This window comes from Schistocerca serialis, chromosome 3 (assembly GCF_023864345.2).
Source record: "Schistocerca serialis cubense isolate TAMUIC-IGC-003099 chromosome 3, iqSchSeri2.2, whole genome shotgun sequence".
Lineage (NCBI taxonomy): Eukaryota > Metazoa > Arthropoda > Insecta > Orthoptera > Acrididae > Schistocerca > Schistocerca serialis.
This window is the reverse complement of record NC_064640.1, coordinates 830261181-830405359: the sequence shown is the minus strand read 5'-3', so window position 1 is coordinate 830405359 and position 144179 is coordinate 830261181. Positions and strand designations below refer to the sequence as shown.

At 43.0% G+C, this 144179-nt stretch overlaps 1 protein-coding gene across 1 annotated transcript; it reads left to right on the top strand.

Annotated features, from left to right (window-relative positions):
* The first annotated feature begins 46721 nt into the window (after window positions 1–46721).
* Window positions 46722–115709, top strand: LOC126471252 (motor neuron and pancreas homeobox protein 1-like). The gene is made up of 4 exons (XM_050099370.1): window positions 46722–46785; window positions 51794–51960; window positions 113132–113217; window positions 115586–115709. Exons 1-4 carry the CDS (start codon window positions 46722–46724, stop codon window positions 115707–115709), a joined length of 441 nt encoding a protein of 146 aa, XP_049955327.1.
* The last annotated feature ends 28470 nt before the right edge of the window (window positions 115710–144179 follow it).

The following is a 144179-nucleotide window of genomic DNA, read 5'->3' as shown; positions in this document are numbered from 1 at the left end:
TACATGTATTACAGAAACATACGTACACTCCAGGGCCTCGACATGAAACCTCACTTCACCCGACAAACAGCCAGCCACAGTCTTCCGCAATGCTATTTTCACTTGTTTATTATGTTCAAGAAATAGCCACGAAGACGGATTTGCCTCGGATAATGAAGTCGATGAACCTGCAACAAAAGTAGTTAAAGGTGTCTGCTCTTAACATGCACGTTGTACAATGCGGCTACGACCTCAGAGTGGGGTGTAACTGTTTATGAGCCTCTGCATGTACTGCATCTTGGTTTTCGTCGTAACACGTCGGTTCAGCACATTTATTTATACTTTTACAAGACACTGAAGTAGTTTGACTTTCGCGTCACACGTATCATCATTCAGAATTTTTCTGTCCCATCAAATATGGCGAAATCGTTTGTGTTGTACAGTGTGTTGGTTGCATTTTAATCTGGCTGAAGTTGCTGGTAACTGGAAGGTACAATAATCGTTAAGAGAGACACATTGCACCAGTCTGCTGCACATTACACTAGGCTCCATGTTTTGTGCACAAGCAAGAGGTCGACTAGCATTTAGGCTTTCAGCAAGCTGGTATTCATCAAAAATATCCATATTAAAGCGTTAATGCTGATTATGCTAAATTGATCATGGGTGGATTACTTTTTAGCCAAATGTGGAAAATATATTTCAATATTTTAAGTCTTTTTAGTAACGGTAAATGTGTTAGCCGAAATGACATGGTATATCAGTTTACCAAGGTCCATTCATGTAATTCTTCCCGAAAAATCAGTAGTTATAACGCAATAGTAAACTTCATTATTTCGAATGACCGTAAACTCACAGTTGCTTGTGTATGGCACAAATGAGTGTATTGTATCGATTAGACTTTTCAAAAACTAAGTAGCAAAAATAAAATTTCAAGGAATACATTGTAACATTGGAAGGTAAGTTTAATTCATGTATATATATTACGAAACCTCGGAGCTAAGCATGTAACACTAACGTGCCTTCTTGAAAACAGCATTTACGAATCCACGTTTTGCATATAATAGCAGTGATGTTACAACGAATACTGTCACTGTGTATTCGAAACAACGCACGTGTCGCACGTGTCACTTTAGGCATTTAAGTTTAATTTCTCCTATCTAAATGTATCTGTTCCCACTTCAGAAAACACTTTGGTGGACATTAGGAAATCATCTGTTGAAGTATTTTCATTGTTATTTCGCGTTGAACGTTACAAAAATACAAAATATAAGAAAAGAAAGCTAAAATAAAATATGTATCCTAAATGTAGCACACAGAGAATCTTTCCCTAAAGTGGCTACAGAAGATCCGTCTTCAATGTCTCAGGACAAATCATTTATTGTGTTTTCGACAAGGAAGAGTTGAAACTAATACAAATATTGGTTACTTGTCTATTCGTCCAGAGATCATATTGTAGTGACATTAGACGGGTCACCTTAATGAAATGAGAAACATAATTAAAATATTACTAATACATACACGCGGCTTCCAATCTCCTACAGGTCTAGATTAACACGGGCGACGTGCAGAGGGTGGACAGAAATATGGAAACATCAAAACCACATGCCTAATACCGTGTAAGAATAGCGTTGCCATTCAAAACAGCTACAAGTGGTCTCGGAATGCATAAATACAGGTCCTGCATGGTTTACAAGGAAACCTTACACCATTCTTCCTGCAAAATAGTGTTAAGTTCATGTAACGAAGATAGAGGTGGATAGCGGTCACGCATCCTTCCCTCCAAAGTAGACCACAAAGACCTAACAATATTCAGAACTGGTGACAGTGGTGGCCGGGGGAGAGGGAATAATTCATCCTCGTGCTAAGAAAACCAGTTATGGATGATGCGAACTGTGTAAAGAGGATCCCTGTCGACTTGCAGCGCAGCATCACCATTGGGTAACAAACGTTGTACCACGGGATGGACCTAATTATTCGAAATGGTCATACAATCCGTGGCAGTAAGTTGAGCTTGCAGAGTAACCATGGGGCCCATGGAATACCACGTTACTGCTGCCCAGATCATCACCGAATCACCGCCATGTTTCACTCTTGAGACGTAAATTCGGCCAGAAGTTGGAAACAGTGTGAAACAAGACTCATCCGACGAAATTACTTTCCTCCATTGCCACATAGTCCAGGTTTCGTGACTTTGGCACCACGATTCTCCACTACGGACATTTGCATCACTGGTGAATGATTTTTTGAACTGCAGGTTGTCCTGCTATTCCCTGCATCTGGAGCTCCCTTGGCGTGTCCTGTGTTGTTTTAGTGCTGACGGCGTTGCGAGTGCGACATTCCGTTCTGCAGTGACTTTTGCATCTGTCGTCCTCTTTATTTTTCGTCACAGTCCTCTTCAGTGAACGTCTCTCACGGTCACGCAACACATACTTCCGTTAGCGTTGTGACTTAGTAGATGATGTTTTTCTGCTTTCTGTGTCTTCTTCTTCTTCTTTTGCTTGTGCCTTTCTCCCGCGGTTTCGCAGGGTCGGCATGAGGGGCGGATTTGGCAAGGTTAATGTTAAGGGGTGGCCAGATGCCCTTCCTGTCGCCACCCCGTACCTCCCCCCCCCCCCCCCCCCCAGACGGAATTAGTGTACCTAGCTGTCTTCTGCATCTAGTGTAATCCATGGAATAGTGTGAACGTGTTCAGATGTCTGCGAGTCGTGGAACTGAAGCGGGATGTGGGGACCAGCCCTGTATTCACCTAGTGGTATGTGGAAAACCGCCTAAAAACCACATCCAGACCAGCCAGCACACCGGCCTTCGTCGGCGCACCGACCAGAATCCAGGAAGCAGTGCGTTAGTGCTCTCCCCTAACCTGGCGGGTTTTTTCGGCTTTCTGTGTATACGGTATAAATCTCTGATACTGAGCCTATTAAAAAACACCAAACATCTCAGCCATGTGTTGAGGACATTGCACAGCTGCCGATCGTGATAAAATACAACGCAACCTGCAGACTTGACTAGCTTATGTATGTATATTCAAGCATGCCTTTCTCGTGGTGTGTCCATATTTTTGTCCAAACCCAATAGGAATGTATTGCTGTGTGGGTAATCCTTTAGTATGTCCCATTTTTTAGTTTGTAACACTGAATTAACACACCTCCATAATGAATGTTAATTATTTTCGATGTGTGTGGTACTTTGTAGTTCATCGCAGTCACGACAGTACAATTGCTTTCCCAGCTAGCTACAGTTCTTTGGATTGTCCTTTGTTCTGACTTCAATTAACATTCTCGGGATGGATATTTATGGCAACACTTCAACGATCAAGAAGAGTTGAAGTATTCCACAAGATCGTCACTCTCAAAAAACTGAAAGAACTTTAATTTCTGTAATAGTGTAGGAGATGACTACGAGAAACATTCTGTTCATGCTAGTTTTCATTACGATAAGAGTCATGGAAGACTGAGAAAGTAACCTAAGTTCTGCCATCTCCTAAACATAATAATAATAATAATAATCGACATCATCATAATAGTCATAATAATAATAGTGGAAGTCACGCCCGTAGTATGCAACCAACTTTTATTTCTGCACCTTTTGAAATACTCGCCAGGCGAGAAGCTAAATGTACTGCAGCTGTTTCAAGAGTTACACCATGCGAAGCGCTGTGTAGTTATCGAGAATGATGCTGCTGCCACCATTGAATTTATTTTCTAAAGTCTGTCAGTAACTCTCCTTTCAGAACTCCGCTGAAACACTCACTAATCATTTATTTCGCCAGTTGCTCATTCATGCGATGGAATCAAACGAAGTAGCGTTGAAACTAACCTTGATTTATTATCTGGCATTAGTCGGTAGCTCATTAGCATAAACTGCCAGAAGTTGTCAAAAGGCAACGCGAGATCAAATACTCTAAATGTTCAGTCATAGTGAACGGTCAATCACGGAATAAGCAATCTGACATACTGCTTAGACGCTACAGACATTTTGCGTAATATGTCGCTGGCATTAGTCCAATCGGAATACAGGGGCAGGAATGTGTTGGAGGAGTAGAATGCATTAGGCTCCTGCAGCTGTTGGGAAAACCTGGAAACGCATGTTCGGGTGTGGCGCTCACCACTCTTCATTGCGAATATACACAATGACAATCGAATTAGTAAGTAGTTACCTTTCTAAAGGAGTCCTGTTTTAACCTGTATTGTAATGATGGTTACGTACTTTACGTATTAGTCCACAAACAGTGAACGAATTTCCGTTTCGTTTCATTTCGAATCTGTTACATTCAAAACAGAAGTATGTATGACTGGTCACATTTTACATTTTTTAAATTTTATTTCAGTCATTTCAGCTAAGTTAATCACTTCTTATGGTGTACAAGCGACAGGACATGTTTCCCACATTACCTTAACCCTCCTGTGTCATTTGTTGCAGATTCCGTACAGACCTGAGTGTATTTGGTGGGGCTAGAGCATGAGGACGCATACGGGTGTTCCCCATTTTATATGACACATGATGTGAAACATTTTCTTACGAGAGTTCCATGGCAAGGGCCAAACTAAAAATAGCTGACTTCACACACTGGACCGAGAATTATTCAACCCCCAGCATCACTCTAACACCGTCTAACAACGCTCCCAGCGTACATAATGGTCTCAGTTCGTCGAGGTAAGCTACACCCAGCTGAAGAAACTCACTGATGTTTAGACACTGTAGGGGCAGTAGGGTGCATATATGTCCGTCAAAGCAGGATCGTATGCGTGCAATCCTATGCACAGAGCTATTGTCCTCTTTGAAGACGGAAGTGTCCACAGTATATTCATCATGAAGTAGAATAGGTAGGGCAAGACGTGGTCACCGAGAATGTCGGTTCATATACGCGGTAACATGAATGATTGATCACAAGTCATGGTGCGAAAAACACTCCATAACATCACAGAATCACCGCAGTCCTGAAATACACCCTCCACTCACTGCGGGCTAAGTGCCCTGGGCGCCGGTGAAGTCGAAGCCTTTCCTAAAAGAGGCAAAATCGCGACTCGTCGCATCCATACTTCATAACTCCAGTACGTAATGCCGCACAGCCTCATTGAGTATCATCAAGTAGCTCGACTTCTACAATTTGCAGATAACTTCGACAGCTTTTTTGTAGGAGAGCTTTAGAAACCGCAGTACTACTCTTCCTTTCATGTGCTATTATTCTAAGAAAACGCCACAGAAAGCATTGATGAAAAATTCCATACCCCTTTACCCAGCTTCCTCTACACAAGGTGTGTAGCTCTTCAGCACACTGTAACTGTTCGACTGAAATTCTTACCTCCCACTCCAACCCCCCTGCCCCACTACCCTCCGACTAGATATGCGGTTAAGATCAACCTGTGGGTTATACATTTCTCTGGTTCACTTTCATGTGGGGTAGTATTAGTAGCCTCACAAAATACTGATGTTCTGGTAACTGATAACTGTTTGATGTTATGGTGTTCTTCGATATTACTCAGAGTGGATTTATTTCTTTCCCTTGCGATTCCCGTATGTTTTCATGATTTTCGTAAGAGTGGATGTATCGTTAAATCCTACAGACGGTATAATATGCAGATAGGTTCGATTGGTTTTCCAGGTAGCAACAATCTTTGGATTATCATTTGTTCTAACTTCCTCCCATCTCCCTACCTGTGGATGAAATGTTTATATAGAAATGAAGGAAGCAAGAAATGTTGAGTTTATCGTCCCATCGACGTCGGAGGAGGCGCCCTACATTGGTTCGAGAAGTATGAGAGAGGGTCTTGCCCATGGTCATTCCAGAAAGTTCATACTGGTATGTGTCTAAAGTGATTCAAGATAACTTAAATCTGAATGGCCCAAAAGGGACTTGCACCCAACTGCTCCCGAAGAGCAGTCCAAAGTCTGAAGGACTGTGCTGCTTCATTCTGTATGTCAGGAAGGAAGCGAGATAATCGTAGGAGACTTCTAGTTAGTCCTGTTTTAAAGGTTTCATACTGAATGTTTGAAACCAGATGGCCGGCTTATTATAAACCCGCACAGTCACTACTGTGTCACGGAGCAGTCAACAGCTCGATGAGTCAAGAATGTACGTCACGTTGACTAGTCCTACTTATCTTTCTATCTACATGAAAGATTTTAACGGAACATGCAAACAATGGAAAACAGTACCAACAGTCTGTGGTGGCTTTACTTCATCTGCAGGTTTTCACTAAAATCATTCCTTCTAAATGAGACTGTGGTACAGGCCAGGATTCCGGTACTCTCTTTTATTATTTTGATGCTCCCCTATCCCCTTTCTACCAGTGCCTTAGTACGCTTGCTTCATTTGTGGAATGTAAGTCGCAATCCAACACAGGAGTTCTGAAACACTGATTTTGCTTATGGATTGTAGTCTACTGTTAGTGTGTGTGATAGTTAACATAGCACATAATTCGTAGATGAACGCCACTTACTTCATAAACCATGTGGCGTATTTTAAGATAGCGTCAGTTATAACTATCAGTCACGTCTCGTATTGGCTGATCATACGAAAACGTCAAGAGAATGTAACGATCTGTTATCGAATTGTTTCTGCTTGGTAGAAATACAGACGGAGCCTACTCTACAGCACGACAGTACTCACGTCCACACAGTTCACAACCGTGATTTGGCTCTATGAGATGTAATGTTAAATCTATTTTTTCATCCTGCGGGTCCAGCGGAGTAATCATATATTCCTTGATATGTGAACAACTCGTTTGTACTCGCAGCTGAAGAAACTTTTGGGACATGGAGAGACCACGGTCAGTCGCCAGCAGTAGAACGAGTGTCTCTGTGCCTCTATTTATGTTGCTACAAAAGCTTTGCACGATGAATTTCAGAACAAAGCTTACGAGCTCTGTGTTAAAATGCCCGATTGCATCGTTTCGTGGGCAGTTGAGAATTCGTCCTTTGTAAATTCGAGACAAAGTTTGTTTTACCTAAACAAAAATTACTCTTCTTTGTCATATGACATAACGGCTGTGTTGGGTTAATACTGTTTCTAATGCACAGCTCAGCAATTTTCAGGGATGCATGAGGAGTTCATGGTCACAGTCTTTCCTTGTCGTGTCACTGTACACTCTGAGGCAACCTCGTTCGGGCAATAGCACGAGGCATCGTCCCTAGCACGACTGCTTTATTAGCAAAGGTAGAGCAGATATGCCAATATGGCCTTTTTGATTAATATGTTAATTTGTTTAGTCTGGGTGTGTTTTCAGCTATAAATTCATTTCAGTTATCAAATCAGTTAACAGAGTACAAAAAATTCGTTTCACTTCACGTAATAGAGTTTGAATCAGTAATTCTTTCAGACTTACGAACGATGTTAGCTAAATAGGTGCAACAGCTTCTTAATAGAATTGTAATGTGACCTGAGGAAACTTTGAACTAATGCACTTAAAGCCTATTTTATATGTGGGGAGTTTCAAAAAGTATTCAAAGTGTTGAAACGGAAATAAGTTCTCTGCTTGATGGACATACTAACTTGTTTCTAGTCCAATCTTGAACCACTACAGGCAGGAGGAAGTAGATCGCTTACTGAGTAGCTTCCGTAGCATGATAAAAGGAGTCAAAGAAGAGTAATTCGTTTGTGTGTTTATCAAACGATACGAGTGGGTCACTGAAAGTAAGCCGGATGGAACTGATGTTTCCATTCGCGTAATCTCAGATGTCACACTGCACTCGCCTTTTCTTATGCAGTTCATACGGCTCTTTGTCAATACATCATGATTGAGAGTTTCGATCAGTGGTAGTCAACCTGGTCCCTACAGCCCACTAGTGGGCGTTCCAGCTTTCATTGTGGGCAGTAGGCGGTAGGGGTTTTTAAAAACATCTTCATTAGAATTTCGCAGAACTTTGATATAAAGTGTTTGGGAGGTAATTATTATTATAAGCTTTAACTTGATGTAGCTCTGCTTTATAAATTTTGTAGAGTAAAGTTACTTTCCTACTTTATAAATGACCATTACTGTGGAACCTGTAGGGGGTTAGAAAATTTTTCCACTAACAGAGATACAAAAGTGGGCTGTAAGTAATAAAAGTTGACTACCCTGGTTTAGATGATCTTCCGACGATTCAGAATTGCTGACGGTGATGATAATCTTTCCCTCATCTTCCAAAACCTAGCTTGTTTGATTGCCGAGGTACTAAGCACCGCCATTAGTGTACAAGCACATATCTCTTAACGGATGTGCCCAGTGGTCCCTAGAGTACACCGATCAACGCAATCGTTAAAGTCAAATGCAATTTCGGGATTGCCGCAGTGCTTTTGCACAGACAGGAAAGGTTCGTGCTGAGGAAAGGAAGTGCGAGATTATAGCGGGCGGTGAGTCACCAGTAGGAGCTCAGCGGAAACGGAGCACAGTTCGACAACAGCGTTAATTTGCAGTTCGCTCTTAAAAAGTACATTGATGAAGGGACAAATTACCTCATATTCTCTTCATCTCTTTTGGCAAGACTGAACTGCTTAACGTATACGCAAAATGCCGTTAAATACAATTTCTTATTAATTGAGTCGATGACACATGTATTGACTATGTATTATCGAGCAAATTGTTTAGACCGTAACTCATCTCTGTAAATGTTTGTTGTAAAAATCTTTGTGCTTCATTTTGCTTTTTTACTAAGATGTATATGAAGAAAGTGCGAACAATAAAGTAACTCCTTGTACGCGACTTTTTAAGAGTCATGGATAGAGTCAGTAAGTCAAAACTTGTAGTGGTGGGTTTAATACGTTTCTCTAACATCGATTTTTAAAATGCCTACTGCAATGGTTGTGCGCGTCTTCATAGGTACCTCAACAACTAATCCCACGGAAATTTCTAACACAATCACTAAAAAGTGGCCTCTTCATAAAACTTCTTTTAAAAAAGTCAGTCGAAATATTTAGGGATCAAGCTATCTATGCTACAAAGAGAGAACGACGAAACCGCACCAGACGAAACTGATGAGGGGTAAGACGCTGTTGAGACCGCTAGGCCAACGTATTTTTCTTTTTTTTTAATTTTCGAGAGCAGATTCAGTTTTTTAACGCAATTCTCCAATAATGAATCATCTAAAATCATTGGAAGGAATGAAGTTTTCAGCTTAGGGACTTAACCATAGAATCATTGGAAACAGAACAGCAGTTTAGTTGGAGAAGGAAAGCGTGACTGTGACACCTACGAGACACAATCTCGGCATTCGCCTGTAATAATTTAACGGAACCGTGCCAGTCGTTAAATAGGTTGGACGAACGTGGTTTTGAACCATGCTGCTGCCGAATACGTGTTCAGTGTCTTAACCACTATGTTCGGTAATTGGCTCTACATACCAAATTTCTCAGTCAGTAATCCATTGCCCATGAAAAGTTCTTTAATTTTACTGTAGAGATAACGTCGGTACTGTAACGGAAAAACTAGTTGAGCACTTCTGTAAACTCCAATAGCTCCACACCAGATGTCAATTTCCATCCTTTTCTGTCTGAGTGAAACAGAATAAACATTTTTTGAAGACGATTGCCAACAGTTGTTAAGTATTTTACGAAATACGTGATACGCACTGTCTGTGTCATTTATTATTTACTATGAATTCGTTCTTTTGTTCTTCTACAGTTCAGATGGGTCAATATTAATAACACTGCCATATTGATACGACATGATACAATAATACAATAACTCATACACTGGGATAATGGTGATTAACCGAAGCCAGTAGTGATAGTAAAGTACACATATAAAACTGCCTGTCATGCATTCATAAAATGAAACGGAATAGCTTATTTACTTTCATCTATCCGTTTTGCTAAAGGTCAGGAAACACGCAACACGGCCTTAAACGCGCAAGTGGCAGTTGTGGTTCAGCGGGTAGGGGACTCACCTCCCACCTTTGAGGTCCTGGCGTCTGTTCCGGATAGGAACGGGCATTTTTCGTCATTCCAACCGCTGTAGAACGGCCCCACGTCCACCCAACCTACTATCAAATGAATATTGAGGTTCGTCCCAGGGATAAAAGGTGACTCGCCACCCTTCCCTCCTAGTGAAACGAGGAAGAAAGGCTGCAATCTACCCGTACTCAGGCCAATAGCACAGTAATGGGCTTGCGTCGTTGATTTTTTTAAATGTAGAAGCTAAATGTACTGTAGCAAAATTCGTCGTAGTTTTGATGTGTTCACACTAAAAACTTTTAAGCAATGTTTTGCCTGTTCACGTCCACTTAATTCGTCATGCTGAAAGTACTGATTTAATCAGTTTTTTCTATAAGTAGTGCTAACGAAGGGATTTAGGAGCAAACAAAGGTGTTCAAAATTTCCAGAAAATGGATTACATGAAGATAAGTCAAGCACTTCATCAGTTTTGTCGTGACGTTTTGCTTTTACCAGCCGCAAACGTGGAAAGATCCTACACCATTCAATGAACTCGGCTAAAAATTCATGTAGGTGCTGGAGGGAATGTACTATTACACACAAATTACTAAAATTGCAACAAAATTTGAAAATCTACTTAGTTACCAAAACCAACAGTGGAGACAGCCCAGAAGGAGGGCCACTTGTCTGCGACGTCAAAACTGCGTAGTTTCCTTGTCTACACACGCTAACTTGCCTCAACAATCTAGTTGAACCTGAGTTATTGATTCAAATATTTAAACTCTGTGTTCCGTCTCTCCGCATTTCCTATACGAGGGCAAGGTGAAACAGTCTCGCCCACGCATAGAGATGTTGTGGATATCAATAAAATGTTAATTTGGTTGGTATATGTTGCGCTTGTTTTTACACCTATTTCAACTACTGGATACAGTACGGATTCGTCCTACTGGTTACTTTGCAAAAAAGTACATTGATAATTTGCCCATAGTATGCATGATAAGCATGGAGAGCTGCATCAAACCAGTCTCAGGACTGAAGACCACAACAACAACAACATGCATGATAAGAACTGCATTGTGGGATACACAGATGTACTAGTTATTTTATTTTTGACTATCGATTTCAGTCGATTTCAGACCATCCCCGGGTCATAGAACCTACTCGACTGTGTTTTTCGCAACTGCAATGCCTACTCAATCTTAAATGTTCTGCTACAGATCCTACACCATTCAATGAACTCGTATAAAAATTCATGTAGAAGCTGGAGGTAACGTACTATTACACAGAAATTACTAAAATTGCAACAAAATTTGAAAATCTAAATCGGAATACGCTACTTAGTTACCAAAACCAACAGTGGAGACCCAGAAGGAGGGCCACTTGTCTACGGCGTCAAAACTGCGTAGTTTCCTTGTCTACACACGCTAACTTGCCTCAACAATCTAGTCGAACCTGAGTTATTGGTTCCAATATTGGAACTCTGTGTTCCGTCTCCCCGCATTTCCTATACGAGGGCAAGGTGAAACAGTGTCGCCCACGCATAGAGATGTTGTGGATATCAATAAAATGTTAATTTGGTTGGTATATGTTGCGCTTGTTTTTACACCTATTACAACTACTGGGATACATGTGGATATTAATAAAATGTTAATTTGGTTGATATATGTTGCGCTTGTTTTTACACCTATTTCAACTATTGGGATACAGTAGGGATTCGTCTTACTGGTTACTTTGCAAAAAGTAAAATGATAATTGGCCCATAGTATACATGATAAGAACTGCATTGTGGAATACATAGATATACTAGTTATTTTATTTTTGACTATCGATTTCGGTAGATTTCAGACCATCCCCGCGTCATAGAACCTACTCAACTGTGTTTCACAACTGCAATGCCTACTCATTCTTAGATGTTCTACTACAGTATATCATGTGTTATACTCAAAACGTCCTCTGTTTTATAATGTATTGTGGATCAACTGAATAAAAAAGCGAAACGTGAGGGCGTCGCTAAGCTGCTGGGCCGGTCGTCAGAGGTGTCCTGAGAGAGGGAAAATTAAGAGATTTCCAGTATAAATTGTTGAAACACCCACACTATTCACCAGTTTTGGCACTCTATGTCTGTTCTTATTTCTATAGTTAAAAAAATTGCAGCTGAAAATGATTCTCAGCCCGATAGTTATGGAATCCTTATATCGAATATTTCTTACCCAAAACGTCGCACTCACTCCGATTTACACAAATCGTCTCAAAATGCGCAGCCAACTATGCGGAGCGACCTTAACGTCTATTTTGACAGAAGGTGTCAGAAGTGAAAGCGATATTTCTCGCGGCGGCAGTTAGGGCCATATTGTCGCTAAACGGGAGCTGTCGTCGCTAACACATTTGTAATGAGGAACGGCGGGGGGCGGAGCCACCCGCAGGGCGCTGTTTGCGGCTGCCGGCCGGCCCCCTTCGGGTGGGGGGCTCCACCCCTCGCCTTGACAATATAATCAGACGTTGATTGTGAAACCCGAGGAGATTTAACGCCTCGATTGGCGTGTACACAGCGTGCGGACAAATCTGTTATTCACACAAGCGAGTTTTTCTTTATCGCCGGTGGAGGAAAAATGCACAGAAATGGGTGGCGGGCGTCGCGAAATTGGCTTAGCGCCGGCAGGCCATCTGGCAGCCTGCGATACCCGCCTTGCACCTGACGCGACGCGCCCTCCCAGGTCCAGTATCAGACAGGAGCGGCAGCCGTGCTAGGACGATATGGGCGCCGGTAGACTTACGTACAACTTTCCCCCGAGTGTGATGGACAGACGACTCTCGCACCCTGGATGACCCAGCTAACGAAAGGTGAGATTCGCTACTGGACACGGTACTTGTTCCACCCTCCTACACCAAACAGGGAAACAGGCAGTAGCTCTCTGTGACTCAAGAGGAATAGGGGCGCATGACCATGTTGTGCTCATTTGTTACACCAAACTAGTGCTTCGTTTCAGCTTCGCACAAGTAACATTAAATACGAGGGGTGTTCAATAAATAATGGAACACATTTTTTCTCTGCCAATTTCTGTTGAAACAATGCGGAATTGCTTGTGGGACATCATGGAATATTCCCGCTCCAGCCGCTATACATCTACATCTACATTTATACTTCACAAGCCACCCAACGGTGTGTGGCGGAGGGCACTTTACGTGCCACTGTCATTACCTCCCTTTCCTGTTCCGGTCGCGTACGGTTCGCGGGAAGAACGACTGCCGGAAAGCCTCCGTGCACGCTCGAATCTCTCTAATTTTACACGCGTGATCTCCTCGGGAGGTATAAGTAGGGGGAAGCGATACATTAGATACCTCATGCAGAAACGAACCCTCTCGAAACCTGGACAGCAAGCTAAACCGCAATGCAGAGCGCCTCTCTTGCAGAGTCTGCCACTTGAGTTTGCTCCGTAACGCTATCACGCTTACCAAATAACCCTGTGACGAAACGCGCCGCTCTTCTTTGGATCTTCTCTATCGCGTCCGTCAACCCGACCTGGTACGGATCCCACACTGATGAGCAATACGCAAGTATAGGTCGAACGAGTGTTTTGTAAGCCACCTCCTTTGTTGATGGACTACATTTTCTAAGGACTTTCCCAATGAATCTCAACCTGGCACCCGCCTTACCAACAATTAATTTTATATGATCATTCCACTTCAAATCGTTCCGTGCGCATACTCCCAGATATTTCACAGAAGTAACTGCAACCAGTGTTTGTTCCGCTAACATATAATCATACAATAAAGGATCCTTCTTTCTATGTATTCGCAATACATTACATTTGACTATGTTAAGCGTCAGTTGCCACTCCCTGCACCAAGTGCCTATCCGCTGCAGATCTTCCTGCATTTCGCTGCAATTTTCTAATGCTGCAACTTCTCTGTATACTACAGAATCATCCGCGAAAAGCCGCATGGAACTTCCGAAACTATCTACTAGGTCATTTATACATATTGTGAAAAGCAATGGTCCCACAACACTCCCCTGTGACACGCCAGAGGTTACTTTGACGTCTGTAGACGTCTCATGAAGCTCCAATAGGTGGCGGCGCTATACCCAGCCTTCAATATGGTGTTTGTAACAGAGAGCTGCGTTTCAAGCAGACAGCTGTCATTGACTTTCTTTTGACGGAAAACCAGGGCATCACAAATATATTCATAGGCGCTTGCAGAATATCGACGGAGACCTGCCAGTGAACAAAAGCACGGTGAGTTGTTGGGCGAGGCGTCTGTCATCATCGCCACAAAGTCGAGCAAACCTGCCCGATCTCCCAAGTGCTGGCCGGCCGCACACAGCTGTGACTCCTGCAGCGTTGGAACGTGCGGATACTCTCATTTGAGATGATCGACAGATCACAATCAAACACCTCGCTGTTCAGTTGGATGTCTCTGTTGGTATTGCTGACACGCTCGTCCCCCGTTTGGTGTCTCAAAGGTGTTTGCCCGCTGGGGTACTCGCCGCCTAACGGAAGACCATAAAAAACAACGGAGGACAGGCTGCGCGGAATTGCTTACACGTTATGAGGCTGATAGCGACAAATTTTTTGTCTAACATCGTTACAGACGATGAAACATAGGTTCGTCACTTCGAACCGGAAAAAAACGGCAATCCATCGAGTGCCGCCACGCCACCTCCCCTCCGAAGAAAAAGTTCAAAGCCATACTCTCAGACAGTAAAGTCTCGGCGATGGTCTTCTGAAGCGGTTATTCGGTTTGATGTCCACTTTCATGGCGCAACGATTCACTCTAAAGTGTATTGTGCTACACTCTGGAAACTGAAAGAACGACTTCACCACAAAAATGCAAACAACCTTCTCCTTCTCCATGACAAAGTAAGGCCTCTCACAGTATGCACACGAGAGAGTAGTTCATAAAACTTCAATGGACTGCTCTTCCTCATCCATCCTACAGCCTGGATCTCCCACCTACCGAATTCCATCTGTTTGATTCAATGATGTATGCACTTCGCTGAAGTAATATGTGGATGATGGGGGCTTATTGATGCAGCAAGACGTTGGCTCCGTCGTCGACCAGTACATTAGTACCGTGCAAGCATTTAGGCCCTCCATGCAAGGTAGAGAAGACCGTCACATTTTACGGAGATTATGTTGAAAAATACCGCTTTGGAGCAAAAAGAGTCGGAAATAATACACTCCTGGAAATTGAAATAAGAACACCGTGAATTCATTGTCCCAGGAAGGGGAAACTTTATTGACACATTCCTGGGGTCAGATACATCACATGATCACACTGACAGAACCACAGGCACATAGACACAGGCAACAGAGCACGCACAATGTCGGCACTAGTACAGTGTATATCCACCTTTCGCAGCAATCCAGGCTGCTATTCTCCCATGGAGACGATCGTGGAGATGCTGGATGTAGTCCTGTGGAACGGCTTGCCATGCCATTTCCACCTGGCGCCTCAGTTGGACCAGCGTTCGTGCTGGACGTGCAGACCGCGTGAGACGACGCTTCATCCAGTCCCAAACATGCTCAATGGGGGACAGATCCGGAGATCTTGCTGGCCAGGGTAGGTGACTTACACCTTCTAGAGCACGTTGGGTGGCACGGGATACATACGGACGTGCATTGTCCTGTTGGAACAGCAAGTTCCCTTGCCGGTCTAGGAATGGTAGAACGATGGGTTCGATGACGGTTTGGATGTACCGTGCACTATTCAGTGTCCCCTCGACGATCACCAGTGGTGTACGGCCAGTGTAGGAGATCGCTCCCCACACCATGATGCCGGGTGTTGGCCCTGTGTGCCTCGGTCGTATGCAGTCCTGATTGTGGCGCTCACCTGCACGGCGCCAAACACGCATACGACCATCATTGGCACCAAGGCAGAAGCGACTCTCATCGCTGAAGACGACACGTCTCCATTCGTCCCTCCATTCACGCCTGTCGCGACACCACTGGAGGCGGGCTGCACGATGTTGGGGCGTGAGCGGAAGACGGCCTAACGGTGTGCGGGACTGTAGCCTAGCTTCATGGAGACGGTTGCGAATGGTCCTCGCCGATACCCCAGGAGCAACAGTGTCCCTAATTTGCTGGGAAGTGGCGGTGCGGTCCCCTACGGCACTGCGTAGGATCCTACGGTCTTGGCGTGCATCCGTGCGTCGCTGCGGTCCGGTCCCAGGTCGACGGGCACGTGCACCTTCCGCCGACCACTGGCGACAACATCGATGTACTGTGGAGACCTCACGCCCCACGTGTTGAGCAATTCGGCGGTACGTCTACCCGGCCTCCCGCATGCCCACTATACGCCCTCGCTCAAAGTCCGTCAACTGCACATACGGTTCACGTCCACGCTGTCGCGGCATGCTACCAGTGTTAAAGACTGCGATGGAGCTCCGTATGTCACGGCAAACTGGCTGACACTGACGGCGGCGGTGCACAAATGCTGCTCAGCTAGCGCCATTCGACGGCCAACACCGCGGTTCCTGGTGTGTCCGCTGTGCCGTGCGTGTGATCATTGCTTATACAGCCCTCTCGCAGTGTCCGGAGCAAGTATGGTGGGTCTGACACACCGGTGTCAATGTGTTCTTTTTTCCATTTCCAGGAGTGTATGTTTATTGGAATGATAATATTCTTCTTGGTTATGCAGCCGGATCATAACGTCATCTTGACACAATATTTCAGCGGTCCAGCTGGCCGCCATCTTCAAGTGAGAGTGCTGGTACACGACCTCGCAGGAACTGACTTCTCAGTGCAAGCGGCGGCCCCTATATAGGCCGCAGAACGCCCACAACGCGTGCGCGAGAAGGTGCCGTAACTGCGCTCTAGCACAAGTGAACATACAGCGCCCCAGTGGTGGAAACAGGCGAAATCGAGATATCGCTATCAAAAATCAAACATTTTTCCGACGATCGAAACACAGACCGTTGTTTTTTTAATGCCTGATAACACCGGGTTCCAAGTCTTACTTAGAAGGTAGCCCTTGTCTCTATTAATAAGATTATCAGATAATCGAGTCTCTATGGATTCTTTTAATTGGAGTCCTGAATAAAACTAACCTCCTTTCAGAAAAAAATGTTTTCCATTAGGTACTTATTGAACACCCCTCGCATCTGCGGCCGGACGACATGGCTAGCCTAACGGTAAATTTGTTTACTAGTCATTGCGTAGAGTTATACATAGAATCCTGAGAATAATGTTATGTAATTTAATATCGTCAGTTTCATCCAACTGAAATGATTTAAGCAGCAGGCGCCAGTAAACATGAACAGGAGACATGAATGTTATCTGTAATGGGCGTTTGGAGTGACATCTCGAGGCAGTGAACGGAGCACATCATGATTTATGTAATATGTGTACAACCAATGTAAATATTCTATGAGAATTATAGGTGTGTGTGTGTGTGTGTGTGTGTGTGTGTGTGTGTGTGTGTGTGTGTGTGTGTGTGCGTGTTGTATGATTGGATATGTTTTAGAATGTGTAGCATATCATGTATCTAAGGTTGGCTGAGTTGATCACGTCCGAAGATCACAAACTAAGGAAAAAGAAATAGAAAGAAACGTGCCTGATGTAGATATGTAACCCTTGACTCCAATCTTCTTGTGAACCTTAGTACTCACTGATCCATTTTTCAGACTCATTGCCGAAATTATTTATCGCAGACTCTTTGTGACAGACTTATTCGTCTTGCTGCGCAAACAATCGTGCGCTCGTGTATGTTGTATTGAAGGGAAGCAGTAAGCTGAAAGTTGAGTCATCTGTTTCGCATCTGAAACAAACTTCCTTTATGTGAACGAATGAAAGGTGGATGCCTTGCTGAAGCAGTTTTTGGGAAAAAAGGTTTTACTTTTTGCATACAAAATTAAAAACCACAGATTTTGCAGTCGCATGTTTCTTTGCTATACAATTATTCTCAAACCATTGTTTCGATACTTCAAAGTTAAGTAGCTCACTCCTAGTTGTTTGAAGAACGTGCAGTGAATTACCAGAGCGAATCGCGACTGGAAATGTGAGGGAAGCAGAAAATAACATACCGGTACTGAAATTGTTATCTTCTTCCACATGCGTCCCAGAACCATCTGTAGGATTCTTTCGAAATTTTCTCAAGTCATCCTCTAGGAGTTTCTGATTCACAGTCCATCTTCTATTTTTAAGGTGACAGGAAGTTCATGACCATGTCTGTTTCCTTCTTTAAGAACCTGACAAATCCACCAACGTTTATGGGGAATCCCCTTCTGCACACGAAATGCTGCTTAATTTTAAAGTTTCCAAAAAAATAATATCTGAATAAGTCAAGTTGCAAACACATTGACCGCGCCGCGCGAAACACGTTCCTTTTGTTATCGGTACATCAAAAGAAGGAAGGCGTTCGCTGGCACTCCGTATGGCCGTGTCTATATCGCACTGTACAGAACCGAGGATCAGAGGAGTTCTGCCGTTCACCGCTAAAGGGCAATGACCAATGACCTCGTTTTCATAGCGGCAGTCTATCTATTAGTACAAGCCGTATCAAAATCCCTACAGTAATTCCCGAGTTCAGCCCGTATATACAGAAAGAACCGAACAGTGTTGTTGAAGAAAAAGAGGAGGAGGAACGGGTAGAAGAGATTGAAGGGGAGAAGGAACTTGAAAAATCCATCCTGGACAGGATTGGTCAAGATACAGAAGGATGGGAGTTACTTAACATTGCTACCAATGGAATATCAGAAGACTGCAGTAGTAGTTTTATAATAGGGAACACAGGGTTGTCGATGGTGAGGTACGGGGTAATGTACATGATAACCAATGGAACAAGATTAAAGAGGTTCGGAGTGAATGCGTACAAGGTGAATCGTAGCAGCGGAATTACTCTGTTACTCTGAGAATGAGTACAATAATGAAACGATGAGGTGGAAAGCTCATCGGACATTCTCAGTTCGGATAAATATGATGCTGATGGGTCCGAATGTGATACTGATGACAGGTGTGCCAATTACTGCCATAATATGTTTGAGTTCACAGTTACTTAACTCTATTTCATCTGTATCGAACCAGTAATTTAGCCACTGCAGCGATTCAGAGATGCTATTGTTTTGAGGAGAATATACTAAAGTGCATTTTGAGGTAGCGCATCAACAAAATTGTAGCCATATGAACCTAAATGATAAATCAAAGGCTCGAGTACTGCTGACGCATACATTGTTCATTTGGTAGTAGTTTACTCTAGTGCTACAAGTAGATGTTGAGAACTTGAAGATCAAACATCTTGGGCAATTACAAGTTTGCTGACTACAATTGCAACGGAATAGTGACAGACGGTCTTTTGGTGAAGGGTTTTTCTATAACATCTACTTCCTTCATCTCTCTTTCTGTCTTTTTACATTTTTCTGTTAATGCAACTGTAGACTATAGCCTTACTTGACCCTACATGTGTTGTCAAAACAGATTAGCGAATTGTCTCACAGTCTTCCTGCAATATCAGTTAGCTAAATTTATCCAACAGGGATTTATGCGAATTAAATCCAACTGTGTTCCGAGGGCATCTGTGTTGCACTTTCGAAAAGGCTATTCCGACTTGTTACTATCGTAGCAGCGGATCTCTACTTTCGTACGAGAGCTCCTGTCATTCCTGCTTAATAGAGACTCCAAACATTGCAGCATTGCGCTGTAATCAATCGAACTAACGTCTTGTATGGGGTTTCTGCTACGTATGCGCTGACCTTTCCCACAACTCCTTCAACACATCTGCTTAGATTTTACATGTTCTTCTTAGTTCATATCGCTTCTTAATCTTAGCCTTAAGTTGTTAAACTAAGTGATGGCTCCCAGAAGTTTAGTACTATGCTTGTAATCGGAGACTATAGATATCTTCTCCTTACTGTGAGAATTATGTTGCATATACCCACACTCAAAGTGAGTTGATGACACGTTTACCAAGCAAGAATCCCCTCCAATTCATTCATTATTTCTTTACCATTACTCAACGATGATACTTTCCTGCTGAGAACAGTATTCTCAATGAAAAATATGATAACGCTGCTTACCCAACGTGATAAATCGTTTATGTATAATGAGAACATTATAAGTCCTATAAATGTTCCTTGCAGCACATCCTGATGGCATTAATTTCATTTCTTTTGAACATTTACCGTCCAATATAAAGTACTGGAGCCTGTTAGTGTAAAATACGTCGAGCCAATCACATGTCTGTGGAGACACTCCTTGATCCTAACATGGGCATCGGTCGGAAATGTTGAACAGCCTATAGAATAAGGTTCACATATAAGAAGGGAATAACCTCTCTGTCGCCTTCTGAAAACGAACTCTTTGGACATTAGTATGGAATGTCATGTATTTAGTATACATCCCTTCCAAAAGTTATTTCCAACCTGAAACCGCTACTTCTCCTACAAACACTTTCTTATTTATACTCACAAAATTGAAAACACACTTTTAGGCAACTCTCACCAAGGGAAATTTCTTCCCAGTATTGTCAGCCGAACCGGCGTCTTACGCGTGGCAATCACGCACGGTGACGTGTCAGTTACCGGGCAAACCAGAATATGACACCTGTGTAGCTCACCACTGGCGATTTCCATGGTGTAAGAAAGTAGGATAAAAAGGAAAGAAATGAACCATTGGCGGTAACTATAAAGTGAAAAAGGTATTAACGTGATATGTCGTTCCAGTAAAAAGTTTTTGTTCCCCTTGGTTGTCCTTTCCGATATTTCGCTCCACTACGCATTTACACACATTTGCTGTCCGCGGATACCTGCCGATCACCGGCGACGAGACAGTGAGAAAAACAACGTTAAATTTTCGAAACGCATTGAATCACTGCAAAATTAAATAAAAGCCACAATTCATCCCACTGGACCAAAATAAACAGGTTACCTGTCAAGAATTATCGAATGAAGAATTAATTATATTGTTATGGATTATTCGGGCTCAATTCTGCAAAAGTCGACAACAATTGCGTGATGCAGTGTTTGAATTACAGTAATCCATTTTTCTGTCACGTTGCGTGTATTGATATTTGCGTAGTGGAGAGCGACAATACACGCGCTGCTGTGGCGGACATTTTAGCTCTGTTTTTGTACTGTAGCCGCGCACTTGCAGCCACAGAATAGATGATAACTGCGTTATTTCTTTGAAGTTAGAGACGTCTTTATTGCCTGACGGCTTCATCTGCAGCATTTCGTGGCTTACGTTGAAGAAACTGTGTTGCGAGAGACTTGAAGCAATGAGGAACGCTTAAAAAGTTCAATGCGCGGGAGGGGATGCGCTCGCAGCTAATTGGATCGACCCGGAGAGTGAAGTACAATCAGCAGACAGCGCAGGGTTGGCTGTGACGCGGGGGGAAGCACAAGTGCGCCCTTCCTATTTATTTAATGCTACCATATTTCTGCTGTAATGTTTCGCCAGCTTGAAGCCATCCGACAAATTTTATCGCTCGTGATTTGGTGTTATGCCCGACTTTTCAATACTAAAAAGAATTAATGCATCGGATCGGATGTCGGGGAGGAAAATACTTGATTTATGGGAGTTTGCGTAGGCGGGCGCGGCGCTGCCAGGCGCGTGTCAGACCCTAACAAGGAAACCAGCCGCGATTTATCGCCCGCCACAGACAAATCTTCGTCCCGCCTCTAATATTTCCCGGATTTTTACGTCGTCCGCGTAACGAGTGTTCCTCTCCAGGGTATCACACGTAGCCACGACGTTAAATAAAGAACCACTGACGTTTACAGTGATAGTAAACACTGCGAAAGCCGATGCTGCTTCTGCTCTATTCCAAGGTACGGCTGTCGTACTCTAGTTGCACGACGTATCCTGCGAGTAAAGTATTTTATTTGTACTTGTGATATGTCTTTCCTGGTCTGAAACCAGGGAAGCACCTGATAACTCACGTCCGCTGAGCTTGTTACTGATCGTATCTAACTAATTCTAGAGATAGTTTATACAAATTTGAGAGATTATCACAGAACATTATTGTTAAGACGTTTCTTACACACACCCACACTGTCAAAGACTCTACTGAAATTTATCTTCAAATAATGATTATTATTACAATAATAATAATAAGGGGGAGAAGAAGAACAGTAATAATAACAACAGTAATAATAATAATAATCAGAACCAACCAACACACAGAAGAAACCCACAAAATCAGCATGGCAACACAGGCTACAGAACAGAATAGAAAAACTGAGAAAAGACATCGGACAGCTAACACAATTTATAAGAAATGAAATATCAGACAAAAAACGAAAAAGGTTAGGTAAAATCTCACAACAAGAAGCGATAGAGCAATTAGATGAAAAGAAGCAGAAATTACAAGCATTGGCCAAACGACTTAGAAGATACAAAAAAACGGAAAATAGAAGGAAACAAAACCAAACGTTCAACACAAACCAAAAGAAATTTTACCAGACAATAGATAACACACACATTAAAATAGACAATCCACCAAACATAACAGACATGGAACACTTCTAGAGCAACATATGGTCAAACCCGGTACAACATAACAGGCATGCACGGTGGATACAAGCAGAAAAAGACACATACAAGATGATACCACAAATGCCTGAAGTGATAATTTTGCAACATGAAGTCAACCAAGCAATTAATTCTACTCACAATTGGAAAGCCCCTGGAAAAGATAAAATAGCAAATTTCTGGTTAAAGAAGTTCACCTCAACACATTCACATCTAACGAAATTATTTAACAGTTACATTGCAGACCCATACACATTCCCTGATACACCTACACATGGAATAACTTATCTGAAACCTAAATATCAAGCAGACACATCAAACCCAGCTAAATATCGCCCCATAACATGCCTACCAACAATATACAAAATATTAACTTCAGTCATTACACAAAAAATTAATGACACATACAACACAGAACAAAATTATAACTGAAGAACAAAAACGCTGTTGCAAAGGAGCACGAGGATGTAAAGAGCAACTGATAATATATGCAGAGGTGACATATGAAGCTAAAACTAAACAAAGGTCACTACACTACGCATACATTAATTACCAAAAAGCTTTTGATAGTGTACCCCACTCATGGTTACTACAATTATTGGAAATATACAAAGTAGATCCTAAATTGATACAGTTCCTAATCATAGTAATGAAAAATTGGAAAACCACACTTAATATCCAAACAAATTCAAATAATATCACATCACAACCAATACAGATTAAGCGTGGAATATACCAAAGAGACTCATTAAGTCCTTTCTGGTTCTACCTTGCTCTGAACCCACTATCCAACATGCTAAATAATACAAATTATGGATACAATATTACTGGAACATACCAACACAAAATCACACATTTGCTATACAAGGATGATCTAAAACTACTGGCAGCAACAACTCAACCAATTAGTAAAGATAACAGAAGTATTCAGCAATGATATAAATATGGCTTTTGGAACAGACAAATGTAAGAAAAATAGCATAGTCAAGGGAAAACACACTAAACAAGAAGATTACATATTAGATAACCACAGCGACTGCATAGAAGCGATGGAAAAAACAGATGCCTATAAATATCTAGGATACAGACAAAAAATAGGAATAGATAATACAAATATTAAAGAAGAACTGAAAGAAAAATATAGACAAAGACTAACAAAAATACTGAAAACAGAATTGACAGCAAGAAACAAGACAAAAGCTATGCTATACTATGCTATACTATACTATGCTATACTAATATTGACCTATTCATTTGGAGTAGTGAAATGGAGTAACACAGAACTAGAAGCACTCAGTACACTTACACGATCACAATGCCACAAATATAGAATACATCATATACATTCAGCAACAGAAAGATTCACATTAAGCAGAAGGGAAGGAGGAAGGGGATTTATCGACATAAAAAACCTACATTATGGACAGGTAGACAATTTAAGAAAATTCTTTATAAAACGAGCAGAAACTAGCAAAATACACAAAGCAATCACTCATATAAATACATAGGCTACACCATTGCAATTTCATAACCACTTCTACAACCCTTTAGACCACATAACATCAACAGATACGAAGAAAGTAAATTGGAAAAAGAAAACACTACATGGAAAGCACCCGTATCATCTAACACAGCCACACATCGATCAAGACGCATCCAACACATGGCTAAGAAAAGGCAATATATACAGTGAGACGGAAGGATTCATGATTGCAATACAGGATCAAACAATAAACACCAGATATTACAGCAAGCATATTATTAAAGATCCCAATATCACAACAGATAAATGCAGACTTTGCAAACAATAAATAGAAACATTAGATGACATCACAAGCTGATGTACAATACTGGCAAATACAGAATACACCAGAAGATATGACAATGTAGCAAAAATAATACATCAACAACTTGTCATACAACATAAACTAATAAAACAACACGTTCCCACATACAAGTATGCACCACAAAATGTACTGGAGAATGATCAATACAAATTATACTGGAACAGAACCATTATAGCAGATAAAACAACACCACATAACAAACCTGACATCGTACTCACCAATAAAAAGAAGAAATTGACACAGCTAATCAAAATATCCGTACCCAATACAACAATTATACAAAAGAAAACAGGATAAGAAGCTGAAAAATACATCCAACTGGCTGAGGAAGTCAAGGATATGTGGCATCAGGATGAAGTTGACATTATACCAATTGTACTATCAACTACAGGAGTCATACTACACAATATCCACCAGTACATCAACGCAATACAGCTACATCCAAACATATATATACAACTACAGAAATCTGCAATTATTGATACATGTTCAATTACCCGAAAGTTCCTAAATGCAATGTAACATATACCGTATAGTTAAAAGGGAGTCACGCTTGATCAAGGTCCGCGTCACTTTCCATTTTTAACCAGACATAACGTCTGAGAAAGGAAAGAAATAATAATAATAATAAACGCGAAGTTTATGGAGTTACCTTATTTTCCAAGTCTTAATAATCGACGTTGGAAAGAGAAGGTGTCGGTCATTCCCTATTACCAGGAACTATACCAGCATTTACCTGGAATTACCTTGAAAAACATAGAAAATCCTAGTTAGAACGACTCGATAAGTTAAACAAGCTTGAACCCTCTGCAGATGAACAGATTGCGTACTTCCCAATGAATTACAGTGAGTTATGAATTACAAGAACACAATAACACAGACCTGAAGCACAACAGTGTTTTCAACTGTTCCATTCATTTCAATGCAACGTATCATAAAAACAGAATAGACATATTATCTGTGGACTGCTCAGATCATACATCTCGACAACATAGAGAAAAAACGCTGTAAAATGTATTATTCCGTATGTTGGCTATAAAATATTGTTAGTACCGGTATAGATGCCTGTGTATCTGAATAATACATTGGAAAGTTTGTGATTTGTTGCCAACAAAGCTGTCATACATTTTGCAACTGATAACCAAACTTCTTGACTGGAATACTCTCTTTCAAATTCTGAAGGTGGCAGGGGTAAAATACAGGGAGCGAAAGGCTATTCACAATTTGTACAGAAACGAGATGGCGCTTATAAGAATCGAGGGGCATGAAAGGTAAGCAGTGGTTGGGAGAGGAGTGAGACAGGATTGTAGCCTATCCCCGATGTTATTCAATCTGTATATTGAGCAAGCAGTAAAGGAAACAAAAGAAAAATTCGGATTAGGAATTAAAATCCACGGAGAAGAAATAAAAACTTTGAGGTTCGCAGATGACATTGTAATTCTGTCAGAGACAGCAAATGACTTGGAAGAGCAGCTCAACGGAATGGACAGTGTCTTGAAAGGAGGATATAAGATGAACATCAACAAAAGCAAAACAAGGATAATGGAATGTTGTCGAATTAAATCGGGTGATGCTGAGGGTATTAGATTAGGAAACGAGACGCTTAAAGTAGTAAATGATGTTTGCTATTTGGGGAGCAAAATAACTGATGATGCTCGAAGTAGAGAGGATATAAAAGGTAAACTGGCAATGGCAAGGAAAGCGCTTCTGAAGAAGAGAAATTTGTTAAAATCCAGTATAGATTTAAGTGTCAGGAAGACGTTTCTGAAATTATTTGTATGGAGTGTGGCCATTTATGGAAGTGAAACGTAGACGATAAATAGTTTTGACAAGAAGAAAATGGCTCTGAGCACTATGGGACTTAACATCTGAGGTCATCAGTCCCCTTGAACTTAGAACTACTTAAACCTAACTAACCTAAGGACATTACACACATTCATGCCCGAGGTAGGGTTCGAACCTGCGACCGTAGCAGTCGCGCGGTTCCGCACTGAAGCGCCTGGAACCGCTCGGCCACCGCGGCCGGCTGGACAAGAAGAGAATAGAAGCTTTCGAAATGTGGTGCTACAGAAGAATGCTGAAGATTAGATGGGTAGATCACATAACTAATGAGGAGGCATTGAATAAGGGAGAAGAGAAATTTGTTGCACACCTTGACTACAAGAAGGGATCGGTTGGTAGGATATGTTCTGAGGCATCAAGGGATCACTAATCTAGTATTGGAGGCCAGCGTGGAGATTAAAAATCGTAGAGGGAGAACAAGAGATGAATACACTAAGCAGATTCAGAAGGATGTAGGCTGCAATAGGTACTGGGAGATGAAGAAGCTTGCACAGGATAGAGTAGCATGGAGAGCTGCATCAAACCAGTCTCTGGACTGAAGACCACAACAACAACAACAACAACCAAACTTCAAATTTTCGTTTAAGAGGAATACGCCACTACGACACTCCCAGGACATCCAACATCCTCTTCTTCTTCTTCACAGGTCCAGAACTCTGTATCTGTAGTGAGGAGCCTGTGTAGATGTTTGTGTTTGCTGTCAGATTTACCTGATAAGGGAGTCACTTGCTGGAACACTACTCTATAACTGATCGCACTAGCATTTTGTATGCGGCCTCCTTAACAGATGCACTGCACACGCGCAGAATGTTCCCAACAAGTTTTTCATTCGCATTTCCTATTGATTTCAAGTGTTCACTTCATTTAAGATAGCTTCATAGTATTGCCCCTAGGAATTAATACGATCCAATAGAACCAGCAAGGTTAGCACGAAATTTTTAATCGGGTGATGTAGGGTTCGTTCTTTTATTTTGTCAGCATTATCTTGTATTTATTCACGTTTAATGATAACTAACATGCAGTACAAGAAATGAAGGAAACCACTATAGCAAATGAACGAGAGCAAAAAACAAACGCACAAACACATACCGTTACTGTTGGGGAAAACTGTATTCAACTATCGGCTCGAGGACAGGTTGGAAAAGTATTGACGTAACGTAAGTACGATAATGATCGTTAAAATTGCAGCACCAAGAATGATAGCAAATAACGAAATCTTACTTATTATGAGTAAACAGTATACAGTAGGAAGAATACATGACTAAGTTTGTGGGGAATATGGGGTATACAAGATGTAAAATTTAATACAGAGCTCCCATTTATGTAACAACATTTGTGTGTCGTCCGAACAAGACACAGCCAGGGCAAAAGCACGACAGGCGCAAAGATGCGAGCTGGTGCCAGTGCCATAGAGATTCGCCACTTGCGCGAATTCCACCAGCGCCACGGGCGGCGCTAAGGATGAAGATATCGACTTCGCCTCGGCCATTTGCCGACCGAGTACAATCCGCCAATGACCGGACGGCAACGGACAGAGGCCTAATCGGAAGATAGAAGAGCAGCTCTCGCCCACTTGGTTATAGATCATCGTCCAGGGCTGACTTAAGACAGGAAACGTCGTTTAGTGAATACTTAGAAGTGAAAGACAGTTGTTGTAAATTTACTATGTACTGTGAAGCTGACCTACGATTATTTGCACTTAGCCATTGAAGGCCTTTCTTTGTGTTATATTACAAGCAGTGTTGCAGGCTTCCTTATTCAACAAGTCACAAAGATAAGTAAACCTTTTAACTCATTTGTGTGACTTCGTTACTAATTTGTTGGAGTGTTGTAGAACCTTCGTTCTCCTGTCCTGTTACCTAATCCTGGTGCACAGCTGTGCAATAGTGGCACGAAGAAATTTTCTTAACGGTATACTGCACCAGAAGCTACTTGTCTGAGACCTCAAAACTGCGTAGTTTACTTATCTACACACGCTAACCTGCTTGCACCAAACTCGCCTCCACAGCAGTAGCGACGAAACCTTTACAAAACTGGCGACGAGGCTTTAGAAACATTTTGGATCCATTCATGCTACGCATCGAGTCGAACCGATCTCGGATTACAAATGTAGATACGTCATGCACTCTCCTTGACCTCTATGAAAGAGTTTTTCAATCGTATTAACTGGTGAATGGTGGCATGCCAACCTTTCGCCAAACCATGTCGAGAAGTTTCCAAGAGGCGATAGATCAAGAGAACGTGCTGGACAGGGCAACATTCAAATCTCCTCTGTATCGATGTACGTCAGGACAGCACGGGAAATATACGGTATTGACTTATTTTACTGAAAAATATCTTCGTAGATAGAGCACAGCCACCGGCATTATCATCTCAGAAATGTAACTCCTGGCGTCCAAATAACCAGTTGCTGAAACCGGAAGTGAAGCGAACAGTCTGTTTGTCCTCTCAGGCGCCAGCCGCGTGAGGCTGCTGAGGTAGTGCATGGGGTTGATTATAGTCTCTCCTTAATTCGTCAACTTCATATTTGCATGACAGTCGTGGGAATGCAACACGAGCAGCAATATCGCAGAACGATAGGTCACGATCCTGCTGCTGTCGAATTCCTTCTCGTACTGGTAAACGATCCACTTTCTTACAATAGGCGCAACACGATCTCTCCACAAAAAATAAATAAATAAATAAATAAATAAAAAACAAAAAAAATAAAAAAATTCAAACACGATTTCTGAATGAGAAATACGATGTGTAATCTTTCCTCGTATACAGAATGTAGATAGCATTGCTCCTAGTGTGCGGTAGGGCTACAAACGTTAATTGTTTGCCAATCCAAGCATGTAGTTCACTCCATGCCAATTTGACGTTTGTTGCATACCGTTTCATGGTGTTGCAGTCAAAGTTATCAGTAGTGTAATTTCTACATCTCGTAACACAGACGTGATTTGTGACTACAGCCGTCACTGTTAACTGGAAGAAACCGAGAGGCGAACCAGAAGCGCGAACTGATACGGATGAACGAACTGCACAAATGCAAACGCTTTTTCTATGGCTGCCATCGACTACTACTCCAGCCCAAGACCTGGCGGGAGCCGTTGAAGACGTCTGTTGCCTTTAACGATGCGCCCATGTTGGTCACGTCGAGGTTCACAAATTCAAATGGTTCAAATGGCTCTGAGCACTATGGCACTTAACAAAAAAAAATGGCTCTGAGCACTATGGGACTCAACTGCTGAGGTCATTAGTCCCCTAGAACATAGAACTAGTTAAACCTAACTAACCTAAGGACATCACAAACATCCATGCCCGAAGTAGGATTGAACCTGCGACCGTACGGTGTTGCGGTTCCAGACTGCAGCGCCTTTAACCGCACGGCCACTTCGGCCGGCAGGGACTTATCATCTGAGGTCATCAGTCCCCCAGAACTTAGAACTACTTAAACCTAACTAACCTAAGGACATCACACACATCCATGCCCGAGGCAGGATTCGAACCTGCGACCGTAGCGGTCTCGCGGTTCCAGACTGAAGCGCCTATAACCGCTCGGCGAGGTTCACAGAGTCACAGTTATATCAGGCTTTCTCTGAGCACGTGGTTGTCAGGTTCCACTCATACGTTGTCAAAACCCAGGATTCTTCTAGGCTGGAGAACGTTGAGGAAAGGCATTCAGGCTGGAAGTTCCCACTCCGGCAAAGTGACAACACCCAAACCTGCCCTCACCAAATGCCATACTTACGACAACCGAAATATTATTTATACCAAAAACGGCAAGGAAGCCTCGCTCGCAGCGATACACGAAACGAGGCGAGCACACTTCGGTTAGTTCCGTAATGCTATGGGAAATCCGTAAAGTGGGATTGGCCTCCTGTCCCCACCTCAGCGCAAGGCAGAGAAAGAAATTCTAATTATAAAACCCCAATTAGCACTGGCAGTAGGGTTACGATACCTCACGTAGTACTCACGCTTTTCAGCAGTCATTTTCCACATCTTACGTACCTCCTGTATAGTTGCTTATGCTTAAAAACAGGCAAAACGTACCTAGTCAAATGCAGAGCTGGCTCATTGAGATTTCCCTTTTTCTGAAGATTTCCTCAATTAGCTGAGTCCAATACAGGTGTCCCTACCATAGGGCACAAGCCAACCTTAATTTTCAGCGTTAACCTTACAGCAGAGAGGTGTGGACTGCTCACAACGCCTGAAGATGACACATAAATCTTCTGGTCACAACAACCTGTGATGTATTTCTGAAAACTTCCTGTGAGACATAAGTAGACATGGCACTCGAAGTGCTACATTTCAAATGTACAGCACTTGGAGAAAACTGTGGAAACACCGCAAGAAATTCATGCTTGAACATAAATGCAGATGCTGTCCAAACTATCCAAGGAAAGATATTTGTATGGTGAGAAAATTGTCAATTGGCCCTAAATAATGAAAAGTGTGAGGTAATCCACATGAGTGATAAAAGGAATCTGTTAAACTTCAGTTACACGATAAATCAGTCTGAGGTAAAGGCCGTAAATTCAACTAAATACCTAGTAATTACAATTACGAGCAACTTAAATTTGAAAGAACATATAGAAAATGTTGTGGGGAACACGAAACACATACTGCGGTTTATTGGCAGAACCCTTGCCCGTTCTCTTTTTGAGTACTGCTGCAAGGATAGGATTAACGGAGTTCATCGAGAGAGTCCAAAGAAGAGCATCACGTTTTGTATTATCAGCCAATAAGGGATAAAGTGTCACGGACATGATACAGGATTTGAGGTGGTCATCATTAAAACAAAGGCGTTTCTCGTTGCGGCGGGATCTTCTCACGAAATTTCAATCACCAACTGTCTCCTTCGAATGCGAAAATATTTTGTCGATGCCGGTCTACATAGGGAGAAACGATCTTCACAATAAAATAAGGGAAATCAGAGCTTTCACGGAAAGTTATAGGTGTTCGCTTTTTCCTCGCGCTGTTCGAGAGTGGAACAATAGAGAATTATTGTAAAGGTTGTTCGATGAACGCTCTGCAATGCACTGAAGCGTGATTTGCAGAGTATCCATGTACACTACTGGCCATTAAAATTGCTACACCAAGAAAAAATGCAGATGATAAACGGGTATTGATTGGACAAATATATTATACTAGAACTGACATGTGATTACATTTTGCCGGCCAGAGTGGCCGAGCGGTTCTAGGCGCTTCATTCTGGAACTGCGCGACCGCTACGGTCGCAGGTTCGAATACTGCCTCGGGCATGGATGTGTGTGATGTCCTTAGGTTAGTTAGGTTTAACTGGTTCTAAGTTCTAGGCGACTGATGACCTCAAAGTTAAGTCCCATAGTGCTCAGAGGCATTACAAATTTGATTACATTTTCACGCAATTTGGGTGCATAGATCCTGAGACGTCAGTACACAGAACAACCACCTCTGGCCGTAATAACGGCCTTGATACGCCTGGGCATTGAGTCAAACAGAGCTTGGATGGCGTGTACAGGTATAGCTGCCCATGCTGGTTCTAAGTTCTAGGCGACTGATGACCTCAAAGTTAAGTCCCATAGTGCTCAGAGGCATTACAAATTTGATTACATTTTCACGCAATTTGGGTGCATAGATCCTGAGACGTCAGTACACAGAACAACCACCTCTGGCCGTAATAACGGCCTTGATACGCCTGGGCATTGAGTCAAACAGAGCTTGGATGGCGTGTACAGGTATAGCTGCCCATGCAACTTCAACACGATACCTGGCGTGTTGTGACGAGCCTGAGAGATCTGGAGAATGTGCTGGCCAGGGCAGCAGTTGAACATTTTCTGTATCCAGAAAGGCCCGTACAGGACCTGCAACATGCGGTCGTACATTATCCTGCGGTAATGTGGGGTTTCGCAGGGTTCGAGTGAAGGGTAGAGCCACGGGTTGTAACACATCTGAAATGTAGCGTCCACTGTTCAAAGTGCCGTCAATGCGAACAAGGGGTGACCGAGACGTGTAACCAATGGCACCCCATACCACCACGCCGGGTGATGCGCCAGTAAGGCGATGACGAGTACACGTTTCCAATGTTCGTTCACCGCGATTTCGCCAAACACGGATGCGACCACCGTGATGCTGTAAACAGCACCTGGATTCATCCGAAAAAAATGACGTTTTGCCATTCGCGCACCCAGGTTCGTCGTTGAGTACACCATCGCAAGCGCTCATGTCTGTGATGCAGCGTCAAGGGTAACAGCAGCCACGGTCTCCGAGCTGATAGTCCGTGCTGCTGCAAACGTCGTCGAACTGTTCGTGCAGATGATTGTTGTCTTGCAAACGCCCCCATTTTTTGACTCAGGGATCGAGACATGGCTGCACGACCCGTTACAGCCATGCGAATAAGATGCTTGTCGTTGGGATCCAGCACGGCGTTCCGTATTACCCTCCAGAATCCACAGATTCTATATTCTGCTAACAGTCATTGGATCTTGACCAACTCGGGTAGCAATGTCGCGATACGATAAACCGCAATCCCGATAGACTACAATTCGACCTGAATCAAAGTTGGAAACGTGATGGTGCGCATTTCTCCTCCTTACACGAGGCATCACAACAACGTTTCACAGGCATCGCCGGTCAACTGCTGTTTGTGTATTAGTAATCGGTTGGAAATTTTCCTCATGTCAGCACGTTGTAGGTGTCGCCATCGGCGCTAACCTTGTGTGAATGCTCTGAAAAGCTAATCATTTGCATATCACAGCATCTTCTTCCTGTCGGTTTAATTTCGTGTCTGTAGCACGTCATCTTCGTGGTGTAGCAATGTTAATGGCCAGTAGTGTAGATGTAGCTGTAGATGAAGATGTAGTTGTAGCAGGCAGCCAACCCAGACACATGCGGCACTTCTTGATGTGCCGCACTTGTATGACTCTGTCTTGCCATGTAGAAACAGCTATTTATTTTTTTAATGTTTCTACTCTCTTTTTTATTACGAGTCGGTTGCGATGGTACGAAAACAAACGTGCGGTTTGTCGCAAAGGCTGATTTCATAACTTGTACTCTGTGGATCTGAAGAGAGTAACTTAGTCCTGTTTAAACTAGTAATCCAGTGTACATATATGCGATTAAGGCAATAAAAAGCTTCATATCAGAAGCTTCCTTTACATTACTTTGTGAAAATTCTAGCAAGCGGAATAATGTGGTGATAGGCTGGTGGACAGTGGGCAGAGCTGGGATAAAGAAGTAAAAGGGGTGGAGGACGGGGCGGCGCCGGGCGCTGGGTGTTGGGGTGGTCGCTAATTATTTGCGGAGTGACGCGCCGGGGGGAGCGGCCGCTGTTTGGCGCGCCATTAGCCGCCAAGTTGCCGACAGAAGGCGCACAGTTGCCTATTCATCGGCGCACCCTCAATACCAGATATTAAATTATCATGACAATCGTGACTGGCGGTCGAGTTTTATTTATTAGCTTGAACAGTGTAACGCAGTCGGTGTTTGCCCGCACACGGCCGTGAAATATTGCAGGGACAGTCGGTGGCTGCGGGCGCGCATCTGCCCGGCCATGCATTATTCAGGCAGATTTCGCATTACACTAACGCGGCCTTATTTCCCTGGAAGGAGCCCGCCGGGCCACTCGTGGCGCCCGCCATTTGGCTGCCGGGCGCTCCACTGAGTCCGCCTCCTCCGCAGCTCCCGGCTAGCTCGGCTCTCGTCATTCGACGCGGACGTCGTCGATGAATTATTTGACGCACTTTGCGGTAAACAGTTTCCGTGTGTCACATTCACGAAATATGCGGCAAATACACAAAGTCGTCTATCATAAAGCCACGTTATTCTGGATATCTGAGGCATTTCGTGCCAACAATTTTTGATTAGCGCATTATGGGCAAATTGTATCACGATTTGGGACTTAGTTGCAGCAAAATTCACAGCGATCCAGGGAACCATATATGTACGAGGGGCGTTCAGTACGTAATGCAACACATTTTTTTCTCAGCCAATTTCGATTCAAAAAGTGCGGAATTTCTTGTGCGACATCGTGGAATATTGCCGCTTCAGTCCCTGTAATTCCATGAAGTTCCGATAGCATTCAAAGTGGGGTCTGTATCGGAGGTGCGTTGTAAGCAGAGAACTGTCATTGACTTTCTTTTGGAGGAAAACCAGAGCATCACGAGTAGTCATAGGCACTTGCAGAATATCTGCACTAGTGGCCATTAAAATTGCTACACCAAGAAGAAATGCAGATGATATTCGACAAATGTATTATACTAGAACTGACATGTGATTACATTTTCACGCGATTTGGGTGCATAGATCCTCTGAAATCAGTACCCAGAACAACTAACACTGGCCGTAATAACGGCCTTGATACGCCTGGGCAATGGGTCAAACAGAACTTGGATGGCGTGTACGGGTACAGCTGCCCATGCAGCTTCAACACGATACCACAGTTCATCAAGAGCAGTGACTAGCGTATTGTGACGAGCCAGTTGCTCGGACACCATTGACCAGACGTTTTCAATTGGTGAGAGATCTGGAGAATGTGCTGTCCAGGGTAGCAGTCGAACATTTTCTGTATCCAGCATGGCCCGTACAGGATCTGCAACATGCGGTCGTGCATTATCCTGCTGAAATGTAGAGTTTCGCAGGTTTCGAATGAATGGTAGAGCCACGGGTCGTAACACATCTGAAATGTAGCGCCCACTGTTCAAAGTGCCGTCAGTGCGAACAAGAGGTGACCGAGACGTGTAACCAATGGCACCCCATACCATCACACCGGGCGATACGCCAGTATGGCGATGACGTATAGATGCTTCCAATGTGCGTTCACCGCAATGTCTCCAAACACGAATGCGACCATCATGATGCTGTAAACAGAACCTGGATTCATCCGAAAAAATGACGTTTTGCCATTCCTGCACCCAGGTTCGTCGCTGAGTACACCATCGCAGGCCATGCTGCTGCAAACGTCGTCAAACTGTTCATGCAGTTGGTGGTTGTCTTGCAAACGTCCCCATCTGTTGACTCAAGGATCGAGACGTGACTGAACGATCCGTTATAGCCATGCGGATAAGATGCCAGTCATCTTGACTGCTAGTGATACGAGGCCGTTGGGATCCAGCACAGCGTTCCGTATTACCCTCCTGAAACCACCGATTCCATATTCTGCTAACAGTCATTGGATCTCGACCAACGCGAGCAGCAAACTGCTGTTTGTGTATGAGAAATCGGTTGGAAACTTTCCTCATGTCACCACGTTGTAGGTGTCGTCACCGGCGCCAACCTTTTGTGAATGCTCTGGAAAGCTAATCATTTGCATATCACAGCACCTTCTTCCTGTCGGTTAAATTTCGCGTCTGCAGCAAGTCATCTTCGTGGTGTATCAATTTAAAGGCCAGTAGTGTACTTTGACCTGGCAGTGAACAAAAGCACGGTGAGTCGTTGGGTGAGGCATCTGTCATCATCGCAATGAGGTCGCGCGAACCTGACCGATTCGCGTTCCGGCCGGTCGCACGCAACTGCGACTCCTGCAGCGTTGGAACGTGCTGACACTCTCATTCGACGGGATTGACGGATCAAAATCAAACACCTCGCGGTTCAGCTAGACGTTTCTCTTCGGTTGTGCTGACACACTCGTCCACCAGTTGGGGTACGCAGTCACGTGAGTCCCCTGAGTTCCTCGCCGCTTAACAGAGGATCATACAGAGCAAAAAAGAACCATCTGTGCGGAATTGGTTGCGCGTTATGAGGCACATCATGAAAAATTTTTGTGGGACATCATCACAGGGGAAGAAACAAGGGTTGATCACTTCGAAACGGAAACAAAACGGCAATCCATCGAGTGGCGCCACACCAACTCTCCTACGAAGAAAAAGCCGGTAAAGTCATAGCAACGGTCTTCAGGGACTCTGAAGAGGTCAACTCTGAAGTGTGTTGTGCTATCCTCAGGAAACTAAAGAAATAACTTCAGCGTGTTCGTGGCTACAAAAAGGCAACATCTCTTTCTCCATGACAATGTAAGGCCTCACACAAGTATGCGCATTCGAGAGAATTGGATTGTTCTTCCGCATCCACCGTACATCCCGGATCTCGCATCTTCCAACTTCCATGTGTTTGGCCCAATGAAGTATGCACTCCGCGGGAAGAAGTACGTGAATGATGGGGAGGGTATTGATGCAGCAAGACGTTGGCTTCTACTTCGACCGGTAGAGTGGTACCGTGCGGGCATACAGGGCCTCCCAGTATCGAAGACTATCCTGAAAAGGGTGGGGAATAATATAATGTATTGGAATCCCCAATAAAACCAGCCTGCTTCCACAAAAAAAGTGTTGCATTACTTACTGAACGCCCTTCATATCTATTCCAGTTTCGGACTACAATCTTATACAATAGATAACTAATTTCGGTCTATGATCAACTCTTCAAGATTTAAAAAATAAAATAGAAGCATCCTCCGTTGAATATGGCTAAATTCAAAGCGCACTAAAGTTATAAAACAGAGTAATCACATATCGTAATTTATATGTAAATAGCATGTTCTCATACCTGAGCATAAACGCTTATTCTACTTCATCGAGCCAACATATGTAAGTATGATACAGTCAGGAAATAATAATCCCGAAATTCTTCGTCGTTTCAAGTAAAATTGTAAGAGTAGTCATTTAAATATCGATGAATCCATTCATTGAAGATTACATTCCGTAGAGCGATAGAATTGCGGGTATGGTGATTGCTACGTTTCATCTCCCATTCCTGACAGACCAGACATTGTGCACGTGATTAAGAACGGTTTCTAGTATGGGACCGTCGATGTGCAACAGGGGATCGTCAAACCGGGAACATACGTGTTCAGACCTGTGCACATGGTTGCTGTAATCTCGGGAGAAGGGACTATTCAAAGCATACTCATCAGAATATGTAATGTGCACAGTCAAAGCGTTGATCCACAGCACCACTCATGAAATGACACCAGTTCTGTGTCCGCAGCTCGTGGTCGTGCGGTAGCTTTCTCGCTTCCCGCGCCCGGGTTCCCGGGTTCGATTCCCGGCGGGGTCAGGGATTTTCTCTGCCTCGTGATGACTGGGTGTTGTGTGTTGTCCTTAGGTTAGTTAGGTTTAAGTAGTTCTAAGTTCTAGGGGACTGATGACCATAGATGTTATGTCCGATAGTGCTCAGAGCCAGCCACCAGTTCTGTAGCTGAACACTGAGGGTAGCGCTTTGTGAGTGGTGCTGTCGAGTCCCTGGTTTGACAGTGCGCTTTACTGCAGGACAGTTGACGACAGCAAGACATGGTCCTAATACAAACATACCATACGTCGATTTGATGTATAAGTAGTACGTGCATCTGGAGATTAGGCTAGAAGCCTCGAAATCCATCGTCTATACATGTATACAAAGTCCTGGGCCGCGTTTTTATGTCTGTATGTTCGGGCTAATTCCAGAAAACTACTGTGGAGAATTTGATACGGGTTCCACTGATAGATAGATTGATTCGCCAGGAAGGTTTATCTATACAGTTCACAACCTCTACTCCAGACATGTCGTCCGACCGTAGATAATTAGCGCTACCGATGCGAAGCCAGGAGCGGATCCATAGTATTAATGTAAAATGGAAGTTAATTTAACTGCAATCTGAGGGAAATTCATTCTTACTCTCAAACAGCTTAATAAACGCTAATAATGATGCACGTACGGATATTTGAACGGCACCCTTCAGAGGCGTTGACTAGTCGTCACACCGGGCGAGTCAGCTTACTTTGACGTATACACAGACGGGATATCCAAAGTCACGAGACACAACGGTGTCGACACACGGGACGTGCTGATTAACGTGTTTCTGCGCTCTCAGCGCTCTCCAGCGGCAGTTGTCGGCTTTATGTAGCTTGCAAGCCATATAGTTTGTTCACGAAAATGGACAGGCTCAAATATCCTACTTTAGCGCTACTAAAGCACACATTTCCTCCACTGTTTCTGGAACCTCGCGGTTCGCCGGTTCGCCTCCTGCCTCGGGCATGAATGTGTGTGATGTCCTTAGGTTAGTTAGGTTTAAGTAGTTCTAAGTTCTAGGGGACTGAAGACCTAAGAAGTTAAGTCCCATAGTGCTCACAGCCATTTTGGACCTCCATATTCCATATGCTAGCCGTGTTGTTCTATCTGTCGTATACGTAAATAAAAACTTCATTATTCCTGAACATGTAATATGACAAAATGGAATGATACATGTCCAGTCGGTAAGGACATCGGCGTATGAAAGTTCCCAAATTCTAAGAAACTCACTCTTGGCAATGAGCGCGCTTATATTTACATAACTTCAAATATCGCAGAAGTTATTTCTGTCAGTTTTATAAAAAAGTCCCACATCGTTTTAGGAAACGCATAAGTGGAAAAAAATAGATACAGGTGGACGCGAAATCTCCTACGTTCGAACCATGCTATTTCATACCATGCCCCCCCCCCACCGTTAAGTACCCTATACTCTAACTTGTATTCTATGTTACGGTCTTCTGACAGTGTTAATCACCGATATGTTATTAATTGACATTTAATTAAAACACATCCTAAAAAGAACATGTTTTTTATTAATCTTCACTGTGTTGTTGCCTTAAAACAGCTTATTTTCATAACATGCGAGTTACAACGCGAAAATAACTTAAAACGAAAATTCTTTAACCACCAATATGACGTTTCTCGTCATTTTATTACAATAAATCGTAGCAGTAACGACGCTTTCTCGAGACATTCAATGCGCTGGTCCTTAGAAACAAAAAATCAAATGGTTCTGAGCACTATGGGACTTAACTTCTGAGGTCATCAGTCCCCTAGAACTTAGAACTACTTAAATCTAACTAACCTAAGGACATCACACACATCCATGCCCGAGGCAGGATTCGAACCTGCGACCTTATCGGACGCGCTGTTCCAGACTGTGGCACCTAGAACCGCTCGGCCACCCCGGCCGGCCCTTAGAAACAGCATACATTCATAGTGTGTAAGGTATGACATAAAACCCATCTAATATGGGCTTCTAATGAGCACTACAAATACAATATGCCGTTTCCCATGTTCTGCTTGTGATGTTCTAGCTTATTGGTTCGTACTTTAAGTGACACTTTGCCGAAATCTCACTGAACTTATTTTGTGGTTCATGTGTCTAAAAGGTTCCTCGACATGAAACAGCAGGAAGTGACGTCACAAAACTCGTGGAGCCCCGCGTTAACGTTAGCTAACCCGACGGTTCGAGGCAGTGCGTGAGCCACGCAGCTCGGTGGGGCGGCAGAAGGCGAGCAAATGCGCTGAAGTGTCGTTGCGGGCTGGGGGACTAGAACTATAGAACTAGCTGCTAAGCGCCGGGCCGTCCGCGCCCTCGCCCTCTGCGCTGCCTTAATGGAGTCCTTTCAATTAGCAGCATATTGCGGGGCTAAGCGGCCGGCACGCGCCGCAGATGGCCGCAGCTTTTTATGGCCTCCTCTCACCGCACCGCACTTTCACACCGCCAGCTGAGAGCTCCCTGATGGTGGGACAACACAACTGCTGACGGTAAGCTCCGCTCGAAGTGCCTAAGCAAGGTCACGGGAGACTCACGCGCGCTTTATTCGTTTCGGGTTTCCAGATCCAAGTTGTAGTTATATAAGAACTTTAATAAAACCCCTTTAGTTCAGTGTGACTGGAAGAAGACGTAGGTCACTCATGTTTATAGGGTGGCAAACGAACGGATCCATGGTGTAACGGCTGTCTGACGCTGGATCCTAGAGCATGTGATGTCATTGAATGTTGTGACATTTCTGGCAGAAAAGGGAATTATTGTCATCTTGTAAAATGGGTAAAATGGCTATAAGCACTATGAGACTTAACATCTGAGGTAATCAGTCCCCTAGGCTTAAAACTACTTAAACCTAACTAACCTAAGGACATCACACATCCGGCCACGGTGGCCGAGCGGTTCTAGGCGCTTCAGTCCGGAACTACGCGGCTGCAACGGTCGCAGATTCGATCCTGCCTCGGCCATGGATGTGTGTGATGTCCTTAGGTTAGTTAGGTTCAAGTAGTTCTAAGCCTAGGAACTGATGACCTCTGATGTTAAGTCCCATAGTGCTTAGTGTCATTTTGACATCACACACATCCACGTCCGAGGCAGGATTCGAACCTGCGACCGTAGCAGCAGCGCGGTTCCGGACTGACGCGCCTAGAACTGCTCGGTCACAGCGGCTGGCTATTGTTATCTTGCTATTCAGCACAGTATAGTACAGTTAGTTACAAATTTACTACGTATCTACAGTTTTAGAGGATATACAGAAAAATAAGTAGACTAGACACAGTATGGATTTTGAGACCATGAACTCGGCGGCCTTAATTTCTCGAGATTTGCTGAAACTAGGTCATCCAGTGAGCAGGTTATTGACAGCTTCGGGCATACAAAGAGGTGTTCTGTATCTTGACGTTTCCCACACTTATATGTTGCCTCTCTAGTAATGTATTTTTACTGATTTAGGTTCTGTTTGCACTGAGCGACTCCTGCTCGAAGCCCATTCAAGGTCTTCTACGTCTGCTGCGGTAGCTGGAAACCACCCGCAGGCTCTCCCTTTAGTCTCTGGTATGTCCTCCAGGTGTCTTGCTTCGCCGCAGCTCTATCCGGCAGACGGAAGGTGATGATGTAGTTGCTTCAATAATTCGGAGAAAACTCTCTCCTGATTTCAGTCTGGGAATTTGTGCGTCGCTTCCTGACACAGGGTGCGTGGCAGTCATTTTCCTCTTTTTCCTTCTCACCTTCTACGACTGATCTTCGTATAACATTTGCAGATCCTGTGTTTACTAAGGAGTAGATTTTGACGAATGGAGTTGGTCGAAGGTATCCTGTTAAGATACGGCTAGTCTCATTAAGACGAAAGAAGCGGCTTACAAAATACTCTTTCGATGGATTTTGAGTATTACTCATCAGTTTGGGACCTTTAACAGATATGACTAATACAAGCGACAGAGAAGATCCAAAAAACAAAAACAAAAATAGCTGCAAGTTTCGCAGGGTTCATTTACTAAACGCGCGAAGGTTGCGGAGATGCTCAACAAACTCCAGTACCAGAATCTTCTAGACAGACGTTGTGTGTCACGGACAATGTGACTTTTAAAACGCCGGTAAGCTTACGCTCCAAGAACAGTCAGTCGGCGCATTGTTTCCTCACACACGCATCTCAAGGAATTTTCACGACGAGAAAGTCAGAGAAAGTAGAGTTCATACGGAGGCTTACTGACAATCATTCTTAACACGCATCATTTGAAAAATCAACAGGAAAGGAAGGAACTTAGGCACTAGAAGCACTCTCTGGCGCACACCTCAACGTGGCTTCCTGAACATAGATGTAGACACAGAAACTCAAACAGTTAGCTCTGATTCAGAAAACACCACCCGTGTCTTACAGCTGTGGCCGAGCGGTTCCAGGCGCTTCCGTCCGGAACCACGCTGCTGCTACGGTCGCAGGTTCGAATCCTGCCTCGGACATGGAAGTGTGTGATGTCATTAGGTTATTTAGGTAGTTATAAGTCTAGGCGACTGATGACCTCAGATGTTAAGTCCCTTAGTGCTTAGAGTCATTTGAACCATTTCGTGTATAACGCAACTCACTTTTCTCAAACGCTACATGTTGCAAATACACTATATGATCAAAAGTATCCGGACACCCCAATGTGATGCGGAATTCATCACTGCATGTCACGTGAGGCGGATGCGCCAGGATAAAAGAAGGCGAGGAGTATTGCGCTGTCAGTAGGTAAGCAGTAACAGCAGGGTTGGTCGGTCAAGAGAGATAGAGGACTTCGAACGTGTACTAGTCACTCCATGTCACCTAAGAACAAATCAGTCAGGGACATTTGAACCCTTCTAAAATCTTGGACTGGGTATTTGTGTTGTCCTCATCATCTTCATTCGTGACAGTGGCTCGATTGGTCTGTGTAAAAATTGGACTGTGTAAAAATTGGGACTTTGTACGGGCGCTGATGACCGCGCACTAGAGCGCCCTACAAACCAAACATCATCATCATCAACCCTTCTAAATCAGCTCACATCGACTGTTGGTGAGACCTCATCTACTGACGGGCATGGATCGTCGAGCATTGTGGAGAGTAGTTGTAAGCGTGAGATCAGCGGAAGGAATCACTCCTCAGTTTCAGATTGCTACCAGCAGTCCAGCTAGCACAATGACTGTTCGTAGGTACCTAAAAAGAATGGGGTGCAATGGTTGAGTAGTTCCTCATAATCCACAGATTTCTGTAGTCAATGCTAAGTGACGCTTGACGTGATGTAGAGCGGGAAGCCACTGGAAGGACTTAGAGCTTAGTCCCACTTGGAGTACTGAAAAGCAAACAATAAAACAAATAACGTTCAAACAGGCCTTGAAGGCGCAACGGTTCCGACCGGCCGCCGTGTCATCCTCAGTCCTTAGATGCCATACAGTAGGGCATGTCGTCAGCACACCGCTCCCCCGGCCGTTGTCAGTTTTCGTGAAGGGTGCCACTACTTCTGAATGAAGTAGCTCCTCAATTTGCCTTACAAGTGTTGAGTGCACCCCGCTTGTCAACAACACTCGGCAGACCCGTGTAGTGACCCGTGCAAGCGCTAGCCAAGCCCTATAATGCTTAACTTCAAATGTTTGACGGGAACCGGTGTTACCATTGCGGTAAGGCCGTTGTCACAGTATTGAAAGGCAGCTCTCATAAATGTGGAGAAACTCAAGATAATCTGATAAACAAAACTAAGACAATGGGAATATTCGTTTAAAAGACTGTTGGTTAACTCCTAGAGGATGGCACAGTTCCGAAACCAATAATGGTAAAGCTGTGAACCTATATGAAAGTGACTGAATACGTGAAATTAGTAGGAGGGAAGGCCTATAGAAGTTGAGAGGGTTCTGGGACAGTGAAGAGAGTAAAACGCATACAGAACACTAGTGAGACAAAGTATAAAGGACTGTTCCAATACTGAGGTCATATCAAACAGACCTGACACGATATATCTTAAGAATTCAGCAATATGCTGCTACTATCGTAACAGGTCTCTAAAGTCTTTAGAAAAGTGTAACGGAGATGCTTGGAGAACTTAAATTGGAATCTTCGGAATACAGATGTTGTAAATTGGTGCTTGAAGTGTACTGTGAGACAGTTCTGCTGCCTACATCGTTTATCTCGGGCGGGTATCGCGATAATAAGATAACACTGATCAAGACGCATGCTTTCAGTTTTTCGACGTGCAGTGTGCGAATATTACAGAAAGAAGATTGACATCCACGAGGGCGTGCTGAAAACTAGCGCTTCAGAATTTTTTATTTGAAAACTCTTAAATCTTTTTAAATAAAACGAATTTTATTAACAATCTAAATATTTATTTTTCGTGTCTACATATTTATTTCTCACTGTAGTCACCATGGCAGCGAACACGTTTCTCCCAACGAGAGACCAGTTTGTTGATACCGTCACTGTAGAATGTTTGACATTGTTGACGGAGCCGCGGCCTCATCTCTGTTTGCACCGCTTCATCACCATCAAGGTGAAGTCCTTTAAGGTGTTCTTTAAGTTTTGGAAACAGATGAAAATCGGATGGGGCCAAGTCGGGACTGTAGCGAGAATGATCGACGACAGCGAACCCAAGATGTCGAATTGTTGCAGATGTCGCAGCGCTCGTGTGTGGTCTGGCATTATCATGCTGAAAGAGATGGTGCTCCATGTGTGGACGAACTCTCTGAATTCGAAACTCGATTATAAGCACCGACATAAGTTACAAGCTACGATTCGGAGCCCTCTAGTGGCAGAAGGCTGCAAATATAGGTGTAGAATGTTAATAACGTTTGTTTTATTTAAGGAGCTTTAAGAGTTGTCGCATAAAATGACATTTCTTTTCAGCACGCCCACGTGTATTACTGATTACCCTCCGCTACGGACTGTGCAGTAACTTGCTGAATACATATGCGGAGGTAAAGTCAGAGGCATTTGCCTCCATCTCTGACAAGGCCGAAGTGGCCGTGCGGTTCTAGGCGCTGCAGTCTGGAACCGCGAGACCGCTACGGTCGCAGGTTCGAATCCTGCATCGGGCATGGGTGTGTGTGATGTCCTTAGGTTAGTTAGGTTTAACTAGTTCTAAGTTCTAGGGGAATAATAACCTCAGAAGTTGAGTCCCATAGTGCTCAGAGCCATTTGAACCATTTTTCTAACAAGGCATAAAGTCTAATTTTCCTTCTATTAACAGTAGGAACTTCTTCTGTTCCCTGGCTGCTAGAAAGAACAGTTAAATGTAATCCCATCAGAGGCACGGAAAACAGATACTAGGATTACTCATGTGAGATAGGAAAGTTGAACGCCCTGCTCGGTAGGCGGAGCATTAGCTATTTTGGGTAATATTTAGGACCGAAGTCGGCAATGGCCTTGTTTAAGGACGAATGCGCCATTAACCTGAACACATTGTGGGAAAAAACGGAAAACATAATTTAGAATGGCTGGTTGTTGATTTGAACCTCGCCGCGGCCCAACATAATCCAATGTCATAACTACTGCATCACTTCCTTCGGTAACGTGAAACAATATTGTAAGTAGTATCAAGAGCAGGAGCGTGATTTTGCGGCATGTAAGTCATATATGGGAAGAGGAAGCTGGAGACCACATAAACGGGTGCATCCAGACAGTCGCTAGCAAAATCCAGAAAAGAGAAAGTATGTAACGAAGAGGTTCGATAGCGAATGGATGTAGGAGGGTCGCTTACAACTGACATCGAACAGAAGCAGTTAATATGGTATGGTCATGTACAACAGATGGATGAATCCACGTTACCTAAGAATACTGAGCCGTGGATACCACTCAACTGCAGAAAACGTGGATATAAAAAGTTATTTCCATATGCTTTCAAGCCCAGTGGCGGAGGAGAGACTGGGTTAAATCTTAGGAAATGTTTATGTGCCTCTAAGGTGAATTTGTGTCGTGTGAGGAGTCATTTAACGACTGGGAATACAACTCGTGATAGCTGCAGAGCTGAAACTATCACTGGTATCAGACGTAAAAGTCGGCTGAGACGGTTCGTGGAGGCCAACAGGTGTTACATTCTGGGAAATGTTTTTGCGGCATTCTGTAGGACCATTAATATATGCAGGGAGTACTGCCGAACAACCGGATTAAAAATTCATGCTTGGATATCACGTTCACGCATGCACTGTGGGTGTCTTTCCTAAGAAGAGCAAGATCCTTCAGCGAGATAATACGCCTCACGTTGCTACTAGAGATACCGACGGGTGTTTCGGACAGTACGGTCAAAAGACTTCAAACTACTACTGTGACCCAGCTGAACGACTATGGGAACGTGTCGGTCATCGTCTTCGATGCGTGAATACTCGAACATACATCGGTCAACAGCGGTGGAAAACACTGCAGCAAGCATTCCATGGCTGCAGATAGCCCTGGGGTGCTATCACCAACAGAATCCGCCACTGTTAGTGTGGTGTGCGTACTGTAAGACCTTCGGTACACACACCATCAGATTATTTGACTTGTCGCTCTAACGAAGTAGGCGACTGTCAGCAATATGTCTCGTGGTCTTATTGTAGCGTGTTTATCTTCTGCCATTAGGTCAGACGATAGAAATGCCACTTGCATGCTTAGAGTAGCAGATTGACGGTGACCAACTTTAAACAGAACTTGATTAATTTTCACACACATTTATTAAAATAATCACAAGCATAAAAATAACTTAACTTGGTTCTGGATGCTATTTACAATCGACAATCTGAAGTTCCTTTGGTCTTGGTACGTTAATCTTATTCTCACATATCTCTGATACTGGACGAAGTGTCTAATCATTTCTCTTCATGGCTATGTACAGGAATATGATAATCTTATTAGGCGCAGACTGAACCTTGACTATAGACTGGTACAGACTAATGCAGACTGGTGCAGACTAAGGCAGACTGACTAATCGGAGGTCTGTACACACGTTATAATACCTCAAGCGTTCAGGTATCACTGCGCGAGTGTGATCCGCGAGGAGAAAAGGTTCTACGTTATCAGCAATCTCATTGGCTGCGTTACATATTAATACGCGGATCGGCGGAAGCAGAATTTGGTCCGTCTTTATGACAGCGCCATCTCGTAGTGCGGAGACGGACGAGCGCTGCGCCTGCGCTGTTGTGCTTAGCGGGGCGCGCTCTAGTGGGAAAGTTGTGTACGCGCTGACTACGCCGAACTATGTACACAACAGTCAGTTTATCTAGCTTTTGTATATGCTGCAAAGGAACTCTACTCCGGATACTTCCAAAAGTGTCGTTATATCGTGACTTGACAACTAGTTGTCAACATAAATCTTAGATTTTGTTTGTGGACAGAAGCAAGTTAAACAATTCATAAAAGCCGCCTTAAGAAGGAATATAAAGTTTAATGTTCTTTCGGTGACGAGGTCATTAGTGATCGAGCAAGAGCTGGGACTGGGTAAGAATAAAGAATGAAATCTTTCATGACATTTTCAATGGAATCATCCTCGCATTTGCCTTGAGAGGTTTAGGGAACCAAGGAAAACTTAAATCTGGATGGCCGGATGGGATACTTAACACGCGCTCTGCTAAATGCAAGTCTGGTGTCTTAAGAAGTACGCACCTCATGCGATCAGAATCACTTCAATACCTGCGCAGTTGAGAGTGCAGAAGTTTCTCAGAACCTGTCTCTTGGTGACTAGCTCTTTGATAACTTAATGAGGCTATGTGTCGGACTAGAGGCGTTCTTCTGCACGTTCAGATCTATGGGAGGAGTCGGCACTCAGTAATGCAAGGGGAGTCTGCCGGGTTGTACATTCGCAACGCAGAAGAGATGAAACAGCCCCGTATGCGTAAGTAGGCAACGCAGCTGCTGTTAATGTAGATGTTGATCTTTCTTACACTCCGAAGGCGTTTAATTTTTCCTGTCAAGCTATAATGTTGTGCAAATATTTTCACAATCCTACTAAAGTTGTCGACCGGGCGCGCTGCCAGCAGCCATTACTTTGCGTCGGTAGGAGGTGACGCGTGCAAATGTGACACTAAACAAGCATTCCTGGTGCTGCCTACGCAGTTCATCTCCGAAAAAATAACGTAGTTATTAGCATATTTAGTTGGAAAGATGTCTCACTTCTGCACTCTCGAAAAGTGGAGCACGTTTTTTCCCATTCTATGAGTGCGATGCATCACTGTCGGCAAGCGTCTGTATAGCCTCGAATTTTTCTGATTTTATTGTCATGGTCATATCGCGACATATGAAATAATATGTTGCTTGACTCTTCCTGGGTGCGGAAGTTTACTAGTGAGCCCGTCCTAAGTGCACAACGTGACCCACTCGGATAGCCGCGCGCTTTACTACACCACTTTCGGGATTCGGGGAGCCGCGCCGGACCCCGATCAGTGCTGCCGTGCGGATTAACGATGAGGGCCGGTATGTCGGCCAGCCTAGATGTGGTTTTTAGGCGGCTTCCCACAGCTGCTCAGTTACACGATTCGCAAATATCTCCATAACATTCTCACACTTTCGCACGGGATAACACTACACGCAGATAGATGGGTTACACAAATTTCTCTCCCGGGCAACAGGTGGGGCATCCGGCCACTCTGTACCACTAACACTGCCAGACCAAGATTAATATGCCAATTCCTTGAAGATACGGGTTAAAACCAGCAAAAGTGCAACTTGCGTCAGCGAAGCGGGAAAGTCGACCGACTAATGTGTATGAGACGTAATACCTCAACCAATATTGAGAACAGAATAAAAATGTTCGGAGGCATTACTTTACAGCAAGCCCTCGTTCGTTCGCAAAGATTTTCGTGCTGTAGAATTCACATATCGATGTCAATTATAATGACAGTGCATTACGACTGTTGTGTTGACGCGTTTACTCACTGTCCAGAGAAATAAAATCCTAGACAGAAAAAAATGCAGCACCACCGAAAAATCCCCGGTAAAGCAACAAATATACGACACTCATGAGTACTCTGAAAACAAATAACCGATTTAAAAGTAAGAAAAATACATCCACACTTTCTCCATACAAAGTATATTTTATAGGAACCTAACCATTAGGAATGTTTCTGCATTATTACTTGCTAATTCTCTTTCCATCAGACTTCAAACTGCGCAATCACCGACGTCTTAAAACTACTTTTGGTCAATTATCATGTGACCTTAACTCTCAAATTAGCCTTGGAGAAGTCTATATGTGATAACTAGTGATTGAGTTTCAAAAGTTTGCACATGAAGTTGTCGCGTTGAAATATACACCATAGAATGTGTTGAAATAAGGATGTAAATTAGAGCTCTACAACTTCCTAGACGTAGTAGTTGCTGTTAAGTCTCTGGCAGTTATTCTAATTATTATTATTTCTGATATTCAGCGCACACCACACCATCACGACTCTCATTCGTTGTTAAGACCCGAAGTGCTATAAAAAAGTAGAAGTCACACTTTGTACAAAACCTTAATCAGAGGTAAGCGAGTCATATACGACGACGTTTTCTGAAGCAGATTTTCACGGTGTATTCGTAGATTTTCTGTAACAAAACACTTCGTTGTTTTAGAGCGATAGTAAAGCAGATTGTTCGAGTTCTACTTCATAAACAATGGTGATGATACGAGATGAAAGAAGAGATTAGTGTTTAAAGTCCCATCGACGACAATGTTAGTAGAGATAGAGCATATTCTCGTACTGTGGAAAGATGGTGAAGCGAGTCGACCCTTCCTAAAGGCGTATACCGACATTTGCGACAAGCGATTTAGGAAAATCACGGAGAACCCAATGCTAGAAGGACAGACGGGGATTTGAACCACCGTGCTCCCGAATGTGCTTCCAGCGTCTGACCACTGCACCACCTTAGTCAGTTTGATATTAGAAAGAGCCATGAGCTTTTACAGACGTGAACAACTGCGCAAATTTCCGGTATTGTAATCAGTCACTTCTATTTAAAGAATGCCATCGTTTTCCTTCATCATACAATCCACCAGTGCAAGTCCCAAAAACATGCCGAACTGAAGACTGTAATGATAAAGACATATCGAATCTTGCCCTGACCCGTCTGTGCCGTTGCAGCCCACAGGTGGCGCGGAATGCCCCATCATCCGAGAATAGGAGCCTGTCGACTAGGCGCGCCCTAGTTGGTCTGAGGAAGTCTGCTGAGTTAGTCGCAGGTGCGCATGGTGTACACAGTCACGAATCGGAGTGCGGAAAGATTGCACGAACACTAATAACTGTTGATCCACGTTAGTTTTAGATGAAATAACAGACTACAACACATGACCCGTCAGAGTAGCCGAGAGCGCACGCCTCTGATCACTTACACAAAAAAAAAAAAAAAAAAAAAAAATCAGAAAAAGGAAGATTTTGTTTTGTTTGTAAGGATAGCCCTAACCTTGATTTCCCATATTTCCCCTGGTATATAGGCAGCTCTCAGGGGTAGGTTTAGTCAGGAGCCAACGCCTGAAGTGGCCTAGATTTTTTGTTAATAGGATGAAAAGTGGTGGTGGCACTTGTTTTTTTTTAGTTCCATTTTATTAACGGGTTTTCAAAAGAAAAGAAAATCCCTGGTTCGATTAAAAAAAATTAAAAAAAATAAAAAAAGGAAAAAAAAGAAAAAAAAGAAAAAAGAAAAAAAAAACAAAAAAAAAGAGCGCTAATGCGCTGCTGCTTCCTGGACTCGGGTAGGCGCGCTGGCCACGGATCGGAACCGCCCAGCGGATTAATGACGAGGACCGGTGTGCCGGCCAGCCTAGATGTGGTTTTTAGGTGGTTTTCTACATACCCCTAGATGAATACCGGGCTGGTCCCCACTTTCCACATGCGTTACACGACTCGCAGACATTTGAAACACGTTCGCACTATTTCATGATTTACACTAGACGCAGACAGCTGGGGTACACTGTTTCCGTCCGCGGGGAGTATGGGGTGGCGCAGGAAGGGCGTCCGGCCACCCCTTCACACTAACCATGCCGCCCTGCCAATACTGCGGGATAAAGGCACAAGTAAAAGAAGAAGAACAGGCTAAAACATGTAATATTTTACAGAGACCGGAAACGTGTAAATGCTACTGCGACCGCTACGGTCGCAGGTTCGAATCCTTCCTCGGGCATGAATGTATGTGATGTCCTTAGGGTAGTTAGGTTTAAGTAATTCTAAGTTCTAGGGAACTGATGGCCTCAGATGTTAAGTCCCATAGTGCTCAGAGCCAAATGCTACTGCAATGTAAACAACACCGTAAGGCCTTTCCTATGAACTTGAAGTATAATAATTACAGTGTCTAGTAGGAACTGTCCTGATTGCAAGAGAGTTTTCTCATCATTTTTTTGTTTCTTATTGACATAATTATATAGAGAAGTAAGAGTAGGACATTTATAGGGAACATGTCACTGTGGCACAGGGTTAGGAACTTTATTACCGTGATATGTGTACCTTCACAGTAACACTATCTTCCAATTCTGTCAATATCAAGTGTCCGATGACAAATCAATGTGACAGAAAATTAAAGAACACAGGAATGAAGAAGCAATATTAATCTAAAACCGTAGTGGCGCTTTACAAGTCTTACCGTCTTGTTTACAGCGCAACAATAAAACATTGAAATATGTGGCTATTTTGTATAAGTTGTAAATAAATAGTTGCTACTATTATAGTTCTAAACCTCGTGTTTCTGATACAACATACCTGTGACACAACATATCGCACTCTCGAGTGCTACTGGCTCTATGATCGCCAAACGGAAGGAGCAGAAAATGTTTTTGGTTATTTTAAAGCTCTTTTAAGATTTTTATAATAATTTCCTCATCGACGTTTCATTTTTACACAAAGGAACATCTTTTATGTATAATGTAAGTCAACAGAGGGTACTTTCGAGTGCTACAAACTTTGCAACAGTTAGGATTCGTATGAAACAATTATTTTAAAAATTTTGATAATTGTTCTATAAAATTCTTTTAAAACATTTTAATGTTATTAAATTCGACGTCGGTGATTTATGCTACACTTATCAGCATTTCTCATGAATTGCAAAGGTCCACTCTCTGCCGGCCGGAGTGGCCGTGCGGTTCTAGGCGCTGCAGTCTGGAACCGAGCGACCGCTGCGGTCGCAGGTTCGAATCCTGCCTCGGGCATGGATGTGTGTGATGTCCTTAGGTTAGTTAGGTTTAATTAGTTCTAAGTTCTAGGCGACTGATGACCTCAGAAGTTAAGTCGCTTAGTGCCAATAGCCATTTTGGTCCACTCTCTACAGGTAGAGGGCGCTTTTCAGAGATGTAGGTGTTGCACCAATCAGGTTTCCATATATATATATATATATATATATATATATATATATATATATATATATATATATATATATATATATAAAGCCGCAGCAGGCTAGTGCATGGATGGTTATGACAGTGAACTCTCATTTCCAAATTCTACTGGTTACTCTGTAACTATAACAAATTATATGTTGCAGACATTTGTATTATAAGTAAATTCTTAAGGATCTTGAAGCTTTATAAACTTAAATTTTAAACCATTTGTAATTTGAACCCATTGTGATTATTACATAATCTTTCGCAATAGATCTGAAGAAGGGCAACTGGCCCGAAAACAGTCATATGGAAATAAAGGCAAGGGATCTGAAGACTTATTCTGGACACTTTTTTATGAGTAACGATTGCTGTAACTCCATCGAGAGGAGTACGTCCAATTTTGATGAAAATTAAAACTTTACGATTATCCCGTGTAGTACAAATGGAACTATAAATACACGATATGCCTTTATGTTAGTTAGGCGAGGACATAAAGTATGTGCCAGTTTGCGAGGCGGTGGCGGCGGCTGAGCGAGTGCGTGTGTGTTGGTGTGCGTAGGATGCGGCGGGCCGCAGCACGCACTGCTGGGGAAGACGCGCCGGCCGCGCACCGCCTTCACGTCGCAGCAGCTGCTGGAGCTGGAGAAGCAGTTCCGCCAGAACAAGTACCTGTCCAGGCCCAAGCGCTTCGAGGTCGCGACCAACCTCATGCTCACCGAGACGCAGGTCAGTCCACTCACCAGGCTGCCTCAGCACACAGAGCATCGATTATCCGAAACAAATGGATGTGAGGTGTTCTGATCCTAGATTATTAGGAAAACTGATCACTTCATTCATTGGAATATAAAACGAAGAAACACTGATCCAAACATAGTTTTTTGTCATATATCTTACAAATAACAAAGTGAACTAGAATGAGATTTTCACTCTGCAGCGGAGTGTGCGCTGATATGAAACTTCCTGGCAGATTAAAACTGTGTGCCGGACCGAGACTCTAACTCGGGACGTTTGCCTTTCGCGGGCAAGTGCTCTACCAACTGAGCTACCCAAGCACGACTCACGGCCCCTCCTCACAGCTTTACTTCTGCCAGTACCTCGTAATGTTTGGAAGGTAGGAGACGAGGTACTGGCAGAAGTAAAGCTGTGAGGAGGGGCCGTGAGTCGTGCTTGGGTAGCTCAGTTGGTAGAGCACTTGCCCGCGAAAGGCAAGGGTCCCGAGTTCGAGTCTCGGTCCGGTACACAGTTTTGATATGCCAGGAAGTTTCAACAAAGTGAACTGACCACACAGTCCTGCTCGAAAAGTTCAGTTTGGTTTTTAAATCGAGGCTACAGCTTACATTACAAATGTAATGTATTGCGAATACATAGAAAGAAAGATCCTTTATTGTATCATTATATGATAGCGGAACAAATACTGGTAGCAGTTACTTCTGTAAAATATGTGGGAGTATGCGTGCGGAACGATTTGAAGTGGAATGATCATATAAAATTAATTGTTGGTAAGGCGGGTGCCAGGTTGAGATTCATTGGGAGAGTCCTTAGAAAATGTAGTCCATCAACAAAGGAGGTGGCTTACAAAACACTCGTTCGACCTATACTTGCGTATTGCTCATCAATGTGGGATCCGTACCAGGTCGGGTTGACGGACGCGATAGAGAAGATCCAAAGAAGAGCGGCGCGTTTCGTCACAGGGTTATTTCGTAAGCGTGATAGCGTTACGGAGATGTTTAGCAAACTCAAGTGGCAGACTCTGCAAGAGAGGCGCTCTGCATCGCGGTGTAGCTTGCTGTCCAGGTTTCGAGAGGGTGCGTTTCTAGATGAGGTATCGAATATATTGCTTTCCCCTACTTATACCTCCCGAGGAGATCACGAATGTAAAATTAGAGAGATTCGAGCGTGCACGGAGGCTTTCCGGCAGTCGTTCTTCCCGCGAACCATACGCGACTGGAACAGGAAAGAGAGGTAATGACAGTGGTACGTAAAGTGCCCTCCGCCACACACCGTTGGGTGGCTTGCGGAGTATAGATGTAGATGTAGATGTAGACGAAAGAAAATACAAAATTTGTCAGAGCAGAGATTCGTTTTTTGGTGCTAAATCTCGTAGTTGTTTTGAAGACAGTGACTGGAAAGCATCTTATTCTTGTTGTAAGCACTTCATAGGTGCCTCATCGCAGTGGAAAGCGTCATCAGTAGACGCTATTTTTTTCAGAATGGTCGTTGTCTCTAGGCACTTCCTCCTACCGCAGTGGTCTTGGTCCAATTATTTCATCGTCTGTCAATATTTTATAGCTACGCCCGTCATTGTCGCATTAGAACCATCCTTGAACATTTTCATGATCGCATTCTTCTGATCTTGAAGATTCTTTAATTGACCCAGCCAGTTGAGATACAAATTGGCTACTCGTTGGGTCGTCAGGTGCTGTGATAGAATCGTCTGAAGAGAGGAGCTCATCGCAAGATTTTGTTAGCTCGGAGTCCTTGTCAGTAGGCCAAGCTTCATCTGTCGTGTGTACAGCGTTCTTCTAGTCAATTACTTTGTACAGTTACTCAATTGTTTGTTTATTTTCTTCCCTGATCAGTACCATACGCTGCAATGCCTTTCTCTAATAACGTTTGAAACTTTCAATACCGTCGTGGTACATTGGTTGGAGTACTGGAGTAACATTAGGAGGAAAAAGCAACTTCAAAACTTCCGTTTTCACTTTCACGTTGAAGAATGTCTTGGGGAGTTAACAATCAACAGCAAAATATTTATAGAAATATCAATTTCAGGCTGATGCTTTTTGACTTCAGAGATAAGTTCAGTGTCGTACCATTCTGGAAAACTTATTGTTTCTATCTGTGACTTCTTTTGGTTGTTGCAGGTAACTAACAATTTTTATTCTCTTTAAGCGTCGCGGAATTGTAGACTCCTTTTGGATTATCAAATGCAGCCAGTGTGTTTCAGTTTACCGACTGTAATGCTTTCGGCCCACCGATATTTCGGTTGGTCGGTATACGGATAATCGATGCTCTACTGTACATTACTTATAATTTAATAATTAATTGTACAAAGGTGCCAAGTATCATGTCTGTGCAATTTGAGACATTACAATAAAAAGATGCAATGTGATAAGGACCAATACACGCCACAAAGTCTACGTGTAGTGATGCTTGTGAACCAGATGGATCGAGGTCAATTCCCATGACTGGCATCTGAGAAATGTTCAGTGTGCCCTTCACTTGTCTGTCAATTTTTCTTTCTGTTGTGCGCCAATTAAGATAATGTCATTTTTCTTTATGAATTATTAGAAAGAAAGCCACAACGATATTTTGTCGCTGGCGATAGCTTTCTCTCTGATGACTCTGATATTGCCTTGCAGCGAGAAGGAATACCGCCAGGAAAAGCATTTATACTGATCGACTTGTCTAAAATGGAGGTGAACTCTGACGGCCGGAGTAGCCGAGTGGTTCTAGGCGCTACAGTCTGGAACTGCGCGACCGCTACGGTCGCAGGTTCGAGTCCTGTCTCGGTCATGGATGTGTGTGATGTCCTTAGGTTAGTTAGGTTTAAGTAGTTCTAAGTTCTAGCGGACTGATGACCTCAGAAGTTAAGTCCTATAGTGCTCAGAGCCATTTGAACCATTTTTTGAGGTGGAGTCTAAAGTTGTTAAACCACTTAATGTAATCCATATACACGGTAATTTTTTTTCAGTTTCGAGTTTTGGCTGGTGACAGATGCAAAGAATAATAACATTTCCATACCTGCCACTATCGTTTACGATTCATTGGATTTTTTTGGTGCAGTAGTCAAACAATCGCATAGACAGACAGAGACTTGATAAGCGTACTCAAGAGAGAAAAACTTGTAAGATATATGAGATTCGCAACCTTGGATGTTTGTTCCTCACTGAAGCTACGCAAACAATAAAAAGGATTTGATTGCCATGGTTCCGTATTTGTCCACGAAGAAACAATTAATTTCACTCATAGACCAATGGAAAATAATTTGAACATATACACACAACAGTATATGGACATTTTGCACCTTTTAATATTCGGCTTCTTCTCAGCACTGTGGCATTCCTTACATAACTTATCTCCATCAGGAGTAGTGATGTAAATTATGTCTCCCACATGACGATGATGGTATAGTGAATAAATGAAATTCTAGTGAGTCACGGAGAAACTAATAGTTTAGTCTGACTTTATAAATAAACCGGTAATATAACGTAATTGTAAAATAAATTGTGAAAACACTAAAGTAATTACATATGATGCTTTTATTGTTAAGCCTGTAGGTAAATCTGGCAATCTTCATCTTTATACTACAAGGTATCTAATAGCATCTAAAGCTAATGAACAATCATATTTTATGCTGCAGTGTTAGTAGTATAGTGTACCAGGAGATAAAAGAGACCATAAGAACCTCTAGGGAATATGTAGACTTAGCCTACGCGATGCTACAGGAACTCCCCACCGTGAACGGACACAGAACAACGTAAAACAGATAGCGACCTTCGGAACTACACCGTGTAATCTTACCCTCCCACACATCACCATTAACATTCTCATTATTTACACAAATTTTTGAAAATTACGAGTAGAGTAAGATTACAAAAGAAGAACTTTTTACTTATCTTGATTATCTCGTTGTTGTTGTCGATGACTCAAAGTCTTGTCGAGGAGTACTTTGTTGCAGCTGAAAATTTCGATTTCTTAGGTTCGTGATGACAAAATAACTGTTGAAGGGTTGCCTGTTGCTATGAATATCTTCTTATTTTATACCATTCTTCTAAATCACACTGACTTTACAATTTCCACGTTCAAAAAACCAATAATTACATTGTTGTTGACAAGTTCAGAAAAATACGTGCGTTTCCATCAGAGGCATGCCCACCGCTACTTACATTATGCGGTACTCACATTATTTCAAAGAGTTTACAAAGCAAAAGAGTTTTCAAAACAAAAGATGAATCATTTCTAAAATATATCAATATTTTATAAATTAATCCATAAATGAATTTAATAATTAGTGTTAGATTGTGCAATTAATAATATGAATTTTAAGAATGTCACAGATTTTGTAATTTCAAATATTTTTAAAAGAAGACTAACACATTAATTTATTTTTTATACATTTTAGTCTGAAATATAATACATCGTATACAAAATCATACGAATACTTTTAATGAAACAGCTGACATACTTTTAACCTATGCGATATTCGAGATTATACATGGTATCAGTTATCTCTATTAAAAAAAAAGTAATGTTAGAGGAGGATGATTCATTACAACTGCCTGACAAAAAAGTCATACATCCAGAAGGGAGGATGAAATGAAATGAAACATCACTGGTTGAAAGGGTATTTGCTGTTATATCAGTGATTACAAAATCGATCCAAATTTAAAAAGAAATTGGCAGTATGAGCCCGCATATCAGTATGACGCAGCAACCTCTCTGGCCTGGAAGCAACACCGATTCCTTTTGGAAGACTGTCATAAAAGATGTATCCTGTCTCGAGGCAAATTGTTGTACCTGGTCCTTGATATTCTGGCGCTGGGCAGAGTTCACGTCACAGCCGGTCCCACACCTGTCCTATTGGAGACAGATCTGGAGATCTTACTGGCCACGGGAGTACCTGGAGCAACCAGCTCACAGATACACTTGCCATGTGTTGACGAACATCGTCTTGTTGAAAAATGGCATCGAATGAGTCGTAACACACGAGGACGCAGGGTGCTGGTGACGTACCGATGTGCCATTGTGTCCTCAGACTGCTCTCGCTCACTACTGGCCGTGACCTGATGTCATTTTCGATCGCTCTACACACCGTGACGCCAGGAGTAACACCTCTGTGCCTCTAAAAAAAAATACAAGAGTTGGAACTCCCTACAGGTCGCCACCATGACTGACGATGGTCATGCGGGATAGCGCACAGCCGCGACTCATCGCCGAGCACAATGTGGCGCCATTCGTGAGCAAGATTCCCGATCACGGCACCACTCCACATGCAGTCTTTTGTGTTGTGATTTTAACGATAACGGTAGCCAACGCATGGGACGGTAATTCCCTGCTGCTAGTCTCCTACCAATGGTGCGGGGTGACACACGATGTTGTTCTCGGATAACAGGCCCAGTTGTGAAGCGTTTACAGTGTGCTCGGTGCACAAGCGGCGATCCTCTTGTGGTAGTCAGATGAGGTCGACCGGAACCTTGACGAGGAGTATGGCTGTTCTCAGGTTCCCATGCAGTCCAACTTGCGGCCACTGTCACATCCGAATGCCCCAAAATTCAGGATCATGTACGACTTGACCAGCTGGCCATGTGGAGTCCCAAACTGAGGCTCTTTTTACACTCTGTCAGCTGCTGATATCGCTGTCTCATGAGAGTACGCGGCATCTCCATGTCCTTCATAGCGATCACACTGCTGTTGAATATGATCACGTTCCTCATGTACCGTACTAGGCGTGGAAACAACACTAAACATGAAAAAACACTAATTCGCTTTTGGTGGCCATTCTGTCTGTGACACAGAACTGAATCTTTTTTCATTTACATTGACAATCGACCATGTCTTCAGGTTATTTTTCAGACAGAGTATGCAGTGTGATGACAAGAGGTACGATTTCCCATGTATGCTGACATAACAATTAGAAGAATATCCGTCACCAATAGAAAGGCATGGGACATTTTTCATAACACTGAGTACTAGTTCTGTGTACTTCTCCCTATACATCCCCGAATGCGATTAACAATCCCAAAGAATGCGAAACGACTGAGGACGGGCAGTGGTAAGTCTACTACTCTCGCGTTGGCCAGGAAAAGGTTTCCAATAATTTACTGTCCATTTTCAGGTTTTCCGTGGCGTTCCTTAGTAACTTTAGGAGCATGTGTGAATAGTTTGCTGAAGTTGACTAGGGCCAATCCCTTTCCCCATCTTTGTTCGATTCGAGCTATCCCTCATCTCTTATCGTCCCGTTGTACACAGTTCATTAAAATAGGCACTTCCTTCCTTCCTTCCTGAGTAGTCCAAGGTGATTGCAGTCTTTCCAAACCTGTCTCCCTAAAACGTCACATGAATATCACATGGTAGCCAGATCCTGCGAATCAGCGAAATCATTACATGCGTGCGAAGTGCTTAAGCCTGTGTCACAGAAACTTTGGGTCTCTATGCGGACGAGCGTTGTCCATCAAAATAAAGGCTCATCGCACCATAGAAATATCGATCATATGTCCACACTTCCAGTCTCGTCACCGTTCCCTTCTGATAGGCACTGCTGCAAAGATATGCATACAGTGGTCCTCCGTGAATGAACGTCGTATCTACTCAGGTCATAACGCCACGTTCAGAATAATTGTCATGTCCCTATATAGAGGGCACGGAAACGCATTCTCGTTTTCTCCGCCGGCCGCTGTGGCCGAGCGGTTCTAGGCGCTTCAGTCTGGAACCGCGCGACCGCTACGGTCGCAGGTTCGAATCCTGCCTCGGGCGTGGATGTGTGTGATGTCCTTAAGTTAGTAATGTTTAAGTAGTTCTAAGTTCTAGGTGACTGATGACCTCATATATTAAGTCCCATAGTGCTCAGAGCCATTTGAACCATGAAACTTCCTGGCAGATTAAAACTGTGTGCCGAACTGAGACTCGAACTCGGGACCTTTGCCTTTCGCAGGCAAGTACTCTACCATCTGAGCTACCCAAGCTTGGGTAACTCAGATGGTAGAGAACCTGCCTGTGAAAGGCAAAGGTCCCGAGTTCGAGTCTCGGTCTGGCACACAGTTTTAATCTGCCAGGAAGTTTCGTATGCGCACACTCTGTTGCAGAGTGGAAATCTCATTCAAGATATCACACTGTCAGGAAGATTTTGACACGTACAATGCAGTATATCTTTCTGGATGGGCACTGTACATTCTACTTCAGAGACACGAAGAATTTCCTGTGTGCCATCGACAAATGCCACGGATCCGTTCCTGTTCATGTTATACATTATAGTCTAAGCGGATAATATTAATAAAAATTACAGATATTTGACAAATTTTGCCGTTATCTAAGAGGAAGCATTGTCCTACGAACACTGCAGAAATAACCAGTCATGTCTTGATAAAATATCACCGACGTGCAAAGGTAGAAAATTAGCTTTTAATATAGCGATGTATGAAGCTGAGGACTAAACTAAAGGAAAGGCTGCAGCAGCCTTATGCTACGTATGGATGACTCGTAATTCGAATCAGTAATCTGATATAAAAGCTCTGAGTAAAATTTACATGAAAATATGAAACAGCAAGGCCATCAAAGATTAAACTTCGTGAAAAGTAGGTAATCGGATTCGGTATAATGGTAGGGCACTGAAAATAGAAATCTGCTTACGAAGCAGATTGCTTATAGATCACTTGTGCGACATTCAATGGAATACCACACAAGCGTATCGAGTCCATTACAAGTGAGAGTAACAGAGATAATCTATAAAATGGAAAGAAGTATCATATTGATACAGAGCAGCGTTTAGATCCTGTTTAGCCACTTTGATTTAATTTTCCATAATTTTCCTAAAACACGGTAAGCCGTTGCTAGGATGGTTGTTTATTCCTCCCCATACTTGTCCAATTAAGGTCTCTAATGCCTTCAACGTCTGTGACCCTTAACAGTCGACCATTTCTTCCGTTTTTCTCTAGTGATAGCGTTCTCGATGAGTCTCGAGTCGCACTTGCCTTGACGTACTGTTACAACAAAGTATGCGTGCCATCCGAAGAAACAGCCGAATCGAGCGAAGCGGCACATGTCAGATTTTGTGGTCTCTCCATAACACTGCAGAGGGCTTCCGAAATACGAACATGCTGACTGCTCCATCATTCTCGTTAAAACTGAGATAGCGCAATCAAAGTTATATATAATTCAAATATTCTGCGCAATGTATGAACTTACTCAGGGTTGGGTTTATAAGTAACGTTCTACAGGTCGATTTTCACCTAGCTGCTATAATTTAGCTTAGCTTACTTGAACATCAAGATGTAAATTTGCATATGACTGAAACCATACTTTTCATTATAGTATGGATGCACAACAGGTTGGCTGAAGATAAGACGACTTAATAATAACACTGTAGAAGAGCTGTTAGCTTCACAGCGGAAATATGAGGAGAAACATGCATTCATTTCGAATGTGACCAGGTGAACAATCCAGAAAGACACTACATCTTTATGGCACACGAGTTTACTTAGTTGTCGCGATAAGGTACCTAAAGAGCAGTTAACGTTTCTTTGCAGTACAGTTTTTTCTGATTCAAAGTCTGCTTACGATGACTCAATAGGAACACTCATTAACGTCAGGTCGTGAAGAGCAGAAACTGTGATGATATAGAGCTATATTAAACTTGAATGCCTCATGCAACGTGTTGCACTATTAGTCGGTACATACGCACTCGAATTACCATTCAGCGACCCACATTACGCATACGACATGGGAATGTACACAATCGAGATTTAGGTGCTTAAATTATGCAAATGATTCGTTTCATTGCACGGCAGTTAGAGGGCATGCGTGGGGTAGTACCGCACGAATTTGCATCTCACTAACCAGAACACGTCTTTACGCGGAATATCATAACTGCAATATGTTCCTTCACGCATATTAGCACTTGCTGTGTGGGATACTAGAATACTACTCGGACATATTATATTTTCTCTTGAATTAAATGAATTTCGCAACATGTTACAAGTCTCATTTAGCGTAACCCAACGGTGCAACTTCCGAGGCTGGACTCCTCAGAATCCTATAACTTTCTGCTTTTGTGATGAACCGTTTTGGACAAAATACGAGGGAGTGATGAAAAGCAATGCCTTAGAATTTTTAATGTGAAAATTCAAAGTTTTTTAAATAAAACGCACGTCATTAACAGTCTACATTTTTCTTCTTCATGGCTACGTATGTACTTCCCAACATAGTCCCCCTTTCACTCACATTTCTCCCAAAGAGATACCATTTTGTTGATACCGTCACTGTAGAATGTTCGACTTTCTTGAGGGAGCCATAAACTCACCTATACTTGCACCGCTTCATATGTATCAAAGTGGATCCCTCGAAGGTGTTGTTTAAGTATTGGAAACAGATTGGATGGTACCAAGTCGGGATTGTATGGAGGACGATCGATGACAGTGAATTCAGAGCGTCGGATTGTTACAGAGGTCGCAGCGCTCGTCTGTGACCTGACATTGTCATGCTGAAGGGCCGGCCGCGAAAGCCGAGCGGTTCTAAGCGCTTCAGTCCGGAACCGCGCGACTGCTACGGTCGCAGGTTCGAATCCTGCCTCGGGCATGGATGTGTGTGATGTACTTAGGTTAGTTAGGTTTAAGTAGTTCTAAGTCTAGGGGACTGAATACCTCAGATGTTAAGTCCCATAGTGCTCAGAGACATTTTAACCATGCTGAAGGAGAGGTTGCTGCATGTGCGGAATAACTCTACACACCGCCATGTCACAAGCTGCTATTTGAAGCCGTCTTGCGACAGAGGGCTGAAAATGTGTATAAATGAAGAATAAATATGTAAAATGTTAATAACGTTTTATTATTTAAAAAACTTTAAGAGTTTTAACATAAAAAAATTCGGAGGTACTACATTTCAGCATGCCCTAAAACACCGGTATTGTACCGATAATCAAAGGGAAATATTTTCTTGAAAGCTCATGATGAGCTTATAAAATAGAGCAAATCTCATACTGATAGATTTAAAAGAATTGTACCAGTTTTCGAGCCAGGAAATGGAACATCACCCGCCATTTCATTCTACGTTTTAGACTTTCTTTATAGTTTCATCAGTCTGACGATTAAGAGACGAATAAAAGCTTCCTTTAGTATCAATTCTATTTTATTGGGGGCGCACTGATTTTATCTTAAGATCCTGCTTGCAGTCATAATATTGGATTTTGGTCATTTCCTCGTTTCTCCTGGAAATATTCAACATTACTACATTAAAACTTTGAACATAGCTGCAAAGATTTAGTGACCGTGTCAGAATTATATTGTAACAAATAAGCCCTCGGTCACAAATGTTAAGTCAAAATTGACCTGGTTTCGACGTTACTATGAGCATCGTCTTCAGAATTAGACTAACTGTACTAAAACATTAGGTATATAGTACATTAATAAAATTAAAGTTTGTACTGACTCGAAACGATGCAGTACTTACAAGTCCGGCCGAGATCTTTTTTAATATGTGACTTATAAGTACTGCATCGTTTCGAGTCAGTACAAACTTTAATTTTATTAATGTACTATATACCTAATGTTTTAGTACAGTTAGTCTAATTCTGAAGACGACGCTCATAGTAGCGTCGAAACCAGGTCAATTTTGACTTAACATTTGTGACCGAGGGCTTATTTGTTACAATATAATTACTACACTATTCACATCCCTTTAAAAGATACTTCGGGAGTCTTCAAAGCTTCCCACTGCAGTCTCTCAATCGCTGGACGTTGTCTTTCGTATTCCGGTGTGAATGACTAACGGCCTTGGCAAAAGAAGTCTGACATTTGCGTTCTTATGACAAGGAATTAAAACAAAACTTTCTGTCTAGACACGTTCTTCTTCTCTCGAAATGCGCCGTCCAGCAGGATTCCCTTACCATCGTGTAAAACTACGCTTGGGCGTTACTCGTACCACGGACGTAGCGATCAGGGTGTCATGGGAGAGATCGTCAACAACTACAACTGTTTCGCGTCTCAGTACCAAACACTTTCAGTACGATAGCTCGTCCTTCTTTCCCACTGTCGTTGATGGGCTTGCCGCTCCTTTGCAGCTTACGAGTCAAATTTGACAAAGAACAGCCTCTGAAGCTTTATCTGTAATATGACCGGCAATTAAGTACTTAATTCATCACGGTTACGTACGAGGAGCTTCAAGAAGTGACGAATGTCGTGCGATGCTAAGATTATTTGCGCAACAAGAGTGGAGTATTGCCAGAAGAGAAAATTTGTCCTGGGCTTCGTGCAGACATAGTTCTGCTGCAGTACGGTTAACAAGTGTTTCACAGTACTGAAGAGTAATAACTCCGCAACTGGAAACGTGCTCCAGAGATGAAATACGTAGGACAGTACGATTCCTGTGGAGATAACATATAAATTTCGCACAGATTCACCGTGAAGTTCTGAAGGTGTATGGACCAAATACAGTGTCGAGTCCAGCCATAGTCAAATCGTTCCAACAATTTTGACCAAAGCCGCACATACGTGAGTGATGCTGGTGGGGAAGAAAGGCTATCAACATCGACTACAGATTTCCCGACGATGAGGACGTTCCCACGGCGGGTGACTAATACACTCCTGGAAATTGAAATAAGAACACCGTGAATTCATTGTCCCAGGAAGGGGAAACTTTATTGACACATTCCTGGGGTCAGATACATCACATGATCACACTGACAGAACCACAGGCACATAGACACAGGCAACAGAGCATGCACAATGTCGGCACTAGTACAGTGTATATCCACCTTTCGCAGCAATGCAGGCTGCTATTCTCCCATGGAGATGATCGTAGAGATGCTGGATGTAGTCCTGTGGAACGGCTTGCCATGCCATTTCCACCTGGCGCCTCAGTTGGACCAGCGTTCGTGCTGGACGTGCAGACCGCGTGAGACGACGCTTCATCCAGTCCCAAACATGCTCAATGGGGGACAGATCCGGAGATCTTGCTGGCCAGGGTAGTTGACTTACACCTTCTAGAGTACGTTGGGTAGCACGGGATACATGCGGACGTGCATTGTCCTATTGGAACAGCAAGTTCCCTTGCCGGTCTAGGAATGGTAGAACGATGGGTTCGATGACGGTTTGGATGTACCGTGCACTATTCAGTGTCCCCTCGACGATCACCAGTGGTGTACGGCCAGTGTAGGAGATCGCTCCCCACACCATGATGCCGGGTGTTGGCCCTGTGTGCCTCGGTCGTATGCAGTCCTGATTGTGGCGCTCACCTGCACCGCGCCAAACACGCATACGACCATCATTGGCACCAAGGCAGAAGCGACTCTCATCGCTGAAGACGACACGTCTCCATTCGTCCCTCCATTCACGCCTGTCGCGACACCACTGGAGGCGGGCTGCACGATGTTGGGGCGTGAGCGGAAGACGGCCTAACGGTGTGCGGGACCGTAACCCAGCTTCATGGAGACGGTTGCGAATGGTCCTCGCCGATACCCCAGGAGCAACAGTGTCCCTAATTTGCTGGGAAGTGGCGGTGCGGTCCCCTACGGCACAGCGTAGGATCCTACGGTCTTGGCGTGCATCCGTGCGTCGCTGCGGTCCGGTCCCAGGTCGACGGGCACGTGCACCTTCCGCCGACCACTGGTGACAACATCGATGTACTGTGGAGACCTCACGCCCCACGTGTTGAGCAATTCGGCGGTACGTCCACCCGGCCTCCCGCATGCCCACTATACGCCCCCGCTCAAAGTCCGTCAACTGCACATACGGTTCACGTCCACGCTATCGCGGCATGCTACCAGTGTTAAAGACTGCGATGGAGCTCCGTATGCCACGGCAAACTGGCTGACACTGACGGCGGCGGTGCACAAATGCTGCGCAGCTAGCGCCATTCGACGGCCAACACCGCGGTTCCTGGTGTGTCCGCTGTGCCGTGCGTGTGATCATTGCTTGTACAGCCCTCTCGCAGTGTCCGGAGCAAGTATGGTGGGTCTGACACACAGGTGTCAATGTGTTCTTTTTTCCATTTCCAGGAGTGTAGTTCCGTGACCAATGACTATTTCCATCGTCGAGATAACTGAACGATTATTAGAACTTTCCGACCGTTGTTAAAAGACACTTGGTGACTATGTTGAGAAATAGTGTCATGCATCTGTGTCACTTGGAAGTGTAGTGCAGCATTCAATAGAAGTACTTGGCCAGCCGTACTTTTTGTTGTCCTCTCGTAGTTAATGTTGATGGTGGGTAAATTGAAAGCGATAACGGGAAAGACTAACAATTTTTCACTCTCTTTAAAGTAAGTATATGAAACAATTTTCGTAACATCAACATTCCTGTGGAGTTACAGAGCCTCCCAATATATCAGAAGCACATACGGTTTAACTTTGCTCAAGAATTTTTAGGTTCATGAACTTTGGAGACAAGCAACTAAAAGTCAGTCCCGTGAGAAACCACGTGTCCACTAACAGAAATTTATCTGTGCTCTACTACATCAGTGCCTGGGTAACTGCAGAATGTGGAACTTCAGGACTCGTACACAGTGTATGTCCTTTATCCTCTATGGCAGGGGCGGGCAAACGTTGCACGCGGCTCATGAGCACACAGCGCTGCACGTGTGCTGCTCGCGTGAAATCGTCGAATGGGGCAGTGGCGACAGCCAGCAGGTTGCGGCAGTGTAGTACCAGGCTAAAGTTACGTTGTGCAAGACGCGACAGTTGGCTGCGACTGCGACGCTGCCCCCTCCTCTTTCCCCACCCTGGCAGACGGCGACACGGCCGCAACACGACTGGAGTCGTCGCCGTTTCCCAAGCTCCGGTCGGCGGCGGCGGATTCAAATACATAAGAAAAACAAGAATTCCGATTTTCTTGCTGTAAAAAATACTGTATGTTAATGCAACAAAGTTACATCGGCTCCCAGAGTTAGTTTTTCGATACAGATTCTCCTTTTACTTTAAAAAATTGAAAAGTATCTCTTCCGGTTTTGCGTGTTTTTTTCGCTGTATATTACTTCTCAATCAATTGTGAGGAAAGTAAAAGGCACAAAAAATTGATGTTTGCGTATCTTACAGTTTCACATCACAGCTTGATAATGAGGTGTCTATTTTTCCGATATTCGTCACAGTTATCCCGATACTTAATTTACAAGTAACCTACTGCATAAAATTTGAATTGTGTACAGTGAAAAATGTGGTCGCTGGCTACTTTACGTATGGTTCACGTTAGGTCATACATCGTTGCCGATGAAAAGAAGCTAACATATCGAAATTATTTTTTAAGTTGAGATCAGATTGATATCGATCTCCGTTTCCTAGATTTGGGCTCATATATCTCCGGGAGCGTCGCGACTAGCCGCCAGTTCTGTCGACGCGCGACGAGAATCGTGTGGTCATCACACGATAGAGAATGCATTTGTTTTGTTTCGCTGACACATTTGGACCTAATGAAACCATTTTATGTCATATCCCTCCGGTATGAGTTACTAATATTTCTCCATATGCTCTTGACAATTTCATTTAATATGCCACGAAACGTAGGTTTCTTAAAGCCAAGTGATCAAGCAGAACCCATTTTCTTGGTTTTGCTGAGGCATCTGAACCTGTTCCAAGCTTTCTTTCTCGTTTATTTCTCTGATACGAGTCCCGAATATTCCTCCATCTGTTTTTGCACATTTCACCTAAAATCCCAATGAAAGATAAGTTTATTAACAATAAGCGCACGCTAGCTTCATTGCATTGTTTCAAGTTCTTGACAACAAGATAGGGTTGCACCTTAAACATCTCTAGAATTTTGATTCTGAACGTCTACAGTATACACTGGCAGAAATGTGGAAGAAATAATGTCCATGCTTGTTCACAAAATTTCCCCAAATTATACTTGTCAGTTTCTCCCATGCAGAAACTTTTGGAACAAGCTAAGGCAACTTTCATAGCCGACTGAATCTTTATTCCCATCGAAATGAACTTCCATATTCTTGTATTCTGACAGCATACATCGTTATGGATGACATCAACATTTAATCTTGCCAAGCTGCACTCAAAAGATGACTCCAGGATTTACAAAAGACGAATTTCAATTGTGAACTGTGTCAGACCAGAAGGGCCTTGTAAAACAGTAGTGCACTTTTGGCACAAGTTTTTTGAGCACCATCTTCTACCAATGAATTGAAGTGAATGTGACAAATTACTTATTGCAGCATACTGTTTGCGCAATCTGTTGAGAAACGCCTTCCTCAAAAACGAACATCTATTGATTACAGAAAGCTGTACAACAATCTGGTGGTGGTTTTTCACAACTAGAATGTATCATCAAGACACCAATCTACCGTTTACTTTCAAAGTGAAGGTATTGTAAAATGTAACTTTCTCGTTGTACTTTAGATTGTTCATTTTATAATGTATTTGCCGTTTTCAATTTTTATCGTCACAAAAAAGAGTAATGCGAAAATTGACCTTCAAGTTCATTTTCATCATTCTAATTCTACATCTGCATGGATTATACTGATTTTCATAACAGGCCTGAAAAATTTGCATTAATGGGAAAATATTATATATTTCACTCACCTGGCAGTTTCAACTGTGCACCAATTTCTTCCCAAATTCTGTCTCTGAACATAGTGTCTCTATATTTAGGGTTCTTCAAATCGTAAAGGCAAGGCTGTTGCGAGACCAGCTCACAGAGCATCACATCCTGTGAGTGGCTCATTTCAGTTTTCCTTGACTGGCTCGACATCTTTCTCGCAGCCGTACGTCTTTGTGTCGTGCGACTTCCGTCGCAACACTGCTCACTGGTGCAGTGCTGCGACAGCTGCCGCAACAGTCGCGCGTCGCATCCCAAATTCGAACTGCGCATGCGCCAGCGGACAACTTCTGACGTCACGTAGCGACCCGTCGCAGTCGCTAGTGTGCGTCGCGTCTTGGACAACGTACCTTAAGCTGCGGACGTTGAAGCGAAGCGACCACTACGTAGTGAACGTTGTATTTCAATAACCGGAAAATGCAGAGTGAATAAAGGAAACGGAGAATTGGAGATTTGCTATCTTTTAAAAAGGAATGGGAGAATCATTTGTTCTCTGTGGAAAAGCGTGAAAATTGGAAATGTATAATATGTGACAGTATTGTCGCTGGTGAGTGGAAGTTTAATATTGAACGCCATTATAATAAATTTCAGTATGTTGCCGTTCTTAGTGCAATAAAAGAGGAATTTCTCAAGCGATTTGGGGATATATCTTACTTATCCCAAGGTTTTGAATAGTTCTCGAGAGAATCTGGTTTCTGTAGATGATATTCATCACAGTTTGCAAATTGAATTAATAGATCTACAGTGTAATTCTCGCCTGAGAGACAAGTTCCTTTTGGCAAGACGTGTAATAGATTTTTATCACGACTTTCCACAGCAAGAGTTTCCTCGTCTCCATCGTGAAGCCATGAAGATAGTCAATGTTGGGCTTGACATACTTTTGTGAGAGATTTTTTTTTGTTATGAAAATTAATAAGTCTCGGTTAAGAGCAAACATCAGTAATGAAAATTTACGTAACTGTTTGCGTTTGTCTGTATGTAGAAATTTTGTTCCAGACATTAAACGTATTGTAAACTCCACCTGTGATAAATAAATAAAGCGTATCGTAGGTAATAGGTACTCTTTCAAACCATGATTTCTGTCAAGTACTCCTACTAACCTTATTCCTTCATTTAATAAAGCAGGCCAGGAAACAAAACGCATTACAGAGGAAGAAGCGGAGAGACGGTTTGGTGGGGAGGGGTGAGAAGCGGGTGGCCAGCTTGCCCCTGTGTGCACGCAGAACACCTGTTAACTGCACACGTGCATGTGCACCGCACACGTGCAGAATTCCTGCCCGCCCCTGCTCTATGGCATCACTTATTTTGCATGTGATTCATGGAGCTACTGCTAACCTTTGGCACCACAGGAAGTTAGTTACGTACCAGTGACTGGCATCATCAATTTCCGTGCTTTGGAGTCGTATATCCAAGGGTCAATAAAAATCTCCTCGGCTTGACAAAGAGAAAACGAGGTTTGAAAAATACAGTTTTATTATTTTTATATATTAGTATATCCATTTTGAAAATCAACACATTTAGTAAAATAAATTTCAAGCATTTTCGTGATTTAAGTTGGGTTGGGTTGTTTTGGGAAGAGACCAAACAGCTAGGTCATCCGTCTCATTGGATTAGGGAAGGACGGGGAAGGAAGTCGGCCGTGCCCTGTCAAAGGAACCATCCCGGCATTTGCCCGTAGCGATTTAGGAAAATCACGGAAAACCTAAATCCGGATGGCCGAACGCGGGATTGAACCGTCGTCCTTCCGAATGCGAGTCCAGTGTGCTAACCACTGCGCCACCTCACTCGGTGTTATTTAAGTACTTTTCACACATGTTTTCACTCGTGATTATTAACACCATAAACAAGTAAGAAACTCACAGTTCTGAAACCTAACTAAAATGTTGTTGTTTCCAAAGCTTATAATACTTTGAACTTATTCGAGCCATATCTGTCTTAGGCCTATATCCTTTCCACAGTAATAACAAAAAACCATAGTTTTGTCCAGTGTCTATCCTCTACAAAGCACTGACACATTTAGTGGTGACCGATATGTTATTAGCGGACGTTACTTTTCGTCCCGTACACAAAAATAGTTCATTTGTTTTGTAAACTGTATAAAGTTTAGTAATATTTGAGTGGTGACAGCTGATAGCTGCTATCGCACTTTTATTATTAGCAGCTGAACTCTGGTCGGTTGATTGATGGTTATTCTACAGATCATGTTCTTAAAGGTAGTGTACAAATGACTATATAGAAGTTGTACGAATACGATCTTAACTATACTGACTCACTATGCTCTTGTCATAAACCTGGTTCATGTGGGAAAAGTTTTTCTAAAGTTTCTTTAAATGTATAAAACCATGTAAATATATCGTGATTTAAATGTGTTTCTCTTACGAGTCGAGAATGTGAAACGGAGTAGTTAGTTTCAGCCTTGCATAAAAATCCAACTTAGGATACGGATAGAATAAGGGAAGCTACTAACTCGGATTTTTCACATTTTCCTTTAATGTTGCCAATCATATCCCTATATTTGTTCTAGCGGAACATATGCCTAGTCCAAGCGGCCTGAAGGAGCCTTATAGAACTGCCGTTTCTAAGAAGCTTTTCCTCTGATTCATGGTACTTATCGTCTTGAGTAACTACGACTGGTTCGCAAATCGAGCGTATTTTTATATACACTCCTGGAAATTGAAATAAGAACACCGTGAATTCATTGTCCCAGGAAGGGGAAACTTTATTGACACATTCCTGGGGTCAGATACATCACATGATCACACTGACAGAACCACAGGCACATAGTCACAGGCAACAGAGCATGCACAATGTCGGCACTAGTACGGTGTATATCCACCTTTCGCAGCAATGCAGGCTGCTATTCTCCCATGGAGACGATCGTAGAGATGCTGGATGTAGTCCTGTGGAACGGCTTGCCATGCCATTTCCACCTGGCGCCTCAGTTGGACCAGCGTTCGTGCTGGACGTGCAGACCGCGTGAGACGACGCTTCATCCAGTCCCAAACATGCTCAATGGGGGACAGATCCGGAGATCTTGCTGGCCAGGGTAGGTGACTTACACCTTCTAGAGCACGTTGGGTGGCACGGGATACATGCGGACGTGCATTGTCCTGTTGGAACAGCAAGTTCCCTTGCCGGTCTAGGAATGGTAGAACGATGGGTTCGATGACGGTTTGGATGTACCGTGCACTATTCAGTGTCCCCTCGACGATCACCAGTGGTGTACGGCCTGTGTAGGAGATCGCTCCCCACACCATGATGCCGGGTGTTGGCCCTGTGTGCCTCGGTCGTATGCAGTCCTGATTGTGGCACTCACCTGCACGGCGCCAAACACGCATACGACCATCATTGGCACCAAGGCAGAAGCGACTCTCATCGCTGAAGACGACACGTCTCCATTCGTCCCTCCATTCACGCCTGTCGCGACACCACTGGAGGCGGGCTGCACGATGTTGGGGCGTGAGCGGAAGACGGCCTAACGGTGTGCGGGACCGTAGCCCAGCTTCATGGAGACGGTTGCGAATGGTCCTCGCCGATACCCCAGGAGCAACAGTGTCCCTAATTTGCTGGGAAGTGGCGGTGCGGTCCCCTACGGCACTGCGTAGGATCCTACGGTCTTGGCGCGCATCCGTGCGTCGCTGCGGTCCGGTCCCAGGTCGACGGGCACGTGCGCCTTCCGCTGACCACTGGCGACAACATCGATGTACTGTGGAGACCTCACGCCCCACGTGTTGAGCAATTCGGCGGTACGTCCACCCGGCCTCCCGCATGCCCACTATACGCCCTCGCTCAAAGTCCGTCAACTGCACATACGGTTCACGTCCACGCTGTCGCGGCATGCTACCAGTGTTAAAGACTGCGATGGAGCTCCGTATGCCACGGCAAACTGGCTGACACTGACGGCGGCGGTGCACAAATGCTGCGCAGCTAGCGCCATTCGACGGCCAACACCGCGGTTCCTGGTGTGTCCGCTGTGCCGTGCGTGTGATCATTGCTTGTACAGCCCTCTCGCAGTGTCCGGAGCAAGTATGGTGGGTCTGACACACCGGTGTCAATGTGTTCTTTTTTCCATTTCCAGGAGTGTAGATAATTTACTGTAGGATGAATGGTAAAGTAGGTAAATTGGTCAAGTGAGAGCCTTTCTATCGACTTGTGAAGGAACCGTTCAATAAAGCATACTGTCAAATATCTCTAAAACATTTGTACGTTAATACTGTAGTTCGGTTAAATGTACATTCGTTTCAAATTAAGCCCTTAATACCTGAATAAATTTCTAGGTGAAAGATAAAGATAAAAATTCGTGGTGCTTTAAAGGTACCCGAAACACTCAGGAGAATGCACCACTTGTCAGAAGCGTTGGAACTTTCATGCAGAATCAGCACCTACCGGCACTACTGCTCAAAAGCAGGTAACCTTCCAGTTATTAGCACAGCATTGGTACGATGCGAATTCGCGACACTAGGCATTAACGGATTACAATTACATACCAGAGCGAACCCATCTCATGGAATGTTGAAAGCCTTAACTTGCCGCTAGTTTCCTCTCCATCTTTCCAAAGTAGACGAAAGGTCTCTCACTATTTTGAGGAGCTAGCAACTCTAGGTACCACAAATGTGCTTTTCACACATCTCCACCGGCCTACATTCCGCTACAGGGTAAGGGAGAGTGTTCTACACTTTTCACAATTTCCCCTCTAGCCTACAATAGAGTTGTTGATATAATTTCTCATTCCCTTATTAAATGACAGCATTCACTTTATGTGTGCGGCAGTCTTTTTCTAAAACTTCAAAAATTACACCGAAAAAGTAAGATTTCTCCAAATGTGAAAAATTGTTTCAAGGTACAACATGGTCGCGTACATAGGAACAACAATTCTTCCCATATTTAAAAGTGTTGCAAACGAGAAAATCTTCACAATACTGTATCTTATAGTACATGTGTTACATTATTAATCAGTAAGACATATGAATAGGAAAATAGGAATGCGGGTAAGCTACTACAAACAGCATAGTGAACGCATTATTGTGGCCAAGATAGATACGAAGCCCATACCTACTACAGTAGTACAAGTTTATATGCCAACTAGCTCTGCAGATGACGAAGAAATTGAAGAAATGTATGATGAAATAAAAGAAATTATTCAGATAGTGAAGGGAGACGAAAATTTAATAGTCATGGGTGACTGGAATTCGAGTGTAGGAAAAGGGAGAGAAGGAAACGTAGTAGGTGAATATGGATTGGGGCTAAGAAATGAAAGAGGAAGCCGCCTGATAGAATTTTGTACAGAGCACAACTTAATCATAGCTAACACTTGGTTTAAGAATCATGATAGAAGGTTGTATACATGGAAGAACCCTGGAGATACTAAAAGGTATCAGATAGATTATATAATGGTCAGACAGAGATTTAGGAACCAGGTTTTAAATTGTAAGACATTTCCAGGGGCAGATGTGGACTCTGACCACAATCTGTTGGTTATGACCTGTAGATTAAAACTGAAGAAACTGCAAAAAGGTGGGAATTTAAGGAAATGGGACCTGGATAAACTGAAAGAACCAGAGGTTGTACAGAGTTTCAGGGAGAGCATAAGGGAACAATTGAAAGGAATGGGGGAAAGAAATACAGTAGAAGAAGAATGGGTAGCTCTGAGGGATGAAGTAGTGAAGGCAGCAGACGATCAAGTAGGTCAAAAGAAGAGGGTTAGTAGAAATCCTTGGGTAACAGAAGAAATATTGAATTTAATTGATGAAAGGAGAAAATATAAAAATGCAGTAAATGAAGCAGGCAAAAAGGAATACAAACGTCTCAAAAATGAGATCGACAGGAAGTGCAAAATGGCTAAGCAGGGATGGCTAGAGGACAAATGTAAGGATGTAGAGGCTTATCTCACTAGGGGTAAGATAGATACTGCCTACAGGAAAATTAAAGAGACCTTTGGAGATAAGAGAACCACATGTATGAACATCAAGAGCTCAGATGGAAACCCAGTTCTAAGCAAAGAAGGGAAAGCAGAAAGGTGGAAGGAGTATATAGAGGGTCTGTACAAGGGCGATGCACTTGAGGACAATATTATGGAAATGGAAGAGGATGTAGATGAAGATGAAATGGGAGATACGATACTGCGTGAAGAGTTTGACAGAGCACTGAAGGACCTGAGTCGAAACAAGGCCCCCGGAGTAGACAAAATTCCATTGGAACTACTGACGGCCTTGGGAGAACCAGTCCTGACAAAACTCTACCATCTGGTGAGCAAGATGTACGAAACAGGCGAAATACCCTCAGACTTCAAGAAGAATATAATAATTCCAATCCCAAAGAAAGCAGGTGTTGACAGATGTGAAAATTACCGAACCATCAGTTTAATAAGCCACAGCTGCAAAGTACTAACACGAATTCTTTACAGACGAATGGAAAAACTAGTAGAAGCCGACCTCGGCGAAGATCAGTTTGGATTCCGTAGAAATACTGGAACACGTGAGGCAATACTGACCTTACGACTTATCTTAGAAGAAAGATTAAGGAAAGGCAAACCTACGTTTCTAGCATTTGTAGACTTAGAGAAAGCTTTTGACAATGTTGACTGGAATACTCTCTTTCAAATTCTAAAGGCGGCAGGGGTAAAATACAGGGAGCGAAAGGCTATTTACAACTTGTACAGAAACCAGATGGCAGTTATAAGAGTTGAGGGACATGAAAGGGAAGCAGTGGTTGGGAAGGGAGTAAGACAGGGTTGTAGCCTCTCCCCGATGTTATTCAATCTCTATATTGAGCAAGCAGTAAAGGAAACAAAAGAAAAATTCGGAGTAGGTATTAAAATCCATGGAGAAGAAATAAAAACTTTGAGGTTCGCCGATGACATTGTAATTCTGTCAGAGACAGCAAAGGACTTGGAAGAGCAGTTGAACGGAATGGATGGTGTCTTGAAGGGAGGATATAAGATGAACATCAACAAAAGCAAAACGAGGATAATGGAATGTAGTCGAGTTAAGTCGGGTGATGCTGAGGGTATTAGATTAGGAAATGAGACACTTAAAGTAGTAAAGGAGTTTTGCTATTTGGGGAGCAAAATAACTGATGATGGACGAAGTAGAGAGGATATAAAATGTAGACTGGCAATGGCAAGGAAAGCGTTTCTGAAGAAGAGAAATTTGTTAACATCGAGTATAGATTTAAGTGTCAGGAAGTTATTTCTGAAAGTATTTGTATGGAGTGTAGCCATGTATGGAAGTGAAACATTGACGGTAAATAGTTTGGACAAGAAGAGAATAGAAGCTTTTGAAATGTGGTGCTACAGAAGAATGCTGAAGATTAGATGGGTAGATCACATAACTAATGATGAAGTATTGAATAGGATTGGGGAGAAGAGAAGTTTGTGGCACAACTTGACCAGAAGAAGGGATCGGTTGGTAGGACATGTTCTGAGGCATCAAGGGATCACCAATTTAGTATTGGAGGGCAGCGTGGAGGGTAAAAATCATAGGGGGAGACCAAGAGATGAATACACTAAGCAGATTCAGAAGGATGTAGGTTGCAGTAGGTACTGGGAGATGAAGAAGCTTGCACAGGATAGAGTAGCATGGAGAGCTGCATCAAACCAGTCTCAGGACTGAAGACCACAACAACAAGACATATTATCAACAAAGAGCTCCAAATTAAAAACAGTTTGAAATAGAAGCTACTGGCAACATACATAAAATTCAAATTTCAAGACAGGGAAAATTGTCAAGACATTAACGAAAGTCATTTCATTTGGAAATTACCATGTGTTCCATGATACAAGACCTTCAGTTTCAAGGTACAAGAAGACGCATAACTGACGAATTGTGCCTTAACCGTTCATACGTTATTTAATTACAGGATTTTAGTCTCCATTAAACTCAGTAACCAAAGAATTAAAGATAACCTCCTAATAGCTTTGATGTATTATACACCACTTAAATATGCAGAACTCTTAATATTTACCAACCCTGCAGGAAATGCCTAAAACTGCTTCCCCTTTCCACTCATTAAAAGTTCTATAACAATTTCTAGTTGATTGACAGGAAATCTGTGGTGTGCAGCTAATCAGGAAGAGTCTAATACTGGGGAGTAGAGTTTACTCTGTTGTTGTGAGCTCAAGGTGTTTAACGAAGTCCTAAGTTTATAATCGTAAAACGTTGAAGTAGTCACTGGGAATCGAAGCTGGGATCTTCGGAATAGTAAATAGTAACGCTGACCACAATACTGCGGAGATGATGTATCCTATTTCCTTTTCTTTCCATGTGTCTCATACTCTGGGCGTTATTTAGCGGCCTGTGAGTGCCACCTGTCCAAAATGTAGCTACGAAGTGTTGGTGACCTACCAGTGGGTTGTACAATGTCATATTGTGTGGGCGTGATTTATGGTGGACATGGGAAACGGAAAAATATGGAAGCCTATTATTTTAGACAAGCACCAAGGGGACCGCTGAGAGTAAGGTTTAAACCTGCTAACAGAATGTTTAAAGGAGAAAGACAGAAGTAAGTGAGAAGGAGTTGATCAAAGGAGTCTGTCTGACTTTTGACTTCCTCATCGGTCGATCATGTCATCATCTACATCTGAATTTTAACGAAGTTTCCCTCTTTCCCTCCCTCTATCTCTCTCTCTCTCTCTCTCTCTCTCTCTCTCTCACTCTCTCTCTCTCTCTCTCTCTCTCTCTCTCTATCTCTCTATCTCTCTCTCTCTATCTTTCCTTCTCTCTCTCCTTCTCTCTCTCTCTGAGTTGCATCCGGCTGTATTAAAATCCATTGTAGCCGCGCTAGAATCTTTGGACGACCGGAAACCACACGCTGGCTGAGACAGAGAGAAGGAGCAACTTTATTAAAATTGATATGTAGATGATGAAATTAAATTGACAGATGAGGAAGTGAAAAGGATTCCTTTCAATAACAGCAATAACAAAGTTGTATAGTAGCATTTTACGGTAAATTTTCATCGATAGCAAAGGTAAGCAACGTGCTGCATGTTGCCTTTTGTCTTAAGAACTTTGGCCGATATTTGCTTCATGATTGTCCTGTTGTTTCGACAGCAAGAGTAGCTGCCATTGTCAGAAATCCGCCCTCCATTGCTCGTCGTGGACTGGACACTGAAGTATGACAATGCCAGCCACTCGTGCTGGCGAAACGTCTGAAAAATCAATAAACAAACGTCGGCGAAGTTCGCGAGGCGGAAACCAGCGAAAACACGTCGACAAGTGGCCAGTGAAGCCTCAACAATTTTTTAAAGGTGAATAGTTTGGTGGTCAGAACCATATATCTCAAACTCCCCTCCCCTTACAGTTTAATTTGCCGAACAAAACTTCTTTTATCACTATTGTTCCTGTGGAGCTGCACTACAGTAAAGAGTACCAGTTTGGGTCACGAAGTTGTATCAAATATCGTGCTTTAGCAAAAGGGTGTCTTGGCATTCCATGTTTTACCTGTATCCTAGAAAAAATAGTAAACATTATCAGAGGAACACTCAAAACAGTTATCATTATATAATTTTATCGTGAGTACAATTTATATGAATATTCTTTACTGTAGCTTGATAGAAGATTTATGTATAGACACCTCGATCAGTTATTTTAAAATTAAATTTAATTGTGCCATTAAAAGTTTCGAGCAAAGCTTCTGTTTTCTGTCTACAGATATGATGATGCACTTTTCTCCAAATCGTTAGTAACATAAGCACATTTTTTTCTAAGCTTACTGCTGCACAAATACATTAATATATTTTTCATTGTCTTCCTTGGATGAAAAGTCAGTTTCATGATAGATTTTAGAACCTCATTTTTTATTTCATTTCGAGCGACAAAAGCTCCACGCAATTACTAGACTCTAATCTGCTGTTTATCATTTCGTAATAGTAGATCTCTAATAACAGAAGTACAAGACTGCAGACTGATGCAGTTTAATGTGTAATTTTCGTCAGCTCTAAAGCCTCTTGCTCTTCCTCGTTGGCAGAGAGATTGTGGTGATGCCGCGCCTTGGCACAGTCATCTGTGACGCCGTTAACACAGAGATGAATCACAGCGTCCTTAACCTGTTAATACGTGTTGATCCTGACGAAGGAATGGCGTCGCAAAAATTTAGGGGTGCACAGGTGTTCAAGCAGAGCGGAACGCGTAAAAAGCAAATTGGAGATTGAGCAGCTTTGCTAAATCCCGTTATCAAATCTGAATAATGTTCCATTTGGAGCGCGCCGCCATCCATCTGCGTAACGAGCGGGCAGCTGGCGTCTCAGCGAGAGCAAACAGCTCGCACATCGTCCCTCATTTGTCCCTGCTCGTTTCTTCCCTGGCTGTCCACGTTAGCTGCTCGCCTGCTGTCGTCTCCACATCGCGCTGCTGCATTAACGCGGTATGAGTTCAACGCCCTGCCGGAGCGCTGACTGCCGTAGTTCACTGTACACTGCAGTCAGCCAATGAGTTACTGCGGTCATTTAAACGCTGCTCTCGTATTCTGCACACCTTCTGGCTGTCCTGATGTTAGTTTTCTGTGGTTTTCCTTCTATGGATTCTATCGGAAAGGGTCCTTAATCAATCCACGAACGCTTCCATCGCCAGCACCGGAGGCTCTGTCTCTAATAACTTCCACGTTAACAAATCGATTAATAACCAGCGCTCCTGCTAACTACCTACGAAAGTACCAGAATAGAAATTCTGTAACTTCTTACTTTTCAACGGATGTCAGTATTTTCAGTATGGACTGAAAGAGAACACTGATGACGCCGAAATAGTGGGTGAACATGTTATGATTAAATCTTTATTTTGCGTAAGACGGATCTAACATTAACACACAGTCATGTACAGACGTAGAGAGAAAACAGTTCTTCAATTATTAAGTTAAGCACCGCATTTCTGGTCACAGGGACCGACCGACCGCCGTGTCATCCTTCACCAATGGCGTCATGTGGTTGCAGTGTGGAGGGGTGAGGTCAGCACAATTCCCAACCGCTGTTTTTTATGAGAGCTGGAGCCGGTATTGTTTTGTTGCGTAGCATCTCAGAAGGTATCATGATGCTGAGAGGGCCCCATTCCATACCACCCAACGAGAAAAAATTCCTAGCAGTACCGAGTCTGAACCCGACTCTCCCATATGGCAGTCAGTCACGGGGAGAGGACGACGGGTTCAAATATCACTACTTCAAATACGTAGCTTACGGGTAGGTCCGCCAGATGCCAACTGCTGTCTTAAATATTTCCCAATAGAATGAATGAATGATTTTTGCTGCCCTGTGAAGGCTAAATATTAGTGTTTCACACCATTCTATTACACATAGGATATAAATATCCTTGGATACTAGCAAATAGCGTGAACACTTAGTATCTGCAATTACTGTGCTTCATAAGTTTCTAGAAATTCTTTCAATCCATATGTGGCATACAGCAAACCAGTGCTTAACAGTATTGGTTAAAAACAGTCTTGGTTGCAATTTTATTTTTTTTAAATTTTTTCCATTACGCGTTTCGCCTTATTTAGGCATCTTCAGGTTTATCTTAATTTAGTATTTCTTAAAACGATCCTTTAGACAGTGTAGCCAAAGGGCATCGTCGAATACATCAGGCCAACATCACCTTCGTTAAATTACGTAAAAACTTTTCTAGATGGACGCAAGTGACTCCAAGATCTGCATAACGCGTTCCCGTTCACAGGAGCGAGTAACAGATCTTGGAGTCACACGCGTCCATCTAGAAAAGTTTTTACGTAATTTAACGAAGGCGATGTTGGCCTGATGCATTCGACGATGCCCTTTGGCTACATTGTCTAAAGGATCGTTTTAAGAAATACCAAATTAAGATCAACCTTAAGATGCCTAAATAAGGCGAAACGCGTAGTTGAAAAAATAAAAAAATAAATAAAATTGCAACCAAGACTGTTTTTAACCAATAAATTTCTAGTATACAATAGAAGACAGTGGCAGGAAAACACTGTTCGTGACATGTCCTCCAGAAACGCACAAGCCTATCTGAGAGTTCCAACGTCATGCACTGTTGCCCATCACTCCGTAAAGCCTTCTCCCATTGTTACTCTGACAAGAGATGTGGCAATATGCACTACTCTCAAGCAACGTTACCCAATCATTATTTGAAGAAATACAGTTACAAACCACTTTCTGTGTAGCTTTATTTATGCCGAGACGAGTTTAGGACTTCCCAACATCTTCAGTTGAGCTAGTACATAAATATCAATGGAGCTGAAGCCCCGTGGCATAAATGAGGCCTCAGAAAAAATGGATGGCTGCTGTATTTCTTCAAGTCAATCAGTGCTTAGTCACGGAGCTCAAACACCATCCACAGGGACAAGTTGATGTAGCCGTGGCTTCTAGTCCGCAGATCAACTCGAAACCCGAACCACAATGACTCTTCATTAATCGTTATATCACGTATATCTATACTTCAACTGGAAAGAAAATCCTCTGCAATATTTGACAAGGACATCCGACAGCAGATCCATACAGCACGTGTTAGATACCTATTAATTTCTTACACCAATCAAAGCGAGGTTTGGGTTTAGTGCTTACCTGACCTTTACTTTTCATCGCGACATTGTTATTTGTATACCTCGAGATCTCTTTGATGGAATGCTCGAATTTGTAGACCCTACAATCATCCTCACTTCGAATTTACTACTCTCTCTATTAACTCCTTTTAACAAGGAAAAGCCACACCACACACCCCTTTCGACGAGCTTCGGAACACGAGCCAGGAGAAATTTGAAAACGATTCCTGCCAACAGGTTAAGTTTATTAAGCTTACATTTTCAAAAACAATTTCTGTCATGACGCAGAATACGTTTTGGACACTTTAGAACATTCGAAAACAAAGAAAAATTTACTTTTACGTGAGGAAAGAGAGGCACGCAGCAATCAGTCGTAATCCCATTAGTTTTTATTACTCTTGAATATCGAGATTTTGGCTATAAATAGCCATAAACAGCCATTTGAGTTACAATTCAACAAACTCGCGGCAGCAAGTCACTATACGATCTTACAGGTGTATAGGCGGAAGGAAACAGGCGGTTGTTTACTAAAGACTACTAAAAACTAATGGAATTGCGGCTCTCCTTCCTTATAGTCTACGGTCGCTGTGCACAACAGTTCCTTATGGACTCAATGTTGGTTACTTTTACGTTTCACGCCCACAACGTAAAACATATTTTGACGAAAAAAAGTTAAGCACCCCGAAGGGGTGGAGGAAAAGAAATGAACCATCACGGGTTGAGAGGTTATGTGATAACAAAAATAGAATCGAATTTCACAGAGAACTTGGTAGTAAGAGTCCTTTGATTTTGAAGGGTGTCATAAAGCTGTAGGATCCTCTCCTGAAGCAGGCTGACCTACTAGTGTCATAGCTGGTCTGTGATACCCTTGAGACAGTCACTGGTACGAAGTTTACTTCCGATCTTTCGCTTGAGGCAAATGTCGGGATGGTTCTTTTCAAAGGGCACGGGCGACTTCCTTCCCATCCTTCCCTAATCCGATGGGACCGAGGACCTCGCTGTTTGGTCCCCTCCCCCAAATCAATCAACCGAAACTGTGACGACTAGTATGCCTGCCCTCGCGTTCTTGTGCAGTACAACAAAGGATCACTGCCACATCCGAATGACCAACAAATCTGGATTCTACCAGACAGCCAAATGGAAACTCATAATGAGGCACCTTTCACGGTGTGTCAGGTACTGATAACGCTCTCTCACACGAGTACGTGGCATCTCCATGTCCTTCACAGTGGTCTTTCAACATCTGACGCTGTTCACGCCCTTATTAACCTACCAGGCCTGGAGATAACACTGAACACGAACAAATGTAACGTACTCTGACTGCCGTTCTGCCTGTCACAGAGAACTTCAACACCAATCATTTATATGCCCACCGATGGTGTGCATCGGTACGAAATGAGATTGACATCCGACCATGTCTCCTGGGTGCTTCACTTTTTTGTCAGGCAGTGTAGTTTCCGAGCAAATGAAAAATTAGTGATTTCTTTTCGTGGCAAGGATCAAACACGTATTGTCGACACGTACAGTGCTCACTCTTTTTCCCTTGTTCACGAAATTGTCTATAATATAGATATATAAAGGATGGAGAAAAATTGTGTCACGAAATTTTAACCCTGGATAACTGATGCCAGTAGGAACCTACACAACATTAGTAATTTTGGTTCCTACTGGCATCAGCTATCCAGGGTTAAAATTTCGTGACACAATTTTTCTACACCCTGTATATACATATATATTTGTTTTCGTGACGGCTTTTTCCACCTCTTACCAAAGAGCAAAAAAATATAACAAAAATCTGATTCGAACGGACCGTGTTATCTGCGACTGATCTGAACTCAGGCCCACAGCTACTTTATCCCTCTACAGAGGCTCTAACACAGTAACAAGCGTGCCGTGGAGTGTTAGTCGAGAAAGGAGGAAACTCGAACTGATGTTCTGGTTGAGTTTTTGTGGAGGCGACCTCCCATTGTGTATTTCTGGCCTTTGTCAGTCGCGTCCAATTTTTCCCTTTCTAGGGTACATGACTATTCTTTTTCACACAGAGTTCTCTGGATGCTAATATTAGTGGATCTCTTTTCACATGCACTCGCATTTGGAGCTAGATAAAAGAGACTGTCTAAACGCCCGAACGCCCCATAACCTCTCGTGTCTCGTAACTTAACTGTAGTTCTTTCGCGAAATATTCAGTTGAAGCAACAGAGGCAGCTGACGATCTATCTAGAATACTGATTTTCGAATGTTACACAATAAAAATTCACTAGAAAAACAGTAGTATCTTCCTCACAGTGATCTTTATTCATGTTTCCTGAGTATCCCTATGAAAGGACCATAATCGGACGGTAACTGTCTAGGTGCAGGTCTAACAAAGCCTTCGAATTGCCCGCCCATGCCAAGGAGATGAAAATATGAAACACTCAAGCAATACTAAAGAACAGGTCACAGGAATTTCGCATGTGCAGTCTCCTTAGCAGATGAGCCATGACTCCTTGCTACAGATCGAAACGTCCGTTTACGCTCTCAATGGCGGATGTCACATCTTTATGGCCGTAAATACTCGTGTAACTCAACAACGTTACTCGTACATAATCAGTCGATATGACAGATTCTATATATTTACTTCTCTTACTTTCATATGTGTCTATGGCACTTTTATCTTCATTTTGTATACGTTTATGTACGTGAGCTAGATAATATCGACATTTAAAGCAAGCTATAGTCTAACACACCAAGTGGAAATTCCTTCCAAGCCGTGCAGGAATCGCTTACAATTAGTGAGCTCTCATAGTTTTCTGCAGACAACTAAATCGTTCGCGAAGGCTGTAAGAGGAAGCGGAACTTGTCTGTCCTCTGTTTGCAAAATGTCACGCTGAAGACACTGAGCTGCGTTTCAAATGAATGATGCTCCCCAACCCATGCCATAATTTCTTCCAATCACTGAAGATCGTTTTAGGCACTTTCACCTTGTCTCCAGATTAAGCTACAGAGAGTAACGTTTTACAATTTCGACGTTATCTTTAACGATATAAATTTCAAAAGGTGATAGGTTCCATCCACTCCTCTCCCCGCCCACAAAAAAATTACGACTTTACTTTAAGTACTAGCATATTGCCACACATGTGTTTCCAAGTTCAATGTAAATTACTAATAGCCACGATGTTCGTAGAGTGTTAAATCTCAAGCTGTTATTTAACTCTGATCTGTCGCGCTTGAGTGTGTGCCAGATAACTGAAAGAAGAAAAAAAAATCACAAAAATAACAATGGCTCGAAAGGTTATCTGTCGTATGTGATGAAAGGTAGCCAATATACAGAACAAATTAAAAGAACATAGGCAGAACAAAAGAGCACAGCTGCAGAAAATGATTTTTTTTCGAGCTTAAATCATGTTGATCTATACTAAATGGATGTCAGTCTGATGAGACGCAACTGAAAGTAGGGAAACATAGCCGACCGAAGTGGCCGCGCGGTTCTAGCGCTGCACTCTGGAACTGCGAGACCGCTACGGTCGCAGGTTCGAATCCTGCCTCGGGCATGGATGTGTGTGATGTCCTTAGGTTAGTTAGGTTTAACTAGTTCTAAGTTCTAGGGGACTAATGACCTCAGCAGATGAGTCCCGTAGTGCTCAGAGCCATTTGAACCATATTTTAGGGAAACTTAACAGTTATGCCTATACCGTGCCACACGCAGATGCTGCCTCGCCCTAAGGCATTTCTTTCAGAAATGTCTGTGGATCTGTTTCCGGCTTCATCCTATTTCAAAACAACTCTTCCGTCATTCTATTTAAGCTGTAAGTCATTTGTGGAGAGAAGGGTTCCCCGTTGGGCTACAGTCCCGTGTAAATGTTGACGAATTCCATACGAAATCTACCACCTACGACAAGTATTAGATGTACAAAATATTTAACTGGTATGACTACAAAAGAGCCATGCAGCGGGAAAGTAATTATAGACTTTGTAACTGTAGAAACACAAATACTGAATATGCCGTACACTGCCCGCCAAATACTTGAAAGCATGGATGACGTCACGGAGAACTACCGCGGAGCTCGGCATAAGCGTATACGCACTGAACAGAAAACATTGACTCTCAGTACTCGCCTTCATTTACTGTCAGGCAACACAGTTACTGCTTCCAGTACTTCATCATCTTCAGAGTGGGAATCACAGTAATTGCTTTCGCTATCACTATCTGTGCCACCGAAATGTATACGCACTGAACAGAAAACATTGACTCTCAGTACTTGCCTTCAGTTACTGTCAGGCAGCACAGTTACTCCTTCCAGTTCTTCATCATCTTCAGTGTGAGAATCACACTAATTGCTTTCGCTATCACTATCTGTGCCACCGAAATGTATACGCACTGAACAGAAAACATTGACTCTCAGTACTCGCCTTCAGTTACTGTCAGGCAGCACAGTTACTGCTTCCAGTACTTCATCATCTTCAGAGTGAGAATCCCACTAATTGCTTTCGCTATCACTATCTCTGCCACCGAAATGTATACGCACTGAACAGAAAACATTGACCCTCAGTACTCACGTTCAGTTACTGTCAGGCAGCACAGTTACTCCTTCCAGTTCTTCATCATCTTCAGAGTGGGAATCACAGTAATTGCTTTCGCTATCACTATCTGCGCCACTGAAATGTATACGCACTGAACAGAAAACATTGACCCTCACTCTCACCTTCAGTTACTGTCAGGCAGCACAGTTACTGCTTCCAGTTCTTCATCATCTTCAGAGTGGAAATCACAGTAATTGCTTTCGCTATCACTATCTGCGCCACCGAAATGTATTATTATCGTATCTATTACACCGTCGAATGAGATTTTTGAAGTATGTATTCTCTCTCAGTTTTTTTAACGTGTTTGTCCAATGGAATCCAATCTTCTTCAACCATTGAACTACATTTCTCCTCGCACAAATGCTTGAAATATATTACGTTACAGAGACCGTTCCTAGAAATAACCCACCTTTCAAATAGGCCAAAAATTCTCTGTTGCATTTAATTCCAGGTGGTAAGGAGGAAGTTGTAAAGTAATGTGACCAGTAGCTTCTGGAATCTTATCGACGGAATACTCGACGGTACTTGTCTTGGTTCTTTGAACATGTTCATATACAACAGCTTTTAGGATGCCATCTGATAACGGGATATGTTTCCTTATTAGCCACTTTCTGATATCGTCTTTAGTAATATTAGACTTTGGAGCTTTTATTTTATTTTAACATTGTGAAATGGAGCATTTTCGAGAATTAGTAGAGAGCTAAGTTTTAAACTGGGGATCACCTTCTCTGTCAACCACTTTTCATAATTTTGTTGGTTCATTTGATTATGGTAATCTCCCACTGCTTGATTTGATGTCCATAGAACAATTGCATTGACAATAAAGCCATTTACACCGCCTGCATGAGTTATTATTGGGGATTTCCATTTGATACAGATGTGAGGAGAGTGTGACATGTATTATCACTCCATGATTTCGCACTTATATGTTATAAATTTACCCTTACACACATCATTACATTTCTCTTAGGCTTCATTATTTTCAAAAGCTTTGACAGGCGTAAGATATACAAAAGGAAACCTTTTTACTTATCTTCATTTTCTCTTCTTGTTGTTGGCTCCAAGTCTTGCATCTAGAGGTACATTCTTGAGGCTGGAATGTTGATTTATAACGTTGTGGGATCCTGATGACTAAATAACTGATGAAGATTTGCCTGTTTTATTCTTGAATTTTATTCTTTGTCATATTTTTCAATATCACACCGTTTTTACAATATCTACTTTGTGGTGTCACTGCCAGACACCACACTTGCTAGGTGGTAGCTTTAAATCGGCCGCGGTCCATTAGTATATGTCGGACCCGCGTGTCGTCACTGTCAGGGATCGCAGTCCGAGCGCCACCACAAGAAAGGTCTCGAGATACGGAATAGCACTCGCCCCAGTTGTACGGACGACTTTGCTAGCGACTACATGGACGAAGCATTGCTCATTAGCCGAGCCAATAGTTAGAATAGCCTTCAGCTAAGTCCATGGCTACGACCTAGCAAGGCGCCATTAGTAACATTGCATGTATCTATGGAGTCTCACTTATATTGTCAATAGCGATGTACCAAGGATGGATTAAAGTTAAGTATTCCAGAAGCTACGTACTTTTCTTTATAGCATTCATTACGTATCCTGTTATAGACCTATCTCTTGCCTGTGTGAACTAAACGCGTGCCTTTCGGCTACTTCCGTGGCGTGGCTGTCTTGCTACGCCACAACATACTTCACATTCCAAATTACATTGTTAGTGTCGCTCATATAAATACGTCTGCCTCCATAACAGACATGTGCACTACTCCCAACTTTCTGCAGTACTCACAATATTTCAAAGCGTTTACACAGCAAAAAAGTTTACATACTTTCTTGACAAAAGAAGAATCATCACCAAGTTATAACATTATTTTATAAATGAATCCAGAAATAAATTTAATAATCAGCGTTAGATTGTGCAATCAATAATAGGAATTTTAAGCATGCCAGATATTTCTAAAAGAAAAGTAATGTCAGCTATATCGATTGCAACAACTTAATTTCTTTTTATACATTGTAGTCTGAAACACAATACATCGTATACAAAATCAAATGAAATTCCTTCAGTGAAACAGCCGAGAATGTTCACCTATACAAGAATCGATACTATACATGGTATCGGTTATTTCTATAAAAAAATGTTGTGTTAGAGGATGGTTTACCATTACAATGTGATGATAAAAATTAAAGTCTCATAAACGTAAACAATGTCTTTGATTTCCGCCCTACATTTTTTTAAATTGCTTAAGATACGGAATTCTTTTTCCTCGGATGTTGCTTCTCTCTAACAATACAAGCCTGTTTAATTTTTTTCCAATGCAAACCTAATTTCTTTCATAACCGCCTTACACTAGTGTTGCTACCTTGGAAGTCTATAGCTTCTTTCAACTTCTGGTTAATTCGTTCCACTGTAAATACTCGGTTTTTGGTCGCATAAAAGCTGTAAACAATTCTTCTGACAACTGCCTCATCAAATCTATCAATGTCTATAATTGTTTTGCGTTTGCTTTTTTTATCTGTAGTTGCAAATTTTCTTCCTTCGCCACATTTCAATAGAGTGCCTTCCCTTTTAATTTTCTGTATAGTGCTACGCGGAATTCCCATGGTCACTTGGGGTCTCACTTGAGCTTGCTGAACCGATACGTTCCTTCCCTGAGAAGACTCTTCTCCCAAACATTAAAACGTTGTGATCAATCTCCCGAGACCGACTATTCAGTTTCCTGCCTTTCAATTTTGAAGTACTTTTGGAAATTTGTGGTAAGTTCCTGTGGGACCAAACTGCTGAGGTCATCGGTCCCTAGGCGTACACACAACTTAAACCAACCTGAACTAACTTACGCTAAGGACAACACAAAGACCCATGCGCGAGGGAGGACTCGAACCTCTGACGGGGGGGAGCCGTGAGAACCGCGCAAGGCGCCTGAGACCGCGCGGCTACCCCGCGCTGCTTTGAAGTACTAATAGGTGTCATAATTTCAATGTAAAGTCACTGCGCACTAGTAATACAAATCCGGAAAAAAATGACGATCGAACTTATATTGTACACACAATGCACACACGTGTAAACTGAAGGCAGCCACCGGCAATAGCGCTGAACAGTAGCTCCCAGCACATGCACAATGGTCACCCGGCAGTTATATTGTTAACGGTCGCGCAGCTTTCAAATACTTGGCGCGAAGTGCAATGTGACTCTGAGCGTACGTCTTTATTGAAATACCATAGCAACAAGATAATATGGAAGCAATGCCCTTGCAGCAACACTTAAATAAAGAAATTATGACACTAAAGACATCTGATACATAAAGGAAAGAATGATAAGATGCTTTTATCAAAAATGCAAGACGCTGATAAGTAATACATCTTCAAGTATAAAAATAGCCGACATTAATAAGACCATTGTGCGCTAAGATTAATCTGACATCACAAATTTCTCATTTTCTATTGAATTTCGTTGGCCGTGGAATCATACAACATTTGCGACTCAAAATAGGATTTCAAGCCTTAATCTCACAAATAGTAAACATTAATAACACACACGATAAAATAATATATGAATATTCAACGTAGTTTTATAAAAATAAAATAAGTTTTGATACTCTCTTTAGAAAATGTACAGTTCTTGGAGTGAGCTGTAGAAGGATAGATAGTAACTTATTTTCTTCCTAATGCAATCGAGCGAGTTGCACTCAGTAGTAAAAAATTGGACTCACACTCCAGAGGACAGTGATCAAATCCCAGTCCGGCCACCAGATTCAGATTTTCCGTTGTTTCCCTAAATCACTTGAGGCAAATGCCAGGATGGTTCCTTTGAGAAGAACACGGCCAATCTGCCTTTCCATTCTTTCTCAAACAGAACTTGTGCTTCGTGCCTGACGACCTCGTCGTCGACGGGACTTAAAGCCCCAGTGTTCCTTGTTTGTGTATTCTTGATAACTCTGTCCACAAGGACTACCTACCTCGCAAATGACATACTTCATTTCCATTGATATGAGTTGTGCTTCATTCATCTAAAAATAGTTTGCCTGTAACTTTCTTTAACACTTCGTTTTTATAGATTTATATAAAACGAAAAATGAACACCTTCAGCAACAGTCTCACGTGGTTCAAATTTATTCACATATTGTTCATATTGTTGGTATACATGCTCGTAGTCTGAGGGTTATGTGCTTTTGGATAGGTTGCCTGTGCCATCAGTTTGAGTATCGTGTATAGCCTCAATTATCTACAGTGAACGACGGCCTCAAGAACCGTGTGGCGACAGCTCTCCGAGATCGACCTGCAGCGAGCGCGGCGTTAGCGCCCTTAAATGAAGTGCATTTACCTCTCAACTACGGCAAATGTCGATGCTATTCCAGATGTAACAGTTTCATCAGAATGTTAAATACACTTTATCCACGTCAGTGTGTGCTTACGGTAATATCAAAATTTGGGGCCACATAAACAGGGTGATTTTTTCTACCGTGTACAAACTCTATGGATTGATTGATGAGAGCCGGCCGCGGTGGTCTAGCGGTTCTAGGCGCTCAGTCCGGAACCGCGCGACTGCTACGGTCGCAGGTTCGAATCCTGCCTCGGGCATGGATGTGTGTGATGTTCTTAGGTTAGTTAGGTTTAAGTAGTTCTAAGTTCTAGAGGACTGATGACCACAGATGTTAAGTCCCATAGTGCTCAGAGCCATTTGGACCATTTTGATTGATGAGAGGACATGGAACGAAAATTGTCTAGTGAAGTTATGTCCGTAAATGCATGGTTTCTACGCTAGAGACCATTTATTCAATCATACATTGTTACAGAGACTGCGGTCTAATAAGAGCTGTATCATGCAGCCACAGTTATAGTAGGCCTATGCGTTGAAAATGATTTCCATGTGCCTCAATGCATGCATGTACGCGCCATAGCACGCTCTGTCTCACACGTTCACATCGGCCAGGCTGCATCCGAACAGTGTCAAAGGCAGTTTGAATACGCTGCTCCACTGTCTCCACATCTGGAATGATCTCCGCATACTCGATACTTTTGAGATGGCGCTGTAACCAGAAATTGCACGGGTTGAGATCCGGTGAACGAGCAGGCCATGCAACTGGACCCCGTTGTCCGATCCATCGACCAGGGAAGACACGAATGAGATGCGTCCGGACGTTAGCGGCGAAGTGGGCTGGAGCACCATCATGTAGCCGCAAGAGTATGACATATGAGAAACAGTACAAACCTCTGGGAGGAAACCATGCATTCTGTAACTGTGGTTGCATGGTACAGCGCGTATTTGACTGCAGTCTCTGTAACAAAGTATGATTGAATAAATGGTCTTTGGCATGGAAACCAGACGTAAGTTCATAAGACCTTTTTTGTTCCGTATCCTCTCATCGATCAATCCCTAGAGTTTGTACACGCTGGAAAAATCACCCTGAAGACAAAGTGAAGGAATTTTGATACCTTGGAAGTAAAATAATGCACATCGGGCGAAGCAACTAGGATATAAGAAGCCGACTAGCACAGGGAAAGATGGAATTCCTCACTAAAGGACACCTATTAGTATTAAATATTCGCCTTAATCTTAGGAAGAAATTTCTCAGAATGTGCATGTGGGACACATGTTAGTGAAACATTGACTGTGGGAAAACCGGAAAAGAAGAGAATCGAAGAGTTTGAGATGAGGTCTTACTGAAGGACACTGAAAATTCAGTGGACTAATAAGAAAGTAAATAAAGCTGTCCTCCTCAGAATCGGCATGTAAACAAGTATGTCGAATATACTGACTAGATCAACGTTAAAAAAAAATGGCTCTGAGCACTATGGGACTTAATTTCTGAGGTCATCAGTCCCCTAGAACTTAGAACTACTTAAACCTAACTAACCTAAGGACGTCACACACATCCATGCCCGAGGCAGGATTCGAACCTGCGACCGTAGCGGTTGCGCGGTTCCATACTGTAGCGCCTAGAACCGCTCGGCCACTTTGGCCGGCCTAGATCAAGGGGTACGGTGATAAGACATGTGGTGATGCATAAAGGAACAGAGGGAGCCACAGAGAGCAATAATCGTAGGGGAGGACAAAGATTGGAATATATCCAACACGTACTTTAGGACGATGTGTGTACATGTTATTCTGAAATGGTTAGATTAATATGGGAGAGGAAGTCATGGCGGACCGCATCAAAGCAGTCAGGAGACTGACAACCAAAATAAAAGTACAGTCAGTTCCACAAAAAGTGTTCACCGTTATCTGTATGAAATAAAAGACACTATTATAAATATATGTTTTCTTGAAAATACATGTTATTACTAATTGCACAATTACTTAATAGTTGATCCAATCATCGCCATTAACGAGTATGGCACCTTAGCCCTCTCTCCGGTAAATCATCCACGTCTCCAACCTCTAAATATCGTTTGACCCAATTCGCAACGAATGTCTTTGAGTTCTAAGAATATTAGAAGAGCTCCAAATGAAAGCTTTAGTCCCTTTGGATGATTTACAAGGAACACTGCCTCGTGACGCTTCAGACATTTTGCACTCATTTTAAACTGCAACAGACAAAACAAACCATTCAACTCTCACACTATTTATCTATACTCTATGCAAAAGTGCATTGATTACAGATTCGAGACCACAACCAGGAATGTCACTGCGGATGTTACATTTAAAATTATGACGTACACTTTCTTGTGGAACTGGCTGTATGCACCAACACGCGTCAGACATAAAGTAGCCCGCACTGACATAGTTTGAAATGATATCTGAGAATCATGAGAGCACGCTTTAATCCGTACCGAAATTCCGAAATAACCATGTCGGTAACTATAACGTAGCCTACTGATTTCGTTTCAAAAGCCGAGCATTACACTAATGTACATATATTTAAAAAAAATTGACTCATTTCATCAAAATAATTGAGAAATAGTGCAGTAATTTTTAATCACACAAGATGAGAAGAGTGTTTGTTTTTTTTCACCTAGGAAGAGGAATAACTAAAACCTAACTGTAGAAAGTGATGTAGCTTTGTTTAAGTTACATACAGGTGTTTTTACTGAACTGAAATCAGAAAAATCTTGTTTTCATGTATTGTTACCGTAGACGCTTCGCGAGAATTGCTAGTTATTGCTCAAATGGCTTTGAGCACTATGGGACTTAACATCTGAGGTCATCAGTCCCCTAGAACTTAGAACTACTTAAACCTGACTAACCTAAGGACATCACACACGTCCATGCCCGAGGCAGGATTCGAACCTGCGACCGTAGCGGTCGCGCGCGCTCGTTATTGTGTCCGCCGTGGACATGAGACGCACTTCGATAATCGCAGCCGCCAGCCACATTATAGGAATTGTGCAGGGGATGGGGAAAATAGCGTGAACATGGTAGTAATGGGATGACGGTCAACAACGGAGGTAATGCACGTGTCGTGCTGGAGTGTGCGTGTTCAGTACGGACTAGGCATCAGTGCATGTTGTTTACGAGTAGTGCACACTTCGTATTTGCATTCAGAGGACGAAGTTGACGTGCAATGAAAGACCTAAGAGAGTTCCAAAGAAGGCAGATTGTGCTAGCCCGATTAGCTGGAGCATCAGTAACCAAGACGTCCAAATTACTGAATGTTTCAAGAGTAACTGTTTCAACAGTCATGACAGCCGACACAAAACATGGAAAGACATCATCGTGTAAACGTAATAGTGGGCGCAAATCTAAATTAAATGACAGAGATCGTCGTACGCTAACGTGAATTCTGTCAAACAACACAAAACTACGGCGACTAAAGTGACTGAAGAGCTCAATAGCCACCTTCGAGACGCCATATCCATCGACACTGTCCGCCGAGAACTCCATAAAGCGAGTGTTCATGGACGAGCTGCTATACCGAAACCATTAGTGACGACAGCCAACGCAAATACACGAAAACATGGTTTCAGGAGCGTAAATCCTGGACGGCTGACCAGTGGAAACACGTCATATGGTCTGACCAGTGAACGTTTTCGTTATTTCCAACATCGAGCCGGGTTTTTGTTTGGAGAACGCCAAAAGAAGCCTACAATCCTGATTGCTTGATTCCAACGGTTAAGCATGGAGGTGGAAGTGTGGTGGTGTGGGCAGCCATATCATGGTATTCGGCTGGCCCATCACTACTCTCAAAGGCCGTGTTACAGCCTACGATTATATGAACATTTTAGGTGATCAGGTGCACCACATGATTCAAATGTTGTTCCCCAACAATGATACCATATTCCAGGGCGATAATGCACACATTCACACAGCCTGGACAGTAAAATCGTGGTATGAGGATCATGCAACTGAACTGCAGCGTCTTCCCTGGCCAGCACAATCCCCGGACTTGAACGTTGCCGCGCGGAGTGGCCGTGCGGTTTGAGGCGCCATGTCACGGACTGCGCGGCCCCTCCCGCCGGAGGTTCAAGTCCTCCCTCGGGCATGGGTGTGTGTGTTGTTCTTAGCATAAGTTAGTTTAAGTAGTGTGTAAGTCTAGGGACCGATAACCTCAGCAGTTTGGTCCCTTAGGAATTCACACACATCTGAACATTTTTGGACTTTAACGTTATAGAAAACTTGTGCGCGGTATTGGAGCGCAGACTCCGGAACAGATTTCCGCCTCCCTCGGCACTACAGGAGTTAGAAGAGGTTCTGACCGAAGAGTGGCATAACATTCTACTGGAGACTGTACAATCATTGTATGCCAATATTCCAAGAAGAATCGCAACTGTATTACGGGCAAATGGGGGTCCAACCCCTTATTAATAAACCATTCCCAAGAAAGTATAGGCGTTCACATTATTTTGCCTATCCCCTGTAACTTAATGTAGAGTGGAAAATATGGTTACACATTTTGGCCTGCTAGTGTTCAATATTAGGCACAACTGGTGACGTGCTGGCTTGGAGTGTTCGTTAAAATCCAAGAAAGAATGTTGATTAACGTGATATGTGTGTGCAGAGTCATTGTCCTCGTGGAAGGGGAACGTCAAACCTTCATCTTCTATCCTTAAAATACGTTACATTTATCTTATTAAATTCTGAAGTTATATGCGCGATGCAATGTAACTTTTACATTGATGTTGCATAATCGTTCTAGTTCACTGAATCGTTCCACATCGCCCTCTGTCTTCCTCGGGATCATTACACTCGCTGTAGTCTCGTTTTAGATGAAACAGACGCATTTCTAAATAATACTGATTCACGTGAAAATTGAATGTGAACGATAGGGGAACAAGGACGGTTACAAATTCGCTTTTGGCACGAAAAGATAGGATTAAAGTACGAGGGTGAGTCAAATGAAAACCTGAAATCTGTAATAACATTTCGCGCGGTTATCCTGTAAATTGGTAAGCGTGCTACAAATAGCGTGCGGAGTAGCCTGTAGGTGGCAGGATAGTGCAGATGCACAGATACCGTCGCAGTATCAGTATACAGATGGCCGCCAGACTTGCGACTTGCACCAGGGAAGAACAGCTTTCTGTTATTCGGTTTTTGCGTAGTGAAGGTATGAAACCTATTGAAATTCATCGACGAATGAAGGTTCAGTACGGTGATGCATGTTTGTCACAGCAGCAAGTCTACAAATGGAGTAGGAAGTTCGCAAATGATGTGACTTCAGTGGAAGATGCTCCTCGTCCAGGTCAGGCACAACGAGTTGTGACTACAGAACATTGCAGCAGTTGAAGCCATAGTGAAGGAAAACCGCCGAGTGACACTGAATGAATGACATTGCAGCATGTTTACAGATTAGTCATGGGTCAGCACACCACATTGTGCATGATGTACTCCCGTTTCACAAAGTGTCTGCAAGATGGGTGCCACGGCAGCTGACTCCTGAAATGAGAGAACGACGTGTTGATGCTTGTGAAGAACTTCTTCGGCGCTTTGAAAGAGAAGGTGATGGATTCCTTGCAATAATCGTTATTGGGGACGGAGTTCACTTCCACGAACCGGAAATGAAGAGAGCGAGCAACCCAGACCTTGCCCCAAGTGATTTTCATGTGTTCGGACCATTCAAAGACGCAATGGGAGGAAAGAAGTTCCGTTCTGATGAAGGGGTACGCCACGCGGTGCATGAGTGGTTGCGCGGACTACTAAAAGAATTTTTTCCTAAAGAAATTTAGGCCCTTTGTAAGCGTTGGAGGACTTGCATTGAGCGTGGGGGAGATTATGTTGAAAAGTGATACAGCTTTGTAACACTTATGCACAATAAATAATATTTAAAAAATATTTAAGGTTTTCATTTGACTAAACCTCGTATCTTCGTTGAACTAAATATCAACATCATTAGTGATTAGCTGTACGTCGAATGCCGACATTATTTCATTACCCTCATCTATCACACCGCTTGGAGTCACTAATAAACTATAGAAGTACTGGGTTATGAGACATAATTGAAGTGGTTTAATCTTACCATTTAGGTCTGTTTTCTTTTTCACAGATATTGCGGAACTTTACAGAGACGCCAAGTAACATTAAAAATGAATTCTTTTTCTTTTCTGTGCAGCAGTTTCTGCTTTCTTCCATCAGTGCGCAGTAGTTAATTGCTAGCGCAGATGGTGACAAATGCCATCCCTTTGTTCGATTAGTACAACGATACTGATAATGGGATTTCCCAAAGATGCGGCAAGTGAAAACTGCTTTCGGCGCCAATACGTACAACTGACAGCCGCAGGCTATTTATGTAGCAGGAAAGCGACGAGCCGGTCAACTGTGATTGACGAATGGTTGAGCGCTTACAGACGAGTTTTCTACGTAGTGTGCAGAAGTCGACGAACAAGTAGCTGGACAACCCTCAACTGGCCGTTTGGAAGGTCTTACGGGAACATTTAAAACAGTACCATAACGGCTTGCAAATCCGACAAGCTGTGACGCCTGATCGCAAAGGGAATCACTTTGAAATTTCCACACATAAGACATCAGTGACATTACAGTTTGTAATAGAATATCGGAAGATGATATAGTAATGTCCAGAGCTCTTTCTCGCAACTTTTTTTGGGGAAGTGTGGACATCATCTGGAAACATGACGGTGCCCACTCCAATTCCAACTCGATGTTCATGAATTGTGAAGCAAAAAACTGAGAGCAATGACAAGAAACTCCTTGCACTGACTGTGGAATGAACCTGATTACAGACCCGATACTTGTAAAATGCGGAAACAGTAAATGTTCTCTTGAACGGCGAGCAGCGATTCACGCTAAATGCTCGAACAAACAGATGATACAGTTTGTCGTCTCATGTTCCTTTGCTGTGCAAACGGCAGCCGCTTGGACAGTTGACTATCTGGAAGGCAGTGCATGTTTATCTCGTTTGCTTTTGATAACGTCGCGCTTGCTACAACTAAAGTATACTTTCAACCTGTTAAAAACCGCTATCTGTATCAACCTGTCTGTCGCTTGACTAAAGCCAGACCTTACGTGTTTCCTCATATGATTACAGCTTACCGTCATGATTTTGTTCTACAAAAGACTCGAAATCAACAGGTTCTCAGAGTTGCTCCACCTATTCAAATATAAAAATAAGTGCCCTTGTCATACTCATGACTGATTGCCTTTTTAATCTTGAACCATCAGTTAGCAAACGTAGTACAAAGCTATAAGTGATGTCTGTTCTGTTAGGTGTGTCCAACAGAACGGACATGTCCGACAGACAGACACCACTCGTATCTGTAATTCTGTAGGCGCTACAGATATGTGATGAAAAAGTTTCAGTACGGATGCACAACCAACGTCCGAACTCCTACGGAAATCATAAATCGGCGAATAGGGGGTTAACTGGAGGGGTCGTGGCTGTGCGACGAGCGAGAAGTTGAGAATTTTGATGTGACGGAAAGCGCTTCGTGTGGCCGAGGCGGTTAAGGCAACCATTCTAGAGAAGCGGAGCATTCGGATTCGAGTCCCGGTCCGGCACAAATTTCCAACTCTCGCCGTTGCGGGACAAAATCGACAGATGTATAGGTAATATCTAGAGTACCACAGGAAAGTGTGATAGGACCGTTGCTGTTTACAATATATACAGGGTGTTACAAAAACGTACGGCCAAACTTTCAAGAAACATTCCTCGCACACAAAGAAAGAAAATATGTTATGTGAACATGCGTCCGGAAACGCTTACTTTCCATGTTAGAGCTCATTTCATTACTTCTCTTCAAATCACATTAATCATGGAATCGAAACACACAGCAACACAGCGTACCAGCGTGACTTCAAACACTTTGTTACAGGAAATGTTCAAAATGTCCTCCGTTAGCGAGGATACATGCATCCACCCTCCGTCGCATGGAATCCCTGATGCGCTGATGCAGACCTGGAGAATGGCGTATTGTATCACAGCCGTCCACAATACGAGCACGAAGAGTCTCTACATTTGGTACCGTGGTTGAGTAGACAAGAGCTTTCAAATGCCCCCATAAATGAAAGTCAAGAGGGTTGAGGTCAGGAGAGCGTGGAGGCCATGGATTGGTCCGCCTCTACCAATCCGTCGGTCACCGAATCTGTTGTTGAGAAGCGTACGAACACTTCAACTGAAATGTGCAGGAGCTCCATCGTGCATGAACCACATGTTGTGTCGTACTTGTAAAGGCACATGTTCTAGCAGCACAGGTAGAGTATCCCGTATGAAATCATAATAACGTGCTCTATTGAGCGTAGGTGGAAGAACATGGGGCCCAATCAAGACATCACCAACAATGCCTGCCCAAACGTTCACAGAAAATCTGTGTTGATGACGTGATTCCATAATTGCGTGCGGATTCTCGTCAGCCCACACATTTTCAAATTCGAATACGTGTGAAATCTTATGGGACTTAACTGCTACGGTCATCAGTCCCTAAGCTTACACACTACTTAACCTAAATTACCCTAAGGACAAACACACACACACCCATGCCCGAGGGAGGACTCGAACCTCCGCCGGGACCAGCCGCACAGTCCATGACTGCAGCGCCTGAGACCGCTCGGCTAATTCCGCGCGGCCCACATATGTTGATTGTGAAAATTTACAATTTGATCACGTTGGAATGAAGCCTCATCCGTAAAGAGAACATTTGCAGTGAAATGAGGATTGACACATTGTTGGATGAACCATTCGCAGAAGTGTACCCGTGGAGGCCAATCAGCGGCTGATATTGGCTGCACACGCTGTACATGGTACGGAAACAACTGGTTCTCCCGTAGCACTCTCCATACAATGACGTGGTCAACGTTACCTTGTACAGCAGCAATTTCTCTGACGCTGACATTAGGGTTATCGTCAATTGCACGAAGAATTGCCTCGTCCATTGCAGGTGTCCTCGTCGTTCTAGGTCTTCCCCAATCGCGAGTCATAGGCTGGAATGTTCCGTGCTCCCTAAGACGCCGTTCAATTGCTTCGAACGTCTTCCTGTCGGGACACCTTCGTTCTGGAAATCTGTCTCGATACAAACGTACCGCGCCACGGCTATTGCCCCGTGCTAATCCATACGTCAAATGGGCATCTGCCAACTCCGCATTTGTAAACATTGCACTGACTGCAAAACCATATTCGTGATGAACACTAACCTACTGATGCTACGTACTGATGTGCTTGATGCTAGTACTGTACAGCAATGAGTCGCATGTTAACACAAGCACCGAAGTCAACATTACCTTCCTTCAATTGGGCCAACTGGCGGTGAATCGAGGAAGTACAGTACATACTGACGAAACTAAAATGAGCTGTAACATTGAGATTAAGCGTTTCCGGACACATGTCCACTTAACATCTTTTCTTTATTTGTGTGTGAGGAATGTTTCCTGAAAGTTTGGCCGTACCTATTTGTAACATTCTGTATAAATGATCTAGTAGAAGGCGTCGGATGCTCTTTAAGGCTATTCGCAGGTGATATATTTGTCTGTACAAAGAAGCAACGCCAGAAGATAGTAAGAATTTGCAGAGCGACCTGTAGAGAACTGATGAATGGTGCAAGCTCTGGCATTTGACCCTGAACGTAAATAAATGTAACTTATTGCGCACACATAGGAAAAGAAATCCACTACTGTACAGCTACACTATTGATGACAAACAGCTGGAGACAGCGTCTGCCGTAAAATATCTAGGCGTTAACTATCCAGAGCGACCTTAAGTGGAATGACCACATAAAACAGATAGTGGGAAAAGTAGATACCAGGCTCAGATTCATGGGAAAAATCTTAAGGAAATGTAACTCATCCACGAAAGAAGTGCCTTATAAGGCGCTTCTTCACCCGATTCTTGAGTATTATTCGTCTATCTGGGATCCCTATCAGGAAGGACTGATAGAGGAGATAGAGAAGATCCAACGGAGAGCGTCGCGTTTCGTCACGGGATCGTTTAGCTGGTGACAGATGGTTACGGAGATGCTAAACAAACTCCACTGGCAGACGTTACAAAAGAGACGTTGTGTATCACGGAATGATTTACTATTGAAATTTCTGGACAGCACTTTTCAGGAGGAGTCGGACAACATGTTACTTCTCCCCACATACATCTCGCGTATTTACCACAAAATTCGATAAATTATAGCTAATACAGAGGCTTACAGACAATCATTCTTCCCACGCACTACTCCCGAGTGGTAGAGGGTTGGAGGGATCAGATGTTGTTTGTTGTGGTCTTCAGTCCTGAGACTGGTTTGATGCAGCTCTCCACGCTACTCTATCCTGTGCAAGCTTCTTCATCTCCCAGTACCTACTGCAGCCCACATCCTTCTGAATCTGCTTGGTATATTCATCTCTTGGTCTCCCTATATGATTTTACCCTCTACGCTGCCCTCCAATACTAAATTGGTGATTCCTTGATGCCTCAGAACATGTCCTACCAACCGATCCCTTCTTCTAGTCAAGTTGTGCCACAAACTTCTCTTCTCTCCAATCCTATTCAACACCTCCTCATTAGTTATGTGATCTACCCATCTAATCTTCAGCATTCTTCTGTAGCACCATATTTCGAAAGCTTCTATTCTCTTCTTGTCTAAACTATTTATCGTCCATGTTTCACTTCCATACATGGCTACACTCCATACAAATATTTTCAGAAACGACTTCCTGGCACTTAACTCTATACCTGATGTTAACAAATTTATCTTCTTCAGACACGCTTTCCTTGCCATTGCCAGTCTACATTTTATATCCTCTCTACTTCGACCATCATCAGTTATTTTGCTCCCCAAACAGCAAAACTCCTTTACTACTTTCAGCGTCTCATTTCCTAATTTAATTCCCTCAGCATCACCCGATTTAATTCGACTACATTCCATTATCCTCGTTTTGGTTTTGTTGATGTTCATCTTATACCCTCCTTTCAAGACACTGTCCATTCCGTTCAAGTGCTCTTCCAAGTCCTTTGCTGTCTCTGACAGAATTACAATGTCATCGGCAAACCTCAAAGTTTTTATTTCTTCTCCATGGATTTTAATACCTACTCCGAACTTTTCTTTTGTTTCCTTTACTGCTTGCTCATTATACAGATTGAATAGCATCGGGGATAGGCTACAACCCTGTCTCACTCCCTCCCCAACCACTGCTTCCCTGTCATGTCCCTCGACTCTTATAACTGCCATCTGGTTTCTGTACAAATTGCGAATAGCCTTCCGCTCCCTGTATTTTACCCCCGCTTCCTTCAGAATTTGAAAGAGAGTATTCCAGTCAACATTGTCAAACGATAGTGGTACCGAAAGTACCCTCCGCCACACACCATTAGGTGGCATCCAGAGTATGATGTAGATGTAGATTGCCGCAATGGCTTGGACGGCTAGAAGTCATTGTCTCTTCCCCATCCCGTTTCCTTTCTATTCCTTTCATCCTAATTATTCATGTACATCAAAGTATAACACTAGACAAATTTTCACAACTAATGAAATTTACCTACATTGTGGTACTTAATTAAAGAAACTTGGCTAAATGGGTAATGCCAAAGGGCAATTAATTATGTATAAAAAAAGTTAAAGAGACGTCTAACATACATAGTGTGCCTAGAATTTGGAGAACGTTTCGAACACACTAAATTACATTACTGGCCATTAAAATTGCTACACCACGAAAATGACGCGCTACAGACTCGAAATTTAACCGTCAGGAAGAAGATGCTCTGATATGCAAATGATTAGCTTTACAGAGCATTCACACAAGGTTGGCGCCGGTGGCGACACCTACAACGTGCTGACATGAGGAAAGTTACCAACCGATTTCTCATACACAAACAGCAGTTGATCGGCGTTGCCTGGTGAAACGTTGTTGTGATGCCTCGTGTAAGGAAGAGAAATGCGTACCATCACATTTCCGACTTTGATAAAGGTCGGATTGTAGCCTATCGCGAATGCCGTTTATCGTATCGCGACATTGCTGCTCGCGTTGGTCGAGATCCAATGACTGTTAGCAGAATATGGAATCGGTGGGTTCAGGAGGGTAATACGGAACGACTTGCTGGATCTCAACGTCCTCGTATCACTAGCAGTCGAGATGACAGGCATGTTATCCGCATGGCTGTAACGGATCGTGCAGCCACGTCTCGATCCCTGAGTCAACAGATGGGGACGTTTGCAAGACAACAACCATCTGCACGAACAGTTCGACGACTTTTGCTGCAGCATGGACTATCAGCTCGGAGACCATGGCTGCGGTTACCCTTGACGTTGCATCACCGACAGGAGCACCTGCGATGGTGTACTCAACGACGAACCTCTTGTCCGCCTTGACGGCACTTTGAACAGTGGACGTTACATTTCATACGTGTTACGACCCGTGGCTCTACCCTTCGTTCGATCCCTGCGAAACCCTACATTTCAGCAGGATAATGCACGAGCGCATATTGCAGGTCCTGTACGGGCCTTTCTGGATACAGAAAATGTTCGACTGCTACCCTGACCAGCACATTCTCCAGATCTCTCACCAATTGCAAACGTCTGGTCAATGGTAGCCGAGCAACTGGCTCGTCAGAATACGCCAGTCACTACTCTTGATGAACTGTGGTATCGTGTTGAAGCTGCATGGGTAGCTGTACCTGTACACGCTATCCAAGCTCTGTTTGACTCAATGCGCAGGTGTATCAAGGCCGTTATTACGGCCAGAGGTGGTTGTTCTCGGTACTGATTTCTCAGGATCTATACACCCAAATTGCGTGAAAATGTAATCACATGTCAGTTCTAGTATAATATATTTGTCCAATGAATGCCCGTTTATCATCTGCATTTCTTCTTGGTGTAGCAATTTTAATGGCCAGTTGTGTACATAGTGTGCCTAGAATTTGGAGAACGTTTCGAACACACTAAATTAAAATTACGACTTAACGATCCATTAAGTTTTAAACGTGCAACCCTAATTACTGACCATAGCACCATATACCATTCGTACAGCTCGCCTTTGTGTGTATAGCTAAGAGACGTACCGAGCGAGGTGGCGCAGTGGTTAAACACTGGACTCGCATTCGGGAGGACGACGGTTCAATCCCGCGTCCGTCCATCCTGATTTAGGTTTTCCGTTATTTCCCTAAATCGCTCCAGGCAAATGCCGGTATGTTTCCTTTCAAAGGGCACGGCCGACTTCCTTCCCCGTCTTTCCCTAATCCGATGAGGCCGATGACCTCGCTGTTTGGTCTCCTTCCCCAAAACAACCCAAGCTAAGAGACGTTCAATGACGACGTAATCGGTGACTCTGCCTTTAGGGTAAAAACATTTTTTATGCCTGAACAGCGTTGCCCCGTAACCAAGTGACATAAAGGAACGAAATTATGCAAAGTAAACTAGTTACAGTGTGTATTTTCTCGTGAAAGAGGACAATATTTTAATCAAATCTGGAAGGACTGTATCACTATACGCCTACCGCCACTGATGGTTCTTTAACGGTTCAATACGTGACTCTACTGCAAATCCGTCTGCCACTCACATATTCTCGTATTTTCTCGTAATATTTCCTAAAATATTATCACCAGTGCATCTTGTTCTGTTAACCCATTAGAAGCTTCTTGAAAATAGCGGGATCGGGACTCACCCAAGCTTAAACCACTAGAAATCCCAACGTGATAAAATGAGGAAAGATCGTTTGAGAATTAATCTCTTCCAAAAACCTGCCCATTCGACGTGCTTTGTGTTTGATTTTGGAAAAAGACTCTCTTCTCTGTAGAGGTGATCAGAGAAGGAGCCAAACTCATATTGGGGAAGATGGGGAAAGAAATCAGCCTCCTTGCCCTTTTAAAAGAGAGCATACCGATATTTGACTTACATGATTTAGGGAAAATACGGGAAGCCTAAATCTTCATGTCCGGGTGGGTATTTGAACCACCGACCTCCTGAATGCTGTTCCTGGAAGAAATTGATTGAGATTTTGTTCTCTATGAAATATTTCGTCTAAAAATCGTACATCTTCACCCTCATATCAATCTCTTTCAGTGATACTGGTTAGACGGCACTTTCTGTGCAACCCACCCATTATTTTGCACGACAATGCGTGGGCGCATACAGCGCAAGCTGTGGCTGCTCTGTTCGGTCAATGGGAGTGGGAAGTACTGTACCATCCACCATACTCCCCGGACTTAAGTCCTTGTGACTTTGATTTGATTCCGAAGATGAAGGAACCACTTCGTGACATTCGCTTCAGAACTGTTCCAGAGATTCGACAGGCTCCATTCGCACCGCTCTGCTAGCGGTAAACTACGCCTTCCACATCGCTGGCAACGGGTTCTACACAACGCTGGTGACCACTTTGAAGGGCAGTAACAGGTGCAAACCTCTTTTGTATCGGCTGTGAATAAATAGTTGTCACTATTTAAGTTCCAACCTTCGTATTATACTACCTGCCGAAAGTCTTACTCCAGTGCTGTTCCTGCAGTATAACTTATTATCTCAACAGGTAAATAACATTGCAGTACTTTTACTGTATGTTATTTACACTGAAGCGTCAAAGAAACTGGTACAGGCATGCATACGCAAATACAGAGATATGTAAATAGAAAGAATACGGCGCTGCGATCGGCAACGCCTATCTAAGACAACAAGTGTCTGGCACGGTTGTCGGATCGGTTACTGCTGCTACAATGGCAGGGTATCAAGACTTAAGAGAGTTTGAATGTGGTGTTATAGTCGGCGCACGAGCGATGGGGCACAGCATCTCCGAGGTAGCGATGAAGTGGGGATTTTCCAGTACGACCATTTCACGAGTGTACTGTGAATATCAGGAATCCAGTAAAAAAACATCAAATCTCCGACATCTCTGCGGCCGAAAAAAGATTATGTAAGAACGGGACCAACGTCCAGCGTGACGTAAAAGGAACCTTTCTCCAAACTTCTGCAGGTTTCAATGCTCGTCTACAAACAAGTTTCAGCGTGCGAACCATTCAACGAAACGTCATCGATATGGGCTTTCGAAGGCCCACTCGTGTATCCTTGATGACTGCACTACACGAAGCTTTACGCCTCACCTGGGCCCGTCAACACTGACATTGGACTGTTGATGATTGGAAACATGTTGCCTGGTCGCACGAGTCTCGTTTCAAATTCTATCGAGCGGATGGGGGTGTACGGGTATGGAGACAACCTCATGAATCCATGGACCCTGCATGTCAGCAGCAGACTGTTCTGTTGGAGGCTGTGTAATGGTGTGGGGCGTGTGCAGTTGAGTGATATGGGGCCTCTGATTCATCTAGATAAGACCCTGGCAGGTGACATGTACGTAAGCATCCTGTCTGATCACCTGCATCCATTCATGTCAACTGCGCATTCCGACGGACAGCAGGAAAAGGCGATGGTTCAAATGGCTCTGAGCACTATGGGACTTAACTTCTAAGGTCATCAGTCCCCTATAACTTAGAACTACTTAAACCTAACTAACCTAAGGACATCACACACATCCATGCCCGAGGCAGGATTCGAACCTGCGACCGTAGCAGTCGCGCGGTCCCGGACTGACGCGCCTAGAACCGCTTGGCCACCGCGGCCGGCCGGACAAGGCGACACCGCACACGTCCAGAATTGCTACAGAGTGGCTCCACGAACATTCTTCTGAGTTTAAACACTTTGGCTGGCCACCAAACTCCCCATACATGAACATTATTGAGCATATCTGGGATTATTTTCAACGTGCTGGTACAGCACTGCAGGATTCATGATGTCAATTCCCGGCAGCACTACTTCAGACGTTAGCCGAGAACATGTCACGTCGTGTTGTGGCACTTCTGCGTGTTGGCGGGGGCTCTACACGATGTTAGGGAGGTGTACAAATTTCTTTGGTTCTTCGGTGTAGTACTCTTGCTCTATTGAGTAAACACTGTAGTGTAATCAGTCATGAATAGCAATTTAAAGTTTCCCTAGCTTTGACTGTTAAACTGACACCATTATCTTCAGCATATTTAATTAGTAACTGCCTTCTTTAGAGAAACGGTTATCAGCTGGGGCAAGTTAATTTATATGCACAGACTTCCGCGGGTTCGTAGCCTTAGCTCAACAACCGTGTATTTCTGAGCTATGCTTATCTGGAATATTTTACTCGATTCGTCTTCTCCTACTCTGCACAGGTCTTAAAATTTGTCTTTCTCCATCCTGTATGTGGAAATGCATAACAACTTCCTTCAGTGATGTAATTAATGTTTGTATTTGAACCTAGTGCGAGACGACACCTTCCCTTCCCGTCCCGTCACTGGTTACATCGTATGGGGGATGTCGCAAACGCAGTCCGAGATGTAAAACAGAACAAAACCCACCTGATGATGGTGGTTCATTTATTTACCTATTTATCAGGTCCTGTGCGTTTGAAAGAAAGGTACTTCCAAAGATCTGTGGACCCGTCTACAATAAGATGGAAGGTAAATGGGAAAGAAGAAAGAAAGAAGACCTATACCAGAGGTTTGGAAAGCCACACATTGGACGAATATTGGGACAGAGGTGACTAAAATGGTTTTGGCCACATCTTACGAGCGGACGGATCTCTTCCTGAGAGAGTCCTCCACTCTCAACCCACGAGAAAACGCCCGAGAGGACGCCCAACAACGCGATGGAAGGATCGAATGACGACGATCCTTCAAGAAGTGGAACCGACGGCCTTGGAGGATGATGCTAGAGACCGGAAAAGATCTGCAGCAAATACCTCCTCTCTTGTAGATGACAGACATTCCTTTTATTGTTGTTTTTGTATTTGTATGAGTATTTATTGCTGTCAGAAGTAGTTTGCCTTGTAGTGAAATTGAAGTAGATAGTTCCTGCGAAATAGTATGGGTACAGGTTATACTTGACAATCGGACTAAACTATTAATTGGATCGTTTTACCGACTCCCCGACTCAGAAGATATAGTTGCTGAACAGTTCAAAGAAAACTTGAGTCTCATTTCAAATAGCTACCACACTCATGCAGTTATAGTCGGTGGTGACTTCAATCTACCCTCGATATGCTGGAAAAATTATACTTTTAAAGCCGGCGGTAGGCATAAAACGTCATCCGAAATTGTACTGAATGCTTTCTCAGAAAATTATTTTGAACAATTAGTTCATGAGCCCACTCGAAGAGTAAATGGTTTCGAAAGCATACTTGACCATTTAGCAACAAATAATCCTGGACAAATAATGATTATTGTGACGAATACAGGGATTAGCGACCACAAGGCAGTTGCTGCTAGTCTGTATAATGTAACACCTACAAACATAAAAAAGAAACGCAAAGTATATCTATTTAAATCAGCTGATAAAAATGATCTCAACGCCTTTTTAAGAGACAGTCTTCACTCCTTCCGATCTGATCATGTAAGTCTAGAAGAGTTGTGGAATGTTTTCAAAGAGATAGTATCGACAGCAATTGAGAGATATATACCACATAAATTAATAAGTGATGGTACTGATACCCCAAGGTACACAAAACGGGTCAGATCGCTGTTGCAGAAGCAGCCAAAAAAGCATGCCAAATTTAAAAGAACACAAAATCCCCAAGACTAGCAAAGTTCTACAGAAGTTCGAAATATGGCGCGTACTTCAATGCGAGATGGTTTTAATAATTTCCACAACGAAATTCTGTCTCGAAATGTGGCAGAAAACCCAAAGAGATCCTGGTCATACATAAAGCACACCAGTGGCAAGACGCAGTGAATACCTTCACTGCGAAATAACAACGGTCAAGTCACTGATGACAGTGCCACTAAAGCAGAGTTATTAAACACGGTTTACCAAAACTCCTTCACGTAAGAAGTAAATATTCCTGAATTCCAAATGGTTCAAATGGCTCTGAGCACTATGGGACTTAACATCTGTGGTCATCAGTCCCCTAGAACTTAGAACTACTTAAACCTAACTAACCTAAGGACATCACACACATTCATGCCCGAGGCAGGATTCGAACCTGCGACCGTAGCAGTCGCGCGGTTCCGGACTGCGCGCCTAGAACCGCTGGACCACCACGGCCGGCTCCTGAACTCCAATCAAGAACAACTGCCAAGATGAGAAACAAAGAAGTAGATATCCTCGGTGTCGCAAAAACAGCTTAAATCACTTAATAAAGGCAAGGCCTCTAGTCCAGATTGTATACCAGTCAGGTTCCTCTCAGAATATGCTGATACAATAGCTCCATATTTATTAATTACATACAACCGCTCGCTCACAGAAAGATCCGTACCTAAAGACTGGAAAATTGTTCAAGTCACACCAATGCCGAAAAAGGGACGTAGGAGTAATCCGTTGAATTATAGGCCCATATCCACGTCGATTTGCAGTGGGGTTTTGGAACATATACTGTATTCGAACATTATGAAGTACCTCCAAGAAAACGATTTATTGATACATAGTCAACACGGATTCAGAAAATATCGTTCTTGTGAAACACAACTAGCTCTTTATACTCATGAAGTAATGGGTGCAATCGACAGGGACGTCAAATTGATTCCATATTTTTAGATTTCCAGAAAGCTTTCGACACCGTTTCTCACAAGCGTCTTCTAACCAAACTGCGTGCCTATGGAATATCGCCTCAGTTGTGCGACTGGATTCGTGATTTCCTGTCAGAAAGGTCACAGTTCGTAGTAATAGACCGAATGTCATCGAGTAAAACAGAGGTAATATCCGGCGTTCCCCAAGGAAGTGTTATAGGCCCTCTATTGTTCCTGATCTGTATTAACGATATAGCAGACAATCTCAGTAGCCGTCTTAGATTGTTTGCAGATTATGCTGTCATTTACCGTCTTGTATAGTCATCAGATGACCAAAATGATTTGCAAAATGGTTTAGATAACATACATGTATGGTGCTAAAAGTGGCAATTGACCCTGAATAAAGAAAAATGTGAAGTTATTCACATGAGTACTAAAAGAAATCCACTAAATTTCGGTTACGCGATAAGTCACACAAATCTGAAGGCTGTAAATTCAACTAAATACTTAGAGATTAGAATTACAAATTACCTAAATTCGAACGATCATATAGATAATGTTGTAGGTAGAGCAAACCAAAGACTGCGATTCATTGGCAGAACACTTAGAAGGTGCAACAGGTCTACTAAAGGGACTAATTACACCACCCTGGAGTATTGCTGTGCGGTGTGGGATCCGCATCAGGTGGGACTCACGAATGACGTCGAAAAAGGACAAAGAAGGGCGGCTAGTTTTGTATTATCGTGAAATAGGGGAGATAGTGCCACAGACATGATACGTGAAATGGAGTGGCAATCATTAAAAAAAGGCATTTTTCGTTGCGACGGGAACTTCTCATGAAATTTCAGTCACCAGTTTTCTCCTTGGATTGCGAGAACATTCTGTTGGCACCCACCTACAGAGGGAGAAATGATCATCACGATAATATAAGAGAAATCAGGGCTCGCACAGAAAAATTTAAATGCTCGTTTTTCCCGCGCGCCGTCCGCGAGTGGAACTGAAGGTGGTTCGTTGAATCCTCTGCCAGGCACTTTATTGTGAGTAGCAGAGTTATCATGTAGATGTAGATGTAGCTGTAGATGTAATACTTTTTTCCTATTGCTCCTCTGCTGTAGGCCTCAAAGGCACGTTAATGCAATAAATGATGATGATCAGATCCTGTGGGACCATACCTGCCATAGCTGCTCATTCATGGAAGAAGTAGATATCTATTTGAATAAAATAATTTTGAGTGACAGGCTGTGTCATTATAAACACATAAGGAACTAAATTGCCAACGTTTCGACCGACTCACTGCGGTTCCCTTCAAGGGGGTTGGTTCAAAAAATATTTTTTTTTTTTTCAAAATTACACTGGCCGTGTACGCCTACGTGCTTATAAGTCAGTACATAGTTTACAGAATGGTGATTAACAGATTTATCAACCAAAGAACTACAGATTTAATAAAACACAGAAAATATGATAAACAAATAAATGACACATTACAGAGAAAAGTTCTCAACCTGCGAAGAACTCACGAACGGAATAGGAATAATCCAGAAGAAAACATTTGGACTTTAATTAGAATACTTCGGGTTTATCGCTCAGGTTTCTTTCCCCAGTTCTACCGGAAGTCTATTGAAAATGAAACCTGCTGACGAGTGCATACCTTTCTGTGTGCCGCTTAAGACACTGTTGTTCAAGTGCATGGCGATTTCCCGTTTAGTGTTTACTAAATGAATGTTTCAGCTTCTTGTGAAAGTGTCAGTATTGTCAACAACAAATCCTTTGGTGAGGTGTATGTGCAGAGACAGCTGAGTCAGCATTCCGAGGCACCTGACTAACGACTCACACGAAGTTCGTCAACCGACTCCACAGAACAGTGTGACATCTCTTTTATAGGCTAAGAATATTATAGGTGAATTCAATTAGTTCCGCAAAATATAGCACTGTACAAGATAATAGAATGAAAATAAGCAAAGCAAACAAGCGTTTGCGTTTCAGTATCAGAGGCAGTGAAGATCATTTTTATTTATACTGAAGATATCAGCATTCCATTTCTCCACAAGGCATTGAACGTGCTACAGTCGAAAAAGCCTTCCATCCACCCACAGTCTTAAGAATTTAAAATGGTTGAATCACTGACTGTTTGGCCAGTTTGTAACGGTAAAATTTCTCTTTTAATAGAGTTCTTTGTCATAAACTTTATGCTTTGCGTTTAGTTGGAGTTAAGCGATAATCTTTCCTCTGAAAGCCACGTGCTGCAGATGCTACATCGTTTGTGTTACGTTCCACGTCATTCGCAGTAACACTTGAGTCATCTGTAAAGAGAAAAATTATTGATTCATCTGTCATGATTACTGGAATATCAGTATTGTATAGAGTGTTCCAAAATTATCTTTACAACTTTACTTTTTAGAATTTTGATCACGCATACTTCAGAAATGGGGATTGATAGAAAGGCACGGTTTGCGACATAATGTTCACACACAGCTAAATCTTTAGTAGCCGTTTAACAGCGTTCAGTATGTACGCCAGCTGTGGCACTTAGGATGCCTAAGCGATATTCCAGTTCCTCCCATCTAGCATGACCTCGTTAACTTTTGCAATTGCTGCTCCTATTCGAGCTAGCACTTCCTGGAGGTCCCACACAAGGGTCTGGTAGACTGCATCCTTCATAAATCCGTAAACCAAAAAAATCTAATCTGATTATGGCCTCTATCAATGATTCAATACACTGTGCCATTTCAGGAGGGGGGGGGGGGGAGGGAGAGGGGGAAATGGGAGGCACTGTTGTCAAAAGCTAAGATAAAGCAAATTTGAAGTATGTGTGAACATTATGTCGAAAGTCACACCTTTCTACTTATCCCCATTTCTAAAATGTTATGACCAGAAGCTACAATCATAGAGCAATAACCGTGATTTCTTCGACCGTTTTGGGAGATGGCTCATCTGAACTACAACATATGAAACATTAGTTCTCTTTATTATACGAATGACAGAAAGATCAACTTAACTTGGTACACTGCTTTGCCACAGGAGTGCTTAATAATTTACAATTGTCACTGCCTATTAAAGCATCACTTGCTGCACTAAATAACGGATTGTTATCTAGAAGTACAATGTTCAACATTTACAAAAGTACATTTCCATCTGAGCATTGAATAACTCTTAATTCCTACTCGATGCTGACTGCTTCAGCTGAGGTCACGAACTGGGGCAGAGCGATTCCATGCTCGGCTCTATATTGACCTCCGTACGAGGACACCGTTGCTCTGAGCGAGAGGACGTGTCTTCTTCAGCTTTTCGCATTCGTCGTTGTGGGTTGCAGCGATACATCGTTAATGTCTGTGTTATTGATGCACATATCCGACTCTGGTGTGGCTCCGCGATCTTTGGACGATAACTCATAAAATATAGCAATGAGCCAAAACATTATGACCACCTGCTTAATACCTTGTTTGCCCGTCTGTGGAATGAAATACATGACTGATTCCGCGTATCAGGGATTCGACAGTTTGTTAGTAGCTTTGTGGAGGTGTGTGACCTTAGATGTCTACGCACAGACCACGTAATTTGCGAAAATAACTGGCTCTGAGCACTATGATACTTAACATCTGAGGTCATTAGTCCCCCAGCCTTAGAACAACTTAAACTTAACGAAACACACACACATCCATGAGCGACGCAGGATTCGAACCTGCGACCGTAGCGGTCGCGCGGTTCCGGACTGAAGCGCCTAGAACCGCTCGACCACAACGGCCGGCGAAAATAACTGTCGTCTGATCTGCGTACATGGTGATGGCGTTCGATAGCGACTCAGATGGTTTCCATAGGATTTACATCAGGCGAATCTGGCGGCCGAAACATCAACATAAGTTCACTATAATGCTCCTCAAGCCACTGTAGCAAGGTTCTGCCTCCGATACACGGACAGTTATACAGCTGAAAGATGACATCGCCGTCGGGGAAGATATTAAGCATGAAGGGGTGCATGTGGTTCGCAGATGTAAGCGTGTCTTCGATTAGTTCCACAGGTTCCATACAAGCGCAGGAGAATGTCTCCAATAGCATAGGACTGCTCCCATCAGCCTGCGTTCGTGTCGCGCTGAACGTTTCGAGCCGCTGTTCGCCTAGATGACAGCGTTTGCGGAGACGACCATAGACATAGTCTAGCAAAAATGTGATTCACCCGAAGAGCCGACACGTTTACATTGATCGACGATCAAATCCCGATAGTCCCGTGCCCATTGCAATCGTAATTGACGATGTCGTTTGGTCAACATGTGAACACGAAAGACTGGTCTGCTGTTCGTGTTCAACAGTGTACGATGAATGGTGTGCTCCGAAACGTCTTCACGTTGTGTGCAGAGTCGTGGACATTCAACCGTTTGGTGCCTAGTAGTAGTTTCACTGTCCTTGTATGTCCTTCCGGAGAAGCTCGCGACAGTAGCACTTGAAGATCCGACCAGCTTCACCGTTTTCGAGTTACGTGTTCACAGGTTTTGCGTAATAATAATCTGCCCTTTGGTCAAAGTCGCTTACCTCAGTAGATTTTCCGACTTGTAGCCCATAGGGTGATCTCTCGTCCGCGTTTGCTCCGCTTACATACGTTTCTTACCGTGTCCAACCAGGCAGCATCGAATGTCGCGATGGCCAGTGGCCATAATGTTTTGGCTCATCAGTGTATATTTGATCGAAGTTATAAAGATCACGAAACTTCCTGGCAGATTAAAACTGTGTGCCGGACCGAGACTCGAACTCGGGACCTTTGCCTTTCGCGGGCAAGTGCTCTACCATCTGAGCTACCCAAGCACGACTCACGCCCCGTCCTCACACCGTTACTTCTACCAGTACCTCGTCTCCAACCTTCCAAACTTTACAGAAGCGCTCCTGCGAACCTTGCAGAACTAGAAGTCCTGAAAGAAAGGATATTGCGGAGACATGACTTAGCCACAGCCTGGGGGATGTTTCCAGAATGAGATTTTCACCCTACAGCGGAGTGTGCGCTGATATGAAACTTCCTGTCAGATTAAAACTGTGTGCCGAATCGAGGCTCGAACTCGGGATCTTTGCCTTTCGCGGGCAAGTGCTCTATCATCTGAGCTACCCAAGCACGACTCACGCCCCGTCCTCACACCGTTACTTCTGCCAGTATCTCGTCTCCTACCTTCCAAACTTTACAGAAGCTCTCCTGCGAACCTTGCAGAACTAGCAGTCCTGAAAGAAAGGATATTGCGGGGACATGGATTAGCCACAGCCTGGGGGATGTTTCCAGAATGAGATTTTCACCCTGCAGCGGAGTGTGCGCTGATACGCAACTTCCTGGCAGATTAAAACTGTGTGCCGGACCGAGGCTCGAAGTCGTGACGTTTGGCTTTCGCGGGCAAGTGCTAAAGATCACTTTGGAACACCCTGTATGTCAATAGAAGCAAAATGCACAGAACAGAACCCTGTGGCGGTCCCCAGTTCTCACGACCCCTGTGAGATTCGAGACTTTTCCCTTTTTGTTGATACAGGAGGACAACCTTTTGCTTTCTACTTACCAGTTATGAAATTAACCATTGTTGAGCTAATCCCATTATATTCCAACTCACGCAAAAGAATTGCATGATCCACACTGAAACGTTTGGTGAACGCAAATAATGGCGAGTAAAACCCTAACGGCAGTGGCGCTATTATCACTGCCTAAGCGGGACTGGTGCAGGGCTGTCGATGTTTTACGTGTTAACGGAATTAAAGCAATGAGAAGGCGGTCATTTGAGAAACTCTGTCTGTTCGCAGGTGAAGATCTGGTTCCAAAACCGGCGCATGAAGTGGAAGCGCAGCAAGAAGGCGCAGCAGGAGGCGAAGCTGAAGGAAGAGTGCGAGAAGCGGAAGGCGGAGCCCGAGAGTGGCGGCGGCGGCGGAGGTGGTGGGGGCGGCGGCGGCGCGGCGGGTGCGGCCGCAGGGGCGGGGGCGGGGGCGGGCGGCGCGACGGCGGACGCGCTGCTGCAGCGCCACCAGCGCCGGCTGGCGCTGCAGGACGGCGCGGAGCCGCTGTACCGGCCGTACGTGGTCTGACCGGCGGGCCCCAGCGGACGGGGCTCCGCGCACACGGCCGCTCGTATCTCCGTGTGATCTCCCTCCTTACGCTGACCGACAGCTTAGGGCTATTAACTCTAATGGTTCGTAGATGTTTGCCTCAACTGCTCAGTTACCGGTTCGTCATCTATAATTAGCATTTTTGGTATTTATTTATATCGTATTTATATTATATAGCAATTTTAAGAGTCTGTAGAATACCTGAAAGTCGTGTTACTTGATCTTCAATAAAGCACTCTATAACATAAAAGTGTCGTTCTCTACTTCCTGCTCTCACCCGCACCTCTGGACTCACGACTCTAATAAACTGTAAATAATGTCAGCAGTACGAACAACACCGAGCTTTGTTAAAAATTTCATACACAGGGTGATTCTGAACAGTGAGTAGAAACTGCAGGAATACCTGCGAAGGCAAATAAAGTCTAACTGTAATCCGTCCGGGCGGAGGTTCGAGTCCTCCCTCGGGCATGGGTGTGTGTGTTTCTCCTTAGGATAATTTAGGTTAAGTAGTGTGTAAGCTTAGGGACTGATGACCTTAGCACTTAAGTCCCATAAGATTTCACACACATTTCAACATTTTTTGTAATCTGTCGATTACTTCCGTTTAAAGATTTATAACTTAAGCAACATTCAGCCACAAGTATGATTTTAAGACGTTTATTTAACTCAATACATTATCGTTTCGGATCGATTAAAAATCCATCTTCAGATGACTCTTACAGATTTAATTTTAATTTTAATAATCAACAGCCTCAGTTGCACCGTTTACCTAGAATTTACCTAGGTTCCAGTAGGGATAACCCAACCTTCTTCAGAATAACAGTAACTACCGCTTGTCGATAGTGGACATCGTCAAGCTAAAACTACAAATCCATAAATTATCGTCAGACTGTAAAAACTTATCTGAAACTGCCTCGGTCCCACTTCGCGACCTCGATGCGGCAGCCACGAGTGCTGTACCTGAGTTCCAGTACAGCACTCGTGGCTGCCGCATCGCGGTCGCGAAGTGGACCCGAGGCAGTTTCAAATAATGACGATAATTTATGGCTTATGGTTCAGATGGCTCTGAGAACTATGGGACTTAACTTCTGAGGTCATCAGTCCCCTAGAACTTAGAACTACTTAAACCTAACTAACTTAAGGGCATCACACACATCCATGCCCGAGGCAGGATTCGAACCTGCTACCGTAGCGATCACGCGGTTCCACACTGAAGCGCCTAGAACCGCTCGGCCACTCCGGCCGGCGATAATTTATGGATTTGTAGTTTTAGTTTGGCGATGTCCACAATGGACAAACGGTAGTTACTGTTATTCAGAAAAAGGTTGGGTTATCGCGACTGAAACCTAGGTAAATTCTAGGTAAACGGTGCAACTGAGGCTGTTGATTATTAAAATTTAAATTAATATTTATACAGTTGCTGACAGGGCCACGAAATGTTGAAGATATTTAAGTTCTTACAGATTTTATTTCTTTCTTTCCCGCTGGGTCTCGGTTTTGAATTCATTACTAGTGTCGTGCAGCGGTGAATGTTTCAGTACGGCGAATTCGACCCGTATCCGTGTTATTCATTATAAAGTTAACACATTTTTGTACATGTACTATGTAAGTGTTGTTTTATTCACAGCAAACCCCTATAACACAAAATACTCTATGTTTTATGACAGCACACACGCTCAACGTTTATAAAACGTGGCCTAGCTTCACATGAGTAACAAAAACAATAGTTTCACAGAAATCAGAATAAGAACAAATCATTTAAACTATTGGTTTTGTCATTCGTGTAGAGTCAGGCCGCGATTTGTAAATATTGAGTGTGTGTGATGACATAAAACATAAAATGATGTATGTTAAAGCACTTTGCAGTGAATGAAACAGCACCTAAATAGAGCATTTGCAAAAGTATGTTAATTTTATAATTAATAACACAAATACGGGATGAATTCGACATACTGAAACATTCACCGCTATACGACACCAGTAATGAATGCAAAACAATGCTCCAGCAGGAAAGAAGGGAAAGCGATAAGAGCCATCTGAAGATGGATTTATAATAAATCCGAAACTACTAACGGTTTGAGTTAAATAAACCCTTTTAAACCAAATTTGTGGCTGGTTTCTGCTTAAATTATAGAACTTTTAACTCTGCTGCAGCCACGACCCTGGATATGTCTACGTTGACAAGACAGCATTTTGTTTTTATTTGACACTTGTGCCTAACTACATATTAGACCAATATGTGATAACTGTTGTTCAATACAGCCCACGTGAAGGTTGATACAGAGTAAACACGAACTTCATCGACAAAATTTTAGAGGTTTATCAAGGGTATTTTGTCAGTACTTCCGTATAAAAGACCCGTGGTCTCCAGTGGCTCGTTACAGAGTAATTTCGCTTCATATGAGCTCTTACGTTCACTTGTGATGCACTGAAAACATCTTCACAACAGCGCGACTGTCGACGATGTGCGCTGTGTGTCTTGTTTAGAAACAAATCTGTTCCGCTTACTCACAGTACTACCCGACCATGATATTATTGAACTTCACCTCCCGCGAACGGTATGAAAAACACGAGGTGACGAAACAGTAAAAAAAGTACAGTGGTGATTAAGGAAAGCGCGTCGCACCGTGAATGATTTCAAGACAGTTGTGCATATAGTATCTAGTGGTTCAGAGTGTACTCATGAAATATCAGGATAAAAACTGACGACAATCCGACCGAAGCGACCTCATTCCTGGTGCAATATTATTGTGGTCGACTAATACTTGTTATTATTGACGACAATACTCTCCGCATTCAAGCTTGCATTCAGGGCTACTCAGTTCTGTCTCGGACTTGCTTTCCCGGCAGAGTTAAATGTGCGTTAACAGTGATTCACAGCAGAATGGATAGGTTTACTGGCGAAGAGTTAGCCAACGTACATCTCGTGTATGGATTCACTCTGACGGTAGCCACATCACAGTCCTTTAGCAGACGGGGGTTGTCGCATTGCTGCATGTTTTGTATTCTGTGTCCTAGTGATTGCCTATCAAAGGATTTTTCACTGTTGTGAAGGTATTTTCATAGAAAAAAAGGGTAAATGTGGTAACAAACTGAATAAATCGTAATCGCATTATTACTCTATAACGAGTCATCGGTGACTCCGTTACCGAGCGAGGTGGTGCAGTAGTTAGCACACTGGACCCGCATTCGGTTTTCCGTGATTTCCCTAAATCGCTTCAGGCAAATGCGGGTTCCTTCGAAAGGGCACGGTCTACTTCCTTCCCTAATCCAATGAGACCGATGACCTCGCAGTTTGGTCTCCTCCCCCCAAATCAACCCAATCGGAGACTCCCTTATATCAAAATACTCAGAAAATACTCCTGAACAAGCACCGAAAAATTTTTGTTGGAGTTCTAGTTCACTCTGTTTCGCACTCTCTCTCTCTCTCTCTCGGATGGCTCACTGATTTTAACAGTACGTACAGAGATAAAATAACGATAACGTAAGATAGTCGCAGTTGTACAAAGGAAGAACTGATCAAATTACCTGACAGCTCACCACCTACAGAACTGTATGCAGCTTCACAACATCAGGTACTGAAGAATTAACTACGCCGTGCAAGCAGGGGCTGCAGCCTCATTAAAGAGTAATTCATTTACAGGCAAGTTAAAGCAACATGTAACTCTGATGCTTCAGGAAACATTTTTCTGAAGTACTAGGCAGATATCATCGTCTTAGTGCAAAGGTCTCCCAGTGATGCGTGAATTGCTTGGCTACATGTACTGACAAAAAGTCGTAGACTGGCGTCACAGCCGGCCGAAGTGGCCGTGCGGTTAAAGGCGTTGCAGTCTGGAACCGCAAGACCTCTACGGTCGCAGGTTCGAATCCTGCCTCGGGCATGGATGTTTGTGATGTCCTTAGGTTAGTTAGGTTTAACTAGTTCTAAGTTCTAGGGGACTAATGACCTCAGCAGTTTAGTCCCATAGTGCTCAGAGCCATTTGAACCATTTGAACTGGCGTCACAGAAGGTCCATCACAGGTGTGATCTGGCATTCCAGCGCCTCTGGTTTATTTTTGGACTGAAGCTTCCTTATGGTACAGCTTCTACAAGCAGGGTAGAAATTTCGGTACAGCAAGCAACCATATACGCACAACATGTTGTTAGTCCACATACACTGCATTCCAATTCACGTGACTTAGTGTTAATTACCTATGAAAAGTAACTGTTCCTTTTTTTCGCGTATTTTGATTTTCATTCGTAGCTCCAAGCATAATTCACTATTGCTGTAACTAATAAATAAATGGGATAAATGTTTCGGTTAGGCCGCAGGCACTTGATAATTCCGATTTGATGCTAGCGACATGCGGAGTACGCTATGCTCACTTCAAAGATATTGCTACTCTCTGCTTCTATAAAACTTAATTTTTAAACCAATTTAAAGTACCACAGCGATCATTGCCTTTACAGCTCCTTTGGACACAGAACCATTACATCGCTAATGAGATTTAAATACCTTTACAAAAGCCACATAGAAATTAGCTGCCCCCCCTTTCCCCTCACGCATTTTAAGCACAAATCTATGCAGGGCCAACTTAAGCGTCAGGTGTCCGATGAAGCGGCGTTCCGGCAGTGTATCATTTGCTGTAGCACATAAGTTGTCCTACATCCAGCTAAATTTATATCCAGTGTTAAAATTAAAGATGGTGCTGAGAAATTTAGTGGCCGTCTCAAATACGTGGTAACACAAACAAAAATTATAATGTGTTTTACATGCAACAACATGTAAAGTATATTCCAGTGAACGAAATCAATCTCCACGGCATCCATATGTCGGCTGCACAAAATATCCGTGGCATGGTGGGCATGAAACACTAATTTCAGATCGCCCTCAACCTGTAGACAGCAACCACTGCCCACCGTTTCGTAGTATCGGCTCTCCCTCCGCGACCCTGACAAGGGAGGCGTGGTTGCACTTTCTGCAGGACAAGCTGTCTCCCCTGCCTTAAAAAAAAAAAAAAAGAAAAGCCAATGTAGCCGTTGGAGGGGTCGTGTGGCTGCTACACAATAGACCTCCAGCGCACTTCCGTGTTTCGGTAGAGAGGATCCTCCACATCTCGCCCGATGTAGCAACCAGACGAGGTAGTCCATTGGCATTGCCCAACGGGTCACTCTTCGGATTTCTACTTGTGGGACCAAGCTAAAGTCGTAGGGTCTCCGGAGCACGTTAGGTCAGCGAAGATACTGGAACACCGCATTCTTGATGCCTATGATGCCAATCAAATGAGAGCTTGTGATTTGAAAGAATGTAGTAGCCCAATTTTAGCAAAAAGGAAAGGAAGTTTAGGGTTTACCAACCATTCGACGACGGGATAATTAGAGATAGGACGCAAGTTCCGAAGATTTGGGGAAGAAAATAACTCGTATTATTTTCAAAAGAGTCATTCTGATCCTTGTCTTACTTCACTTAGGAAACTCACGGAAAACCAAATATTTAGATCGCCCGATGGCGTATGGATCATCCGACCTCCCGACTATAAGCTCATTGTCTTAAGCACTGAGCCACACCGCTCAGCTCCATGTTACAGGATGTGAGAGATCCGTGGTGGCTACTTCGAACACGGCCTCTGAGCCTCATGTAATGGATTGTACAGAGTTTTCGTAGTGTGAAGAAAAAGACATCTGTCGTGTAAAGCAGGTATTTCGATACGAATGTTCTTTAGACGTGATTTTTTCTTTATCCTCTCAGAGATAGCATTCTGCAGTCCTTCGTTGTTCAGTATTCCTGTACACCTCTACACCTGAAATTTATTTGAAAACGTAATCAGATCCTGGAAATATAATAATACTCCCTTTCTTTTATAGAACAAGTTGTATTTAGAACGTCATCTTCGAAATCTGCAGCATTCGAATTTTAAAAACATACACTTTTTGGAGAAAAAATTCGTTAACTTATAATTGCTGGGCACGGATACATCTCGACGATACACTTGGAGTGCAGGAGCCATCGCAGACCCAAGGTAAGATAGCGATATTCCAGCAAACATGAATACTGGAGTAAAAAGGAACTTAACTGTCAATTTTATTGAAATCTAACAACTCAAATTCACGCACATTGAAAGTTGGTTACGATAAGATGTTCTACGAGTAGTTCATGTAACTAAAGGGAAAAAAATTCTCAGTTCAATCACGAAAATACGCTACCTGAAAAAACAGAAGGGGATCCCGAAACGAAATGTAGCTTTACTGGTTGAGAGGATATGTGATGTTGTCGCTGTGATTACAAATTCGAGTCAAACTTACACAGAATTTGGCAGTATTATCCCACCTATCAATATGACATTGTACCCTCTCTATCCTGAATACCTGCACTAATTCGACTCGGAAGTTAGTCATAGAGCCGTTGTATCCCTGAGGCAAGTTGACCAACAGCTGTTGAAAGTTGGCCTTGATATCCTGCATACTGGCACTGGGACAAAGTTCACATCCGATCTGGTCTTACACATGTTCTATGGGGGGACATATCTCGCTATGGGGGTACCTCAGCATCACGCAGGAAGGTCATAGAGATACGTGCCACGTGTGGACGAGCACTGCCTGTTGAGTAATGGAACCACGATACTGTCGCATTAGAGGCAACACATGAAGAAGCAGGATGTCCGTGACAGACATACCACTGTACCACCACAGAGTTCCCTCTGTCACTACCATTCATATCCTACAACTCTGCACACCATGACACCAGGTCTATCACCACTGTGACTCTCCAAAATATTGAAATAATCGGACTCCTCCTCAGGTCACTACCATACTTGCCAATGATAGTCGTCCAGGATAAAGCGGAACCGTGATAATGGTGGAACAGTACCAGTGTGAGCTCACTTTGCGTTATTGCCAAAGGGAGAGAATGATGAGGGGAGGGATGGAGATCTGGCAACAATGTAGAGTAGGTTATTATTGGCTGGGAGAATAAGGTCAGTCTACATGCTTCCACAATTTACTCCCCTCCTCCACTACTCTAAGCCTCCTATTGATACCCTCCCATCTCTCTCTAGGCCAGTTGTGTGAGTCTCGTCACTTGTGTTCTGGACATCATAGTGAAAGGATCAGCCAACCCCCCTCCCCCCCCTCCCCCACAAATGGGAAAGCCTGATTTTATGTTGTGTCTACAATCGTCCCTCTCATACATGAGGCGAGATAGCATACTGATTTTTAAAGCAAGTATCTACAATCACCACAAACGTGAAGCAAGGACCTTACACACTGCCTACACACACAAAACCCTGTGTGTAACATATTGTGGTGTGCATACTGTAAGACCTTCGGTACACACACCATCAGATTATTTGACTTGTCGCTCTAACGAAGTAGGCGAGTGTCAGCAATGTGTCTCGTGGTCTTATCGTGGCGTGTTTATCTTCTGCCGTTAGGTCAGACGATAGAAATGCCACTTGCACACTTAGAGTAGCAGATTGACGGTGACCAACTTTAAACAGAACTTGATCAATTTTCACACACATTTATTAAAATAATAAAAAGCATAGACATTACGTAACTTGATTCTGGATGCTGTTTACAATTGACAATCTGAAGTTCCTTTGGTCTTGGTACGTTAATCTTATTCTCACACATCTCTGATACTTGACAAAGTGTCTATACATTTATCTTCATGGCTACGTACAGGATTATGGTAATCTTATTAGGTGCAGACTGAAACTTGACTATAGACTGGTACAGACTAATGCAGACTGGTACAGAAAAATGCAGACTGACTAATCGGAGGTCTGTACACTCGTTATAATACCTCGCGCGTTCAGGTATCACTGCGCGAGTGTGATCCGTGAGGAGAAAAGGTTCTATGTTAGCAGCAATCTCATTGGCTGCGTTATACACTCCTGGAAATGGAAAAAAGAACACATTGACACCGGTGTGTCAGACCCACCATACTTGCTCCGGACACTGCGAGAGGGCTGCACAAGCAATGATCACACGCACGGCACAGCGGACACACCAGGAACCGCGGTGTTGGCCGTCGAATGGCGCTAGCTGCGCAGCATTTGTGCACCGCCGCCGTCAGTGTCAGCCAGTTTGTCGTGGCATACGGAGCTCCATCGCAGTCTTTAACACTGGTAGCATGCCGCGACAGCGTGGACGTGAACCGTATGTGCAGTTGACGGACTTTGAACGAGGGCGTATAGTAGGCATGTGGGAGGCCGGGTGGACGTACCTCCGAATTGCTCAACACGTGGGGCGTGAGGTCTCCACAGTACATCGATGTTGTCGCCAGTGGTCGGCGGAAGGTGCACGTGCCCGTCGACCTGGGACCGGACCGCAGCGACGCACGGATGCACGCCAAGACCGTAGGATCCTACGCAGTGCCGTAGGGGACCGCACCGCCACTTCCCAGCAAATTAGGGACAATGTTGCGCCTGGGGTATCGGCGAGGACCATTCGCAACCGTCTCCATGAAGCTGGGCTACGGTCCCGCACACCGTTAGGCAGTCTTCCGCTCACGCCCCAACATCGTGCAGCCCGCCTCCAGTGGTGTCGCGACAGGCGTGAATGGAGGGACGAATGGAGACGTGTCGTCTTCAGCGATGAGAGTCGCTTCTGCCTTGGTGCCAATGATGGTCGTATGCGTGTTTGGCGCCGTGCAGGTGAGCGCCACAATCAGGACTGCATACGACCGAGGCACACAGGGCCAACACCCGGCATCATGGTGTGGGGAGCGATCTCCTACACTGGCCGTACACCACTGGTGATCGTCGAGAGGACACTGAATAGTGCACGGTACATCCAAACCGTCATCGAACCCATCGTTCTACCATTCCTAGACCGGCAAGGGAACTTGCTGTTCCAACAGGACAATGCACGTCCGCATGTATCCCGTGCCACCCAACGTGCTCTAGAAGGTGTAAGTCAACTACCCTGGCCAGCAAGATCTACGGATCTGTCCCCCATTGAGCATGTTTGGGACTGGATGAAGCGTCGTCTCACGCGGTCTGCACGTCCAGCACGAACGCTGGTCCAACTGAGGCGCCAGGTGGAAATGGCATGGCAAGCCGTTCCACAGGACTACATCCAGCATCTCTACGATCGTCTCCATGGGAGAATAGCAGCCTGCATTGCTGCGAAAGGTGGATATACACTGTACTAGTGGCGACATTGTGCATGCTCTGTTGGCTGTGTCTATGTGCCTGTGGTTCTGTCAGTGTGATCATGTGATGTATCTGACCCCAGGAATGTGTCAATAAAGTTTCCCCTTCCTGGGACAATGAGTTCACGGTGTTCTTATTTCAATTTCCAGGAGTGTATATTAATACGCCGATCAGTGGAAGCAGAACTTGGTCCGTCTCTAAGGCAGTGCCATCTCGTAGTGCAGAGACGGACGAGCGCTGCGCCTGCGCTGTTGTGCTTAGCGGGGCGCGCTCTAGTGGGAAAGTTGTGTACGCGCTGACTACGCTGAACTATGTACACAACACAATCAAGAACACAAAAGACCACAAACAACACATCACTAAAATTACGCAGATAGCCCCTGGTTACATGTCACAGGCGCTTCCTATCCAGTAGCTCTTCAAGTAAGGTGTCGTAGATAAGAAGTAATAAGTCAGAGACGGTGATAGGAATGTTCTCAGGCATAACAGACTTGTTCACATTCATGTTTGCTTACAACAAATAAGTGACGAGGTAAGGTCTCATTGACTATGGCTGCAGTCTAACTACTAACAAGGGAACCTCCCCATCGCACCACCCTCAGATGTACTTATAAGTTGGCACAGTGGATAGGCCTTGAAAAACTGAACACAGATCAATCGAGAAAACAGGAAGAAGTTGTGTAGAAGTATGAAAAAAATAAGCAAAATGTACAAACTGAGTAGTCTATGCATATCATATGCCACATCAAGGACTGCTTCAGCGCACGAGCGCCGTGGTCCTGTGGTTAGCATGAGCAGCTGCAGTACGAAAAGTCCTTGGTTCAAGTCTTCCCTCGACTGAAAATTTTAATTTTTTATTTTCAGACAATTATTATCTGTCCGTCCGTCCGTCCGATGCGATCACTTTTTTGGGAGTGATTATCACATCCACAAGAAAACCTAAATCGTGCAAGGTAGAAGAATCTTTTTACCCATTCGCCAAGTGTACAAGTTAGGCGGGTCGACAACATATGTCGTCACCAGTGTCGTATAGAATATATCAGACGTGTTTTCCAGTGGAGGACTCGGTTGACCTATGACCTTGCGATCAAACTTTTTCGGTTCCCATTGGATAGGCACGTCCTTTCGTCTACTAATCGCACGGTTTAGCGGTGTGGTCGCAAAACACAGGCACTAAACTTATTACAGTGAACAGAGACGTCAGTGAACGAACGGACAGATAATAATTGTCTGAAAATAAAAAATTACAATTCTCACACGAGGGTAGACTTGATCCAAGGACCTCTAGCACTGCAGTTGCTCACGCTAACCACGGGACCACAGCGCTCATGAGCTTATAACCCCCAAGATGTATACATAGACCACTCAGTTTGTGTATTTTGCTTATTTTTTTCATACTTCCACACAACTTCTTTCTGTTTTCTCGATTGATCTGTGTTCAGTTTTTCAAGGCCTATCCACTGTGCCAACTTATAACTACATCTGAGGGGGGTGCGATGGAGAGGTTCCCTTGTAAGAGCTCCCAGCGCCAACCCCCTCCTGTCCACACAGCGTCCACAATGCCCCATCCCATCCCGTTCCTCGACATATGCTTTTTTTTTTTTTTTTTTTTTTTTTGTTTCATAATTTCACACACATTCCATCCGTACATGCCATCATCAGTCATAAGCCAAGGTCAACAAAAACTGCTGCTCCTAAAACAAAAGTACAAGGCATAGTGCCTCGCAGTGGTCGTGACCGAATTCTGTTGTACCATACAGTAAAACTTGTCATCCCCCTCACCTTATACTGTACAATTTATAGGTACCATAATTAACTCTCGATGGATGTAGAAAGACGACAATCTCCCGATAGAGAGAACAAACATTTCTGTGTTTATGCATGACGCTAACCCTGGGTAAGTTTCACGGGATATATGGAATCGAATGTTTACGAAATTCCTCTAAACTGCGGTCACAAACCTAATGTCCGACAGCGTCACAGATGTATTCAGATCATATGAATTTGGTGGCCAACAAACAGGACATAAAATGCCTCAACTACTAACTTTAAATGTCACCCGTCTACCCAGTTTCATCTACTTTACACGATCTCCATCCAAAGACATGGTAATAATTATGCTTTAAGCCGTAAGTTAGATCAGCAGTAGCATCATGCAACGTCCATTTGCTCTGAACAACTTAACTTCTTTCCATGCAGCTCTTCCTCATTTCCCAGTATTCTTAGTTGGAGAGTCTCCTTACACTTCCTTTCCCCAGAATTCGCTATTTCAGGCAACATATATCTTGTACACCTCTAATTTCTTGTTGTATTTCACAATATCATTATTGTTATTTCAGCCATTATTATTGTCAGTATCCTTATCATTTTATCATTATTAGTAGAAGAACTGCAGTAGTACAAGTACTGCCAGTATTAACTTTATTAGGATATTGTCAGTGTTATTTACTCACATTGCCATTTCAGACACTCATATAATTTTAATACTATTTGTCATGTTAAAATTGTTATTTCTTAGGTACCTATGACGTAAAAAAGGTACCGTATGGTGTGAAACTCTGGTCTGATGCAACAGAAGGCCTGGTGGCCCTTAGCAGATCAGGCTAAATACACTACTGGCCATTAAAATTGCTACACCACGAATATGACGTGCTACAGTAGCGAAATATAACCGACAGGAAGAAGATGCTGTGATATGCAAATGATTAGCTTTTCAGAGCATTCACACAAGGTTGGCGCCGGTGGCGACACCTACAACGTGGTGACATGAGGAAAGTTTCCAACCGATTTCTCATACACAAAACAGTAGTTGACCGGCGTTGCCTGGTGAAACGCTGTTCTGATGCCTCGTGTAAGGAGGAGAAATGCGTACCATCACGTTTCCGACTTTGATAAACGTCGGATTGTAGCTTATCGCGATTGCGGTTTATCGTATCGCGACCTTGCTGCTCGCGTTGGTCGAGATCCAATGACTGTTAGCAGAATATGGAATCGGTGGGTTCAGGAGGGTAATACGGACCGCCGTGCTGGATCCCAACAACCTCGTATCACTAGCAGTCGAGATTGGCTTGGTTCAAATGGCTCTGAGCACTATGGGACTTAACATCTATGGTCATCAGTCCCCTAGAACTTAGAACTACTTAAACCTAACTAACCTAAGGACATCACACAACACCCAGTCATCACGAGGCTGAGAAAATCCCTGTCCCCGCCGGGAATCGAACCCGGGAACCCGGGCGCGGGAAGCGAGAATGCTACCGCACGACTACGAGCTGCGGACTGCAGTCGAGATGACAGGCATCTTATTCGCATGGCTGTAACGAATCGTGCAGCCACGCCTCGATCCCTGAGTCAACAGATGGGGACGTTTTCAAGACAACAACCATCTGCACGAACAGTTCGACGACGTTTGCAGCAGCATGGACTATCAGCTCGGAGACCATGGTTGCGGTTATCCTTGACGCTGCATCACAGACAGGAGCGCCTGCGATGGTGTACTCAACGACGAACCTTGGTGCGCGAATGGCAAAACGTCTGTCTACAGCACCATGATGATCGCATCCGTGTTAGGCGACATCGCGGTGAACGCACATTGGAAGCGTGCATTCGTCATCGCCATACTGGTGTATCACCCGGCGTGGCGGTATGGGGTGCCATTGGTTACACGTCTCGGTCACCTCTTGTTCGCATTGACGGCACTTTGAACAGTGGACGTTACATTTCAGATGTGTTACGACCCGTGGCTCTACTCTTCATTCTATCCCTGCGAAACCCTACATTTCTGCAGGGTAATGCACGACCGCAATGTTACAGGTCCTCTACGGGCCTTTCTGGATACAGAAAATGTTCGACTGCTGCCCTGGCTAGCACATTCGCCAGATCTCTCACCAACTGAAAACGTCTGGTCAATGGTGGCCGAGCAACTGGCTCGTCATAATACGCCAGTCGCTACTCTTGATGAACTGTGATATACTGTTGACGATGCATGGGCAGCTGTACCTGTACACGCCATCCAAGCTCTGTTTGACTCAATGCCCAGGCGTATCAAGGCCGTTACTAGGGCGAGATGTGGTTGTTCTGGGTACCGATTTCTCAGGATCTTTGCACCCAAATTGCGTGAAAACGTAATCACATGCCAGTTCTAGTATAATATATTTGTCCAATGAATACGCGTTTATCATCTGCATTTCTTCTTGGCGTAGCAAATTTAATGGCCAGTAGTGTAAATAAATAAAAGAAAAAATAAAATGTGACACGTGTGTCTACAATGACCACCATCAGACTTGAAGCATGTGTGTATATCGGTATTACTCGTACTTTAAATTACACTGCTACCAGTCCAGAATAGTTATTTCAAGTTTAAAAGGGATAAAATTTTTAAAAGAATATGCAAGTTAGCTAGCTGGTTTTATAGATTTCAAACAGTGGTCTCACAATCACATTGATTCTATGCATTATTACAATTCACACTGTAGCTCACCTTGGTAATTACACTGATTGGATGACGTGCCACACTATTTCTATGATATATTATCCAAAAATGGCGGGAAGCCCGAATTTATCTTTCGGCACGAGTGTCTACAATTGACACCATCAGATATTAAGCATTTATATGCCATTATTACTATAAATTACGCTGCCACCATTCCAAAACAGTTATTCCAAGTTTAAAATGGTAGATTATCGAGCAAGCTTTGACATGTCTGCCTAGTATACATGTCACCATAATGTAGTAAGGGCTCTATAATTTTCCAAGAAATTTCCTATGTACATTTTCAACATAATTTACCGCATTTACCCAGTAGTGTGGCTGGACGTATTTATTTAAAGAATTAGAGCTTCGCTTTGAAAACACTGTTATCGAGTCTTGCTCAGGTCAGCCACTGAGACATATGGGGCAACTGCCGCTACCCGACACAGATTCTATCAGCCTACTGGAACTGTCAGTGAACTATACCCAGTAACGCCCCTTCAGGAGTCCCAAATCCAGCCACCACCCACAGGCAGTAACATTAATATGCCAAAAAATATATATATAACATAGCAATTGTGGTTGTTTGTAGTACGAAATCAGTACAAGTGTTATTTAAAAAAGTGGTGTGATAAACTAAGTGTGTAGTAACATACAGTAGTAATTAGGAAGTGAACATGGAGGGAAACAACGAAGTATTTTGTTGCTAAAACATTGTTTTGATTGCTGCAAAGCCTCCATATTAGCTTTAATTCCCCAGTTTTGTTCTCATTGTGGTCATTGCGCGAGATGTATATTACCCTTAACGTAATCTTAAATTTCACGTCGAAGGGTGAGCCAAAGATGGCGTGTTATCGACACAAAACTTAGAGATAAATTTACTAAATAAACAGTGCCTACGATATGCCTGTCAATCCTCTTCTATAGTATTTTATTTTATGGAATACCTGTCAGATACGACTGATGATTCATTAGATATAAATACACAAGCGATTTAACTCTCCGTCCTAATAATATTGTAGTTTTTTCATTCAGCGTATCGCGCCGTTTGAACTACCGTGTACATGCCACTGTGCTCTGGATCTCGTCTATCTCTTTCATTAATGCGACCGAGCGAGGTGGCGCACTGCTTAGCACCCTGGACTCGCATTTGGGAGGACGACGGTACAATCGCGTGTCCGGCCATCCTGATTTAGGTTTTCCGTGATTTCCCTAAATCGCTCCAGGCAAAAATTCCGGGATGGTTCCTTTGAAAGGGCACGGCCGACTTCCTTCCCCGTCCTTCTCTAATCCGATGAGACCGATGACCTCGCTGTCTAATCTCCTTCCCCCAAAACAACAACAACAACAACAACATTAATGCGACTAGAAACTGACAAGCAATAACAGCCCGGCATTTGCTTTTCCCTGCATTCTGTTTATGTAGTCGTACCACTTTTAGGTCGCTCTGGATGGCTACTTACAAATACTGCTACTGTTTCTACTGATTTGCTGTCGATAAAATAATCGTACAGCACTAGATTTCTCGGTCTCTTTTTGCACTCCACGCAACGTATCAGATGACAGACCCCCCCTCCCTCCCCCCCTACAGAAGCATCTGAGGCCAGGTGTCACCCCTCACGGGTAATGTACGAGGTCTGCTCAAAAAAATCCGTAACATTCGTAATTTCGCGCCAATGGTGTGTTCGAGTGAAATGCAGTTAACATCCCTGCACACGCCTGTGTTTAATGTATAACTGCCACAAGTTTCATTGCTGTATGTCTGTTAGTTATTGTTCAGCGCTGAATTGAGTAGAACGTTGTGTCTCACAGTTGGCGAATTTCGAGATGGCAGAGGTGGAGGAGCAACGCGTCTGCGTTAAATTTTGCGTGAAACTCAAGAAAATCTCTAGAGAGACACACACCAAATGGCGCAGAAAGCCTACGTTGATGCGAGTTTAAGCTGTACTCAGTATTACGAATGGTTCACACGGTTCAAAAATGGCCAGACGGAAGTTTAAGATTACCATCGTTCAGGACGTCCTTCGACGTCTACCGACCACGCTAATGTCAGGAAACTGTGCGTGCCAATCGAAGAGGAACTATCCGAGATATTTCAGAAGAATGTAAAATTTCAGTTAGATCATGTCATGAAATGACACGGCACCTTCGAATGCATCGTGTTACCGCTAACTTCGTCACACGGCTCACGAGTCAAGACCAGAAAGACTTCGCCTCGCAACCTGTGAAGAGCTTTTGGATCCGCAATTGAGAACGAGGTGGTCGCTAAGAGCATCATAACTTTTTTATTTCCAAAGCTGAAACCCCCGTTGAAAGGATGAAGATTTTCAATGATAGACGAGATAAAAGAAAATTCGCAGACAGCGTTTCGCGCCATGCAAAAAGAGGCGTACCAAGACCGCTTCCGGAAGTGGAAACGGCGTTGGGAGCGGTGTATCAACTGTGGAGGAGAGTATTTCGAAGAAAACCATGCGAAATAAGTAAAAGGTAAGAGTAGAAAAATTTTGTGGACAAAGTTCCGGAATTTTTTGAAGAGATCTCGTATCTGAATTCATTTCCCTCATTTTGTCAATACAACTTTCCACTAGCCACAGAAATGATCTACTTCACGTGTTCTTTCGGTAAGTGCACTACTGGCTATGAAAATTACAATACCTGGAAGAAGGATAGCAATAGAGTAAAGTAGGAATAATACATCATTTTTAATTGTAGGTGATTCGAGGGTAATGCACCATTTTTATTTGTAGGTGATTGGAGGGTACAGATGTATGAACATACACTATACAGTGTGTATCACCTAACTCTGCCACCTCATATATTTCCGAAATGAAACGAACTGTGAAAAATGCAGTTGGATAGGGATGCACCTATGTCAGGGAGTCATAAAATGTACAGGAATGCATATACCCTAAAGCTCAACGAAATCACTTCTGACACAAAGTCAGGTTTTTTTTATTTTTTAAATGGCACATGTATGTTTTTTCTACAGAAATGGAAACTAGAGCTACAATTCGTGATGACAGACTTGGTTTCACTGTTACAGCCCTCATACATTGTGAAATATCAGGGCAGCCGCTGCCTGCACTGTCTTGGAGCCTTCTGGCATGGGCGTCACACAATGGGCAGAAATGTAGTCTATAAAAGTAAACGAACATCACTTTCACCACAAATTTACGTTTATTTAAATGGCTCATGTATGTTTCTTTCTACAGAAATGAAAACTATGAGTACACCCAGTTCATATTCACTTACTATGTTTCCTTCTCTTCCTTTTCCTAATATTGAATTCCAGTCGCCCATCACTATTAAACTGTCGTCTTCCTTAACTATTTGAATAATTTCTTTTATCTCCATATACATTTCTTCATTCTCTTCATCATCTGCCGTGCTAGTTGGCATATCAACTTGTACGGCTGTGGTGGGTGTGGGCTTCGTGCCTATTTTGGCTTCAATAATGCCCTCACTATGCTGTTCGTAGTAGCTTGCCTGCATTTCTATTTTCTTATTCATTATTAAAGCTACTCCTGCATTATCCATATTTGAATTTGTATTTATAACCCTGTCCTGTTCCACCTGCCCCTGAACTTTACTAATTTCCACTACATCTAACTTTAACCTTTTATTTCCCCTTTTTAAATTTTCTAACCTACCTGCCACATTAAGTGATCTAGCGTTCCACGAACCGATCCGTGGAACGCCTGTTTTGTTTCTCCTGATGACGAAATCCTCCTGAGTGTTCCTCACCCGAAGATCCAAATAGAGAACTATTTTACCTCCGGAATGTTTAACGCACGAGGATTCGTCATTTTACCACACAGTAGAGCTGTAGGCCCTCAGGAAAAATTATGGCTGTATTTTCCTATTGCCTTTAGCCGTTCGCAGTACCAGCGCAGCAATGCCATTTTAGCTGATGTTACAAGGTCAGATCAGTCAATTATCCAGATTTTTACCCCTGTAATTACTGTAAAGGCTGCTACCCATCCTCAGGAATCATACGTACTATGTCTGACCTCTCAACAGATACTCCTCCGTTGTAGTTGCACCTACGGTACTGCTATATGTATCACTGAGATACGCAAGCCTCCACATCAACGGTAATGTCTATGTTCATGCAGAGGAATTACTTGCTATGACTGAAAATAATAAAATGCAGTTATACATTTTGTACGTCCATACTATTAGCCGATACTGAATTTATTATTTCACAAATGCTCTTGCCATAACATAACCAGCAACACTCCTGCATGATAGGAAGAGCACTCCCACCTCTTCCTGGAAGCAAATTTTATACAGACAAGCATTGTTGAAAGCCCTCTTACCCAAACGATGCTTTCAGGATAACTGCATTGCCAGCCATATTTGATGAACATTTAATATTAGCTGCATATCCTTTACAGTAATTTTTGCGTCTTTGAACTGACAAATAACATTTACATATTCTTCACCCTACGCAATAATCACAAACGCTTGGAAGACCACTCAACATGTTCAGCCCATGAAGTGTACATTTATTCCCCACCTTTCAATCCTCCACTACAATGGGAACACATGGTTAGATTTCCAGCTTCATTTTCCGGACGTTGTTTGGTAGCTAAGGAACAGCCATCAAACTATCCTAGCCTCGTCTCATATGTTCTACGTTTTTGGTGAGCTAACCCAGTGTGTTGTATATAATACGTTGAACTGCACAATGACACCGATTCAAGAGATGACTGCAGATATAGTTCCGTGCTGTGCAGGCTGCAAGTATTGAACAATAAGCATTTCGACTCATCACAGATCTACTTTCACGGGTGTACCTCCCCAGCATCCCAGATATCCACTACGTTAGACGGGAAGAGAGAGAGACTTGCTTTCCCAGCTACTTATATACCTTAAAAATCCAAAATGGTGATACATCTGGTCACGTGATCATTTCGTTTGTTATGGTCACGCCTTCTACATTTGCTTGTAGATGCAATCAAATATTAAACACCTACCCCAACTGCATTATTTTGTGCATGTGTTGCGTTTTCACAGGGGCCGCAGACCCTACTCCAGATCTAAGACTATCACGGTGGATCCTCCTCACGTAACAATCAACCAGTTGTAATTATACAGAAATAGTTCAGTGTAATAAATACATTCATACTTACAATACACTTCAAAAGCAACAAAGTATTCGGACTCTGTAAATAAGTCTTCCGTTGCTGGACAATGTCTTCCAATCGTGAACATTATCGTAATCGTCCTCTTTTTCTTCTTCCTCAATGTAATCATCATCTTCTTCTCCACCTTCTACTTTCATAAATACGTTGTTTCTGACGTATTTTTCCTGGTTTCTCTTTTTCTTTCGGAATAGTTGTTTCAGTCTCTGTAGTGGTTGAAAAACGAGTCTGATTGAAAGCTGATGTACATGATTTTTGAATCACCTCTTCAAACACACTGTAGCTTCAAGTGTTTTAACCTGGCGTGAACATTTCCTTCCCAAGTTCAGGCCTGATTCATTTTCACTCTTTACTCTGATTTTCTGTGTGTTAAAAGGTTTTTCAAAATTCTCGGCAGCTCTTATAATCAATAAACGTTCAGCAACTGTTTGTTTTTCCATTTTCAAAACTTCCACAGTCCACTTTCCACCCATACGAAACATAAAAATGGATATCATGATTGTCAGTGGATAATGATGGTCAGTTGGTAATGATGGTCAGTGGATAACAATGGTCAATGGAGAGTTATGGTCAGTGGGGAGTAATTGTCAGTTGAGAATGATGATCAATATGGTCAGTGGCGAATGATGGTCAATGGAAAATATGGTAACTGGAGAATGATGGTCAACTGAGAATGACAGTCAAAGTAGAATTATTGTCAGTGGAGATCGATAGTTAATGGGTAATGATGGTCGTTGGAGAATTATTTCATTGAATTGTGTTCAGTGGAGAATTATGATCATGGAGAATAATGGCCAGTGTAGAATTATGGTCAATGTAGAATGATGGTCAGTAGAGTGATAGTCTGTGGGTAATGATAGTCAGCAGAGAATTATTGTCAATGGAGAATTATAATCATTAGAGAATAATAATCAATGGGGAACGATGTTCAATGCATAACAATGGTCAATGTAGAATTATAGCCAGTGAAAAATGATAGTCAGTGGGAAATGATGGTCAGTGGAGGATTATGGTCGATGGAAAATGATGGTCAGCAGACAATGACACTGAGTGGAGAATGATGGTCAGTGCAGAATTATGGTCACTTGACAGGGTGATTGCCATTATTCTGTGTGTTTAAATTGCTTACAAAAATGGTTCAAATGGCTCTAAGCACTATGAGACTTAACATCTGAGGTCATCAGTCCCCTAGACTTAGAACTACTTATACCTAACTAACCTAAGGACATCACACACATCCATGCCCGAGGCAGGATTCGAACCTGATACCGTAGAAGCAGCGTGGTTCCGGACTGAAGTGCCTAGAACCGCTCGGCCACAGCGGTCGGCAAATTGCTTACACCAAGCACTCTTCTCACTCTACATCCAAACAAAAACTGACAAGATCACCCATATTATTCCTCTAAAACATAGTTGTAGTTCCTCAGGGAGATCCATCTGTATTAAATGCAGGGTAGGTTCTGGGGGCTCGTACCACAAAGCCATACATATACCAAATAACGCAATTGGGCTAGGTGCTTCCAATTGACTTGCATCTACAAGCAAAAATAGAAGGAATAATGGAAGTGACATCGTGATCATTTGACCGGAAATGTCACAATCCTGGATCTTTAGAGCATATAAAAGGCTTTGAAAGTAAATCTCTCTCTCTAACACAGTGGATGTCTGGGGTATTGCGGAGGTTAACCTGAGAAATTGGGTCTATGATGAGATGAACTCTTTCTTGTATGATACTTGTAGTCTGTACAGAATAATTCTGCATTCATCTCCTGAATCAGTATACCTCATGATATGTTAGACAGGGTGTAAGCTTGCCATAAATATAGTACTTATGAGGTGGGGTTAGCATCCTTCTATGTTGGGCGATTCGTTATTGAACAATGCCCAGACATACTATGTGAGGCTCGACTTTTTTGTACTAATAATAGATATTATATCATGTGTTTCCATTGTGCTCGAGTATTGCGAATTTGGAAAGAATTTCACTATTGTTAGGCTGAATATGGTGTGTGGGTTTCCAAATGATTGTTTCTGATTCTTGCGTAAAGGCAAATATTATGTAGATGATATTTGTCAGTTCAAAGTTACTGCAAACGGTGCAACAAATATTAACATTCTATCAAATCTTAAGAAAGCTGGCAATATTGTTATCTTGAAACCAGTTTCAGAATACCATGTGACTGAGAGAACTTTCAACACTGCTTCCCTGAGTACAGTTTACTTCCAGGAAGAGGTGGGAGCGCTATATCTAATATGCAGACATATTGCTGCTTGCATCATACGGATATCTGCCCTCTCCTCCTGTGCTGTGTATTGGAAATCTGTTTCAGCTACAGTAAGAGTATTCTTGACATATTAAATTCTGTATCAGCTAATAATTTTGACAAATAAAATCTTTAACTGCATGATTCTTATTTTCATTCATAGTGAGTAATATTTATGTTGTTGAACACAATGGGAACTCCACAGTTTGTAGCAGAAATTTTCTGTATTATTTAAACTGAATATGTGTGATGGACACTGTCACACATATATAACGAAATAATAAGCAATCAGGTCCATAAAAGAAATTTAATTTCTTTACCAGTTTCAGGCACTTAGTGCCCTTCTTCAGAAGGCTGAACAGAAAAAAGAAAACACAAGTAAGTAGACGTCACATAAGAATACTAAAATTACGGATGAAAGGCTTAAAGATTTTAAAAATTAAGAGATAAAAAATGGTACATACTTATATCTATTGCATTATTTGTAAGCGTCAATAATAATTTGCACACAGCAAAATGCCATAATCCTGTACAGCTACAGTTGCCGAGGATGGATAAAATACTAAACCTAACATCAAGCCAGATGCAAAGAGCCATCTTCCTGTACCAGAAATATAAACTTAAGATTGTGACGATCTCCAACCACATTAATTTTATTAAAGGAAGTGTCGTTAATAATATAAGATCTCAATATGTTTCTGCTTACGTGAAAGTGCCTACAAATGGTCATTATGACAGGTGGACTTGGAAACTTGTAAAGTGTGTCGTTAGCAATTCGATAAAATGTTTATTCACAGTAAAAGACAAACTAAATATTAATTCTTACAGTTTATACTACGACATGACTAGTGTTTTACATAATTTACAATTAGACAGTGTTTGTTTCCATATTGATGAATGGCTACAGAAACAAAAAGAGTTAATCCAAAAAGAACATGATAAAAGTTAGAGTGCCTTCTGTCTAAGCAAGTTAAATCAAGTCATGCTTACGTATCTACTTCAAACTTTGAATTTTATAGTACAACTATTAATAAAATTGGCATTTTATTTTAATCATAGAGAATCTGATTGCTTCATAAAGGTTTAAAATATAATATAAAACCAACAATCAATCAAAAAAATGTTATAGAACTGATTTCTATTGTTAAATTATGGCTAGATTCACTTGAAATGGATACATAAGAACACACTGAAGTGGCATGCAAAATGACTGATACTATTGATAGGAATGTGGATTCCAGAAGTAACAATATCTCTACTGGCTAGAGTATTTTGAATGAAATCAATAAGAAACTTAAAAATAATGATGCACTAATAATCAAAGCAGACAAGGGCAACACAACCGTGATTATGTATAAAGAGGACTGTAGCAAAAACGGAAGAATATTTTAATGCTACCAACATTAAGCTAGCTAACAAAAATTTGGTGGATGCTTGTAACAAAGAAATTATGGAAGCAATTAATGCTAGTGAGTACCTATTTCACCCTAAAGATAAACATAAACTTATTTATATCAGTCCTAAAACTCCTTCACTCAGATGGCAAGTCAAGATTCAAAAACAACATTGATCCATTAGACCAATAGTCAATTCTACTGGCCCTACTGCTTATCAGCTATGTAAAAACGAAAAGTTTTACTACACATATTTTATAAATACGAAAATACTTCTACAACCAAAAATCGTAAAGGATTTATCAATGCTCTTAGCAACATTAAACAGCCCAAAAACTTTATCTCAGTATCATTTGATACTGAAAACTTGTATAGCTATGTACCTGTTGTGGAAAGCGTCCAAACCATTGAGAACAGTGTTAAACCACAAAATACTCTCTAAAATGATGAAACATTAATTTAATGGTTTATTTCACACTGCACCTAAATGAAATATTTTCTCCTTTAATACTAAACTCCACTACTGCCCATTAAACTTGCTACACCAAGAGGAAATGCAGATGATAAACGGGTATTCATTGGACAAATATATTATACTAGAACTGACATGTGATTACATTTTCACACAATTTGTGTGCATAGATCCTTAGAAATCAGTACCCAGAACAACCACCTCTGGCCGTAATAACGGCCTTGATACGCCTGGGCATTGAGTCAAACAGAGCTTCGATGGCGTGTACAGGTACAGCTGCCCATGCACCTTCAACACGATACCACAGTTCATCAAGAGGCGTATTGTGATGAGCCAGTTGCTCGGTCACCATTGACCAGACGTTTTCAATTGGTGAGAGGTCTGGAGAATGTGCTGGCCAGGGCAGCAGTTGAACATTTTCTGTATCCGGAAAGGCCAGTACAGGACCTGCAACGGGCGGTCGTGGATTATCCTGCTGAAATGTAGGAATTCGCAGGGATCGAATGAAGGGTAGAGCCACGGGTCGTAACACATCTGAAATATAACGTCCACAGTTCAAAGTGCCGTCAATGCGAACAAGAGGTGACCGAGACGTGTAACCAATGGCACCCCATACCATCACATTGGATGATACGCCAGTATGGCGATGATGAATACACGCTTCCAATGTGCGTTCACCGCGATGTCGCCAAACATGGATGCGACCATCATGATGCTGTAAACAGAACCCTTAAACAAAGAACATGTACATCTAAGCCTGGTACTTCACTCCAGAATATAGAGAAACCAGATTATATAACTATTGCTTTTCTTGGCAATATTTCTTATCAAATCGCCAACCTTCTTAGAAAATATGCTATCACAGCAGCCTTTTGCACGAAGAATAATATCAGTCTTTCACCGCTACCCTGAGACCAGCTTCAAGATATACGTGTCATTACAGTGCTTTTAAAATTATTTGCGACTTTTGACCTTCGACTGACTGGAGGGGGACGTGACGCCGTTGTCCTGCTAACACCAATGGCGAACAGGCTTTAACTACTACGCCCCAGCGGTTCGGCTGGTTGGCTCAAATGGCTCTGAGCACTATGGGACGCAACTGCTGAGGTCATTAGCCCCTATAACTTAGAACTAGTTAAACCTAACTAACCTAAGGACATCACAAACATCCATGCCCGAGGCAGGATTCGAACCTGCGACCGTAGCGGTCTTGCGGTTCCAGACTGCAGCACCTTTAACCGCACGGCCACTTCGGCCGGCTGGTTCGGCTGGTAAAGCGCCCCTGTTGCCATACTATGAATGAACAGTACCAAGTTGTGTCACGCATTAGGATCATCAACGTTCATCAGCTCTCGTTGTACAGTCGTATTTTCTGGCGTTGAAGTGTTCTGTAGTCGTCAGGTATTAACAGTGCAGTACATCTGATTTGGAACAAAAGTCTCGTTCAAGAACACGTTCACCGGCTGGGAAGATAACTTTCTGCTGCAGAACAGTTCTCAGAATTCGACAGTAGCACTGGACAAAACGGCATACCACTCTGTTGTGATGCATATAGCTCCAAGAGTGCAGTGGAGGAAAGCGGATAGTTTGCTCTGGGTAAAAATAAATGTTCCATGAGATAAAGTTGAACCTAGCATGTATAAGGCGAAGTTAATGGAACTTGTGCTGTACAAGCCAAAACTTGACGCTACCAGGTCGACGAACTGGCTAATGGTAAAGGGAAAAGTTTACTCAGGCTTCCTTCGTATCAGGATCATTTAAATCCGACAGAGTATATAGGCCTAGATGAAAAGTAATGTGATTCATGAACGACTGTGACGAGTTTTGAGAATACGTCACTTCTCTTGTAGCCATGTTAAAATCTGCTTTTTTTGTCAAAACACTGCAGAGTTTAGAAATATTCATCTCACTACCATTCAAATGCAGTTGCAACTGCGACAGACTCGTGAAATAGTGTATTACTATGCTAACAGATGAGTGCATGTCACGTCAATAGTTTATGAAAGAGTCCATTTTTAGTATAAAAATAAACTTGTAACTTCTTTACCAATGTTTTTATAAAACCGACAGCAGTTCTCGTCTCACCAGCTATCGATGTCCCTCAGTAATTACATTATTTCATTGTAAAAGTCTGTAGTCGCTTGAATTTCGCGGTAGATTTGGAAGTGTCGCATATTAATAATGTGGCAAAACACTCTCGTCCTTGCGCGCTTCATTTGCCAAAATCGTGTTTCGATATCTCATACCATTAATGACATACGAGGAATTTATAAACATTTCATTCTAGTTTTCACTGACGCACGAGTTCGTGAAGCAGCGCTTTACATATATTCCATTTTCTCGAGATTGGGAACAGACAATGATATCCCTCCAAATTTAAAGTATAATTCAATATATTATCCACATTTAATACGCAGCAACACGTAATCTAACACGCACCATACACAAATTCATAGAGATACCTATTTTTCACTGTAAACTAAATATTTCGTGCAGTAGTTTACCTACTATCGAAATATCACGATAACTATGACCATTAACGAAATGATAGGCAGTTCATTATGAAGCTGATGAATCAAACTATAACATATGTGAGAATGAGAGTTTATTACCAAATAATTTCGTTAAAATCGTTAGAGAAAGATTGATGATTGGCCATTTTGCGCGGCGTGCTGTTCACATAGTCAAGCGCCTCGCCGAGTAGGCTGACGTTATTCTGTGGCCACCTGCTGACGCGGCTAGCACACACTGACAACTACGCTTCCCTCCACTCGCTGTGTACTGAAGTGTCAAAAGTTGAAACCTATTTTAAACGCAGTTATAGCGGATTAGCTAGTGTGCTGGCTTGATGTTTACATTTGTTGATTCGCTTCTTTATACTAATTTTGTACAGACACTATGAACCACAACTAACCATCTACGAGGTCTCATTGTACACTACTGGCTATTAACATTGCTACACCAAGAAGAAATGCAGATGATAAACGGGTATTCATTGGACAAATATATTATACTAGAACTGACATGAGGTTACATTTTCACGCAATTTGGGTGCATAGATCCTAAGAAGTCAGTACCCAGAACAAGCACTTCTGGCCGTAATAACGGCCTTGATACGCCTGGGCATTGAGTCAAAATAGCTTGGATGGCGTGTACAGGTACGGCTGCCCACGCAGCTTCAACACGATACCACAGTTCATCAAGAGTAGTGACTGGCGTATTGTGACGAGCCAGTTGCTCGGCCACCATTGACCAGACGTTTTCAATTGGTGAGAGATCTGGAGAATGTGCTGGCCAGGACAGCAGTCGAACATTTTCTGTATCCAGAAAGGCCCCTACAGGACCTGTAACATGCGGTCGTGCATTATCCTGCTGAATTGTAGGGTTTCGCAGGGATCGAATGAAGGGTACAGCCACGGGTCGTAACACATCTGAGATGTAACGTCCACTGTTCAAAGTGTCGTCAATGCGAACAAGAGGTGACCGAGACGTGTAACCAATGGCACCCCATGCCATCACGCTGGGTGATACGTAAGTATGACGATGACGACTACACGCTTCCAATGTGCGTTCACCGCAATGTCGCCAAACACGGATACGACCATCATGATGCTGTAAACAAAACCTGGATTCATCCGAAAAAATGACGTTTTCCCATTCGTGTACACAGGTTCGTTGTTGAGTACACCATCGCAGGCGCTCCTGTGTGTGATGCAGCGTCAAGGGTAACCGCAGCCATGGTCTCCGAGCTGATAGTCCATGCTGCTGCAAACGTCGAACTGTTCGTGCAGATGTTTGTTGTCTTGCCAACGTCCCCATCTGTTGACTCAGGGATCGAGACGTGGCTGCACGATCCGTTACAGCCATGCGGATAAGATGCTCGTCATCTCGACTGCTAGTGATACGAGGCCGTTGGGATCCAGCACGGCGTTCCGTGTTCCGCTCCTGAACCCACAAATTCCATATTCTGCTAACAGTCATTGGATCTCGACCAACGCGAGCAGCAGTGTCGCGATACGATAAGCCGCGATCGCGATAGGCTACAATCCGACCTTTATCAAAGTCGGAAACGTGATGGTACGCATTTCTCCTCCTTACACGAGGCATCACAACAACGTTTCACCAGGCAACGCCGGTCAGCTGCTGTTTGTGTATGAGAAATCGGTTGGAAACTTTCCTCATGTCAGCACGTTGTAGGTGTCGCCACGGGCGCCAATCTTGTGTGAATGCTCTGAAAAGCTAATCATTTACATATCACGGTATCTGCTTCCTGTCGGTTAAATTTCGCGTCTGTAGTACGTCATCTTTGTGGTGTAACATTTTTAATGGCCAGTAGTGTATTAATGAATTCAGTATTGTATTACTTATTGCTTTTGTATATTTTTATTACCTCGGCATTTAGCTGTTAATGTCTTATTGTTGACACTCGCAAATAACGCGATAGGTATAAGCATGAACCATTATTTATTCTTAAATTTTTAAAATTTTTTAACTTTGCGTCATTGATTTTAAAATTCTTACCTGCCCTGCCAAATGCCCTGCCTCATACGAAGTCTCTTAAGGCAACAGCACAGAGAAGTTGTGAATATCAGATTTATACTATGTCTCATTTTATAAATTCGGTAATACATCTGATTTTATTACGATGGTCTTCTCTCCCTGTGCACGCGAGAGATTCAAATATCGTTAAGAGATATCGCCGCAACGAGAGAAAAAAACAAAAAACAAAAAAAACGCCCAGTCAAAAATCATATCGGTGGTGCCCTAGCCATCGCCTGCACCCGCCAGGTGCCATGTCACTGATGCAAACAGGTAGGCTAAATAATTAAATTGATCATGAGAGTCACTTCACATGGCGAGAAATTTTTCACTAATCGGAGTACACTGACTGGGTAGTTGAACTTCCACCTTTCATAAAAAGCGGTCTTGGTTCTACAAACACACACAAGAGTCGCTGATAGTGTTACGCATTCTGCTGTCTTTGATTTTGAATCAAGTTTATCCATTCAACCGCATACATGCGTTGGATCCTATGGAAATGTCTTTTAATGATTACAGCCACCGGTGAATCATATTCGTGCTACTCTCACATCTCGAAACAAGTCATCTTTTTCGAACCTATCTGCGAAGGATCCCGTACAGAAAAACTCCAGCGTGGTTTTTCAGACAGTCCCTCGGCATCTTGTAAGTGTTCCTCAGTCTCTATCCCGCCCTCACTGCAGTTTGTCCATGCGATCGTTCCAGTTTAAGTCAAAACCGAAAGGAACTCCGATAGTTGTATTTTTAAGACCTTATGAACCCCATGGAGAAACAGTGTGAGCTGAGTCAATGCCACAGGCCCATGTTTTGACCGGTCGGTGAAAGTGGGAACATGTTGTCATAGCTCAGTCAACCTTGTACAGTGTGTAAGGCCAGCACCAAACTAAGCTTTCTCCTAATCGACAACATATTTCTATCATCCAGTTCGTACCGAATATGATTCCAACACTCAAAAACGGAGTAACAAAAACTGCTCAAAATCTTCTCCCAAAACTCATATTTAAACACAACTTGCTTTCTGATTGGCATACTTCGATTCCAAACTGTAGTTATAATTGTTAATCCTCTTAGCGGAAAAATAGGCATCTTTACGTGATCATTGTGCTCTTGACATAACGTCTCTGTTTTTTGGATCGCCTCCAAGCCAGAATCCAATAAAATATCAACATCAACCCCTTTAAACTACTGCTGTAAAAATCGGTTTAATGACACCCTTAATACACTGTACGTCTTCCCTTAATAAGTCACCCATAAAGTCACTACCAAACTCATTAGAATTTGAGTTAACTAAATCTGTCGTATATGTCATTCCAGCATTCTTTAGACATAATTAAATATTTTTATGAGCAAGATATTTTGAGACAATATCTAGACTCCTAAGGTTCTATGACAGTTCGAAGTTTTTTTGCTCTTGAAAAGCTTTTCCCACACCTGTGAAACGTCGTTTCTCGTACGAGTGGTTTCTCATAAGCTCGGTGTTGAACTAACCAGTTGAAAGCAACGCGATTAACAGCGGCAAGCGCTCTATGGAAACCTCAAAATTAACATCGTATCACCAGTGATATATCTCTACCCGTGATTGAGCAATTATTTGTCCACTTGCCTGAACTTTAAATGACATGACGAAATTTTTTGTTCTGGATCTGGATTGAAATCAAGTACCGATAGCCACTGTAACTAAGCAAAGCTTTTGTGCTTGATCGAGACTAGATCACAGTAACATTCGTCGGTGGTGACTGTGCATAAAGAGTCGTAAAACATCGAAGATTTTACCAGTACCAGTTAGGAAATCAGAACTTGAATTTTTTTTTTTCGTCTGCCTGGAATCCTATCAAGACCCGTTACCTTCCTGTTAGTTAACAGAGAAAAACGTTTAATATAATTTCAAGTCACAAAGTTTCTAATTATTTAAAACGAAGCGCCATGATTTAAAGTTTTGTGACGGGAGCTCGAAACTAGCATGTAATTAGATTGTTAACTAAGTAAAATCAGATGTTATATATCGAATTTTTTTATCAGCATCGAGATGTTTAAAGTCGAACTTTTCTTCCTGACCAGGAATCGAAGCCGGCCCCTACCACCGTTGCTTTCTATCTACGAACTGTTTGCTCACTGGTAGTGAGATGTATGCATGTTTGATTAGAAATAACGGCACCTATCGTTATTGTTGGTAACACGTGAAGAGACATTAAAAATAAAAATTATTTATCACTAGTAGTTCGGTGTGAATATACTGGGGCTAGAAATGAAGCCATGAATATTTTTGTGCTGGACCAGGATTCAAAGCCATATATGTGCATGTCGTGGAGACCTAGAGGAGCTCGCAGTCTTGGGAAAAACAACCAAATGAACGAACTATATCGTTCCGTATGAGTCAGTTACCACGAAAGAGGAGATCCGAATTCGAATCCCGGTCCAACACCAAATTTTTCAACATCTCAAGTTCAAGTAAAATAAGAGCTCCGTGACCTGAATTGACCATTGGATCATTACATGAAATGAGATTTATAGTGTAAGGAAGCTCACTGGCGACAGAGTTTCTGCTTGTCGCAACTCCTGCCTGTGATATGGCTCAACCTAAACCGGCTCTGCCCCAGTTGGTAGGCAAGGGGTATGATGTCTATTATGCGGATGCTGATCTACGATGTAACATGACACTCTTCACTTGGTATTACTAGACGAGAAGGAGACGTGCTGGTGTTTGTTTAAAATACATCAAGGAAGTGGGAATCAAACCCATACCTAACAACTAAAAACCTAGGAATAATCCACGAGACTAGTGCAGTCCCCTGTGCTGCAATCATCATTGTATCGTAACGTATGATGCGCTTAGTTTACAAATTAGCCACGATGAAAAAAATTCAGTTATCTATTTACTGGTTAATTGGCAGCAGGCTTCTGAAGCGGAAATTATGATCACATGTCAGCGGCATGTGAAGACGCTTTCAGCCATCATAGCCTCGGTTCGAAGCAGTTTTGAAATTTTCACTATTTCGAGAAATACTTAATATCGAGAAAGACCTTTGCAGTGTATGAAGTTACCGAATGCTTCGGTTATTACTGCCATCATCGCTATTAACCTCCTCATTCTGTTGCTGATACACCCGTGCTTGAAGAAAGCATTTAACGCTTCTTGGTCATTTTTCGAAGCAATTGCCCAAAACCCGGTAAATATTTAGTTCACAGCAAATGGTTATGGCGTTCTGTGGCAAGTGGATCGTAACAAGTAGTTATTTGATTCATTCCATGTCTAGGGAATACTTTTCAAATTAATATAGGAAATCACCAATTATTCGTAGAATACATTAAAATCTGACTAGCTG

Coding starts and splice junctions, on each gene's coding strand:
- LOC126471252 (XM_050099370.1), top strand. CDS start 46,722: ATGCAAGGGGAGTCTGCCGGGTTGTACATTCGCAACGCAGAAGAGATG. Junction 51,961..113,131: donor TCATGCTCACCGAGACGCAG/GTCAGTCCACTC, acceptor GTCTGTTCGCAG/GTGAAGATCTGGTTCCAAAA. Junction 113,218..115,585: donor AAGCTGAAGGAAGAGTGCGA/GAAGCGGAAGGC, acceptor ACTCTGCTGCAG/CCACGACCCTGGATATGTCT.